Raw genomic sequence first — 144179 nt, forward strand, 5'->3', positions numbered from 1 at the left:
AAAGTAGTCTGTAAGATACTTAATAATAATATTTTTTTAATTAAATAATCTTTTTATTTGTAAATTGTTTATTTAGGTGATTTAGATTAGTATTAGGAAGCATGTTAAGCAATATTTAGTGTAATATTCTTAATCATTTGAATTATTTTTCAAAATTGTGTGAAATAATGACTAATATATTTATTTTTCTGACCCTTTTAGCATTTTTTTCATAAAGCAAGAAAAGAAAACAATGTCAATAAAGTCAGAAAAAAGATCTAATCCCCATTTTCTTCTCAAGTAAATATATGTAGTATGTCCATAAATACATTTTTATAAATGGAAGGAAGCTACCGTGATATAGATACAGCACATAAGCTAAAAGCATTGCTGGCCATTATGATTTCATTATGATGATTCAGAACTGACTGAAAGTCGCAAGAGTTGTAAAAATCTAGTTTAGTGTCTCACGTCTGTTTTACAGAGTTTGGCTTCTGCTCAAAGCTAATCAAAGCTAATGATGTAATTACCTCACTAATAAATGCAATAACGTTTCCTCGCTTAAGAGCCTACAGGACAACGAAGTGAAGAGAAAAAGGGGCAAATATTATGTGACTAATATGAAAAATGTCTTTAAGGAATATCTAATGATAATCTTTCTCTTTCTTTTTCTATCAGGCCTCTTTTCACCCTGGGATCCCACAAAACAGGTAAATGGATTTCAAATATTTAGTTTCTCAAAAAACGGTTTGTTTTTGCATGTTCTTGAACTGACCTTGACATTAAATTACCAAGTTCTGTCATGAAACTCTAGATGGCGCAGGCGCGATCCTTAACTCATTTGGTAGTGATCGCATCGTTATCTACATAGCGCAGCTGATTGGTTGCTGTTGCATCAGCAGCCAATGAGCTGCGGCTCAACAATCTCTCCGAGAGTTGTCATGACAGAACTGGTGTAACTTCAAAGGCTTATAAAGTAAGTCTTCAATACAGATTCAACCGTTTCGGTTCCAGTAAAAGCTCTCGCACATGCTTCCACCAATGTGGATGGAACACGGTACTAAAATAATTCGACAATTCCTGCTCTACTCATTCAGTGGCGCCACAACACAGCTACTGCAAATACTGAACCAATCAGACACCGCAAGAAGAGTAGTTCAATTCCTGAACGAATTACTCTTCTGAGCCAACCTGATCTCATGAGAAAACTCTTGCAATTTCGTATGAATTTGTACAATGGGATTTGTACAGCATTATTATTTTTTTAAATTCAGCTTGAAGGTTCGCTCCTGCGCATAAGTGGTGCATATGAACCATGCATTGTGGTTGATAAATGAAAAAACATTGTGTTTTATCAGTAGTATTCTATTTTTATATTAATGATTTTATACTCTATTTTTATAGAAATGAATACAATGTTACAACATTTTAGTTTGTTTATTATAGTTTTTTTAATGGATAGTTAAGGCTAATCATTGGATTGCATATTTGCCCATAAACATGAAGTAGAATAAGTTCAAACTGTGTAGTGTTAGATTTTTCAGCATTTCCTGCCAATATTTGCTTTTGACATTCTGCTTCAGTGTTTGCTGGAGAAATGATCGAATCATGTTTTTATGTAACATAAGAGGATTTGACCTCCTGCACACCTCCGGCTATCCGCTGTCCTTTAGCAGAGATCTTGGACTAGTGTTTGATGGCCGAAATCCCTCGGGAGCTCAGAACGATTGCAGCATCAATCTCCAATCTCTGTTAAAGACAAACCGCAGCCACGAGTTCTTAGTCTCAGCACGTGTTCACCGGCGCGCTGGATAACACTCTGATGAAACCCGACATGGAGGTGTCCCGGGTGACAGATGCATTAACGCAGCCGCCATGGGTGGCGTACTTAATCAGTATGACTTTTGTGCTGCTGCATTAGCAAACAAAAAGCTTTAACCGACAGCAAAGTGTGCCTTTTTAATATATGTGTGTGTGTGAGAGGTGCGCGCTCGAATGTGTTTATCATGAAGAGAAATTATTCCGAGCAAAGATTATGCAGGTGATACTCAATTGATATTCCTCCTCCTCTGTCCCGGAGACCCGCGGACTCAATCATGCCGTGTGATTTATAGCTCTGGCGGACTTAAAAACAAAACTTCTCGTTTCTGAAAATGGATTCATTTGAAGTTGAAATATTAAAGAGGGTTCACGCAAAAATGAAAATTCTGTCATCATTTACTCACCCTCATGTCACTCCAAACCTGTCAGATTTTCTTATTTATTTTATTCACAGGTTATTTATTTCACAAAATAAACCACTTCAGCATGATAGAAACCCTCCAAAATATTTATTTCCCACTCTGGCCAATAGTGATTAAATTGAGAAAATGTATTATTCATATTTTTTTTAAGAAGGCCATGAAAATGCATTTTGCATTATTTTTATTTAAGAAAAAATATATAAATGTATACATTTAATTCTGCACAAAGCACAGTTCAGGAAGCAGAAAATGTGGGTGTAAATACTATAAACTATATATATGTATATATATATATATATATATATATATATATATATATATGTATATATATATTAGGGCTGTCAAACGATTAATCGCGATTAATCGCATCCAAAATAAAAGTTTGTTTTTACATAATACATGTGTGTGTACGGTGTATAATTATTTTCTATATATAAATACACACACATGCATTTAATTAGAGTTTAAGACCTAAGATATATATATGTATGTATGTATGTATATGATATAAAATTAAATAATACAATTTATAGTTTTTAGTTAATTATAATTTATTTAAAAATATTTTTAATTGGCATAGCTTACTGGCCTTTATACAAAAAATATTTACCTGCAGGATTGGCTAATTCTAATTGGCCAATCAGAATCAAGTATTCCAGCGAGAGGGGATATTTAGCAGAACACCCAGGCTGCTCTTATCACTATCCCACAACAAACAAATTCTTCCCAGGGTTTTCAGTTCTCTGGTATAATTTTCCTTAGTCTTACATGCCTTAATTGCATTTGCGGGTCCACAAATGCTGTTTGAGAAACTAAACGGACTACACATCTCAGGTTAAGTTTCTCCGAAGCCTTGTAAAATAACGGAACATTTCATTTAGCTCATTTAGGTATTTCTAGAGCTAGCCTTGATATCTAATTTCATGTGAGTTCACTTTCATGCCAGCGTGAGGTACATCATTTTCAGGAGGCCGTCCGGTTCGGCTGGATTCAGGGCTCGTAATGGAATTGGCAAGTTAAGCAGAAAGCTGCAGGTGAAATGAACAGCTCACAGGAAATAGGATCCATTAGCCCCCGGGGCGCATGACTGTAGCACAGACACTTCGCTTCACACTTTAGTTCCACACTTAGGGCTTAATTCGTCTCCTTCGCTGAACCTCCAGAGAGCGATTGGACTGCTAAACTCTCTCCTCTCAGAAAGAGGACAGGAGAAATGACAGGGGTCCGAATGATGATACACCCAATCTTTTGTGCTTGATCTTTTAAAGGATCTACATAGGAGATTTTCACTACTTTTTAGTGTATGCATGTGTATTATCCACTCAAACCGGTCTATGTCTGTATTGTCCTTGCAGTGGGACCCTCAAGGAAGCCCCCAGACCAGCTTGTCGGCCACTTTGCTCCCCCACGGCGCTCCACATCCCGGACAGACGCTCCATCGCTCCTCCGTTCCGGACACAGAGGGCTTCCACCTGGGCAAGCCTGACCCCTACGACCTCTATGAGAAGTCACGTGCCATTTACGAAAGCAGACGTAAGTCGTGTATTCTAATCATTTATATACATGTATATTTGCTTAAAAATGAAGCATTTTTTGGACCGTTAGTTTTTGTTTCTCCACAAATTCTCATGACTGAATGGCTTTTGGATGTTTGGATGACTATACTATACTATATTATTGCGGGATTTTTTTTCTCACATCATATTAATGACAATGGAAATTCTTCATTTTCATAAATCATGTCACAACTAGAAAAAAAGGCTTAATTTTCTTCAATCCAATGACTTCTTACTCATTTCTTTTCATTTAGGGGTGAAATACGAGCCTATAAAATTCTTGACAGGTTCCTTGAGATTCCTCCCACACATGAGCCTCAATAAAGCATAAAGCCAGTTGATAGTTCAAAAGTATTTTTGAATAATTTTATTAAATAGTTTGAAGCTTTCATTTCTCATTCGCACAGAGCCAATCCCACCTCGGACGCTGACAGACTCTACAGGCAAGTCTTTTGTGCTGCTTTCCCTTTCTTTAAGTCGCAGAGCACATATGCCGTTAGTCACATTTCAATGGCTAATTTATGTAACCCATGTGACTTTAGGGCTCTATATTTAGCTCTCTGTCTACCACCATACTCTTATCCTCCAGTACATCAGAAGGTTCAGCACTCCAGTTGGTGAGCTGACCTACATAACGTGTGGCGTTCTCTGATTCCTCAGCTTGTGGTTAGGTTTAGGGATGGTTTGATGTTCCTGAAGAAGCCCTGATCTCTGCTTTTATGTCAAACATACCGAGGAAGCAGCATGGATTGGGTGCGTTTGATCTAATCTGTTATTCTTGTTCCTCAGGTGTGGAGTACCAGGAAGTGGAAGTGCACCTGCTGCGCGAGAAGACCGGCTTCGGCTTCAGGATCCTGGGTGGAGACGAGGCGGTGCAGGCTGTGAGTCCGGAGGCCCGTGACAAGGCTCGTATGGGGCAGGATAAACAGATACTGGCTCATATCTGTACAGCTCCATGAGCAGCAGATGGAAACACACCTGATAAATTCATTTACTTCAGCTGCTTATATGACATTAGCAGTATCGTGTTTTTATTTGGGCATACACCATGACAATATGATGGTATATGACTATAGTGGTTATTATAATTTTGAAAATTTTACAGTAATTATTAGAGCTGGGCTGTATAGTGATATACATTACCATTCAAAAGTTAATGGTCAGTATGATTTTTTTTTAATTGTTTGTTGAAATAAGTCTCTTATGCTCATCATGGCTACATTTATTTAATCAAAAACACAATAGAACAGTAATATTGTGAAAATAACTGTTTTCAATTTTAATATATTTTTAAAATGTAATATATCCCTGTGATTCAAAGCTGTGAATCATTACTTCTTCTAATATGCTAATTTTGGTGCTCAATAATCATTTCTTATTATTATCAATGTTGAGAAGGCAAATGTTGTGCTGCTTAATATTTTTGTGCAAACCGTGATACATTTTTTTCAGGATTCTTGGATGTATGGAAAGTTCAACAGCATTTATTTGAACTCAAAATCTTTTGTAACATTATAAATGTCTTTACTCTCACTTTTTAATCAATTGAATACATCCTTGCTGATTAAAAGTATTCATTTTTTCATTTTTTTTTTTAAGTGAACCAAATACGCAGACATTGTGACTTAAGTTTGTATCCATCAAGCTTCAAAAGAAACATAAAAAAAACGATCTAAGTTGCTACATAGAAAAAAAATACATTTATTTTGTACAAATACAAAAAATGTAATGTGTATATAAAATTTTGGGGATGAATTTCCAGCAAAATTATAGTTTGAGGTGTACAATAATACTACTTACTCATAAGGAGATATTTTCACTATAATGCCCAGCTTTAATTTTTGATTTCAGTTTTGATCTTGGATTTTCCATAAATAGTTATCTAATTTTCTTTTTCATTTTAATTTGATTTAATTTCAGTGTTTTCATCCATTTCATCCCATAAAAAATTGTTCCATCTGCCTGTGACGAGAGACACGGCGCTGTGATTGGTTGTTTTACATGTCAATCAGATGTGGTGTTTTTTTGACAGAATACATTGCTAGTCTGAAGCCAGGCCTGAGAAATATTTGAAAATGTGTACAATTTCAGAAAAAAATTATACTGAATTTTTGGTAGAATTTTAGTGCTTTGTTTTACTCTGTAGCACTGCGTTTTATTTTATTTTTTTACAAAATTGTTGTTTACTGCTAATAGTTATCATTAGCAATAACTCTAACCTTGTTCAGTACCAAGGAATATTATTATATTATTTTATTAGCATCTGATAGCATATTATAATATTAGCATCTGATAGCATTTAAAGCAACTGTATAGAAGGTGTGCTGCTTTTTCACACAGATTCTGAGCAGAATTGTGGCTGTTAAAGGGATAGTTCACTTTGAAATAAAATTTTGGTATGTTTTAGCTTACCTCAAGGGCATCCAAGATGTAGGTGTCTTTGTTTCCGCAGTAGTTTCAATTTTGATATTTTTAGGTCAAACCGTTCTTGTCTGACAGTCATATCATGCAGGTCTGTGGTCACTGTCTCAGAGAAGTCCAAATTAAAACAATTCCCCATCGTCCAAATTAAACAATTCCCCATCGTAAGTACACATTGATGGCCTAAGACACGAAACGAGCGGTTTGTGTGAGAAAACGAACAGTATTTATATCGTTTTTACCTCTTATAACACAGCCACGTCCAAGTGATCTGAGGAGCTTTTTTTTTATTTTATTTTTTTTATATTTAGTTGATTATTGTTTTTACTCCAGTCCAGTTGGTGGCGGTAAGTTGGCGAAAGTTGGTTTGCCAACCGCCATAAAACACCAAATGAAGAAGAAGAAGAAGAAGTAGTAGTGATCTGAGGGCGCGGGCGCTTCCTGCTGTGTGACGTGTACGCAGACTGGTGCATAGATATATACACTAGATGTCGCCTTGGCTACGGCAGTTCATTGGAACGAATGTCTTTAATGCGACATCTAGTGTAAATATATCTATGCACCAGTCTGCGTACACGTCACACAGCAGGAAGCGCCCGCGCCCTCAGATCATTTGGACGTGGTTGTTTTATAAGAGGTAAAAACGATATAAATACTGTTCGTTTTCTCACACAAACCGCTCGTTTCGTGTCTTAGGCCATCAATGTGTACTTACGATGGGGAATTGTTTAATTTGGACGATGGGGAATTGTTTTAAATTGGACTCTGTGCATGCTCTTTGAGACAGTGACCATAGACCTGCATGAAATGACTGTCAGACAAGAACGGTTTGACCTAAAAATATCAAAATTGAAACTACTGCGGAAACAAAGACACCTACGTCTTGGATGCCCTTGAGGTAAGCTAAAACCTACCAAAATTTAATTTCAAAGTGAATTATCCCTTTAAAAGCCTAATTTGTCATGGATTTCCTTGCATTTCAAATGACAGTTTATTAACGCTCGTCTCTTAGCTAGTTGTCTTTGGTAATCTCTGGTATTTTAATTTACTTCTCTTAAATAAATACCAGCAGTAAAGCGACTTTCTGTCAAGCTAGATATGTATAAACCCATCAGCTAGTCAAGAAAACTGCTGTTAAACATGTAAAACTGATGACAATATTATAATGAGACTGTGAATGTCAGTTCATATTAATGTGATGACTGATTCTTCCCCACAGATTGTGATCGGAGCAATCATAGAGAACAGCCCCGCGGAGCGCGACGGCAGACTGCGTCCAGGAGATGAGCTGGTCTCGGTTGACAGGATGCCCGTGGCGGGGAGACCACACCGCTACGTCATCGACCTCATGCACGCGGCTGCACGAAACGGACAGGTCACCTTGACCGTCAGGAGGAGGGTTCTGCTGCAGCAGGGTGAGCGAAACTCACCAGTGACACAAAAACGACTATTAAATCCATCAAATTCATCAATATGGGTATTTATTAGGATGAGTTACATGGTACTAGACAAATACATTTTTTAGTTTCTTTAATAAACTAAAATTTGATATGCAAATGATCAACATGATTAAAACTTTGCTGAAAACCCTATTGAACACTCTGCTGCTACGTGCCTTCTGTCGTCTGATTGATAGTTTATACTTTTCAGCAAGTAAAAGGCCTTTTAGTATCATTCTAAAAACAGGTTGAGGTTCATGTGTCTTTACTTTTATAAAGTAAATATCAGAATTACTTTTATATTGTTTGTAATATTTCAAGATGAACACTTACTGGACTGAAGCAACTTAGGTTAACTTGATTATATATTTTTTTTTTTTTGAAAAATCATGTTATTATGCAAGCGTGAAATATGAAACATCAGGCTTTTGGGGAACGTTTATTTGTTCATCTCTCAATCATCATTGTATTATATATTTTTTCCCCCACAATGAGAACTACAGAGCTCTGATCATAAAACTAAGCAATTAAATGTAATTTTAATAAGACATATTTTTGGGAGATATAGAGTTGCAACTGACATTTATATGCACTTTATGTAAGTATTCTGCTATAGTGATATAAAGATCTCATTGATTTACATTTCAAGCTATCAGAATTTCATCTTACATTCAGGCCATATAAATATCAGCATCTGCACCAAATTGCATATTTTTGCTTAGTTCGTTTTTTCCACCGTAAGTATGAGCTCCATATTCTCACTATATCATATTATACGAGCCATAAAAGCCTGATGTATCAAATATACTCAACAAAAAACTAATATGCAAACCATTTTATATATATATATACAGATTATAGATTTATATATAGAGAGATTTTTCACAAAAAAAAACAAACAATTATATATATCTTTTCGAAAGGTTCAATCAAGCTGCTGCATTTAAATAAATGTGATTTTGCTGAATATTTTTCATACGTCAGGCTTTACAATGTTAATGGTTAATTACATTATCAAGAAGTAAAAGCGTAATTTCTGTGTAAGAGCTTGAGTCTTGCTGTGGTTTGTGTTTGCATTGGCTGAGATTGTGTGTGCTGCCACCTGCAGGCCAGCCATGTGAGGAAAACGGTGCAGCGGCCAATCAAAGCAGTTCTCCCCGGGGTCATGCAGTGTGTCCGGTCAACTTACCCCCCACCACTGATGTTGTTATACACCGCAAGGAAAGCGAAGGCTTTGGTTTTGTCATCATCAGCTCCCTCAACCGTCCAGAGACCACAAACACAATAAGTAAGTCCCCTCTTCACACAGCTGTCACCCTGATGCTCTGGTGAACACTATTGCATTCTTTTACACATGGTAATGTTTTAAAGTGAAGATGTATTGAAAGTCTGGGATCAGAAAAAAGTCATTGCCTTTCAAAGGAAGGAAACTGATGCGTCTTATCCACATTTGGGTGAATTTCACAAGACATGAAAAAAAAAACTGTTCGTGCCGAAAAAAAAAAAAAAAAAAAAAATTTTTTTTTTTTTTTTTTTTCATATTGCAAAATAAGCCTTTTTTTTACTTAAGATTACTATTAAGAAAATTAATAAATATTTATAGAAAATAAATTTATAATAGTAATATTGATACAAATATATTGGTTATATTATTATATTTATTATTATTATTATTATTATTATTACTATAGCAAATTAAACCTATTTTTGTACCATTAAGATTACTATTGAGAATATTTATAATAGTATTTTATATTTATAATGTTATATAAATTATAAATATAAAATAAATGTATAATACTAATGTTATTAAATATTTTTAATTATATTAACATTCAATATTTATCATTGTTATTATTGTTATTATTATTATTATTATTATTATTATTATAGCAAATGAAGCCTATTTGAAGCCGAAGACTATTGAGAATATTATTATAGTAATTTTTATAAATTATAAATTCATAAATATTTATAACAATGGGATTGTGATGAAAATTCAGTTACAATGAGAATTAACAATAGACTTTTCATAGAATTAACATAATTTTCTTTATGGAAAATATTATTTCTTACTTTTTGTATTCCTTTTATATTGCAGGGGTATATTCATTTCTTATTATAGTTTTTTAAACTGAAATATGACCAAAATATTTTCCATCAAATTCACCATTCATATGTTTTGTAGCTGTGCCACATAAGATCGGCCGCATCATCGAGGGCAGTCCGGCCGATCGCTGTGGGAAGCTGAAAGTTGGTGATCGTATCATGGCTGTCAACTGTCAGTCTATTATCAACATGCCTCACGCTGACATTGTCAAGCTGATCAAAGACGCTGGACTCACTGTCACCTTGCACATCATCCCAGAAGAAGGTATGATCAGAGGACGTCACAATAAAGAAAGCTTTCTGTCTTCTTCCTTTCAAAACACAATCATTTTGTGCCCTAGACGTAAACGGTGCTCATTCGGCCCCTACATCGGAGAAGCAGAGTCCCATGGTGGCCCAGAAGCACAGCCCTCAGACTCAGTCCAGCCCAGCAGCCCAGCAGAGCCCGAGCATGGCCCACCCCAGCCCACCAGCGCCCCACCCCAGCCCGGCCACCACACAGCCCAGCCCTCTGCTGATGGAGCCGGGCCCCGGAGCTCCCCACGGCAGCCCCCCGGTGACTCAGAGCAGTCTCCCTGTGAGTCAGCCCAGCCTGGAGGCCATGCAGTCGGGCTCAGTGGGGACTCAGGCTGCTCCTGTTGTGGATCCAGGCATCCCGGGGGTTCAACCTACCTCAGTCGGATCAGTGCCGGTGCCACCACAGCTGTACCTTCATGACACCAGGTACTGTTTGCCCGAATATATAATTGTCATGTCTAATATAATATTAAAGCTTGAACAGAAAAGAAAACATGAACAGAAAAGTTTGTGATCTGTATACTATCTGTCTGTCTATCTATTTATCGTTCCATCAATCCATCTATCTATCGTTCTTTCTATCAACCGTTCCATCCTTCCATCTATCCATCTATCTATCTATCTATCTATCTATCTATCTATCTATCTATCTATCTATCTATATCTATCTATCCATCTATGTATCGTTCTATCTTTCTATCGATCGTTCCATCCTTCATCCATCTATCTATCTATCTATCTATCTATCTATCTATCTATCTATCTATCTATCTATTCTACCATCCATCCATCCATCCATCCATGCATCCATCCATCCATCCATCCATCGTTCCATCAATCCATCTATCTATTGTTCTATCTTTCTATTGACCGTTCCATCCTTCATCTATCTATCTATCTATCTATCTATCTATCTATCTATCTATCTATCTATCTATCTATTCTACCATCCATCCATCCATCCATCCATCCATCCATGCATCCATCCATCCATCCATCCATCGTTCCATCAATCCATCTATCTATTGTTCTATCTTTCTATTGACCGTTCCATCCTTCATCTATCTATCTATCTATCTATCTATCTATCTATCTATCTATTCTACCATCCATCCATCCATTTATCCATGTGACTGACTGTTTTTATATTGTAAAGGTTTTTTGCCTTGACATTATTTTTCATCACAGTTAAGCACATTTATATTGCATAAAGAAAATGAAGACTGTACTAATTAGACCATTTTATACCAAAACATTTTTTTTCCATTATAAAATTTTCATCACAATTAAGCACATTTCCTCCCCAAAATTTGCATTACTGTAATTCATGCGGATGTTATGTAATTATCAGTTCTAAATGGAAATCCTCATGTATTACAATAAAAATAACATGGATTTTAAAAAATTTAAAACGTTACAATTTAGTTTACAATTTAAATAGCATTTAATGTTGTTTTTCATCGTGGTAATGAGCTTTTTTGAACAAATTGTTCTTCATTTTCACATTTCAATGCAAGAAATCTTCACTGGTACAAAATCAGGCTCCATTGTTTGAAAAATATAAAACATAAATGAATAGTGTTTTTTTAATTAAAATGATTTTAAATTCAATTAAAATACAAAAAAAAAATGTATTAATAAAATGATAATATATTTAATTTCATATTCTACTTTTGACTTTTGGGGTGAAATGAGTCAGGCATGTTCTTGACGAGATTGACCCACCTAAATCTCTTCATTTTTATTCTTGTTTTTGTTTGTTTTTTCTCCCCATGTGTCCAAGGTTTCTCTCAGGTAGTCTTCGGGCTCAACCCAACTGCCTTGGGCAATCTCACATAACTCAAGCGTCTGCTGTCTTTCTTTCGTACCAGCCCGAGTAACATCACTTAACACTTCAAAATAAATTATTTACCTCTTCAATAATACATGCTTTTCCTCTCAAGCAGGGTTTTTTTTTCCCAGGGTTGGCTCAAGACTTCTCTTATTTATGCATTATGAAAGATGGGAACTGAGATTTAATAAATAGCACATGAGCAAAGAGCTGGTCACATGGTCCGAGAGAAGAAAAGGTCATCGCTAGGCGTAAAATATATTCACAATATGTTGTTTTTATTGTAAATAAGACATATTAAAAGCAACATTCTCAGAGAGTTTAGGTGGTTTGAACTTGAATTCTGTGGGAAACGTGCAGTGAATTGCGGGACAAGATCGCTTCATTTGATCTTGTTGGTAACTGCAGGTCGGAAGTAAAAGCCAGGCAGGATGTTAAACCCGATATCTGCCAAGCTGCATACACAGACTACAGACAGCCCCCGGTGGACTACAGACATCCACCTGTAGCAGACTACAGACAGCCGCCCACCATGGAGTACAGACACCCTCCTGCTCTGATAGACTACAGACAACACTCCATCGCCGATTACAGACCACAGGTGAAACTGCTCGTGTTATCACTGAAAAATAATACTTGATATTCAGAGGACGGAACAGTAACAGTTCAATGCAGCTGGAAAATCTCCATTTAAAGCACCATGTTTTATCTCTTCATTTGTTATGTTTAAAATATATTAAGCATTTGTATTTGTTCTGCACCTGTTATGCACTGAATAAAATGTTTTATATATATATATATATTAGGGCTGTCAAACGATTAATCGCGATTAATCGCATCCAAAATAAAAGTTTGTGTTTACATAATATATGTGTGTGTATGGAGTATAATTATTTTCTATATATAAATACACACACATGCATATATATTTAAGAAAAATGTGTTATTTATATGTAAAATATTTATATATAATATAAATTATATATAATATAAATATATATACACAGTATATACATGCAAATATTTCTTAAATATATACATGCCTGTGTGTGTATTTATATATAGAAAATAATTATACACCGTACACACACATATATTATGTAAAAACAAACTTTTATTTTGGATGCAATTAATCGCGATTAATCGTTTGACAGCCCTAATATATATATATTAGAGGTGGGCATAGATTAATTTTTTTAATCTAGATTAATCTAGATTAATTTTGAAATTAATCTAGATTAATCTAGATTAAAATGGCTCATTTGAATTCTGCCGAAGGCATTCAGAATATGTGTGCTACCCAAATAATGACTATAAAAGTAAGTCTTTGAGAACGGGTTTCTCAAGCCAGGTGGCGCATTAGACCAGGGGCTCATCTCCTGTTTCCAAAATGAATCACAAACTGCTTGAGAAAGCTGTTCTACTCATAGACTGTAAAAGGTTACTACTGTACTGTTACCGTCCGTAGGCAACATTAGGTAGGCCTATGTTATTATCAACTACTATAGGCTATCAATTAGGGATGGGCGATATGGCCTAAAATCCATATTGTGATATACATTGCAGCCTCTTGCGATAACGATATTAAAATAAAACCATTTCAGAACAGGTTACACAGACACTGCTAAACAACTGCTAAAAGGTTTTTTTTTTTTTTTTTTGAAAGGGTGTATGTAGTTTTGAGAACATATATTGTGCAAAACTGTAAGTATACAACATAATTTTGCAGATAAATAAAATTTAAGTACACTAGCTGCAGAGACTTAAGTAGGTCTAATCTAATGTTTATTATGGCTTGGAGCTTATGAAACCCCAAATTTAAAATTAGAATAGGCTATTGTCTAACTGATGTCTTTTCAGTTAAAAAGAAACACAACAACGATTCTTAAAATCGGGCGCTTTTAATAAAAAGAGATTATGTGCTACACCACTCACTAAGATATATTGGGAATAATACGCGCGCGCTGGTATTATTTAGTGATATGTTTCGTTTTGAATTTGAGGTGGTAGAACGGATTAGTCGTGTGTTAACTTAACTGTTACCCCACACAGTCTACGTCGGACGGCTAACGGCTTAAATCCGAACCAAGTCCAATGTTGCACGGATCTTTTACACCAGCTTTCACTTTCAGCCGTGTTTACTTAAGATGACGACGAATATGATGCGTTGCAGCCGGGTTTACCTCGCGGCCGCGGGTAGATTGCGTCATCATAGCTTGTGTAGCTTGAGCCAGCTCCCAACCCAACTTGGAGAATAGATTAACGGCGATATTTTTTTTATCGCGCGATAAGAGTCTCGCGTTAACGCAGCGCGTTAACGCCGATAACGGCCCACCACTAATATATATATATATATATATATATATATATATACAAAGTATATATTTACAACTATTTAAATGCATTTCTTTATCTCATATAATGATTTTAAATGTAATTTTTGGTCATTTTAGTAATAAGTAAATAAATGTAAATTAATATTATAAAAGCTAAATAAAAGTCAAATGTGGGGGTAATATATGTGTATATGTATGTATGTATATATATATATATATATATATATATACATACATACATACATACATACATACATATGTATGTATATATTTACAAATATTTAAATGCATTTTTTTTATCTCATAATGATTTTTTGGTTATTTTAGTAATAAGTAAATAAATATAAATTAATATTAAATTTGATAAAAGTCAAATGTGGGGGGTGTCTTGAAAAGCAGCGTGCCACACTTAGATTTTTATTTATTTAAATTTTTCTAGGACTATGACTATTTCACTGTGGAACTGGAGAAAAGTGTGAAGGGATTTGGCTTTAGTATCCGCGGGGGACGGGAATATAAAATGGACCTGTTTGTGCTGAGACTGGCTGAGGACGGACCTGCGATCCGCAACGGCAGGATGAGGGTGAGAAAACTCTTCAGACACGTGCATTCTGAGATTGTCAGTTCAAACAGTTAGAAGGAACAGGCTTTCGATAATTGCACTTTTACAAATGAGAGTCTCACTCTCAAACTGTTAAGATCTATTTTGAACGTTTCACCCTGTGTAAGAAGAAATGCAGTTATTTATGTAAAAGTATATTTGGCTCGCAACATATACTGCCGTTCAAAAGTTTAGTTTTTGTTTTTAAAGAAATTAATACTTTTATTTAGCAAGGATGCATTAAATTAGAAAAAATTAAATTAGAAAAAATAATTTTGTAGAAGAAGTCAATTCTTTTGCGTTCTCTCGCAAAGGTTTTTCGGGGGAACGCAAAACATTTGCAAGAGAATGCAAAAGCAATGACAAATATTTTTTCCTTCACCATATCCCTTTTTTTAAATTGATCAAAAGTGACATTAATAATTTTACAAAAGATTTCTATTTCAATTCAATTCTGTTCTTTTGAATTTCCTATTCAACAAAGAAAAAAAATGTTCCACAAAAATATAAAGCATATTAAGCAGCACATCTGTTTTCAAGATTGATAATAATAAGAAATGTTTCTTGAGCAGCAAATGAGGCTGAAAATTCAGCTTTGATATCACAGAAATAAATTACGTTTTCAAATTCAAATTGTAATATTATTCAACAATATTACTGTTTTTAATGTATTTTTGATCAAATAAATGCAGCTTTGGTGAGCTGAAGACACTAAGAGACATAAAAAATGGTACAGACCCCAAAGGTTTGAATGGTAGTGTATTTGCACTTAACACACGACTCTCTCGAATACTTGATTCTGATTGGTCAGTTATATCATACTATAAACACCATACAAGATCCTGACTCAAAATATCCTCTCGTGATTTTCCTCATGTCCGCAGGTCGGAGATCAGATTATTGAAATTAACGGTGAGAGCACGAGAGACATGAGTCACGCTCGCGCCATCGAGCTCATCAAGGCCGGTGGACGTCGAGTGCGTCTGCTGTTAAAGAGGGGCACGGGACAGGTGCCGGAATATGGTGAGTATCGCAATACACACAGCCAAAAGAAAAGCTTCTATAGCCATTAGCAACTTTTCAGATGAACGTAGAATTGATAATCATGATTTAAAACTAAAAACCTGCTGATTTTGGCTCATAAATAAGCTCATAAATGCTCTTATTGGAGTGCAACGGGGAACAATCGCTCAAGCGCTACACTGTGATCTTGACGGTTTGCTTTAGCTTAAAGCTTTCTGTTAAAAGCTTAAAAGCCTTTGATGACTCACTATATCAATTAAACTTTCAGTGAACTTTCATTTAGTGATATAACGTCTGGTAGCCTGTAACCAGTGTTGTCTTAACTCCTCTCTTCTATCAGCTGCTCTGTTTTTCTAACTCTTCTGTGCAATGCAATAGTTCAGTCTTTTACTTCCTGTCCTGTAGGAATGGTATCTACCAACCTTTCCATGTGCATGAAAAGCGACACGCTAGCCTCACCCTATTTCTTCATAATGGGACACTCTAAAGACACGGTTCGTGGCATCCTGCACGTCTTTCTGCTTGCGTTTCTTCTATAACTGTCGATTTTCTCTCTGCTTCTGTTCTGTTTCTGTTTGCACTTTGCACTGGCACGCTAGCATACACTGCATGTCTTGAGTATTTTTTAGCTAGACTGTGATTGGTCGAAAAATGTGTTTGTGTGTAGTTTTGTGAATGTGTGCGTATGACAGTGTTGGGGAAGCATTAAAGTAGTTAAATTACAATCAAGCTTCCCATTACTAACAAGAAGTAGCTAAAAAGAATGAAGTTATTCAAGGGGCGATATTTAAAAATATATGACTATAAGATTATTTACAACCAGAGAAGTATTTATTGAATCATTTCTAAATTACCCGATAAAATTTATATGTATTAAAAATATGGGGGTGGAATTTAGCAAAGGGTTATTCATTTTTATTTAATTCTTATTTATTTAAAATTAACTTCTTATTAAATATTTAAACTATATATTTACATTATATTTACAGGATTTACATAATCAAGATTCAGAAATATACATTCAGAATTTTCGCTTACATTTTCAGGAATTAAAACTCTATATATATATATATATATATATATATATATATATATTCAGATTTACATAGATGTATTGATCATTTTCATTTATATATTCAGAATTAGAACTATATATTCAGATTTGCTTTTATATTTGTAGGATTTTCAGACTTATGACTACAAATACACAATTTACATTTATATCTATATATTTATACTAGGTAAATGTATTCAGATTTATAAGTAAATATTTTGATTTACATGTAGATTTTAATTTGCATTTATATATCAGAGGAATAACTATATATTCATATTTGCATTTATATTTTAATAACTTCCTTTATGATCAGATTTCATAGAATTATTTCCTGTTTGGCCCTTCATAATTCGTATGTATGTATGTTTTTTATTTATATAAATGTTTATAAGAAAAATGATGTATATATACATATGTACTAAGTTGAAAAAACAATAATGAACGCTGTATTTCATAAAATATTTGACAATGCAAAATATATAAAAGGCCACACAGACTCATGAATCATTTTTAGAAGTAGTTCATTTACATAAACCATCCAAACGAACCAATTCACTAATATGAATCAAACTTACCAATGTTACGGATGAGGGATAGTATCATTGTGTTACGTTACATGTTATGCTAATGCTAAATTAGCATGTTACTGGAAATGCTACTAAAATGTTTCAGTCCATTGCTCCCCAAGCTTCTGTTGTGTCCATTGGCAGTAACCTTGATGTGCAGTCAGGTGTATCGGGTGATTCACAGGTTCTTTATGTTTCCTGGTAGACAGTGCCGCCTCCCGGAGTGCTGTCTCTCCAGCCGCCCCTGCCTTGTCGGAAGTAGTCTCACCCCGCTAGCGTGACATTGCCCTTCGCCGTCACCTGTCATCTCATCCAGCCTCAAACCCTGGACTTTCAGTGGCATTCTGTGACAGTCTGGACCAATCACAGCACCCCTCATGGTCAGTTTTGTGGGGCTTCGCCTGCGGAACAAAGGGTGGCAGGTCCACCTGTAAGAGCTGTGATTTGAACAGCCTATAAAACAGAGAAGATGGATCATAAAAGTCGAAATATTAAGAACAGATGGAGACACATCGACCTCAAATGGATTGTCGCATCCAACTTGCTTTTCATATAGTCGCTGATCCAAGAGTTTTTCTGAACGATCCAGATGAACGGCAGCCAAAGACGCCTGGCTCGCCCTCTCGCTGTTTAATTCCGGATCCAGAGCGGAAGCTTCTCGCTGGGGAACGAGCCGAACTTTCAACACCTCGTTCTTCCGTTCTGCGGACCCGAGCTCTCTCTATTTGTTTATCTTGTAGAGGTTGTTTATTTTTTGTATCATTTCAAGATGTTGAGAACGAGCCCCTAGCGATACTGGGGGTCAAATATCGCAAATATATGTGTAGCATGAAAAGAGATTCCCGAAGTAACACACAAACTTCAGAGTTGAGAACTTCAACGTTTTAGTATCGAGTTTCATCATGTGTCTGATGGGGAAAAAAACACGTCACCATAGACATTGTAAAACACTGACAGTAAATATAAAAGGAGGCCGCCATGATGGAGATACAAGGTAAAGTATCACGCCGGCCCGTTCGGGCTGAATTATGGGAGGTAAATGCATATCAATCGCCAAATCTGCCGCATGGACGTATCCCTTTAGAACCCAAGACAATGTGTTACATTACTATGGTTTAGTCTATCGATGAACCCACCCAGCCAAACGTTCGGTTACGTCGCGAACTGAACCGAAGAAGGACCGCAGATGTTTCCGAAGCCTCAGTGCGTCATTCCGGCTTCGTTGGGCCTGTACTGTGTGCCACCACTGTGGATTTGGGGTGCCATCTTACACCTCACAAGCTTCATTCCCATGTCTCTGATGGCTCCGTAGTTCATGGGAGCTAATTAGCGGAGCTAATTAAAAAAGGAGGGAGTTTTTCAGGGCAGTTTGGTCTGAGACCAGGAGACATGTAGTCTTTTACCGTGTCTTAACCAAGTGCGACAAAACAATAATTTGCCTATTCGCTCCAAATGCGCAAATCTAGTCAGAATGTATTAGATGTGTAATAAACAGCAATGTGGATTTTTGGACCATTAACATGTAACTGTTAAATGTGGATTTTGGACCAATGAGATGAAATTATGGGTGGAGCTACATACATGTCATTGTGAATTTTAGACCAATGAGATATACTTATGGAGGGGGCTATATATATATGTAAATGTGGATTTTGGACCAATAAGATGTAATTATGTGCGGGGCTACCTAGCATTTTTTCCATTTACTTTTTTAAATGGTGCGAGATTTTGGTACCATATCGGTTATTGGCTGATTTTGATATTTTGGGTATTTAATTTTGCCTGCTCGGTTTTTTTTACGTTTTTACGTTTAGATTTCTCTTGCTGTCATCTAACACTCACTCCAAGTTAATCGTAAAAATATAAATAATGTAATAACACTATTATTACATTACACTATTATAAAATATAATGTTGTGATGCCTAAATTCACTTGTAGCATTTAAAATGATTGATTTTTATTTTTTAGTGTTTTTTTTTTTTTTAACAAAATGGTATGGAGTTTCAATATCGGTCATTTATCGGTTATCGCACGTAACGTGAACTTTAAATTCCAGTCGCTTTCGGTTTATCGTTTGACACTCACACCTGGTTAAGACACGGTTAAGGTTCAGTTGGGAGGCGAGGAAAAATGATGTTTTTAAATGATTTGGGCATGATCAGGGTCTCTCTAGCATGAATGGGTGGGACCCAGTTGTATGGGGCAGAGTGCCTTACTGGCAGGAAAAAGAGCAGTACGAAATATGCATTTTACATAAAAAATAGAAACATCTTAAGAGCTGATCTTTTGTTTTCACCTTTGATTTCAGGGTGACAAACTTTGCCAATTTTTTCTGATCTCGTGAAAATATTTTGTTAGTGAAAATGTATAAAGATCAAAAATTCTGATCTGGCACACGTGGACAGCGTCATGAGAAAATAAGGAGATAATATATCAAGATTTTGTGTTTATTGCGGCAAACGCTGTTTTATCCAAACCTTCTGAACTTTTCAATAGACGGAGGAGACTGTGTGTTAATGCGTTTCATACGGTGATAGTGATCAACAGAAACATTTACAGTGATGGAAGAGGGTTCGATGCCATGCAGTGTTTCACCTCTTTTTGTATTCATTTAATTGTGAAATTGTCTTATGCTGCTCAGCACCTGTCATTCTGATCGCAGGCTGATAACTGTGCCAATTCAATTGTTTTTGAGGTATGTGGAATGTATTTCCGGATTTTCAAGCGGTTTCTTGAACTACAGAATATCCTGAAACTGCATCCAGAGATGTATTGAAAATGTTGCATATCAATTTAAGCTTATCACATTCCTACTTCTCAACACTGCAAAAAAACAACAACATTGTTTTCTTGTAACATTTCCTAAACATCCTTAAAACAAGTTTAAGGAATAGTTCACCTAAAAATGTCATCCTAGGTGTATATGACTTTCTTCTTTCAGCCGAACACAGTCTGAGTTATATTAAAAAATATCCTGGCTCTTCCAAGCTTTATAATGGGAGTGAATAGTAACTGAGATTTTGAAGCCCAAAAAAGCGCATCCATCCATCATAAAAGTAATCCACACTGCTCCAGGGGTTAATAAAGGCCTTCTGAAGAGGAGCGTTTTTATTAAAACAAAATCTATATTTAAAACTTAATAAACTATAATCACTGGCTTCTGTCAACGGCCGTGCGCGAGTGACCTCTGACCCGAAAAATTCAAGTTTTTCTTACAAAAACCCATACAGTATGTACACCATTTATAGATTACTCAATCCAATTTAATGGAAATTTGTCATACTTTTGAAATGTGTGAATGAAAAAACAAACAGATTAAGTGTATCTTAAGTTTATTTTTGTTTTAAGTACAAAAACCTCACTAAATTTGGTTACATTTATGCTTAAAGGGGGGGTGAAATGCTCATTTTCACTCAATCTCCTGTTAATCTTGAGTACCTATAGAGTAGTATTGCATCCTTCATATCTCCAAAAAGTCTTTAGTTTTATTATATTTATAAAAGAAAGATAGGCTGTACCGAGTCTTTCCGGAAAAATCCGAGCGGCTGGAGGCGGGCCGTGTGGGCGAAGCTAAAGCTGTGTGCTAACGCGCCGAGCTAACAACACACAGAGACAATAGAAGCAGTTTTACTCACCACCCGGTTCCAACGCACGGCCGCGAACCTTTATCATTGTGACTGCTCGATCCTTAAGCATTAGACGATCTGCAAATCCGTCGATCTGGGCTTTGTTTATAAAACAAGCATCGTCGAAATGCAGGGAACAAACAGTCTTGCACAACCTCCGTTGATGCTCTGAAAAAACAAACTCCATCCACTATTCCCTTAACGCTGGGTTCTTTGGGAATCTGTGCAGGGTTGTCTTGCCCTGGCAACCAAAAACCCACTTCTTTGGTGACATTGACTTCCCTAAAGCCGAGCAGAGCGCTTTGATGGGCGTACTGCTTTCGCTCTCTTGCTCTGGTCTACGAGTGCGTGCGCGCCCGTGGTTTTCCGGCAGAAGTGCCCTTAGGACCCGTATAAGGAAATTCCGTTACATCTGACGTCACACATACCCATACTCGAAAAAAAACTTTCCGAAACTTGTGACAAACCGGAAGGAGCATTTTTGGCACAGAAATACTCCTTCAAACGTACAATTTAATTTTTGAAACTTTGTCCATGTTTAGCATGGGAATCCAACTCTTTAACAGTGTAAAAAACTCAGTATGCATGAAATAGCATTTCACCCCCCCTTTAAAATAAGAAAGAAACTACTTGCTAATGGTGTAAGAAAAATAAGCTTATTTCAAGATATATCAAGTAGATTCATCTTGTTTTAAGGATGTTTAGATGTTTTTGATGGAAAACAAGAGGAAAATAATGAATCAAGTTTTGTTTTTTTTTTTTGCAGTGGAAACAAGATAGTGTATATTAGTAATGTGTGCCACAATAAAATGCTCCCTGTTCATATCTCCCTGATGATTTTTGTAGCTAGCACATAATATTTGTAGTCTCCATTGATTCCATCATCGGGTGCAGTGTGCTAGAATAAACTGCTGTTTACATGGAGAGACAGACTGCGAGAAACGGTGAAGGAAAAGGTAGATGCATTTATTGCACAGCTCATAGCTTTTACTGTTTGAAGCTGTATCCTGCCTGCTGTGAAAATAAGACAAAGGAAAAAAAAAAAGAAAAAAAACATTTTATATTACGGAAGAAAATATTGAATCTGTGAAAGATGGCACGTACCGGGGCCCATTCAGATCAATATTACTGTCTAGTGTTAGATGTGTATTTACCTTGTACAGCTGTACTCCTATAAATATGGTTTAATGTATTATTGATAGTTTCAAAGACTAAGTGATCAAATATTTTTATGAAATGCAACAGTACGGATATAATAAATTTTGCTAAAATCTTGTTTACCTGTATGATATTCTGATATACTGTTAAATAAACTCTGACAAGGTCTAAAGTTCTTTTTATAGTTCTGATTATACTCATGTCTGATTGTGTGAGCAGTTATTCATCGTACTGAAAAATAATTAAACACACTTGACGCTTGAATATTTATGTATATGTGTATATATATATGTATATATATATATATATATTAGGGCTGTCAAAAGATTAATCGCGATTAATCGCATTCGCATCCAAAATAAAAGTTTGTGTTTACATAATATATGTGTGTGTACTGTGTATAATTAAATTTGTATATATAAATACACACACATGCATGTATATATTTAAGAAAAATGTGTTATTTATATATATATATATAAAAAATATATTTATATATAATATAAACTATATAAATATATATACAGTATATGTATGCAAATATTTCTTAAATATATACATGCATGTGTGTGTATTTATATATACAAAATAATTATACACCGTACACACACATATATTATGTAAACACAAACTTTTATTTTGGATGCGATTAATCGCGATTAATCTTTTGACAGCCCTAATATATATATATATATATATATATATATATATATATATATATATAATGTATGTATGTATGTGTGTGTGTGTGTTTATATTTTTATGTTTATTTATATATATATATATATATATGTGTGTGTGTGTGTGTGTGTGTGTGTGCGTGCAGTGCAGTAACTGATTGCATGTAATCTGATTACATAATTAGATTATAGTATAAAATGCTCATAATCAGATTAGTTACTTTTTATGAATAACATTACATATTCACGCAATGACAGTAAATTATTCATAATCCTATTGTGCATCATATTGTTTAGAAGGGCCATGTAAAACAATTTGTGACGCTTCTACATTTGAAGCACCTCTCATTTACACCAGGTATGAGTTGAATAAATATGCAAGTTACTAAACACTGCTGATATATAACTGTGAAATAGTGTCTTCATCATATCCAGAGACCTTCACTGATTATTGATCTGTACAAAAGTCTGGACAAACATATTTCAAACCTGGAAAACTTCGAATGTGTAATGTTATTGCCTTTTATTATTGATTTGTTCATGTAATGCAAGGATTCCCAAACCTTTTTTTTTGCCAGACACCTTGGAGACCCCTGAGATTTTAAGTAGATTTTTCAATAATTGAACCTCTGATGTCAGATAATGGTCACATTGACATGCAGGTAAACAAATAAAATATTCATATTTTTAGTTCAATCATTGTATTTGTTTAATCATATTTATTTATCTTCTATTTTCAAATGATTTATTCATTTTTATGATTTAATTAATCATAGCTTTTTCATCAACTCACAATTCTGCAGTTCTTTCATTAACCCCAATTATGTAATTCTTAACTCTTTCCCCGCCATTGACGGACATTTCCAGCTTTCTGTGTTTTATTAGGGGACTCTATAGACATCTTCTGAAAAAGACATGTGAAGAAGTGGCAGAAACTAGCGATAGCATAATGTAAAATAATGAGATTGATCATCATTTTGACCATCATCCAGACCACAAGGTGGCACACACAACATTCATAATCTTAAAAATAGTCAATGAAGAATTTAAAAAGAATATTTCTTGGCTGGTTCGGTACAAATGAAACCTAAACTACATAATGTCCGAAAAGCCCCGAAACCTTCCACTCTGGATGGTGAAATCTGACGTTAAATGCAGTAAAGATAAAGAAGCGGGAAAGAAGAAATCACATAAAACCTCAAAACGGAGAGCGAAGAAGAGACGGAGGTAGAAACACCTTTAACTATCACTTATTAATAATAATGTGAACGGACGTTTCATGAAATATTGTTTTCGCCCAACGATGTCTTTCTCAGTGTCGTCACGTACTGGATGAACGAGAGGGAGCTCGTGGAAACAGCGCTCAGGATTTTGAAGGATGATAAGGTAAAAGGATTTTGACTCATAAATGAATTATGGCACATGATACAGACCTATTATTATTTCTCTTATGAATCATAGTCATGTGCTAGAGATGCAATGCAGGCCCCGGAGGAGATAATGCTCATTCCAGAGACAGATGAAGACACGTCTGACTCAGATGTACAGGACAGGACATATGTTTCAAACATTGCCGAGCAAGAGACTGTGCCATATGGACACTGCATGGAAGAAAGTTCCAGTACAAAACCAGACTGCCGTTTAAAATCTCCTCCTGATGCTTCAGGAACTTCAGAGAAGCCTGGCGTGGATGATGAGGCTCTTGAGCTTGTTCGAGAGATTTTTTTCACATAATTTAAGCCTAAAGTCACACAAAAGTTTTGTTACAGATAATTTTACCAAATATTTTAAGAGATACTTAATCATTTACTCACCCTCATGTCTGGCTTGCTTTCTTATGTGGGACTTAAAAGAAGATAATTTGAAGAATGTCCCGGTTGCTCTTTTCCACGCAGTTACGGCAAACGGGGACTGGAGCTTTCAACTTTCAAAAAGTGACATAAAAGTAGTTTGAATGAGTCGTCATAACCACTTTTATGATCCATTTTTAGTGTTTTTGGAGCTTGACAGCTTTTTAATGAATTATGATGACGTAACAAAGTATTATTTTGCAGAAAACAGTTGAACATTCAAAAGTTCTCCTTTGTGTTGCCCAGAACAAAGAAAGTCATTTGGGTTTGGAATGACATGAAAGTGAGTAAATTACTTTTTATTACTATTATCTCTTTTCACACATTTTTCTTTTGTTTTTATTGCAATCTAGTTATGATTTGTATGGTCTGTATGTGATCTGCTGGAAACAAGGTTGATGCTTGAAGAAAGGTCATTTCTAAACCAGTTTCTCTGGTAATTGTCATTTGCACACTTGCACTTTCTTGGGTCCTTTGGGTAAGAAAGCAAATGAGAATGTTTAATTACATGCAAGAATAAATTGTATATTTATTCATTTGAATAAAAACCCAACTAACCTCAGGCTTTAAATCCTTCAAGAGGCGACTAATGTAAGTTTCCGAGGACAAACTATGAAGTCAAGATTTTATTTCGCTGCTCAGGAGACAATAACAGACGGCGGTGATACTCAAAAACAGATATCACAGGTGTGCAGGTGCATAAGAAAGTGTTTTTATTTGGACTCTCAGAAGACACGCTGAATAATAGGGAAGGAAACATCACAATCCTGGGGAATGTCATGTTAAAATTCATAAAATACACCAACAGGATGTTATACGTGGTGACTGTAATTTGTCTCCAGACTACAAATTCTTTTCTGATTTAATCATTACAGTGTGATCTATAATCATGCAAATATAATGTGGGAAATGATTTCAGAAAGAATGTTCAATATGCTTTAAATGAATTATTTCACACTACTTCAATATCAAACACAATCTCTTAAAATGCATATGAATAGAAAATAATCAATCCTTCCTGAGGTGGAGATCTCGGCTCTGGCTGGGGACAATCATTACAAACATCCCAGCCAGATGCTAATACTGTCATGAATGGGTCGTGTCTGAAATGTTCCTGATGCTACTTCGGTTCATATTTTAAGATTGTATTAAATGCCACTTCGCCTAAGACTAAATCGTCTGATAGTCAGATCTGCACTTTTTAAAAGGAGTATTTCATGCAATCGAAGATGATCAAATTATAATTTAAATGCCTGCATTTAGAAACATTTTAATAAAAATATAAGATGTTTTCATGAGTGCAATTACAATAACAAGCTTTTATGCAAGAATCTTTTTCTACAACAAACGCACTTTAAAAAAAGCTGTCCACAAATTTAAATTCATTGAATTTTGCACCAATCAAAATTTTCTGGGGAAATTACTAATTTATAAATTCATACCTGTGTAATGTTTATTGTGTCAGTGCAGTTGGCTCTTTACAGTAACACAAATGACAGTCAACCTCAATATCATGTATTAACTGAATCGATCTTTAAACGTGGTAAGTAGAAGAGCCCAGCTAGTGTTCGGTGTTCTCAGAAAGTAGTGGCGTCAGGCTGTTCATGTGGCCATCAAAAACACTCATCTAAAACAAAAGACAACAAGAGTCAATGCTCAGTTCCAAAACATTTAAAAAACGATGCATAAAAAACCCCAGCTACTACTTACAGTCTTTGGCTTGTAAACGCCTAGTTTAAAACGACAGCAGACCACGTCTACGCAGAAGCCAACCAGACCATGTAACATGCCTGCAGAAACAAATCACAATCATGGAATCATTTCAAATGAGATATGTTTGATTAGCTGATCTCTGTCCATTTACCTGTTGTTGAGAAAATGCCTCCTATGATGCCACAGAGGCGCACGAGGAACTGCCACAGGGGCATGTGCTGCTCCGTCACCTTTACCATCAGAGAGCTGATGTCATACTTCATAAAGATCCCAGAAACCCCATGACTCCCCGCTGCGTGGTTTATCACTCGCTCCTAAAGGAAAGAGAGTCCAAATGAGTCCAGTGATCATCATTTGCAATCATGCATACACTATGCACTTTTTAAAATTCAAATTAGCAAAATTGTGTCAGTTTGATTTGCAACTTGAATTAAAACAACAGATGGTTATGAATATATATTTTGAACTTTTGAAGCCATCTGTACCCGTTCAGTGACTGAATACTGGTGTGTGTCCGCTGACAACTTGTACGTCTGCAGTTTTGTGGGCACAATGGTAATAAAGTACTGGAACATCTGATTATCTAGCAAAAAAGACAAAACAGGGTAATCAGAAATGTAACTTTAAATTGTCAATCTGATAATATAATTTAAGGAAAAAATCTACTGAATTTGAAAAATACAAAAAAAATTCTGACTTTTGGACCACTATCATTTTTATACTATATATTTTTAAATGATAAATTAATAGAAATTATAAATATTATTTATAAAGTCATTCATATACACTGAACAAAATTATAAAAAAAAATGTTTTTATTGTTTTTGCCCGCATTTTTCATGAGCTGAACTCAAAGATCTAAGACTTTTTCTATGTACACAAAAGGCCTATTTCTCTCAAATATTGTTCACAAATCTGTCTAAATCTGTGTTAGTGAGCACTTCTCCTTTGCCGAGATAATCCTTCCACCTCACAGGTGTGGCATATCAAGATGCTGATTAGACAGCATGATTATTGCACAGGTGTGCCTTAGGCTGGCCACAATAAAAGGCCACTCAGGTGGATCGATTATCTCAGCAAAGGAGAAGTGCTCACTAACACAGATTTGCGAACAATATTTGAGAGAAATAGGCCTTTTGTGTACATAGAAAGTCTTACATCTTTGAGTTCAGCTCATGATTTCTCATAATTTTGTTTAGAGTAAATTGTTTATACTGTATTTATGCTAATCCAATAAGTTATATATATATATATATATGAATGATACAATTTGAATACAAATGTAATTGAATTAGAAAAATGCAAAAATATATATTTTAAATAAAATGTTTTGTCATTATTTATATATAATGTTTTATATAAATTATACATTTATTTTTATTTTATTTTTTTCCTGAAATTTTTGATAAATGTTAAAATCACTTACGATCTGCGGACACTTTTTCTGTGCCATCAAGTGGATTTAATATGCCTGGGATTTCCTCTCCAAAAGACAGATGGTCTATCCGATGGGAAAAGTTGTATGCTGAAAAATAAAACAGTCCTCCTTATTAGCGAACTGACCTCTTGGACATAAATCTTAAGGTACCTTTTCCTTTTTTAGATATTGCATTCTAGTCTGGATGCAAAAGCACTGGATATGTTTTGGATAGAATGAGCCATTCAGAAAATATCTGCAGCACCAAAACCCACTTCCAGAACATGCATATGAACAAACTAAGTTAAGGTCTGAAGACGCTCTTCGGCTTACTCTCATGGCTGACCAGGGCCGCTAGATGAGCATGACCTCGGGGGTGTGGGATGGCCCTGAAATGAACATGAAATAAGAATATATACAGTTCGGTCTCATTCAAAGGTGTACATCATCTGACTACATCAACGATCGATTGGACTCTTCAACTGACATGCATTTGAACTAAAAGTAAGTTTGCAGTACTTAAAAACAACTTTTACTGGAGTCAAAATGTGATTGGATGCAAAAAACAGAATGAAACGAAACATACTTGCCAACAGTGATGTGGAAATTTCCTGCTACTTTATTAACATAGAGGTGTCCATGAATCCGGCAGGAATTTAGAGGCTGTGTGGGGTCATCTTCCCTACACGGTCAACAAAAAATCACATACTCCTTAAAGTCACTATGAAATCAAAATGGACAATTCTTATTTTTTATGGAATGTTGCAGTATTTATTATAAATTATTTATCCGTGCACATTCTTCATGTGCCTTCTTTATTTAAAATAACTTCCCCTCATCTCTTCTCTTCTCTGATAATGCGTTAATGGACGAGAGGGCGGGACAACCTGTCACTCACACAAGATTGACCAATAGCAAACCACAACCATCCAATCAATTCCCGATGGACAAAATCAAGTCCCGCCCCACATTTTTTCTTGTTCGAGAAGCCGACATATAAATGTCACAATAGGAAATAAAAGACTATCAAAACTTCCGTTTCATGCCGACTTTACGTTTGACGTGGTGTAATGCGTTCTCGTACAGGTGTCATGTGTTCTGACCTGGGTGGGAGAGCAGTGGGGGCACCTTTCATGACATTCTTGAACAGAACATCCTGGAGTGAATGTTCCTCACGCAGACGGTCCTGAATGAGCAAAAGTGTTCTGAGGGACACAAAAAGGATTTTTCTTATTATAATTACATCTTTATATTGACAAATATATGACATTACAATTGTGTCCTAAGGTCATAGGTCACAGGAACCACTTTGGAGGTTGAAAACGTAATGAAAAGAAATGTACCTGTGCCAGATTCTCTGCTGAGGAGAAAGGTCAAAAACAACCTGCGAAAGAGTCATAAACATGTTACGGCACCGCTATAAAATATGGAAATAAGTAACATTCAGATACTCACGGGTTCATACTGCAGGCCGTCAGATGCCACCATCGTCTCAGCGAGATCCAACACATCTGCACCAACAACTGAAACAAAAAATTCAAAAGATTATTAACAAATTTTATGCTGCAAGTCATACAGCACATTACTATAGAACGATTTACTTACATTGGCACCTCATGGCAACTGTGATATCAATATTAATTCGGAGTTTGCTGCAGGATGAAATAAAATGTTAGTCTTTTTAATGCACATCTATATTATGTGCAGATACAAAATAACAATTTACTGTTATGTTAAAGTCACCTAGTAAAATCCTTATCCACTTCATACTCGTACTTCATCCATGTGTCCCGATACACAAAGAACTCAAAGAAGGCCAAGAGTGCCATCGCCGTGAAGGCCAACACAGATACTGAGAAAGAAAAAAAGACAATTTCATTTGATTTATGATGTTTCAAGTCAGTAATATTTGAGAACAGTCAGAAAGGAAAAAGCATCTATCTATCTATCTATCTATCTATCTATCTAATACACCAGGGATATAATACTTAACAAAAAACTAAAACAATAAAAAAACATTTTCTTTACTTAAAATAAACATACATTAAAGTTAAATAAACTTATTTTATTTCAGCTATTTGACAATGAAGCATTTCTCGTTTTCATTTAGTTTAACTTGATGTACTAAAATAAATAAAACTAAAATAAAAAAAGTAATTAAAACTATATATACAACTTTTAAAACAAGTTAAGAACTCAAGAATATTAAGAACTCGTTCAAAATATTTATTTTATTCAAAATAAAAACTAACAGTATTTTAATTGTACTATACTATACTGTACTATACTACTACTACTTATACAAACAATTAAATAACACTGATACAAACACACACACACACGTGTATTTATGTAGTCTCTTTAAACCAAACATCAATATGACAAATGAAATCTCAGCTCATCTCACCAGTTCCTCCACTGGCTGTCGTCTCCACATAACTCTCAGGAACCTTGGGAAAAGCATCCAACTCCTTCACAAAGTTCAGGGCTTTCTTTTTGTTCAGCCTCCTCATCGTCACGGCAGTTAGATGTAATCTTCCTCATGAATTTAGGCTGCAATTCATCATTTGTACATCAAGAATTGCACATTTATGAGCAGTAATTACAATAACTTTCTACGTAATTAGCATACAATGCTAAATATGCGAAACGTTTTAATACATATAAGATTGTAAACATTTTTTAAAGTGAATTTATTTCAACAATTTGTATGTGAAGGCTCGTTCATCTCAGTTGTCTATGGTTACTGTTAGCCACTGCTAGCCGTGCCCTTGTCTGGCTTGCCATTTTAATTATTTCGTTCTCTACTTACCTTGAAATGCTATTTTAAGTGCCTCATTGTTTTTTTAAATACAGTGTTTAACTAAATAATCCTTTACATTGAGCGTTTAGTGAAATAACGGACAAACACGTAGAGGACTCGGAAGAGAGGGACGCTGATGCATAGCGCTGATGTGCTGAAGTCGCGAGCATCCGGTCCGGTGAATTATGGGAAATGTAGTCATTTTACTGTAATAAAAAAATACGTGGAAAAGTGGGTGGATTCGGAATAGAATACTATCTTACTACTAGTACTATTTCTATTGTTAAGTTTTAGTAAATAGATTAGTAGACTATTCCGAATTTAGAGAAAAATCCAAGCAATTCTAATCGAGTCTAATTAAGCCTAATTAGCTTGAGTCTAATTAAAATAAAATCTGACAGTCACAGTTACAAAGCTTTTATTCATGACGTGCATTTCTGAGTCAAAAAAAATAATACTAAATAATAACTATTGCGGTTTTGAACATGAAATATTACACAACACCAGGCAAACATGTCTGTATTTAATTGTATCATAACCATCTTTGGAATTGTTTTATCTGCAAAAAATAGTTTGCATTCATTTTCTAGGCTATTACCACAGCAGTCATTTAAATATATGTAAAGTTGTAACAGAAAACTGAAAATAACACCAAATTAGTAGCACAATTTTACATAGTAAACATTAAGCTGTTGCATCATTAAGTGGCTTCTGGATGTAGTAAACACCATATTAGAAATTTAAATGTCAGCTGAATCGGGACCCTCGTCCCGTAACACTGCCGGTTCATGACTGTCGGAGGTTGGTGTGCCGGTGTTCTCTTGAGAGGGGTCTTCAGAACAGCAGCTAATGGTGGGTGATATCACATCAGGGCTTGTGTCACATGACTCTGTGCTCTGTTCAGATGTTGCAGTGGTAGTGATGGTGGTGGCCACACTGGGAGGGATGGGGTCAAACTCATCATCATCATCCTCCAGGTTGGAACATTCATTGATGCCTTTTGGAAACAAAGTGGTTTGATTATACAACACCAGCAAAACTGGTCCAAATTAGAAATGCACTAAATATTTATATTATACACTACCATTCAAATTCACTACCATGCAATTTAAAATAGCTGCTTTCTATTTGAATATATTTTAAAATGTAATTTATTCCTGTGATATCAAAGCTGACTTTTTTTTTAGCATAATTTCTCTAGTCTTCAGTGTCACATGATCCTTCAGAAATCATTCTAATATGCTGATTTGCTGCTTTTATAATTAATAATTTTATAATTATTATCAATGTTGAAAATAGTTGTGCTATATTTTTGTGGAAACAGTGATACATTTGTATTTTTCTGGAATCTTTGATTAATAGAAAGTCCAAACATCATTTAGTTGAAATAAAAATATTTTGTAATATTATTAATATCTTTACTGTCACTTTTGATCAATTTAATGTGTACTTGCTGAATAAAAGTATTAATTTCTTTTAAAAAATCTTACTAAACCAAACTTTTTAACTTTAATGTACACTGGTGTTTTTTTGAAAAAAACATTATATCAGTAAATATTTGATATTGAATTGTGAATGTTAATTTTTTTAGATTATTTTGTCATCATTTAGCCGTAATTAAAGATTAAAGAAATAATGCTAGATTATTACAAAAAAAAATTAACTATAAGATTTAAGATTGAACGTTAAAACATTGTTTTAACATGGACAAAAATCTATTGACTTAGTTTTTGTGTTTTACTTCGTCATTTACTTTTTAAATATTATACATGTGTCGGTTAAATTCCATAACACAATTATCTAGAAAATAATTATCGCCACAGTATTAATCGTAATGTATCACAATATAAAATAATGCACAATAACTTACTGCTAAAGGCCTCTGGATATTGTTTCGCAACCTTGCCTTTTAAAGTCCTGAGGAAACACAAAATCATGTTAGGAAATGGATTGTTACACCATACATTGTAATATTAGTATTAAACATATGTAAAATAATATATTTCAGACATTGTTTGCACTTTCAACTTGATTGCAATTTGTAATGGATGTAAAGAGATCAGATATTAGTTGTCCAACATTACCCTAATTCACCATATAGTTAGTGGATATAATACCTTATTCGTCTGAAGATGCTGTCCAAGTCTTTCTTCATCTCTATTAATGTACGGGTGTGCATTAGAAAGTGTTCATTCATCTGTTGTAAGCGCACATTGGACAGCCCATTGAAGTTGATCAGCATCTCATTGGTCTTCTCAAACCGGTCCAGCCTGGAAGACATGCAGCAAAATCAGGTTACAAACCTAGTACAAAATGCTGCCTAGGTAGGTCACTCACTAGATAGGGAAACCCACATATGTCTCTGAGCTTGAATGATGGCGTTCACATCCTCAGAGTTCACCATGCTGAGCATCCTGTTACAGAATATTCCCGATGCGGTGGGCTCCATGATGACGCTTTTCACAAAACACAAGATAGTAGCGTTACTAATTAATCAAATTAGTACAGTACAGTACAATACAACAAGTACAGTCGCTTACGTGGTAAAATATTCACTATCTGACTCGGTTAGTTTAAAAAAAAGTCTTCATTTGATGCCAGCTTCGCAGTAGTTTTGACTCAAATGCACACACACTTTTGGTATATTTGTGAAACGATTAAACAATTTCCCGCAGCGAAAAGCAGGCAGACATTTTTGTTGTGATATAGTCACATGATCACATGATAGTGAGGTAATGTGGGAGGCGGGATCACGGAGATTTTCTAAGCGTTGATTGGCTCTCCAGAAAGAGCGGCGTGTTTGATTTTTATTAAAACCAGGGTCGCGGGATTTATTTTAAATGGTTGAATCATTTTGTAATTTATTTATTTTATGTTATAAAGCGTTTACTTTCATAATCTTACCTGTCTATAATGACAAATGTATATATTTCAGGTGAAATTATCACAGTTTACACAGCCACTTTTGTGTAGTGTGTGTATAAATTTGTAATATAATTAATATTAAATAATTATTAAATAATTATTAATAATATAACATTCAAATACATTTTATTCATGTTTAATATTAAATAATAATTTATAATGGCTATTTCAGGTACAATTCTGTCACATGAAGAGGATAAATCGTTAAAGCACATTTGAAATGTAATACAAAACTAATTTAATCTACACCACAACAAAGCACACTGCAATAACACTTCAAATCAGATCCTGTATGAGAGCCTCTGCCTCTGGCCAAGTTCTCCTTCCCTTCACCTTCACTTCACATAGCCTACATATTTTTGTCCAAACAAACTCTGTGCTGTCACCGCTCAGATAATCCTGAAGGCATCTCAAGTTCTTTTGGAGTTTATGGGAAATGTCACTGTGAATTCCTCAATGTTCTTTGCATGATATGTTTCTACCAGACATATGCGGGTTCCAGGGGTGGAGCTAGACTCTCAGTACAGTGGGGGCGGAGCTTCATCATGGGGCCCTCTGCTACCAAGTCATTTTAAAATTAAAACCGTTAAAAAAAACGTAAAATATCTGATGAATCATCAAAAATAGTTTTAAAACGTATTAAAAATAGTTGGGTCTAAATCGGGCTCGGGCTCATAATTACAGTTAATGTGTCGGAAATATGTTACTTTGCCAGGGCCCCGTGCAATGTGTCACTTGGCGAGGGCCCCGTTCCTGTCCAGTGAAGCAAGATCAGCGGCGTTTGAGGGGCCCCTAATTGGCATGGGGCCCTGAGGCGGCCGCACCCATGCACCCACGCTATCTCCGCTACAGGCTGGTTCCTCTTCTGTCTTTGACCTTAACAGGAAACTCTAGCTTGCTTCTCTTAATGTCACCCATAACTAACAAGAAGATGGTTTGTGTCAGATTCAAAGGCTTATCTAAAATATTAGATGTTGGTTATATATATTCCATATTTCTTCCCTTAGAATATAAACAAAAGCCCCTGGTGGCGAATATTGCTTAATTTAATAATACAATTAATGTAATTTAATAGGTAATTATAATTATAAAATGCTATTATTTAATGATACAATAATATTATATAAATCAAATAATGCAATAATATAATTCAATAATAATTCGGGTTTATAAAACAAGATTATAAATATGAATTAATATTAATAATTGCTTATTGTAAGATTTTTAAGTTTATGCCACAGCACGCGACTCAATGTACTTTGGCGGTTGTCCGGTAAGTGGCAGTAAACAGATTCATAACTGATCCTCGATCATAGTGCATCGTCAAAGAAGAAGCCGTTAGCGCAGTCGAGCTCTTCACAAGAGTTCATCAAAAATCTATCACGATATAACAGTTACCCGTATTATTTAAAGGAGTTGCTCTTGATAACAGGTGATGAAGTAATTTTACTAGTTTTATAAAACCGACGACGAAAAAAGTAGCTTATAAAGCCGTTGCGTCCTGTACATCTAGCTGGCTAACATTAGCATCTTCTCATCTAACGTTCGATACTTGATTTATCCATCCATATTATTGCATTCCCACATTCCCCGTTTTTAAGAATTATGTTTTAATAAATAAATAAAAAACTCGTAAAGAATAGCAAACGTCTTTTTAATCTAATTTCAGCTGGTCGGAATGGCATCAGACTGGATTGGCAGTCTTGTTTCAGTCCACTGTGGAGCAACACTAGGAGTGTATCAAGGAGAAGTATCTTCAGTTGATCAGACCAGCCAGACCATCTCTCTCAGACATCCCTTCCACAATGGAGTCAAGTGCACTGTTCCTGAGGTCACTTTCAGGTAAATAATGAAACCTATTCTATGCCTTGTATGACATTGTAGTGTCTGTTTTTGATCCTTTATGAAGTTCAAAGATGTTTGTAAGGTAGGCAGCCTTGTCTCAGTGGACACATTCTACATTTCTGTAGGATTTTGAAGTCCATATGTACTTTAAAGTCCAGTTCTTAATACAGCTTTTAATACTTGATCATCAGAATTTGAATACCAAACACAAGTAGTTACTGTATTAAACAAATACTCCTTTCTAATCCGCAGTGCCATGGACATTAAAGATCTCAAAATCCTTGAGATCCGTAAGAGCTCCGCTGAAGTCCCGAAGCAGAATGGTCCAGACTCCAATTCCACATTGACGCCGCACGGCGGACGCAAGGACAAGGGTGGTGGTGCCCTAGTCAACAGCGCTCCGGTGACGGTACCTAATAAAACTGAACCCAAATTGCAGGAAGGAGGGGTGTCTCCGGTGCCACACTACTCCAAGAGTTACGGTGAACGTCACATGGACGTGGCTGGCCAAAGTAAAGGCTTTAGACGAAGACACAACTCCTGTGAGTCTGTGGCACGTTAGTATTTTCTCCAAAAAAAAGGTTTAAGCCAGTCGTTTGGATCTTTTGCTGTAGTGTGTCAGTAGAAAATATTATTTTACATTTCCAAACATTCCTTTTGCCATTAATTGTAATAATACAGTGAGATACAGTGCTCCACACGGAGATCTGTTCTCACCATCAGCAAGTCTGTCTGTGATTACATGAAGAAACAGAAAAAAAATAAAAAATATATACACACACACACACACACACACATATCGGTAAATATGTGCATATATATGTGTGTGTGTGTATTAAATAAATGTATTGATATATAATAACAACATTTTAATAACGTATTGATATTATTATTGTTATAAAATAAAATTATGGTGAATAAAATAACACAATAACAAAACAGGGCTTTTACTATTGTAATATTTCATTGTAAACTATTTAGTAAAAATATTAAGAAAAATATAATATTTAATTTAAAATACAATATTTACGACTTTAAAATGACAATACTAATTATTTATATATATATATATTTATATATAAATATGAAAATAACTAATTCTCACTTTAACTTCTTTGTTTCTAGGGTCATCTAGTTGCAAAGGTCCAAATCAGGCCACACCAAAAAAGAATGGCCTGAAGAACGGAGGTCATATGAAAAACAAAGACGATGAATGTTTTGGAGACGGTATAGATGATGTTCTCGATGAGGACTTTGATTTTGAGGGGAATCTGGCGCTGTTCGACAAGGCTGCTGTGTTCTCGCAGATTGATTCGTCAGAACGGCGAGGCAATGGTGCGAGATCTCGAGGGACACCTGGAGAGCAAACACCATCACGATACCGACATGACGAGAACATCCTGGAGGCCAAACCTGTTGTCTACAGACAGATCACAGTTCCACAGAATGGAACGAAAGAGTATAGCACTGGTACGAATCTGACCTCATTAACTATTAAATAACTTTGCTTACTTTATCTTAATTCATGCTATTTCTCTCAGACTCAGGGCTGGTGGTACCCAGCATCTCTTTCGAGCTGCACAAGCGTTTGTTAGCTGCAGCAGAAAGTCACGGTCTCTCTCTGGAGCGCAGGCTTGAGATGACGGGCGTATGTGCGAGTCAGATGGCCCTCACGTTACTTGGAGGCCCGAACAGGTTTGTGGGGCTTAAACAGGAATTGCATTGTCAGAAATATCTTCAGAGAGTCTGGTTATCATTGGTCTGGTTCTTCTCCTAGACTTACTCCAAAGAATGTGCATCAACGGCCCACAGTAGCCCTGCTGTGTGGACCACATGTCCAGGGCGCTCAGGGCATCAGCTGTGGCCGTCACTTGGCCAACCATGAAGTGGAGGTCATCCTTTTCCTGCCAAATTTTGTCAAGATGTTAGAGGCCATCACCAGCGAGCTTGCACTTTTTGGGAAGACGGGAGGCAAAGTGGTTTCTAATGTGAAAGGTGTGGCACTGTTGCATCTACATTTAATAATCATGCATGGTATAACATATAGGTGTATATTAGGGATGTCAGTTTACATACATTCCCATAATCAATCGTTGTTTAAATTAATGATCAATTAATCGTTAATCTTAACCTCTTAAATCTGAATTGGGGGGGAGGGGGCTCTACTAACATCATGTTACTTAAACACTTGCTTAACAGTGGTTTTACAGTAAATATAGGGAATATTACAACCACTTGTTGCTGAAGCTCAAACCTGCTGCGTAACACGAAAATTAACCTCATTGGTTCTTGCAGAAGCTCAAACGTGCTGCGTAACACGAGAATGAACCTCATTGGTTCTTGAGGAAGCTCAAACGTGCTGCGTAACACGAGAATGAACCTCATTGGTTCTTTCTGAAGCTCAAACCTGCTGCGTAACACGAGAATGAACTTCATTGGTTCTTGAAGCTCAAACCTGCTGCGTAACACGATGATTATCCTCATTGGTTCTTTCTGAAGCTCAAACGTGCTGCGTAACACGAGAATGAACCTCATTGGTTCTTTCTGAAGCTCAAACCTGCTGCGTAACACGAGAATGAACTTCATTGGTTCTTGCTGAAGCTCAAACCTGCTGCGTAACACGATGATTATCCTCATTGGTTCTTGAGGAAGCTCAAACGTGCTGCGTAACACGAGAATGAACCTCATTGGTTCTTGAGGAAGCTCAAACGTGCTGCGTAACACGAGAATGAACCTCATAGGTTCTTGCTGAAGCTCAAACGTGCTGCGTAACACGAAAATTATCCTCATTGGTTTTTGCTGAAGTTCAAACGTGCTGCGTAACACGAAAATTATCCTCATTGGTTCTTTCTGAAGCTCAAACGTGCTGTGAAACACGAGAATGAACCTCAATGGTTCTTGCTGAAGCTCAAACCTGCTGCGTAACACGATGATTATCCTCATTGGTTCTTGAGGAAGCTCAAACGTGCTGCGTAACACGAGAATGAACCTCATTGGTTCTTGAGGAAGCTCAAACGTGCTGCGTAACACGAGAATGAACCTCATAGGTTCTTGCTGAAGCTCAAACGTGCTGCGTAACACGAAAATTATCCTCATTGGTTTTTGCTGAAGTTCAAACGTGCTGCGTAACACGAAAATTATCCTCATTGGTTCTTTCTGAAGCTCAAACGTGCTGTGAAACACGAGAATGAACCTCAATGGTTCTTGCTGAAGCTCAAACGTGCTGCGTAACACGAAAATTATCCTCATTGGTTCTTGCTGAAGCTCAAACCTGCTGCGTAACACGAGAATGAACCTCATTGGTTCTTGCTGAAGCTCAAACGTGCTGTGAAACACGAGAATGAACCTCATTGGTTCTTGCTGAGGCTCAAACCTGCTGCGTAACACGAAAATTATCCTCATTGGTTCTTTCTGAAGCTCAAACCTGCTGCGTAACACGAGAATGAACCTCATTGGTTCTTGCTGAAGCTCAAACGTGCTGTGAAACACGAGAATGAACCTCATTGGTTCTTGCTGAGGCTCAAACCTGCTGCGTAACACGAAAATTATCCTCATTGGTTCTTTCTGAAGCTCAAACCTGCTGCGTAACACGAGAATGAACCTCATTGGTTCTTGCTGAAGCTCAAACCTGCTGCGTAACACGAAAATTATCCTCATTGGTTCTTGCTGAAGCTCAAACCTGCTGCGTAACACGAGAATGAACCTCATTGGTTCTTGCTGAAGCTCAAACGTGCTGTGAAACACGAGAATGAACCTCATTGGTTCTTGCTGAGGCTCAAACCTGCTGCGTAACACGAAAATTATCCTCATTGGTTCTTTCTGAAGCTCAAACCTGCTGCGTAACACGAGAATGAACCTCATTGGTTCTTGCTGAAGCTCAAACGTGCTGTGAAACACGAGAATGAACCTCATTGGTTCTTGCTGAGGCTCAAACCTGCTGCGTAACACGAAAATTATCCTCATTGGTTCTTTCTGAAGCTCAAACCTGCTGCGTAACACGAGAATGAACCTCATTGGTTCTTGCTGAAGCTCAAACCTGCTGCGTAACACGAAAATTATCCTCATTGGTTCTTGCTGAAGCTCAAACCTGCTGCGTAACACGAGAATGAACCTCATTGGTTCTTGCTGAAGCTCAAACGTGCTGTGAAACACGAGAATGAACCTCATTGGTTCTTGCTGAGGCTCAAACCTGCTGCGTAACACGAAAATTATCCTCATTGGTTCTTTCTGAAGCTCAAACCTGCTGCGTAACACGAGAATGAACCTCATTGGTTCTTGCTGAAGCTCAAACCTGCTGCGTAACACGAAAATTATCCTCATTGGTTCTTGCTGAAGCTCAAACCTGCTGCGTAACACGAGAATGATCCTCATTGGTTCTTGCTGAAGCTCAAACGTGCTGTGAAACACGAGAATGAACCTCATTGGTTCTTGCTGAAGCTCAAACGTGCTGCGTAACATGAAAATTATCCTCATTGGTTCTTGCTGAAGCTCAAACGTGCTGCGTAACACGAGAATGAACCTCATTGGTTCATGAGGAAGCTCAAACGTGCTGTGAAACACGAGAATGAACCTCATTGGTTCTTGCTGAAGCTCAAACCTGCTGCGTAACACGAAAATTATCCTCATTGGTTCTTGCTGAAGCTCAAACGTGCTGTGAAACACGAGAATGAACCTCATTGGTTCTTGCTGAAGCTCAAACGTGCTGCGTAACATGAAAATTATCCTCATTGGTTCTTGCTGAAGCTCAAACGTGCTGTGTAACAGGAGAATGAACCTCATTGGTTCTTGAGGAAGCTCAAACGTGCTGTGAAACACGAGAATGAACCTCATTGGTTCTTGAGGAAGCTCAAACGTGCTGCGTAACAGGAGAATGAACCTCATTGGTTCTTGAGGAAGCTCAAACGTGCTGCGTAACACGAGAATGAACCTCATTGGTTCTTGCTGAAGCTCAAACGTGCTGCGTAACACGAGAATGAACCTCATTGGTTCTTGAGGAAGCTCAAACGTGCTGCGTAACAGGAGAATGAACCTCATTGGTTCTTGAGGAAGCTCAAACGTGCTGCGTAACACGAGAATTAACCTCATTGGTTCTTGCTGAAGCTCAAACGTGCTGCGTAACACGAGAATGAACCTCATTGGTTCTTGAGGAAGCTCAAACGTGCTGCGTAACAGGAGAATGAACCTCATTGGTTCTTGAGGAAGCTCAAACGTGCTGCGTAACACGAGAATGAACCTCATTGGTTCTTGCTGAAGCTCAAATGTGCTGCGTAACACGAGAATGAACCTCATTGGTTCTTGCTGAAGCTCAAACGTGCTGCGTAACACGAGAATGAACCTCATTGGTTCTTGAGGAAGCTCAAACGTGCTGCGTAACACGAGAATGAACCTCATTGGTTCTTGCTGAAGCTCAAACGTGCTGCGTAACACGAGAATGAACCTCATTGGTTCTTGAGGAAGCTCAAACGTGCTGCGTAACACGAGAATGAACCTCATTGGTTCTTGCTGAAGCTCAAATGTGCTGCGTAACACGAGAATGAACCTCATTGGTTCTTGAGGAAGCTCAAACGTGCTGCGTAACAGGAGAATGAACCTCATTGGTTCTTGAGGAAGCTCAAACGTGCTGCGTAACACGAGAATGAACCTCATTGGTTCTTGCTGAAGCTCAAACGTGCTGCGTAACACGAGAATGAACCTCATTGGTTCTTGCTGAAGCTCAAATGTGCTGCGTAACAGGAGAATGAACCTCATTGGTTCTTGAGGAAGCTCAAACGTGCTGCGTAACATGAGAATGAACCTCATTGGTTCTTGAGGAAGCTCAAACGTGCTGCGTAACAGGAGAATGAACCTCATTGGTTCTTGAGGAAGCTCAAACGTGCTGCGTAACACGAGAATGAACCTCATTGGTTCTTGAGGAAGCTCAAACGTGCTGCGTAACATGAGAATGAACCTCATTGGTTCTTGAGGAAGCTCAAACGTGCTGCGTAACAGGAGAATTAACCTCATTGGTTCTTGAGGAAGCTCAAACGTGCTGCGTAACATGAGAATGAACCTCATTGGTTCTTGAGGAAGCTCAAACGTGCTGCGTAACAGGAGAATGAACCTCATTGGTTCTTTCTGAAGCTCAAACGTGCTGCGTAACAGGAGAATGAACCTCATTGGTTCTTGAGGAAGCTCAAACGTGCTGCGTAACACGAGAATGAACCTCATTGGTTCTTGAGGAAGCTCAAACGTGCTGCGTAACAGGAGAATGAACCTCATTGGTTCTTGAGGAAGCTCAAACGTGCTGCGTAACACGAGAATGAACCTCATTGGTTCTTGCTGAAGCTCAAATGTGCTGCGTAACACGAGAATGAACCTCATTGGTTCTTGAGGAAGCTCAAACGTGCTGCGTAACATGAGAATGAACCTCATTGGTTCTTGAGGAAGCTCAAACGTGCTGCGTAACAGGAGAATGAACCTCATTGGTTCTTGAGGAAGCTCAAACGTGCTGCGTAACATGAGAATGAACCTCATTGGTTCTTGAGGAAGCTCAAACGTGCTGCGTAACAGGAGAATGAACCTCATTGGTTGTTTCTGAAGCTCAAACGTGCTGCGTAACAGGAGAATGAACCTCATTGGTTCTTGAGGAAGCTCAAACGTGCTGCGTAACATGAGAATGAACCTCATTGGTTCTTTCTGAAGCTCAAACGTGCTGCGTAACACGAGAATGAACCTCATTGGTTCTTTCTGAAGCTCAAACGTGCTGCGTAACACGAGAATGAACCTCATTGGTTCTTGAGGAAGCTCAAACGTGCTGCGTAACACGAGAATGAACCTCATTGGTTCTTGCTGAAGCTCAAACGTGCTGCGTAACACGAGAATGAACCTCATTGGTTCTTGAGGAAGCTCAAACGTGCTGCGTAACAGGAGAATGAACCTCATTGGTTCTTGAGGAAGCTCAAACGTGCTGCGTAACACGAGAATTAACCTCATTGGTTCTTGCTGAAGCTCAAACGTGCTGCGTAACACGAGAATGAACCTCATTGGTTCTTGAGGAAGCTCAAACGTGCTGCGTAACAGGAGAATGAACCTCATTGGTTCTTGAGGAAGCTCAAACGTGCTGCGTAACACGAGAATGAACCTCATTGGTTCTTGCTGAAGCTCAAATGTGCTGCGTAACACGAGAATGAACCTCATTGGTTCTTGCTGAAGCTCAAACGTGCTGCGTAACACGAGAATGAACCTCATTGGTTCTTGAGGAAGCTCAAACGTGCTGCGTAACACGAGAATGAACCTCATTGGTTCTTGCTGAAGCTCAAACGTGCTGCGTAACACGAGAATGAACCTCATTGGTTCTTGAGGAAGCTCAAACGTGCTGCGTAACACGAGAATGAACCTCATTGGTTCTTGCTGAAGCTCAAATGTGCTGCGTAACACGAGAATGAACCTCATTGGTTCTTGAGGAAGCTCAAACGTGCTGCGTAACAGGAGAATGAACCTCATTGGTTCTTGAGGAAGCTCAAACGTGCTGCGTAACACGAGAATGAACCTCATTGGTTCTTGCTGAAGCTCAAACGTGCTGCGTAACACGAGAATGAACCTCATTGGTTCTTGCTGAAGCTCAAACGTGCTGCGTAACACGAGAATGAACCTCATTGGTTCTTGCTGAAGCTCAAATGTGCTGCGTAACAGGAGAATGAACCTCATTGGTTCTTGAGGAAGCTCAAACGTGCTGCGTAACGAGAATGAACCTCATTGGTTCTTGAGGAAGCTCAAACGTGCTGCGTAACAGGAGAATGAACCTCATTGGTTCTTGAGGAAGCTCAAACGTGCTGCGTAACACGAGAATGAACCTCATTGGTTCTTGAGGAAGCTCAAACGTGCTGCGTAACATGAGAATGAACCTCATTGGTTCTTGAGGAAGCTCAAACGTGCTGCGTAACAGGAGAATTAACCTCATTGGTTCTTGAGGAAGCTCAAACGTGCTGCGTAACATGAGAATGAACCTCATTGGTTCTTGAGGAAGCTCAAACGTGCTGCGTAACAGGAGAATGAACCTCATTGGTTCTTTCTGAAGCTCAAACGTGCTGCGTAACAGGAGAATGAACCTCATTGGTTCTTGAGGAAGCTCAAACATGCTGCGTAACACGAGAATGAACCTCATTGGTTCTTGAGGAAGCTCAAACGTGCTGCGTAACAGGAGAATGAACCTCATTGGTTCTTGAGGAAGCTCAAACGTGCTGCGTAACACGAGAATGAACCTCATTGGTTCTTGCTGAAGCTCAAATGTGCTGCGTAACACGAGAATGAACCTCATTGGTTCTTGAGGAAGCTCAAACGTGCTGCGTAACATGAGAATGAACCTCATTGGTTCTTGAGGAAGCTCAAACGTGCTGCGTAACAGGAGAATGAACCTCATTGGTTCTTGAGGAAGCTCAAACGTGCTGCGTAACATGAGAATGAACCTCATTGGTTCTTGAGGAAGCTCAAACGTGCTGCGTAACAGGAGAATGAACCTCATTGGTTGTTTCTGAAGCTCAAACGTGCTGCGTAACAGGAGAATGAACCTCATTGGTTCTTGAGGAAGCTCAAACGTGCTGCGTAACATGAGAATGAACCTCATTGGTTCTTTCTGAAGCTCAAACGTGCTGCGTAACACGAGAATGAACCTCATTGGTTCTTGAGGAAGCTCAAACGTGCTGCGTAACACGAGAATGAACCTCATTGGTTCTTGAGGAAGCTCAAACGTGCTGCGTAACACGAGAATGAACCTCATTGATTCTTTCTGAAGCTCAAACGTGCTGCGTAACACGAGAATGAACCTCATTGATTCTTTCTGAAGCTCAAACGTGCTGCGTAACACGAGAATGAACCTCATTGGTTCTTGAGGAAGCTCAAACGTGCTGCGTAACACGAGAATGAACCGAACATGCTTGAGCTTCCGTTTACCACTACTGTCTGAGTTGATTAATGTTTATATGTGAATAAAAGCCTAAATCCAATCTAAATTCAATTCAAACATAGTGAGTGTGTCAAGCTCACATCCCTTTCTCACAGACTTTGCAGGAAAGTTTGTATTTCGGTCGGATATGTCAATAGCAAAGCTAGTAAAATGATGTGCCTATTACTAATGTTATTTGGCTGTAAAGAGAGAGCACACTTCCGTTGCATGCGCTTGATTGCTGTTCTCTAACTCAGCACGAGTCAGTTGGATTAAAACTAAATCGTATATGTAGCCTAAGTATAAAACATGAACTGTACATGTTTTATAACCATATATGTATAATATGTGGTTCCCTAAACAGGAAAACATTATCTGCATTGGAGCTGCTTAAAATGTGTGCTGTATGATATACGATAGAATAATAGAATGAACTGTGAACAGAACGGTAACCAGCAGCTCGTACAATACATTTTAACAGACATAATTAAGCATAAAAATAACTCAAGCAAACATCTATTTGCTAAACTAATAAAGCCAACTAATATGATTGATTATGGTTTCTCCAATATTTAAAAAAATATATATTTAAATGATTTATTCTGGAAAAAGTGGTATCGGTGCATCCATACATAATAGTATAGAATTTAAATATTGTCGATTTAATGGTTATCAGCCATACAATGGAAATAATAAACAACTTAATGTATTATACAGACTTTTAATATCGGGCATCCCTAATCAAATTAAAGAATATGAACAACATTAAAGAGCAGCATTGGGCTTTATCAACTAAATCAGAGACCCAAAACCCTCCCCTCATTCATACAAGATCTGAGCATTTGTGATTGGATCACCAGGTTTTTTTTAAACTCAAAGATCTGTTTCCATCAACACACATTTGGTGCATGAAACCTTTATCACAGTTTCTGTATCTCACATATGTTCCTAACACACCCACCTGAATGCTTTGTTTAGATGGGCTTGGAGGTCTTGGAAACTTCCACACAGAATTGCAAAAACACGTTTACTTTGCATCCACCCACCCTCCTTACATAATATACCAGAACACCTATGAAAGTCAATGAAGATGTTATTTAGAAATTACTTTGTGTTAAGAGTTAAACTACATTAGTAACCTTTGGTCTGATCATCCACTCATTTAAAACAAATGTCATTTCGCCCTCAGACTTGCCTGAGACGCCAGTTGACCTGGTCATAAACTGCCTGGACTCGCACGAAAACGGATTCTTGAGGGACCAGCCCTGGTACAAGGCCGCCGCCGACTGGGCCAACCAGAATAGAGCCCCCGTCCTGAGCATCGACCCTCCAGTAAGTGGACAGGCGCACGCCGTAGAAGCCAAATGGTCACTTTCTCTGGGCCTCCCACTGCCTCTGTCCGAGGGCGCCGGCCGAGTCTACCTATGTGACATCGGCATTCCCCGACAGGTATTCCAAGAAGTGGGGATCAAATACCACTCCCCCTTTGGATGTAAATTCGTCATCCCGCTGCACTCCGAATAAGCCATTGACCTTCACGGTCAAGGCTCACTGAACCTGCCTTAAAGATTTTAAGAATGAACAGATGTCGGTTTGAATGTTGCAGCAGAACTGGAACTTCTCAGTCTCTTATTTTTTTTTCTCAAATTCTTCTCTACTTCTGTGATGATTCCCATCAAAGGGAAGTGGTGGAAAACGATACCAGCTCTTATGACAAACCTGATATGCCAGAAGTGGAACCAATATCAGTCTACTCACCGTCTGCTTCATATTCTTACAAAAATCTTCCACACGGCCACTTTAATATGCAAGGCTGATCTTTTTAGATGAAACAACTTTCATAACCCATTAAAAAATTATGCAGATATTCCACAAAAACATCAAAACTGGCTCAAACTTAATGCAACTTAATTGGTCTTATGGCATGTTTGAATCTTATTTTGTTACTTTCAGCATCTCAAATAGAAGAATTTGCTTTTAGTTTACAGTCGGATGTGCTGATTTCGACCGACTTTCATATTTTTTTCATGGAAAAATGTGCATTAGATGAGGGTTTTGCCTTTTTTCTCCCTTTTTTTCCTTTTTGTGCCAGATTGATGAAAGTCAATGTTAAGGCACAGAGATTGAGGCAGTTTATTGCTTGCAAAAATCTCGTTTCAAAGCGTTATTTGCTTTGTTGACCAAGCCCAGTGTGCTGTAAATATGTCAGATTGACTGGGTTCTTATCAGTGATAAAATGTTGCACACTTGAATGGTAAGGTAAGTGTACTAAAAAAAACTGTTTGTCAAATTTGGTTGACTTTGGACCATTACTGACCGTTTTAAGCAGTCATTGGCCAATACCACCAATTTTCTTATGCTTATATTCATTGCTGTGCTTTACCTCATTTCCTTTTTGTTTCCGTTCTTAGTGCTAAAAAAAAAAGCAGCTCATTAGATCCTGTTTTAAATGGGTTTCAGATGGAGTCGGTATTGCTTGTTTGGTTATATCAAACAAGGGTGTTTTATTAAGAGAGATGCTCCATGTGTTGCAATAAACCTGCTTGCTGAAATCGATTTGTGATTCTATTATAGGTTATATTGTTGTGTGCACAAACCCATTACAGAGCAGAAAGTCAGTGTGTGCTGCTCACTCAGTACTTTTAGGTAATGAATGATGAGTTTTTCAAAAGCACTGATAAAGACAAAGAGAGTTTTGTTTGTACCTGCAGATTACCATATGCCTTCTAAGTTAAAATAAGAGGCACTTACTATTCAGGATCCATATGCAACAATAATGAACTTAAAATTGTTTCACAGGTGACGCCAGTAATAACATACTGCTTTCATAAGACTTTATTTTTTACTGTTTTTTTTTTTTTTTTTTTTTTTTTTTTTCATTTAAGCTTTATTGTCTTCTGAATTTGAATATTTTGTTTCTTCCTTCTCCCACATTTAATTTAGAGGATTTTTTTCTTCTGCTGTATGACTTTAATCTTTGTTTTCTGTTCATAAGCCACATTCATTGTTTTGGCATAATGGTCATTGTTCCTTTTTCTTTTTCTTTTCTTTTCTTTTTTTGTGGCTATGTACAATCTAGGGGTGAAATCTCTAAAGTTGACCACCCCAGATGTCTAATTTTCTTGTCATAAGTGTTTAGATAAACTAGAAACCATCAGACCTTACTCATCAGCTATTCTCAGTCCTGAGAAAAAAAAATTAAATGTGAATTTTGGCGTTCCTATTAGCTTTTTCTGTTGATGTTCGTGTCTGTTAGGTCATTGGTGCGGCCTCTGGTGGCTGTTGGAGAGCCAATGGGCTCATTGAATTAGCTTTTGAGCTTAAAAGCGAAGGAAATTGTTATTGCTAAGCGAAGGAAAGAAAAGGCAATTGTTGAAAGCGTTAATAAGTTAATGATGCTAAAGAGATTGCATTGTCCATGTTTTGAGAACACAGGAAAGTAAAGGTTAATCTTATAGTGGATGAATGCAGAAAGGAGAACATATGTCTAATTATACAGCATTTACTGAGCAAATACAGGACAAAAAGCTTAAAAATGGTGGTAAAAATCAATTGCTGGTCTTTATGACTCGTTACTTGAGCTTAAAAAGTATTACTGCTGTACAAATGTTTTTTTTTTTTTATTCAATTGAATATTTGATGCCTTAGATGTATGTTAAAATGCAGTTTGATATAAATCATTCCTCTGTAGGAGTCATAAAAACTATGACCAAATTCTGTTGAGCAATTTAAAAGATTTTTGAAAACGTTTTGTTATCTGGTGATGCTCATTTGTGTGGCTCCCCCACATTTGTCACAATGACATAATTGAATACGTTTCTGAAGGTTCCGAGAGGTTTTGTTCAGTATCAAAAGTTGAAAGCTACTTTCCATTCTTTTTTCCATTCTTATGCCTTTTTCTTTACAAAAGCATGAGATCAAGGTTGTTAGCATTGCGTAATTTGATCATTTATCTCTGCACCTGTTGTATAAGGCAACACAATTCAGTAAACTGGTTTAGACAACAACATCATTACCATTAATTGTGAATTGGTGACATATCTGTTCAGCATAATTCTGATATCACTGGAAACCTTACATGCTTAATACTGTCAACTTTTGAAGTGTAAGGACTGAATAAATAAAGAGAATGGGGAAAAAACGCTTTATGGCTCTCGTTGTATTATTTGCAATTGTTTTAATCTCTTTCCACCTTACAAAACACCATGAAAATTACAATACGACCTACTTACTTGGGTAAAATTTACCTTTAATTTTTTAATTATCACATGTGAATGTTTTTATCGCTGCAATTCTCTTTAAAAGCGCGTGTTGTCGCTCCTGTCTGTGAATGCGAAATTACGAATCCTACCACGGAAAGGGCCTAGATTATGAATATTAATTAGGTCATGCTGACTGCGCTTGGTAACCTTCCTGCAGCGTCCAGTTATGCAACCTCATTAATATTAACGAATATCATAGTACCGTTCGTTAATTCGCCAGCGGGCTGCTAACGTCTGCTTTTCAGCCAATCACGTCTCGTCACGTGATTAATATTCATGAGCCAAGCCTTCACCGTAGCAGAATTCGCGCAGCGTTGCGACGCATGCGCACTGTTCGCGGGGCTGTCTGAAGAAGTGCGTTTCCTTTTCTAGGGCCTGTGTGTTAAAGACAGCTGTAGCCCTTGGGTGTGCTGCGCTTCCGTAACGCTTACAAACTGCTCGCTTCAGGCGGCTTTCCGTTTATCGACTACTCTGGTCAGTAATACGCCGCAACATTTGTGCTTTTTAGGCTAAACCGTTTGTTTTGGTACACGCCTGTTTGAAGCGCATACAACCGCCGCTGTCTTAACGGTTTTTGGGGGTGTATTTGTATGCACGGACGAGCCGATCATCTTTTGTCTGCTCTGCATTGATGTTAGAGGAAAGCTCTCTGGAAGATCTGTTTTGCTGAATGTGTGAATGACCACATCTGTATCTTCTGTTGATCAGAAGTTGACCCACACATGGACTAAGTGGACAAGCCTAAAACATCTCTAACTTTAAGGCGTTTGGACACCAAGGGCTGATCATCTAGGGAACACATAGGTACATTTATGTATTTTTTTATTACGCTAGTGTAATAGCTTGATCTTGCCACCTTTCTGCTTTCCGTTTTTCTTGCAACCCTCTGCATGTCTAAGAATGGGCGCATTGTGTTTTTGAATCTGAATGCGATGGGTCTGTTTCACAGCTGTCTAAATAAGAGCCACTTGAGGCTGCTGCATGAGACAACGTGTCTTTGATGGTACATCGTGTTTAATTAATCATCTTAAATGAATCATGTGTGTAAGAGGCATTAAATAGCCTAGTTTGGTCGCCAGAATGCATTGGGTGCAGGATGGCATAATGGACTAATCCCAGTTTGAGATGCATTGTCTCCTTTCCAGTCCTGATTGGACCAGCAGTGCTGTTCCCCATCAGCATCATTCTGATGTTGTCATGGTTCTTTGAATGTTTAATAACAACATCTGAATGTGGGTCTGGTCTGTAAATAATTGAACTGGGGTTTTGGTTGCGGACACTGATAATTTTCGAGCTGTTAAGCGACGCCGTTTGTAACCAAAACCTAGAATATTTACATGATATTTAAACGAGAAAAAAATTCCCATGCTAAAAGGGCAGTTATTCAAATCATAGCAGAAAGGCTTCAGTGTGTTTTTGCCTGCATTAATATTAATGAGTTGGATTTAGAAAGGTTGAAATCCAAAGGTCACTTCCTCCCTCTAAAGTGCAGATTTTAAAGGAACAGTTCCCCAAATAATGAAAATGACCACTGTCGTGTTTTTTTCTTCTTAAACTTTAATTTCTCTTTGTTTATTTATTTTTATTAATATTTTTATTTTACTTTTATTTTAAAATTCTCCCATAGTGAATGTGAATGGGGACTGGCTATGTCAAAGTTATGACAAAAAGTAGGAGTGTCAGATAAACAGTTCCTATACAGTGCACAATATCCCAGTGGTCACCGGTGAAGAAAAATGATTTATACTTCAAAAAATGGTGTGTCGATATTGGTAGTTGTGTGCCGTTTTTACCAGGGTTATTATAGTTATCTGTCTAAAACTAAAACTACACTCTTAAGAAATTCTGGGTTGTTTCAACCCATGTTTTTGCCAAATATGGACAAACCTAACCGTTGGTTTAATTTTTTTAATAAAATGTTTAAACCCAACAGTTTGGTTTGTCCATATTTGACTCAAACATGGGTTGAAAAAAACCTAGCAAAAACATTTTCATTACTTGGGGGGGAAAAAGAAAAAAAAAACTATTTCAACTAGTTGCCAAGCCAAAATTTCTCATTTTTATTTAGATTAACTTGGATAGCCTATACTAAAATATATATATATATTTTTTTAAAGACTTAAACTTGACAAGAACACACAAAAATAATTACTAAAACTTTAAGTAAAATGAAAATGGAAAACATAAAAATAAAAACTATAATAGAATGTCCATTTTTATACTAAAATAACACTGCTTTTTTTACTAACAGTAGTGTCTAATAGGTTTTTTGGGTGTTTTTTGTGAAAGCTGCAGCGGGTGGGAAAATTTTCAGTAAATGATGATTCAGATTTCAGTGTGATCCTCCCACAAAAAGACACAAGACTTCGAATATAGTGCCGAAGTCTTATCTATTTTTATGGTGCTTTTGTGTCCTTTTTAGGTCTTGACAGCCCCAGTTCCCATTATATTCTTCTTCAAACCAACAGAAGAAAGTCATAAAGGTTTTAATAAATCACATACGATGGAACTATTTTTTTTTAACTGGGCAGTCGTTCTAGACTGTCGCTCTTACCATCATCATATGTCTGTCTGTCTGTGTGTATTTTACACTGTTTCTGCCCTCATTGGTTCATTCTTCAGTGCTTAAAATCTTAAAAAGGATGTTGTTGCACAGATGGCCGTTAAATGCAGAGCCCCTTCTTTGAAGAGCATCAAAACTGCATTTCCTGTTTAGTTCCTTTAATTCACACCTGCAAGAGCTCCTCAGTCGGGCTTCACTGCATCTTGTCGTCAGTCTTAATGACTTTTCTGTATTTCTGAACTCGGCTCTGTCATTTACAAAGGGGTTTTCCCTGCTGCTAAACTGCTGTGCTTTTCACTTGCCCAGAAAGGCATTTTGCTGTGTACGGCTCGACTTATGTGCGAGAACATTGCTTTTCTGCACATTTTGCCAACAGCATTCGTTCTTACAGACATATGCTATTTCATTATTCTAATATACATCTCAGCACTTCCTTACAGAGTCAGACACGTGATACTGATATCGCTCGTTTACTGTCCTGATCTGTTAAATTTCTTTGCAGGGGACGAACACTGTCCAGCTGCAAAACGGACTATAAATGTAGTCCATATAACTTCTAAGTCTTCTGTTTTAGGATCCAACCTAAATTGAAGTCATTATAGTTGTGTGTTTGGTTGTAGAGCTCATACCGTCACAGTGGCTTGTCGGTAGATGTAATTAAGCATCAAAGGGAACTGTAGGAGCAGCTCTGCCCAGAGGGGAGATAGTTTGCAGGGTCAAGCTGGTGTGAGACGCTCCCTGCCATGACGCTGGCTGGTGTGGAACTTAAAAGGCCTTGTGGTAACAGAACAGAAGGAAATAACTGAAGGCTAATGATATACGCCCAGTGTGACCCTCATTTACTGGGGTTGTTTTTGGCCTTGCTGTATTTGCATTTGTGATGGATGTCCAAACTTAACTATTTTACGAGGTAAAGTTTTTTTTTTTTTTTAAAGGTCCACCTCTAAAACTAACTGTCAATGGGGCGTAAGCAGATCATATGAAATCATACAAATAAGATCGTACAAATGCATATAAATTAGCCACCAATTCACCAAAACTTAAACTAGTTATGAACTTTTCCAAGTTCATATAATTTTAAGGTTTGTTTAAGGAATAGAAAATAATATTTATATATTTTAGGAAATAATTTGGAGGTTTTTTAACCTAAAGCAAAATCATATTTAATATTTCAGAAGGAAAAGGATTATTCTCTCAGTATCAGCCCCTACACTGATGTGTTTCCCCGAGGCCGTCATAGGAACGCTTTGTCTTCCATTGCGGAGGAATTTTGCGCATGAATATTAATGACATGCATTTCTTGGTGATGAAGTATGAAGACCCTCCCATAACATCTCAGTGTTGTTGTTACTACTGTGCAATCGGATGTGGAAGTGGTGATTATTACTAAAATAACATGTACTTGAATATGTAATTATGAGGGCATAAAACTAAAGTTCAGTCTTTTTTAAATTTAGAAGATGAGACGTGTGTGTGTGTGTGTGTGTGTGTGTGTGTGTGTGTGCGCGCGCGCGCGCGACTCTTATCAGCTTCTAAAAAAAAAATCACAACATTTGTATGGTGAGGTAATGTGCTGAATATATTTGGTGTGGTGAGCAGAATACCTGAGTTCAGAATCTCTCAACCTGTTGAATCTTGCCCCAGTGCACTGATAGTAAAAGTTAAGAAATTCACATTCCATAATGCTGCTTTTCTTCATCTTCCCACATTTAGCAGGACAATAACAATAATTGCCTTTACAAAAAAGTACCAAGGTGGTGTAACCGTGTAACCTTGGATATGCACCAATGTATCAGCAGCTGATGTTTGTTGGCCGATTTTTGATCAATTTAAAACCATCTGCATATTGGTTAGCCTATAGTCTGAAAAAGGTAGATATAATAAAACAATGGTTTATTAATTAACTGCGTGAAGGAAATGTCTGTTGTAGGGATGCACCGTTAGGACAATTTTGGCCGATAACCGACAATTCTTTATATTTGGAAGCCGATAACCATGATTAGCTGATAAATCTACATTTTTATATAATTTTTGAGAGCCTGGTTACAAAAACAAAAGTCTCACCATTAAAAGCCATGTCCCAAGCACACAATTATAATGTTCTCATTATAGTTTTATGTAGCCTATATGACAGACGTGCACTGCACATGCTGCACTTAACTGCGTTTTCCTTTTTTGAAGTTATTCCATTAATATTTAAAGCAGTTCAAAACCATCATGGCGAACAGTGCGTATCTGATGTGTCTCAGCTGAAGGAAATAATCCATTATTTATCGGCTTTAATAAATCGGCCAAATTTTCTTATTAGGCCAATAACGATAACATTAAAAATAACCGTATATCGGCCGATACCGATATGGTGGCCGATATATCGTGCATTCCGAGTCTGTTGCATAATCCAACGTTTTTCTCTGGGTAAACCTGTATGAATTTCTTTCTTCTGCTGAACACAAAGGAAGATGTTTTGAAGATTCTCAGTAACCAAACAGTTGATGATTGTCATCCATAGTTTTTTTCCCATACTATGGAAGTCAATGGGGTCCATCAACTGTTTAACCAAACCAACATTCTTCAAAATATCGTCCTTTTTGTTCAACAGAAGAAAAAAAACTCATACAGTTTGGGAATAACTTAAAAGTGTGAAGATGACAGAATTTAATTTTTGGGGGGAAATAGCCTATCCCTTCAATGTAGATTTAATTTATACAATAATACAATTATTCACATTTGATTACTTTATTGATATTCCTAAAAACTAAACCTACCTGAAAAGTGTTTTTCATATGCATCTTTGTTCTGTTGTATTTATGTTGGCCTGTTGAATGTTATATGGATCCAATCAAAGTGCCAATGTAGCAATAAACTAGCTAGTTGGCCTATGCATGCTCGGAATGCGTTTTTGAACTTTGCTCATTTAAAACATCATAAAAACACAAACCTATTTTAATGACAAAAGTTCAAATAAGAGAGAAAGTGACACATTTCGGAATCGGCCAATAGTTTTTTAAAATCGGTATTGGTATCAGCCAAAAAAAAATCGGTGCATCCCTAATATACAATATGATAATCATATTCATATTGAATTATTTTCATCATGTCATTGAAAGAATACAGCATTACCATGGTACTGTAATAAATTTAAAAACTGGTACTTTTCAATTCTTTTCCTCATTTTTTTTTTGGTGATCTCACAATGATTGGAGATTGAATATCACAGATTCATACTGCACATTTTTTTGTTTGTGCTAGCACTCTAATGTAACTGCTCTTTATCCATACTATAACAGATGCATGAAGGCGAATACGCAAATGAATGCTTGATATTGAGCATTTTCCTCTGAAATTTTCATTTTTAACACACACACTGACACATTAGCACTTCATAACGGATCTAAAAATAGAGCGCATATCTCAGCGGCCCTCCTGAAACACACTGACTGTACTCATTAAATTAACATGTTGAAAGATGCCCTATTTGTGGTTGAAAGGGAGAATCGAAGAGCATCCAAACGTTCGATTAAGGTCATTCGCTGACCCGTAGTGGTATTTGTGCATGGTTGTAAGTGATCAGATGTTTTGTTAGAGGATGTGAAGTAGATGGATTTAAGGGATGAAAGGCTGCGAGGCTGGAATCCGCTCTATCTCCGGGCACATCATGTCTCTGTTCTCTCTCATTGAAGCTGGTTTCCTGGTTCCTCTTGTGGCCTGGAGGCAACTGTCATCCCTCCCCTACCGAGTCTCACTACTAGTCTCACACGTGCTTTACTTTGAACATGACAGCATAAATCACATTCAAAGGAGTTTGGCTTTAATATTCCGCAGGGCTTATTTTCAGAGCTGAACCATTAAGATGAACAGAACGATCATTACGAAAAATGAGGGAAAAAGTGGGTCTGGAAAACCAGAAAAGCAATGGAAATTTACTTGGTGTAGAATTTTTTGGTTTGTCAGAGTCTTGTTCAAGTCACTCAACACCTTCATCAAATGCTTACTCTTAAGGATACCCAGGGAACTACACTAACCTTTTCCACTGGTGGCACTTGCGCTACTAACTTTTTCAGTTGCTGGCGCAAAACATGATTTGGTCGCACAAATTATTTACAGTAAGCCTTTGATGAGTACTCTACACTTCACGTGCTTCATACTGTCATTGTGAAGCTTCAATGATTCGTGTTTGAATTGTTTTGACGCAGTTACAAATTTGGACAGTCCTGCAATTGAAGGCCCACAGAATTTACAGTACACACAGTGCATTGTTCCGACTTGGTAAACCACTGGTATTCTTCGAGCCACTGGTGTCGAAATTCATATGTCCGTATCGTTTTTATTCCCGCGTGTGCTTTTCCTGACGAATCCTTCTCAGCCTCTTCATTCTCACTCACAGGCTCCGTTTGACATGTCGAATCGACATCAAGTGATGGTTCTGTTACACTTGAACTTCCCTTCTTAAAAAAGGAGTCAATTGTCCGCTTCATTTCAACATGTGCAGATTGTAGGCTATGTTGAGATATATATGCGATTGCTGCGTGTGTCTTAACGAGAGGTTTTTTTTTTTTTTTAAATCAATGTTAGGCTACGCCTACACCATTCCGGGAGGGCCCGGGAGGGCGGGGGGGTCGCGAGACTGAAGCCAACTTGATGTGTTGAATGCTCAGAGCACGTTATAAAACGTATTCTTAAAATACACAATTCTGTTTTAATAAATGCTCATAGTAAATCATAGCATATTGCCTAAAACATAAGGTAGGTACAAAAATAATCAGTGATACATTTGCGACCCATTAAAAATTAGGGTCGCAATGGCATTTCAAAAGGTCGCATATGTGACCATATTGGTCGCTGTGTAGTTCCCTGATACTTTACTTGTGTTGCCCTTAAAAAGTCGATGTCCATTAGACCAAGTCTGGATAGAACTGGGTTGAAGTATCCACTTCTGGCATACAAAGATGCTTTTGTTGAAGTCTGTGAATAAAAGGAAAGGCTTTGGTTGTCCATCATGCCCTCTGGAAACTTCGGCAGTCCCTGTCATCTTTGAGCCACCAGAGTTGACTGGATTCAGTGGCAGCGAGCTGCCTGCCGGCCTCCAAATGTCTGCTGCAAGTTTTGAGATACTCGAGGAATGAAAAGTTCTCTTGTGCAAGGCGTAGCCCTGCTGATGCAATCCCTAAACAATGATATCATTTGTAACACGGGATTTGCCAAAGCACACCCCGAAATTGTTGCTGATCACAGAAAAGCCTCTTTGATTTTGATTGGTGAATGCATTCCTCTTTGAATGTCAGCTTCTTGTTTTCTAGATGAGCCATTTTTGTGGTTGGATATCGTTTAGAATTGGCAGTATCCTGCTCTCTGATGTGGCACATTCTATCTGTCTTTCTGCATCATCTTTAGGTGCTTTCACATGACTCCATTTCTTTTGTTCCTGCCATTAAGGTTGTTTAGGGTGAATGTGAACTCGGTGTCAGTGCAGTAGTCAAATTATTAATTGCAAGTCGGAGATATCCATCACTTCACATTCTTTCTCAGAGCCTGTTCACAGGGTTAGCATATCATTTATATTTCTATAGGGTTGCTGCTACTGCTAGTGTGTTTTGGGATCATCCATCAGGCAAAAGTATGAATTAAGGTTGAGTTATGCACCAGTTACTTGAGGTTAAGTGGGTTGTTCAAATGTCTAACACAAGTGCATCTGATAGTAATAGTGATGCATGCCTTAGCGAACCACACTAATAAAATGTCTTAAGTACAGGTTGCTTCAAGTGCCAAACAAACAAGTGGCATTGTGAGAGTGTGATATTAATAGCTTTTTGCTTTACTTGACAAGTGTGGTAAAGAGCGGCGGTTAGTAAAATTGAAACAAAATGTCTTCCTGCTATTTATCGCAGACCACTTGTGGCATTTTTTTATTGCACAGTTCAGTGCAATAGTGCATTTTAAAAAATAACCATGAAGACAAAATTGGACACATTCGAAATGGTGAGCCACTACAATGACAATCAGTTTCCTGTCTTTACATAATTCATGTTATTCCTGTTAGCAGTGAGTATAAAATTAGGTAGTCAGAGCAGCAGGGGAAGACAGTGTTTTTAGAGGGAAGTGTGTTATATCCTCAGTGTGAGGGCTTCTGTGGGTTGCGCTGCTGTTGGCGCCCCTTTTGCCGTCTGCTGCTCCAGCCAGGCACTCTTCAACCCATAGTGCTCATCACCCACCAATGCCTGTGTGCTAATACAGGAAGACCGTTCCAGTCTCTGCAGCTCAGACAGGAAGTGACTTCATGTTGTGCATGGGGCTTGCTGTAGCTTTCATGCCAGAGCTGCTTTGCATTGAACAGAGTGGCAGTCGGTGTTGGTTGATATATTAATGAGGTCAGGGCGCTCAGTGTCATAATCATATCTGGTTCACAAATGTGCTGCATGCACTGCACTTCTTGTGAAAATAAGGTGGGAGGATTGAACCTGTGTGAATTTACTGAGTTACACACAGAGAAGTATAGGAAACTGACATGGGTAACTATCAACAGCATCAAAACAAACATGCACTAGCTTAAATGTATTTAAAGCAGTGGTTCTCAACTGGTTTGGCCATGGGACCCACATTTTCCCATTTTTAGAAATTATAACCAAGCAAATTTATTTCTCAAAAATGGTCAACACACACACACTTTACGTAACACACACATGCATTGTAAGAATATCACTAACACTGATGAGTAAAGAATATAAGGTAAGGCTAAAGGCTATTTTTTTAATACATTAAAGTTAGTAAGTTGGTATGAGCGATTGTCGTCAAAAATAGCACAAAGTGAAAATCAAGTGGTATTTTGGGTTAAGATTTCAGAAACTACAGTAACCATGGTAAATACAATAATTTATTGGTACTTTTTGGTGACTTAATTCACAACGTAACTGACGTTACATGCTCATAATTTCATTGATATACAGCGCATGCCTAATTTGCGAACGGCACGCTACGAACACGGTAGCCTATAACATCTGACCGTACTGTAAAGTTTATTGTTCTGAGGTGAGAGACTCAGTTATGAAAATAATGTTCGAAAAATTACACCACAGGGCTTTATGCTTAAGGTCCGGGTATACTTTATTTTCCACGTTTCGCTCCATCTCGCGAACAAGACTTTCAAAGTATACTCCTTTGGCCGTGAGCGTGGAAAGACGCGCTCGGCGCTTGCGCACTGTTTAGTGGACTTTGTTTTCAAGCATTCAAGTCACTCTCACTCGCATTAGAAATGTTTTTTGTTATGGTTTTTGTCATTTCTTTGACTACACACTGCGTGACCCACTCATAACGATCTTGTTGACCCACTTATGGGGTATATTACTTTCTTATTTGACTTTCTTAATCATTCCAATGGACCAATGAATAAAATGAAGGCCCTCTTTTTGTTTTTCTAGTTGAATATGCTGTTTCGCTCTGAAATACATTACATTACTGAAGTAAAACGTGTTGTGACGTCTCGACTTTTAAAGCTCTGTCTGCTTTTCTGTTTTAGAGTAGATAACTGGTTAGATTTCCGCCTCCAACCAACAGTTCAGTTGTTCACTTTTAATGTAGAGCAGAAATACTTCAGGTACATTTGGTTTCTGATTCCAGATGCAGTTTATTTCCCTAACTGCCTGCTAATTTGTTCCCATGAGAGTTTTAAATGAGTTTTCGATGACACATGCGAATTCAGTTCAGAAGTTTCTTCTCCTACAACACTTGTTATAGTGGAAAAAACGCAATAACAACTTTGAGATACATGTTACTCATCATCACAAAAGTGAAAAGTTTTTTTTTTTTAACTTCTCATTTCTGTTTTCTGGTGTTCTCAATTCTCAAGCTGTGGTGTGAGCTTTTTTTTTGTAAGTTTTTTTTATCTGTGAAACTGCACTGCTTTATTTAACCTGAAGTTAACGTGAAGATACCTAGTCTCACAGATCTTTGAGTAAACGGTCTAATCCACATTGTGGTCTAGAATGGGGCACTTGGACTAGAAGAGTCTGACTGACATGTAAATCGATCAACCATTGCTTGATTTATTTTTGGGAGCAGCTTTATTTGAAATGGGCTATACCACAATAATAATAATAATGTAATTTAGTTTTAAATTTTATAAATGTAAATAACAGCAACGGTTTCCAAAAGTGTATGTACTGAATAAATAAATGAATAACCCAGGAAAATAGCAGAAAACGTAAAAGTAACGCTTGGACAGGCTTTTTGCAAGCCTGCTTGCTGCTCAGATCTTCTTCCTGTCTGATGCATCGGAAAATCTACAGCCGCCACTTCCCCTTTGAAAGTGTGTGTGCTTGAACTGCATTTGCTGCTAAACTGTGTTTGCTGAAATGCTCAGTAGGTCTAATTTTGAGGCATTGTTTAAATTTGAGTTAATTTTCTCTGAGTATCTTACTAAAAACAGCTTTTTAGGATTTAGCATTGAAGTGTTCTGTATGTTCAGTGTTTATTTCATTGTTTCGAAATAGCTATGTGTTTTTCTTTAATTCCAATAATGAATCAATGTGCTTTCTCACCAGGTTTTTGGCCAGTTCTGGCTACAGCTGTACGCCTCAGGCTCAGCTCTGATGTTACCGGCTGAAACGGGTTGACTGTGAGCGGACGATTTCCCTCGGATATGTCTACCTTTGAGGTAACACAAACCTCAAAGTGTTGCCATCAGGATATAATGTGAATTAGGGCTGGGGTTTATTTTGTTGTAGTTTGGACATCAAGGGCTTGTCCTGATATTTTTTCATTTACTTGTACTTTTTTTTTACTAGACAATCTGGCCTCCGGGCACCGAGTGTGTGGCCAGGTACAACTTCCCTGGAACGGCAGACCAGGACTTGCCTATGAGCAAAGGAGATGTCCTGACTATAATTGGAGTAACTAAGGTAAAGTTTTGAAAATGAATGTTAGAATAACATGCATTTAAAGAGTTCATCATTTACTCACCGTCATGTTGTTCCAAAACTGTATGACTTTATTTCTTTTTCAGAACACAGATCTTTTAAAAGATAGATGTTTTGAAAAAAAATGTCTCAGTTGGTATGCACGATATTTCGGCCACCATATCGGTATCGGCCGATATATGTTCATTTTTAATGTTATCTTCCTTGTTATATTTTAAATGTTTCCTTTTCTATAAAAGTCTACTGCTTATATAAGTTCAGAAGGTCTTTCAGGTTTGTGGAATTACACGCAGACCAGCCACTAGTCATGAGCCTGTCACTAAAAACTGAGACCCACAGCATTTGATCACTGGATTTACAGAAATCATTTCACTTTTAAGTGTTTTCTCAACATTGCATATCTAATCAGCTCCTCATGAACACATTAATTATTATTTGAATTATCACTCAGTGAGTCATTTAACCATGTATTACTGTCTTTGGAAGGCTTTTGTCTTTAAAATGTTTAAAAAAAAAATCATATTTACATGCAAGGCAGGGTTCCCCAACTTTTTTTTTTGTCTGCTGAACCACTTTGACCTAACATATTTACTTGAAGTAAGCCCTAAAGTTAATAAGCTAGGTTAATAATAAAATGAAGTCAATAATAATAATAAAATGAAGTTCACGGTTCTCTGAGCTTGCTGGTAAAAGTTTTTTTTTTTTTTAAATTAGCTTTACATTAAACTAACGAACCCCTGCAGTTCCATCAGGAACCCCATGGGGAACATGCTGAATGTAATGTAATGACGTAAAATATAATATTTAATGCACTTCATGTTGTTGATAACAAAGAACAGAATATATTTTCCTTCTCTTTGTATCTTTATACCAATATTGTACAAGATTATCCAATTCAAATCAATGTGATCAACGAATTAATCTAAAAAGTAGTCAGAATACAGTACCTAAAATTAGTAATCTAGATTACATTACTAACTTAAATTTTTATCATGTAATTTGGAATCAGTAACTGACTACAGTTTGTAAGTAATCTACCCAGCATTGGTTGTAATATTATTATTGTAATATTTAATCTCACATAGGTGAGTTTATTAACCCGCTAGCATAGCGCTCCAGTTTACCAGTGATCATCTTTAGCTTCAGCGCATGCAGCTCAAACAGCGATGCACTACATTAATAACTATGAATTTGACAGTTTCCCGATGTTCATCATTTTTGTCATTTTTATTATATTATTTGGCCATCAGAGTGTAAAATTACTTTTAAACGTTATGGAGTCTTACACTGGTTCACTATAGGCTACTGTATTGTTTGATTCATGTTGAAGTGTTTGAGACATGGCTTTTAATGGTGAGCATTTTGTTGTCAGGCTCTTAAAAAAAAATATATATATATGGATTTAGATTTATTGGCCAATCTATAGTTTATCGGCTTTCAAATATAAAGCATTATCGGTTATCGGCATCAGCCAAAATTGTCATGTTGGTGCATTCCTATGTTTTTGTTGTTGTTTTCAAGCAATTAAAGTCAGTGAGGTCCAGTGGGTTTTTTTTGCTTTTGACCCCATTAACTTTTGAAAGTTGAAAAATTCTTCAAAATATCTTTTTATGTTCTACTTAAAGAAATGATACAGTTTTGAATGACATGAGTGTGAGTAAATGATGACAGAATTTTCATTTTAACTGTTGATGGCCGCTTACAAAAATATATGATTTGCTGTTCAAGAAATATTTCTTATTATTATTATTATTACTATTATTGTCAAAAAGAGTTTTTTCTTAAAAGTAAAATTTTTGCCAACTATGTGTGTGTTTTAAAAGAATTCTCAACATAAAATACTCAACAAAAAAGAAGTTCAGCAGAATATTCATGCTATTTTTGCCGTTCATTGACCGTGAACATGAACCAGTGGCTTCCAAGGTCTCAAAATGGCATAAAAATATCATAAGTGCCATATGATAGCTGTGTGTGAGGAACAAACTGAAATTTAAGTCAGTATTTGCCTAAATTAATTTTTACTGGATTGATAAGTCCAGCACGAACATTCTGCTAAATATCTCTTTTTGTGTTCCACGTAAGAACTGACGCTATACGAGTTTGGAACGGCATTAAGGCGAAATATAAATAATTTAATTAATACATTTAAAATGTTTGTTGTTGCTTCATTCCAGGATCCAAACTGGTACAAAGCAAAAAACTCGGCAGGACGAGAGGGTACCATACCAGCAAACTATGTTCAGAAGAGAGAAGGAGTGAAGTCTGGCGGTAAACTGAGCCTTATGCCGTAAGTACAGTTCATTCTCGTGTTTTTTTTATTTCATGAGATTGTTTTGTCAGCATTGATTCTCATTGATATACAATAAGAAAGAGTGTTTGTGTGAGTTTCGTGCATAAAAACACTAGCACGCTATATTTAGCATGTATCTCTGATATCATCACAGATCACCAACTATATCTGTAATTATACACAAATGTCTTCCTGCTTTCCGGTCCACCACAATAATCCAAAGACTCATTTGAATCGGCCAGTTGTTTAATATGGAAGGAGAAATCAGAAAGTTATATAAATGGCACCACTCAGGCCATTGGAAAAAGTCCATCTCTTGGCATCTGATATGCAAACGCCAGAGACATGCATCATGATAAGAGTGCGGTTGTAAGAGAGCATGTGATATTCTTCAATTACTGACTGCTTTGAGAGAGAACAATGGATATAATGACATAGATGTCTCAATTTTATTTAGCATAGCAAGACAAACTAGCTTGCAGCATCAATTGAATCTTAACCTGATGTATGGGATCTGGATGTCTGCTTTTAACCATGTGTAATGGAAGGTTTAGATTTGGATGAGTTTGGCTTTAGCAGATTGTGATGGTAGCATTTTTTTTTTTTTTGGTTGTCTAGTCTTTGGTAAGTGCACAGCTTTGGTTTATTTTCGATGGTGTGTATGTATATGTGTGGGTAATTAGGAGATACAGATTGGATGTTTGTCATGCCAGGGAAGCCACAGAAGGGCCAGGCAAGGCCAGCGCTGCTTTTGGAAGCCTGTAATTTAGCTTTCGTTTCTAGTCCTCTGCACAATATTATGTATCTGAATCAGTGTTTCTTACTGAATTCTCTCCATAGTTGGTCCTAAGTACATGCAAAACAATACTATTTTTTTGTGATACATTTTAGTGTTTTTTAAAGTAAAATACCATTATATCAACACGATTTTGGTTAAGTGTTAACTCGCATGTTTGAGTTATTCTTGACCAATTCATTAAAAGAACCAACTCCTAAGAGTCATTATTTTGTGAATTGGACTTCATTCATTCATTTAGCAAATGCTTTTATTTAAAGCGACTTTCAAATGAGGAAGATCACAACCAATTGGTCATAATTTCAAAAAAATATATAATTTGTATTATTTCTCTATTATTCAGTTCATACTGTTTATACTAAACAAAACAGTGCTATTTTTGTAAAGTTTTTTTTTTCTTCTTCAATTGTTCAATTCAATTGTTCAATTCAATTGACATCACTAACCCTAAAATTCACTGTAGGCATCTTACAACAGTTCCCACATGAGCGATTTTATAGATTATCATGACAGAATATGCTAATTGAAGATCGTTAACTCCACATCAGCAACATAAATTCATCAACTAACCATTCAGAAATGTCCTGTTGCATTCTACATGTTGTCATTTCTTCTTGAGTCTTGATCGGAGCTGCTAACACACACCCCCCCCACGCGCGAGCTGTTGAAGCTCCACCCTCTGTGCTGTTTTACAAAATTATCTGTGGGGTATTTTGAGCTTAACTTCAAATACTCACTCTGGGAACAACAGAGACTTATTTGACAAATTGTAAAAAGGGGCATTATACCATCCCTTTAAAAATTTTTTTTTTTTTTTACAGTAAAATAATATTTAATATAGCAAAGCTCTTTTTTAACAGATTATCTGTTCCAAATTCAAAGTGCAAGACTGATTCAAAACAATAACTTTTGGGCTCATGGACCTTTTTGAATGATCCATTAAAAGATCAGACTAAAAAGAGTCATAAATTTGCAAATATGCAATTGTGTATACTTTTAGTGCTTAGAGGTTTCATTTTTCCACACTTTAGACTTTATAAACTTTATAAACTGACTAAAAAGAAAAACAATTCTTCTTCGTCAGACAACACAAAATATACATTGATATCACTTCTCAATGATACACATAACAAACACATGTCCTTTATCTGTGGTCACTTAGATGGTTCCATGGAAAGATCACGCGCGAGCAGGCCGAGGGGCTTCTCTACCCCCCAGAGACAGGCCTCTTCCTGGTGCGTGAGAGCACCAACTACCCCGGCGACTACACCCTGTGTGTCAGCTGCGACGGCAAGGTGGAGCATTACCGCATCATCTACCACAACGGCAAACTGTCCATCGATGAGGAGGAGTACTTTGAAAACCTCATGCAGCTCATGGAGGTGAGGGTTGCTGGCTTGGTTTAAGCTTCAGATTAGCCTAAAAAGAGTTGTATCAAAAACTTTAGATATACTGTACAAACCTAGTGCACTCGTCATAATACTTTGGACAGGATAAAGTGCAATGGGAATATGGCGGAATAAGTCATGCCTTCTAAATAAAATAATCAATGGCTAATTGGCAAAGTCATTGTGTCACTGCAGCTCCGGTTGCAATAAAAACACACTCTGTTGTGAGACGTACGGTTAGGACTGCACATGCCCACTGGCTGATCCTGCTTGAAAAATGCTGGGGTTTTTTTTTTTGCCATGATTTGAGCGTTTAGAAACACAATTTATGAGACAGTTGTTGTCAGATTTCATTAGTGATTTCAAATGTGAAATGTAATCGTAAGGTTGGTGAACAGCTTTGGAGAATTTGATGTTTCCCCATTCAAAGAGATAGGAGTTGTACTTGCATGACTGAAACAGCTGCCAGAGAGGCATTTCAAAGATGGCCGCCGAGTGAAATGACTTGCCTTAAAGAGACTCTGGTTGTATATTCACAGATAACTGGCATAACTAATTTAGGGTCTTATGGATGATTGGTAAAATATGCTGCATATATATATGTATGTAAGGATATATATAAAAATAAAAGTGCAAAACACATTCCAGTGTCAGCCCAGCGGGTTGTGAAACTATCAAGCTTCTTCCTGTGAGTCCTTTTACCGCCTCTGTCAACATTTTCAAATTGATCGCCACACACACAAAGCCAAAAATAGCCCTAACAGGAAGTCAGTCCACATCAGACGCACTGGGCACAGAGATGAAGCAAGCATTTACGATAGACTCCAGGAAACAATTTTTTTACACGCACACCTTGTGCTTTGAGGTCAAAGGTTCAGTCCAGGCTGTGTTGAAGGAAGTGACACTGCTAAACAAGAGCTGTGAAATGTGTGTTTTAATGAAAGGGGTTTATTTTAGTTGTATGTCTAAGTTTAACAAAGCAGTGCTATATTTCAGTGATGGTATCGTCAGATGTAACACAATGTTACTTTGGTATTAATCATACCATAGTCATTTCTTGATCTACTAGGGATCATCATATTTGGATGCCAGCTTCTTACAAATGCAAGCTTGTTATTGGTGGTTGCTAAGATGTTCTGAGTGGTTTTAGTGTTTATTTGCATATCATAGGTTGTTTGAGGTGGTTGCTTAATGGCACTAGTCAAAAGAAAAAAGTTGTAGGAATTTTGTGGCCATTATCTGTTTGCTTTAAAAAGCAATTGCACATGTCTTCTCAAACAAGCTTCATCATTTGAGGTGACATTCAAATCTGTAGTACAAAGCCTTAGTTAGCAAGCACCACTAATGAAAAAGCCTTAAAAAGGGCTGATTTACATGTAATTTGTATAATTTTACATATCTTTTTTTATTCCACTGCTCATTGGCTTTATTAGGGTCGGTCTGTGCGATTAACCAGTCATCTGTTCTCAGTTAAGTGTTGATAATGGTTCTGCTCTGGTTATTCTAGATTGGGGTCTGGGTGGCTTTAGTGGTCAGAGCAGAGGCTCTATGGGTTCCTCAAGTCTTTCCTCACCCTTTCTATTACAGAATTCCACGCATTCTTTAGTGTAATTTTGGCTACAGTCACTCTCTCTTTCTCCCACCCTTATAGCCTCAGCCGAACAGTTGTGCTTAAACAGTCTACAATAAGGCTTTATGTCCATAGTGATTAGACTACCAGAGAAGATATTCCTCCCACAATCCACTCGATAACATTCCTCAGAAAACCAGTGGAGATATATGCAATAAAAGCCTCAAACTAATACTGTGTCCACTGTTGTGTATTCATTAGTGTTTGTTGTCGCTCATTTGGGTTCATCACATTACAGCTCTGTGTCTGACCAGTTTACTTTATTAAATTGATACTTCTATTCAGAAAGGATGCATTGATCAAAAGTGACAGTAAAGATATTTATAATGTTGCAGAAGATATCCATTTCACACAAATACTGTTCCTATGAACTTTCAATTCATCTAAAAGTATCCTGAAAAAAGAAATCTTTCATGGTTTCCACATAAATATTAAGTAGCATAACTGTTTTCAACATTGATAATGATAGGAAATGTTTCTTGAGCAGTAAATCAGCTTATTATAATGATTTCTTAAGGATTTACTAAAATAGTATTTTTATATCACAGAATCACTGAAGTGTTTGTTGCAGTCTAGTCATGCAAATGTGTTGTTATTTTGAGCGGGTGCGTGTATAAGAACGGCGCGTTCACGCTCGCTCGCTCCAGTTCCTGGAACAGTTGATAACGAGGAAGTGACAAAGAGGAAACGAGCGCAGGTTCCAGATCATTTCAACCGCTCAGTCGATGCCGTTTCAGTCATGTAACAATATTATCTCGTCGTCTGGCCACACGATTATAGCGTCCAGACATATGGAATCACAAACGCGCATTTCAGCACTGAAATGATAAGAATGTTCTCGCCTGTGTCGACTTGTTTCTCTGAGGAGAGGAAAGGGAAACGCGCGAGTCCATGAAACTCAATAGCGCATACATGTACACCAGCGCACTCTGCTGGCCATCAACATTTACTGCGTTGCATGTGCTTATTTATTGGAAGAAAGAATATATTTGTAAAACGTTACGTATTTCATGAGTCATTGTCTATTTAAACGGCACATCCGAGGCTCATTTTACTTTTTCAGTTGTATATAATGTGCATTTATTTGCATATTGTTTTGCATAATTCAGTAAAGTGTTAATTTGTTTAAAAGTAATGTAGTATTATCAGCTGATATGCATATTTTATCATTATACTGCATGTTACCTTTTTGTAAATGAGCATAATTTGTGTGTGTAACAGCACTACACTAAAGATGCAGATGGACTCTGTACCAGACTTATCAAACCTAAGCTCATGGAGGGGACTGTGGCGGCCCAGGATGAGTTCTCTAGGAGTAAGAGACTTCTCGACTGTATTCATATTTACACCTGCATTTGCTTCATCTATACAGGTTTAAATTGCTGCATGGCTTCAAAGTTTGTTTTATGGAAGATGTTTTTAAGTTCATGAATCTTCCTTCCCCACAGGTGGCTGGGCTCTGAATAGAAAAGAACTGAAGCTTAATCAGACTATTGGAAAGGGAGAGTTTGGAGGTACGAATGTGCTAATAGCATGCTTTTTTTGTGATTAGAAACCACATCTAGTTCAGTGGATCTAAATGCATTTGGTTAATAAAGTGAGATTAAATGCATAAAGTATATTTGCATTATTGAACACATTTATTGCAGGTTTGCATTTCACTACTGTTTTTTTCTTTTCTTTTTTTCATTTTGAGGAATACTAAAATCTGCTTTTGTTCAAGTGTGATGAGTACTCACATTTAGTCTAGAACCACAATAACCATCATGTTCACACAGCGCACACAACGCATCTGCACCTTCAGATTTCTCTGACATGGGGACAGGAGAGCTGTCAGTCCATAAATGGGAAAACAAAGTAATCTGCGTTACTTGTAAAAGTAACTCCGATATTTTGTTTTAAATTTAAAAAGTAATGAGTTACTTTACTAGTTACCTGAAAAAAGTAATCTGATTACGTAAGTCGCGTTACTTGTAACGCGTTACCCACAACACTGCTTTTAAAAATAAACATATATATATATATATATATTAACAGTACCATGAACTGTACAGGCAGTCAATAATTCATCCAGACTTACAAAAATTATGCTCTTTTTGATTGTTAGATGTGATGGTTGGAGACTACAGAGGCAAGAAAGTAGCGGTGAAATGTATCAAAAATGACGCAACAGCGCAGGCCTTTGTTGCAGAGGCTTCAGTCATGACGTATGTCCCCCCGATTGACCAATCAGAACCAAATATTCCAGTGAATAAAAATAATAAGGAATAAAAAATTTATATCAATATTGATGTTGACTGTTACAGGCAGTTACGGCATAATAACTTGGTACAGCTGCTGGGAGTGATTGTGGAAGAGAAGGGCAGCCTCTTCATTGTCACTGAGTATATGGCCAAGGTCAGTGTCTCCAACCTGTCATCACTGAGAACAACTGGACTTATACAGTTAATCTTGTCGTTTAGGCATATTAAAGAACGTTATTTCTCATGTCTTTCTTCAGGGTAGTCTTGTGGACTATCTGCGCTCCAGAGGACGTACTGTTATTGGTGGAGATCGTTTGATCAATTTCTCAATGTAAGTTTCTTTTTAACACTTCTGTACTCATCCAACTTTGCCTCATAATTCATTCAAAAATGAAGTATATCTTGAAGTTTTTACATGTTTTCTTGAATTTCTCTTGCTGATTAATATTTTAGGGATGTCTGCAAGGCGATGGAATATCTCGAGGCCAATAACTTCGTGCACAGGGATCTGGCGGCTCGTAATGTTCTAGTGTCGGAAGACAACATAGCAAAAGTCAGCGACTTCGGCCTCACCAAGGAAGCGTCCTCTACTCAAGATACAGCCAAACTCCCGGTTAAGTGGACTTCACCTGAGGCCTTACGAGAGAAGGTGTGTTGTCTGCTTTTGGTTTAATATGTTTAAATGGAGACATGCAATAGGTCACGTCCTCTAATCTTTTTATTTTTTACCTTTCTGTCTGAAACAGAAGTTTTCCACTAAGTCGGATGTATGGAGCTATGGCATCTTACTGTGGGAGATCTATTCCTTTGGCCGGGTACCATATCCAAGAATTGTAAGTCACTTCAAACCAGAAACATGACAAATAAAAAATATATTTGTTGTTTTTTGTATTATTATTGATAATCAATTTAATTTACATTAAAACTACTAAAATAAATAGGATATTATTATCAATAAATTTGTATCTTGTCACCTCAAAGTAGAAATATGACCTGTACTTTTTATATATTATTGTATTATTTATTATTATTATTATTATTATTATTATTATAGTTTTAATTATCTAATTTAAGTTCAAGTCAACTCATAGCAGAAACATGACCAATGAAAATACAATTGTAGTTTTTTAAATACTATTATTATACTATAATTAGAATACTATTCGTATTATATCAATATATAATAATAATATAATTTAATAAAATAAAATAACTTGGGATATAAAAATCAATACTTGTTTAATCTAAAGCTATAATTGGTCACCTCAAAGCAGAACCATGACCAATAAAAAATAAAAATATATGTATTTTTTTAAATACTATTAATATAATAAGAATACTATTAGTATTGTATCAATATAAACTATAATGAATGGAAACATGACCAATAAAAATACAATTGTCATAATATTATCACAATATTATTTAATTATATATTATTTAATTGATATGATATGTATTATTATTACTATTATTAATAAAATTCACTTAACATAATCTAAAAAATGTGGTTTTAATAAAAATGATTATCTAAATGTACATATTTTAGATATTATAATGCCATCATAATTTAGTAATACTACTTATATTTTAATTTAATATTTTAAATATTTATTTCTGATTCTTAGTATTTTAGTGTCCAGGTATATTCCACCAGTAGAGGACACTGTTGTCTACTTAAGCACAATCTAAGTCACATGGTGTCCTTCGTCCTGTCTTCTCACAGCCTCTGAAGGAAGTTGTCCCGCGTGTGGAGAAGGGCTATAAGATGGACGCCCCCGACGTCTGCCCGGTAGTGGTGTATGACATCATGAAGCAGTGCTGGACTCTGGACCCCGTGGTGCGGCCCAGCTTCAGAGAACTGAGAGAGAAACTTCAAGATATCATAACCAATGAGCTGTACCGATAAAAGACAAAAACTAAAGGAAAAAACACAGGAGGAAGACCTCCATGGGACCATTCTCATACAATCTGACCAAAATCTACTCTTAAAGCAGTGGACTTGAAAAACTTCAGCAGAAATTTATTTTGCAAGCGCATACTTGTTTTTTCTTTGCATTGTTTTCATGGCTTGATTTTCTTCATTTTGGGGAGGCTGGCCTTCTCTACACCAACTCACCTCTTTTTGAATCATAAGATCTTCAGCCTCCTCTGATTCATCCTCATACACTCCCTCATTACGGACTTTTGATTAGCATGTAGTCATTTCTGCCAAAAAAGGAGAAAAATCAGTTTTATTACTAAATCTCTCCATAAAACAAAATAAAATTAGCATGAGAAATGACATTCGGCACCCATACGGCAGATTTTTTGCTAAATCTTGTACCCGAGAACAATAATTGGCACTTAGGGAACCCGTATGTTCATCCCAAACTGTTTTCAGTTCCAGTAGCCAATGAAATACACAAGAGATTCTTTCTTCCATTTCACAGTGCCTTTACGGCAGAAGTCTGTCTCGCCACAGAGCTTGTTTTTTATTTTATTTTATTTTAAATATGGTGTGTAAAAGCGCTTTGATTTCCTGTTGTCTTTCTCATCTTTCCAAACATGTCAGTCTGAGCCTCTTAACCAGAAAGGATGAATATAAACATTGTAGGCCTTTCAAAAGAGATGTGGCTTGGGTGGAAGCTGAAATGCTTTAAAGGGATAGTTCACCCAAAAATGAACATTCTGTCATCATTTACAAACCTGTATGAGTTTTTTTTTTTGTTCTGTTGAACACAAAAGAAGATATTTTGAAGAATGTTTCTGGTCCCCATTGACTTGCATAGTGTGAAAAAAGTCAATGGGAATCAGAAACTGTTTGGTTACCAACATTCTTCAAAATATCTTCTATTGTGTTCAACAGAAGAAAGAAACCCGACAGGTTTGGAACAACATGAGTACATTTTTGGGTGAACTATCCCTTTAGTTCAAAATAAAAAAAAGATATATATCAAAAAATATAAGAGAGAAATTATACAAAAAAAAAAAGCCACAAATACAGATTTGTGAAATATTTGTTATATATTATATGCTGATTATTGCAAAGGTCTTGATTTTTGCAGTGCTTTTCTCTTTTTTTTTTGCTGCCATATTTCAGATAAAATCATTCCACCTGAACAGTTTGATAAAAACAAAAGATAAATGACAAAAAAATAAAAAGGCTGCCAAAAAGCTTTGAATGTGTGTTTATGTGCCCTTAAATGTAACATTTTAAAGGTCAGTCAAAGAAACTATAAACGCACCCAGAGGAAGCATGTCATTTATACAAACTTCTGCGCGTTTAGCAGCGACCCATACAGACTCGTCGTGACGCATGACAGATTTTCACCATAAGGTTTTGACAGACGTATGTGAACAGTAATCATAATACCGAAGCGCTCAACGTATGTCACGTCTTTAAAATCACATCATGCACCTCCACCAGAATGTGAAGTTCTCTGGTCTATCTATAGGACGCTGTATTTCTGCTCAGCGCATGTTTCTCATCAGCAACATGATATCAAGAAGAGGAAGATGAGCGCGCAGCTAGAATGAAACCTAAACCACTGAAATGCTGTGTTTGTGGTTTTCAGTGAAGGTGAATCCACCTCTGGTCGACAACAAAATCATTTGAACGAAAACATAACACAGGGAAATGTTTGCATTTCTCTCTTTTATAGATACATATTTGAATACATTTTTTTAGGGGCTGCGTAAATTATGATTTTGGAAGAAATTCTATTTTGAAACCCTTTATTCACGAGTTCACACGTATAATCAGATTTTTGGCGTGCTGTCCAGGGGGGAGGGCTGCTCCGAGCTTGGAATTTGGCCCAAATCCAGAGTACCTTCCCCCCGATATCCCTGGCTGGGATAGGAACCCGTCGAGAGCGAGGAGTCGGGGTGGAGGGATGCTGTCGTGGGACAGAGGTGAGAGAGAATTCATATAGGCCTCGTCTCGTGCTGATTGGTTAGATTATCTGAATGTGTAATTCTCAATTGTTCAATTCTCTTCATTTAGGAAAAGGAAGAAGAAGAAAAAACATCCAAAATGATAGCCAACAGAATTTTTAAACATTTGATTTTTATGATAGTTACATCACCTCTGAAAAAATCAAAGCGATGGTAATTTAATAGGCAAATTTCCTAAATATTACATTTTATTCATGCATTAAATGCTGTTTGTAATTTATTTATAATCGGTAGTTTAAAAAGAAAATATTTTTGCATTTACGAATGCATATTAAAAGTGTTTTCTTAAATATTTTAAGTTGTCTTTTGTTAAAATATATAGATATGAAATTTATGTGTGCATTTAGTATAAATGCAATATTTTAAATATATATATATATATACGTATACATATGTTGATTTTATATATAATATATAATTTTTTTTAATTTTTAAAATTTCATTTTAATTTGACTTTTTAGTGGCATGCAAATGTGCATGTGTGTGTGTATATATATGTATATGTAAATATAACAACATAATCTTTGGTAGACGGTGCACAACTCATTGCATGTAAGTTGATGCATAATTGAATATTATGTTTATTTATATTGATTTAATTTTTTCATTTTCATTTAAAAAGAAAGGGGAATGAAACCACTTGTAGTACTTCCCCTTAAAAGTGAGATCGGGAAATGCTTACGAAACTTCAAGCACGCGAGCTTCCCTGCTTAACAAGAAAGAATGAGGTAAGTTAGGGAGACGGGACTTCAGCTTCCCCCTCGGGCGTGTGTGCTTCACGCCAGAACGCTTGACTGTGGATGTCACCATGCATGTGTCACGATTTGCTCTGTTTTGTGGCCTATTTGGAAGACATTGCCAAGGGACAGTAAGAAGAGTTTAATTCAACCGTATCGTTTAAAGGAAGTGATTCTGATCTCATGTTATGAGGGAAGAACAGAAATGTTGAAACTATCCCTGCCTAAACAGACTAAGCAGTCAATAGCAGCAGTGGGTTATATGCTCCTTCAGTCTTTATCTCCGTGAGATGCAGAGTTCATGCGTTCGCCTGAAGAGAGCAACATTAAGTGACACGCTATGTTTGATTCTTTAAAATACCAGAGTTCCTCCAGCTGTGGGTTTAGATATGCTCCGCAGTGCTCGTCAGCCCCCATTTACATCTCTCTCATGACATTTGGGCTCAGGCCCTCATCCGGCCTTCACCCACGCCCAGCCTAAGGGAGCTCGTATGCCAGTGTACATCCCAATCAACACCAGAGGTGGAGTCCTCACGATGCATACATTCATGACAGTCTTCTCTCATGCAAAACGCATCCCTCTGCTGTTTGCGTTTGGGCCAGAAATGTGCCTCATGAAGGGTTCTTGAGTACAGTGATTCAGGGTTGTGCTGAACGGAGAAGTGACTCGCTAGGGCACTGCTTCAGGCAAGAGCGAAAAACCTTCTCAATGCCCTGGCATTTCTCTGGAGAATCATTGACCCTTATAGACAACAAGGTTTGGCAAAGAGTCTATGCTTGTATGGACAATGAATGTAATCCAATATAGTATCTTGTTCTTCACTGGACAAATGAGGACAAATCAGATTGCAGCTGGTCATGTTTAAAACATGTATGATAATGGATTCAGTGTGCCGTCTATGAATAAACTCATATTATCAGAAATTTACATCTGAAAGCAGTTGGATTCAGCAAGATGGATTTTCAAAGCAAATGTAATTGTTAAAATTCCCCCAAATGGTACAAAGCGTTGACTCACCGCTGTCTTTATAGGAAAGGTCATCATATCCTCCAAAGACGACGCTTAAACATGCATTATTCATGTCATTTCAGAAAAGTGATTTGTCAATGTATTTCAACAATTCAAGATGTAGATAATGAAAAAATATGATTTATGTTGTACTTTTATATCTAAAATATACACTGCAAGATCTTGACCAAACATGGATGCACCTCTTGATGGAAATAACATCACAACATTTATTTCCATCAAGAGGTGTGTACATTTCTGTGTACAAGATCTTGTATTGACAATGCAAAGAGTCCAGCACTCTGTAAAGTCTCCTCCAGCACATCCCAAAGACTTTCAATGAATTTAAGGTCTGGACTCGGAGGTGCCGATTCATGTGTGAACATGATTCTTCATGCTTCCTCCCAACCAGTCTTTCACAATTTGAGCCTGATGAATCTTGACTGTCATCCTGGAATATGGCCATGATGTGTCTTCCTACATGGTTGTTTAAGAAATGAAAAGCTACACACTCCATCAATTAGGGTTAGAAGAACTGTTGCTAAACAAATAGCTAACATGCTAGAAACTTAATAGCCTATATATATTTAAAGCCATTTTGAGTCAAAACCAATACATATGTTGTTTATATTAATATTATAACCTTAAAATGTCATATATTTATCTCTAACTTCTTATATTAAATACATATTTAATTAATTTTAAAAGAGGCGGGCAAGGAAAGAGACTTTTGTATGTGATTTGTTAACTTAAAGCTAAACTTTAGCCTATAGCATCATTTAGCATATTTGCATGTATTTTTTATATTAATAAGTATTTATTATACATTTTCTTACAGTTGTAAGACTGTACACAATCCTTTTAGCATAGAAGTGTCCCTTACGCTGTATGTGGTTCAATTAGTTGACAAAGACCGAGGTGTTTCACTTGAAGCCCTGTGATTTGCTGGACACAGGAGAGAAGTGACAGTGGCAGCTCATCATTACTCATACTGACTCATCAACAAGCGCACAGGCTGTCATTAACGGAGCGCGCAAAAAAAACACAAATTAAACCAATGAAAGTATTTCCTGTCTCTTAAAAATTTAAATCTAAAGTATTTGATAGTAAGTAATCTGTAAACCCTAACGCTCAAAATAATTAATTGGTTTGAGTAGGACAAACTTAAATTAAACTAATTAGTTCAGTCAAATTAACTTTTATGAGTATTTAGCACTTTATTTTTCTTTCAAGTTCACAGAACTGATATATTTTAAGTAAACTGAACTGTTTCATTGTTTTGAGTTTTATGAAATTATTTCTTTTAATTTAGACAAAACTTAAGTTTAACTGAAACGGCTGGGATGTCTTGCATGCTTTGCCGATGTCACTCGGAAGGGAGAGTAAATGCTAAAATGAAGTGTAATATAATGTTGTGCAAGATTAATGTTAAGTGGGAGATTTAGTATTGATTAATGTTGTGTTATGCTAATTTAGAAGAATTTCTGTTAATGTTGGTTTTAGGATAGTTACCATCATGGTGACAAGTGGTGCATGCAGCTTGATTTGAGAGCAAATAAAGCCTTTATATTGCTGCACTCATACAGCAAGTGCTACTGTATAACATACTATTGTTGACATGTTAACAAATTAGCATGTTAGCAAACTAGCTTGTTAACGCTAGCTAAGTTTACACTAATAAAAGTGTTCACATTGAGATTACATGAAAGTTTTAAGTTAAATGTATTAATTAGTGTACTCAAACATTTCAAGTTAAGAACAATTAAAATGTATAAGTAAAAAATAAAAATCTGCTAGTTCTGCTAACTTAAACTTTGAATTTCTTAACTTAAAAAATTTGAGGCAACTGATTGCCTTTACATTTTTTGAGTTTTGCCAACTTATTCGGGTTTACAGATCTGAAACATCTTATAGCAAAACTTTTTACAGTGTAGAAACATCTTATAGCAAAAGATTTAATATAGTATTCCCATTCTGTATACTTATGTCCCATTTTACATCTTTTTTTTCTTATTCTCAATGTTACTCATGCATGAGTTTTTTGGCACAATTGCTCTGAAACTGAGCCTCATCACAGCATTTCACTGCCCACTGAACCCTGTGTAATTGACAAACTTAATCTTGGCAACATTATACACAAAATGTTGTGTAAGAATAGCCTAGGCTACATCAAATATATCTCTGCAACATCATCATAAACTAACGATTAAACATTATATAGTGTAACTTTTTGTAAGCCATTGGTGACTTTTGCAATGTTTTTGAGCTTCACTTTCAATCATGTATGCAGAAGAAGTCGCCCGTTACTGCTCACACACACACACACAGAGAGAGAGAGAGAGAGAGAGAGAGAGAGAGAGAGAGAATGAGAGAGAATGAATTCCTCCGCGTTGTACAGGTTATGAATATTTGGTGCTAGAACTTGAATTGAGCAGAAGAAAAGAAAGGAAGACATATCGGCGTTTTTGTTTTCTTCTCACACGAGTGACGAGACAACTAGACTTTCTCAAGCGACTGGCACATTATCCAAAGAAACAACCGTTTTATATCTGTATTCTGCAGAAAAACAATGGCTTTTATGTTTAAACACATGATAGGGGGGCAGCTGAAGGATCTTACCGGGGGTCTTGGAGAAGAAAAGCCAGAAGGAGAAAAGACCGAAGCTGGAGCAAAAGGAATGACACACGAAGAGTTTGAACAATACCAAGAACAGTTGGCGGAGGAGAAGTAAGACTTTGCACTTACTATGGTTATCATGACCAAAGAATGTGATTTTAAATGTTTGATATTTTTTAACATTATCAATAAAATGTATTTTATTTTATCTTTATAATATATTCATCATTTCTCCCTCCATTTTTATTTAGTTTGGTAATAGCAAATGAATGTGATGTTAATTAATATATATATATATATATGTGTGTGTGTGTGTGTGTATATATATATATATATATATATATATATATATATATATATATATATATATATATATATATATATATATATGTTTATATATGTATATATGTATATCAGTAATTTAATGCATTTGTATTAATATAATTTTATAAATATTTTATCAATAATTGTTTTTAATTTTTATTTTCAGATACATTTTATATATATAATATTTATAAAATAAATGTCTGAAAAAAAACCACTATATATATATATATATATATATATATATATATATATATATATATATATATATATATAAAATTATGAGGATCCTTTCCCTCCTGTTTAAATTTAATACACAAGCTGCACAGTCACTTGTTCAAATGTAATACAAGGAGATGCCAAGAAGGTCAATGTTTATCTCCAGCTTCCTGTATTTCTGTGGTTTAATCAATAGTGCATGTCACCTTGCTCTCAAGCCTTGAGGACAGTGACTCCTCTGCAGAAATGCACATGCAGCTGTTTTTGTCTATTGTCTGCATTTTTGAATGGCATCGTATTACATTGTCCTAGACATAAAACAGTTAAAATGCACACTGAACATAATAATTGATAATATTATGATGATTTAATATTGTTATCAATAGGGAATCATGTTTAAGCAAAATCTTTTTTTATTAAAAAAAAAAAGAAAAAAAAAAGGGTTTTACGTTTCAAACTAGCCTCTATTTTTCATCTAGGTTGGAGCGGGATACCAGCTTTGCCCAGAAGAAGGCTGAACGAGCCACAGTCAGGAGCCACTTCAGGGAAAAATATCGTCTTCCAAAAGTAAACATCCCTTTAATAAAATGCACTGTGTGAACCATTGTTATTTCATTATTAACTTGTACTTTTTATTTACAGAGTGAACTGGACGACACGCAAATTCAGGCTGCGGCAGACGACGTGGAGTTGCCCACAGAACTAGCCAAGATGATCGCTGAAGACAACCAGGAGGAGGAGAACAAGCAGTCTGTCCTGGGTCAGCTGACCAACATTCAGAACGTAGATATTGATCAGTTAAAGGAGAAGGCCCAGTCCACCCTCCAAGACATTAAACAGTCGGCTGAAAAGTGTGATGTCATGTAACCCCAACCCCAGAGTTGGACTGCTGATTGAGGATCAGATGTTTCCTCGGCTCCGATGACTTCAGGGAGAATATAGGGAATAAATCAGATCCATAAACAGCATGCCTAATGCTTTGTGAAAGACGAGCTCCTACCCAAAGCCAAGCAATCATATATAAATTTGAAGTGTTTGTTAATATCGTAAATAATGTTTGCCACACTGTATACATTGTCATAAAAGTGGTTTAAGGCAATAATTATCAGTTAACATCTTTCTACTTGTTGTTCTTTAGTGCTTAAAATGTTATAGTTGTTTATATGTGATTGACTATCCTACATCTACTTTAAATTAGCCAGAAAATGTTACAGTATTCCAGTCATATTAATAAAAAATATGCAATTGCTTAAATTATACTATTAAACTACAGTATTTATGTATTTGAACCTTTTTATGTACTCAGTATATTGATGTATTTACGTGAAGTGTGTAGATACTAAAAACGTCAATTCAATTCAATTCGTCTCATAAGTTGCCGCCAGTTTAATTTGAATCAATAAGGGAACCACTGTCAAAAGTCGATGTTTTCTTAGACTCATTTCTGTAACGCAACTGAACTGTGGTGCATCAGGAAAAACATTCCGTCTCCATGTTTGAAATTCACATTCACACACATGACGGAAACGTCGATGGACACCGAAGCGGATCTCTTTTATCGTCAGCTGCCCAAAGTGGTAGGAAACACAAAAAAATAGATCCGTTAATAAAACAGAGATGATCTTTTAATGAGCTCATCCCAATTATTTATTTATATATATTAATGAAAATAGATAATGAAGTTAAATACAGTGTTTATGTTTCTTTCAGGAGCTGCACGCGCATCTCAACGGCTCGGTCAGTTTTGAGACTATGGAGACGCTGATTCAGCGCAAGCCGCATCTGAACATTGAGCACAACATGACCGCCATCCGCCGCGGACAGCGCCGAACACTGGACGAGTCCGTATCAAACACCTGCACACTTCAAATCAACAGACTCGGGGTTATAATGTTTTTTTGACAATTACAAACATGTAGTGCTCAAAATAAATCTGAGACTACGTTTTAAATAGCATACTCTCTGAGTAGGCATTTTTGGAAAAAACAACAACACATAGGGGAGAGTGGGGTGAGTTGTGCCAGTTTTTACTCAAAGTGACTTTAAAGTGAGGCCATGGCAGTAATGCCTTCAACTTAAGGATGTACATATATTTCAGGATGTGGTGCATCCCTGAGAACAATAACTTTGGATCTGAAATAAATTGTTTCAGAAATATAGGCTAGCTCTTGGAAAAAAAAGTGGTCTCATGGCACAACTTGCCCCTGGTGCGGGGGAAGTTGTGCCTTTGGGGGAATACATTGGGGGTAAATTGTGCCAGTGATTTCTGAAGTAAAACAGAACATTTTAATGTTATGAACCATACTGCTATATGAAAGCAAGATAAATTCAATACAAAATTACTAATTTAAGGTTTATTTAGATATTGTCACCCTGGAATACCATAGCCTGCGTTTTTCCTACTATGGTCAATTGCATAGGGATTTTGTATTGAACATAACTCTGGATCACAGTGTCATAGAGACAAGGGGGCGGGCTCATTTTACTCAGACGACCAATAAGTCTCTCAGGATCATTGTGAAGCTATCAAGCTACGCCCTAGCAACCATTTAGAGCACCATAGCAACACAATATATGATATTTGTGAATCATTTCAGGCAAAAAGGCTTTGGCAATAGATGCCTGTTGACATAGCGCTGTCTGTCAATTATGTAACATATAAGAATAAAGTGACTAGGCTAATTTCTAAACATCCTATTGTGACATAGGCCACTTACAAATAAAACTTCTCTTTAATAACATAGTGCAAACTCAAAACTGAAATCAGTGTTAGCTAAATTAAACAAATAGCAGACAGGCCTAAGTCAAACAATGATGAGGCATGCCCATCTCCTCACTTCTCAAGATTATCCCCATGTGAGTATGTAGGTCTAGGTGGTCTGGATCTGGCACAACTTAACCCAGGCCCTTTGGCACAAATCACCCCGGACCCACAAGTTTGAAAAACTAGCATGATCCAGCAGTTAAGAGCTAACATCATGCTAACTGTATAGACTCATTGTGTAGCCTACTAAAGCACTAAAACATGTGTGAAATGTTTTCAAACTTGTCTATAATTGTTCAGACACTACAATCAAAAAACCTTAATCATAGAAATTTTACTTTGAAAGGGAAAAAACAGTTTTTTGCACTAAAATATGCTTAACTCTCATGCCATGTGTCTCTCTTCTTTGGAGGACGAGTAAAAGTGATTGCTTTTCAAAATTATGTGGTCACATGACCAATTTCTTCTATGGTTTTCCAGAAACAAGGGTGGAACTACTTCCCCCCCCTGGCACAAATCACCCCACTCTCCCCTACTTCTCGACCGTCAAAGAAGTTCGTTCTATATAGTATTAATGTGTGTAGAATTCATTTAATCCATACTTAATACATCCGTCAAGTTGTCAACGTCATTTATTTTGTTTTTAGTTCTGTAATAACAGTCAAATACAGAACAAAAAAGTACAATACTTAACAGTTCAGAGAACCATGTGAGATAAAGAACAAAACAACAACAATAATACAGAATAAACAACAGCTATAAAAAGCTAACAAACAAAAATGTAAAATTAGGCTGCGACATGATATTAAATTTATTTATTTATTAGCCTAATTAATTTTTTTAGTTAGCTAGTAAGTTAGTTATTAGTTAGTTAGTTATTCTTGACTTGGGAATGTAAAATTTTGCTAAAATAATTAAAGTATTAACGAGGTGATTTAGTTTTTTCAGTAAAATAGTAAGGTTTTAAGGTTCTACATTTAAAGATTTTTTTTCCCCATGCCGTGTCCAATCCAAAAGTCAATCCAAAAATGAGAAAGACTGGGTAATAATAATAATAACAAAGTTCAATATCATTGACTGATATCCACATACACTATATATATATATATATATATATATATATATATATATATATATACACATACATACACACACACACACACACACACACACAGTGCTGCAGTGCATTTACAGGATAATATTGATGAATAATTCTGTATTTTATTTATTTATTTTAGAAATAACATATTTATAAGGTAATGTCCAGATGCTGTGCTATGATATATGGTAAGGTTCAAGCCATTTTGATTTACATGGAGGATTATTTATCAAAGAAGGGGAGACCATTAAAAGTCGGGCATTTGTGACCTTCAGTTGTTATCGCTTCACTGCCATTCACAACTCCTCTCCGACGGCCTCGCGGGATAGTAAATTGTCCATTCGCCAGTAGTAGTTCATTTGGGAAATTTTTAGACAACCGTTTTATGAATACTGTGAAAACGTACATCACTGTTTTTCCCTAACTAAAAAGAGTAGGATGTATAGCCTACATATTTGGATGAAGACATTGCTTGCTTGCCAAATAGATAAGTCTTCATAGACAAGGCTTAAAGGAGAACTCCGGTCAATGTTAACATTGAGCTCATTTTTTTGTACATTTGGAGTGCTGTCAATACAGAGAACAACGTCAAAAATCGGTGTTGCCTACACCGTGTTATCCTCTTTTTAAAATTTGCACCCTGTTGACTTCAATGGGGCAAGTTTTAAACCTGCTTTTAGCCTCTTAACATCCTTGATGTGTCATTACAAGTGCACAGGTCATGTGAGTGATTCCTAGGTACTAAACCAATGCGCGTGAACTCGACAATCGATTACTATGGACTTTGACCGAAAACAGGATGTAAATACAGGTATGAGCGCTGGCTGAATAAACATAATTTTTATTCATATCTTTCACATCTACTGCAGTCAGATTGACCCGCGTTCACTCCGAAGGAATCACTCACATGACCTGTGCACTTGTAATGACACATCAAGGATGTTAAGAGGCTAAAAGGTTTAAAACTTGCCCCATTGAAGTCAACAGGGTGCAAATTTTAAAAAGAGGATAACACGGTGTAGGCAACACCGATTTTTGACGTTGTTCTCTGTATTGACAGCACTCCAAATGTACAAAAAAATGTTAAAATTGACCGGAGTTCTCCTTTAAGCTTAGTCCCTGACTAAAATGCATGTTTGAGCTGTTTTAACTGAAAGAGACATATCTTAAAATATGTCAGTGCCATTGTTTTGTCTCAATATGCACACCAGTGATGTTTTTTCTAAGGCACGTTTGAAAGCTACGGAAATGTTCTAATTGAACTAAGGCCTAATCCTGGCTTAATCTAAACCCTGTCTGTGAAACCGGGCCATAGTGTACTAGTCTAAATCCTGATGTTACGAGTGAGCTTTTAAATTAGTGTATCTCTCCATTAGGTGTTTTCAAGTGTTTAAAGTGATTCATCAGCTGGTTGATTCAGAAGAGGACATCCTAATGGTAAAGCAACATTTGCTCAAAGTTTTATTCTTTTACATGATTAAGAATAAATTCAAAAAGAGGAATTATCCCTATTAAATAGGTTGCTAAAGCAGTCATTCAAGAGTTTGCGGCAGATGGCGTAAAATACTTGGAGTTGCGTAGCACGCCACGGGAAGTGACTGAAACAGGTACTGGAAGCAATTCATATGTCAAACAATTATTAGCAGCTCATTTCTGCTTATTGTTGACATTTGTTTTTGTCACAAAAAGGTCTCACTAAACAAAGGTACATTGAAACTGTGCTGGAAGCCATCCGGCAGTGTAAACAAGAGGAAGTTGACATTGATGTCAGGTAATGTTTAAATTTGAATTCTGTATTTTCTAGATGACCACCTGCTTCTGTCATGCTCACCTTTTTCACGAGAAACAGGTTTCTCGTGGCTGTGGACCGCAGACATGGGCCTGAGGTTGCAATGGAGACCGTGAAGCTAGCGGAGGACTTCCTGCTCTCCAGTGATGGAATAGTAGTCGGACTTGACCTCAGTGGAGATCCAACCGTGAGTTCAGATTGCAATAACATCACACTTCACTTGTTTCTGGCTGCAGTCTTCATATCTTTGATCATACAGGTCGGTCATGGAAAAGACTTGCTCTTTGCACTTCAGAAAGCCAAGAACTGCGGCCTGAAGTTGGCTCTACACCTCTCAGAGGTCAGAGCACATGGAAACATCTCCATATAGGAAGTTTGTTTCTGTATGAATGCTTTTAGGTGGTTTATGCCAGAGTTTGTGTGCATTTCAGGTTCCTTCTCAGAGAGATGAGTCCGAGCTGTTGTTGAACTTGCCTCCTGATAGAATCGGCCACGGAACCTTCCTACATCCTGAGGTCGGTGGATCGGACAGTCTTGTGGAGAAAGTTTGCAAACAAAATATTCCTATTGGTATGAGTTTTCCTTCTTAATTCCTTTAACTTTAAAGAATTCTGTTTTACTATTTTATTTTTATGTTAATAACTATTTTAGTTTTTTTATATAGTGTTCTATTGTAATTCTGAAATTACATACTTGAGCTTTAAATAATATATTTTTTGTAACTATTTTATTTTCATTTAAATACATTTTTATTTTATTAACTTTTACTATTTTTTTCATCATAATTCCAAAATTGCATGCTTTAAAGAATTATATATATATTTAACCCTCTATGGCATGGTGTTGCCCTAAGGCAACAAACCACATTTTTGGACCTCACACCACCCCTTTAATTTTTTTATATATATATTTTTTAATATATAATATCACCTGACATGTCTGTTCACTGAAATGAGGGGCTGAAGTGGGGCTGAAAAACTATTTTACTATTTTATTAAATATTTAGTTTTGACTAGTTTTCAATCGTAATTCCAAAATTAGATACTTGAATGTAACTAGTTTCATATTTTATTTTACTTTTATGAACTATTTTATGTTTTTAATTAGTGTTCAATTTTTCCATTATAATTCCATACTTGAAATTTAAAAATTTTAAATTTTTACAAATAAATGTTTGTTTTTTTTTTAAATTTTTTATTTATTTATTTATTTATTATATGCTATTTTATGTTATTAACTATTTTATATTTTATAAATAGTGTTCTATTGTATTTCCGAAATTGCATACTTAAACTTTAAAGAATTATTTTTAAAACTTATTTTTTTTTTTGGACAAGTTTTCCATCGTAATTCCAAAACGAAATACTTTAAAGAAACTTTAAAGAATATTTTTAAATAGTTTAATATTTTTATTTTTATTTATGAACTTTAGATAAAATTTTTTAATTATTTACTATTTTATGTTATTAACTATGTTATGTTTTTTTTTAATTGTATTATTGTAAATCGAACACAAATTTTATAAATCTTAGATAAATCTATAAATATTATAAATCTATTATAAACTTTAAATAAATATTTTGTAAACTTTTATTTTACTATTTTTATTTGTTTTACTAGTTTTCTGTCATAATTCCAAAATGACTTGCTTTATATAAATATATGTATAATATATATAAATATGTTCTATTATAATTCCCGTTCTTGTTTTATAGAGCTGTGTTTGACCTCTAATGTCAAAGGTCAAACAGTGCCTTCATATGAGAAGCATCACTTCCAGTACTGGTATAAGCAAGGACACCCATGTGTTCTCTGCGTGAGTACCCCCCCGCCTCCCCCCATCCCCCCCCCCACACACACACACACACACACACACACACTCACACACACACTATTATGCAGTTCAGACACTTTTTAAATGAATGCAAAGGAACTTTTTTTTAAAAGTGTTTATAAATTCTATTAGAAAATAACACTATGCCTATTGCTCCTCCTGTCCCGTCAGACGGATGATAAGGGTGTGTTCTGCACGGATCTCTCTCAGGAGTACCAGCTGGCTGCCTCCACGTTTGGTTTGACTCAGGAGGCCGTGTGGAGTCTCTCCCAGCAGGCCATTGGATACACCTTCGCCCCTGAGCCAATCAAAGAAAAGCTGGAGAAGAAATGGGCAGAGCTCAAACAGCAGATTCTCCAATGAGGAATGACTGCTGTAAACTTCACCAACAGTCCTACCTCAGACAGCCCAAACGCTTGCTTTTCATAAAACGAAGGCACGTTGTAGCAGCTAATGTCGGTTTCCTCAATTTCAAAGCACATGCTGCATTAATATCTGAACTAATATATAAACTACCTGTGTTGTGTGAAACAGAGTTAAGGCCCGTTCACACCAAGGACGATAACTATAAAGATAACGATAAAGATATAATTCTAAAAATCGTTCTCCATAATAAAGAATAACAGAGTTCACACCACAACTATAACGATAAAGATATGAGGAACGATATCGTTGGGATCACTTTCAGAACGATTTTTTTCCAGCTGTCGAACGATAAAACACTGACAGCCAATCAGAATCCATTCTAATTTAAATGTCTCGCGCATTTAAAATGGATCTGGATCATCCGGGCGCGCGCGCGCGTGCTTAGAATAAAAAGGCCGTTATCAGTCGTTGGTGTGGACGCATATATAGTTATCTTTATCGTTATCTTTATAGTTATCGTGCTTGGTGTGAACGGGCCTTTAGACTGTTTAAATTAAATTGATTTTAATATTTATCATAGACTTTTGAAGGTTTCTTGAATATAAATATTGTTATTTTTAATATTAATACAACAATATTAAATATAAGTTTATTAATTACACAGCTTCTGTGAAAGTGGTCTATTTCATTTTACATTTTCAATACAATTTTTGTTGTTGCTTCTTAATAAATACTCCATATTTGGAAAAAAAAGTTCTTAACATTCTTATTTGCATATGTTGCGCAGTCAGTATCTGATTGGACGAAGACAGAACTAGAAAATCAGTTTAATTCTCTTGCTCATGCAACATTTTGGTGTGTTTTTTGCTCCAGTTAGTTCACCCAAATGTTGGTAACCAAAAAGTTAATGGGCCCCATTGGCTTCCATAATTTTTTTTTTTCCTACTATGGAAATCAGTGGCTACCATCAACTGTCTGGTTACCAACATTCTTCTTTTGTGTTCAGCAGAAGAAAGAAACTCATACAGGTTTGGAACAACAGGAGGGTAAGGGGGCAACAAGGTTTCTGTGACTACGAAGAGAATGATTTTTTTATTTAGGTAAGCACAGGACAGTTGACAGTTATAATTGGTTATTTGTTTTGTGAAATAGATCTGTGGTCTGTTTAAAATTAAATATTATAACAGTTAATATAAGTTATTATAGATTATTGAAGGTTTCTTGAATATTAATATTGGATATTAATACAGTAATATCAAATATATGTTTATTCATTACATAGCCGGTGTAAACGTGATCTCTTTTATATTCTTAGAGGATAAAACAGTGGATGTTGCATTTTTAGCGTAAAATAAAAAAATAAGCACAGTAGTTGCACGGCTGTGTACTGTATGCATCCAAAAGGTTTAACCATTAGAGGGCAGCAATTCATTATAAATGTTCCTTATCACAAACTGCAAAGTGATTCTGGTTTCTCTCCTGGATCACGTTACACAGCTCAGATCTCCGACATGCATCTTTTTATATCCTCAAATATCTTATGTCCCCTCTAGTGCCAGAACTAAAAAATAATAAAGTGTAGGCTATGTGATAGCATACATGCAGTTAAAGTCACCGTAAAATAAAAATGTTCAATTCTTGTTTTGTTTTTTAAATGGAATATTGCCGTATTTATTATAAACGATTTATCTGTGCATGCCTCTATTTTATTTAAGTCATATACATATTCTTTAATCAAAATAACTTCCACTCCCTCTTGCAGCAACATATTTTCTGAAGACATGTTTATTGGCGTGAGGGCGGGACAATCTGTCACTCACAAGAGATCGACCAATAGCAAACCACAACCGTGAACCCACTAACCCTGTTCTCCAGCAGTGTGGTTTTGTTCTTGATTTCATGGCAGGCTTTTGAGGGGAATCTATAGGGATGAGTACAGTATGGACCCCGTGGTGCATGGTTGGGCACCTCAGATGTAACACCTGAATTGATTTCTCCCTAAGGTTTCCTCAAGAAGTCCTAAATAGTATAATTTTTGTTTGTGTTTCATACGGGGTAAAATCAATGTCAAAATGCGTTTTCAGCTCCGTCTAGGTGGTGTCAAATTACAGGAGAGACCGGGGCTAGTTGTCACACTATTCAAAAGTTCGGGGTCTGTAAGATTTTTATTTTATTTTATTTTTTTAAAGAAATTATTGCGCAAGGATGCATTAAAGTGTCAGTAAAGACATTTACATGGTTATAAAATAATTCTATTTCAAGTAAACGCTGTTCTTTTGAACTTTCTGTTCATCAAAGAATCCACAAAAAAAACATTAGCTAAGCAGCACAGCTGTTTTCAACATTGATAATAATAAGAAATCAGCATACTAGAATGATTTCTGAAGGATCATGTGACACTGGACACTGGAGTAATGATGCTGAAAATGTAGCATCACAGGAATAAATTACATTTTAAAATATTTTAAATTGTAATAATACTTATGATGAACATAAGAGACATCTTTCAAAAACATTTTACATGAACATTTCCATTGTTCTTACCCACAGCCAGTCTGCAAATGACCTTTTTTTTGTGCTGTTTTTGCAATTGTAGTTTTATCTGTTTGTTTAAAGAGTGGACCTCCTATTGTATCTTTTAACAAGTCACATTTGTCATTTATTCAGTCGTAGCTTTAGGGCCTCTGTGCCCAGTAAATGTAAAAGGCAGAGGTCAAATCATTCAATCAATACCCCTCGTATTATCATCTTCGACAATGACACCTGCACAAATGCTGCCATGTGTAAGATTTTTGTTGTTTAGCTTTAGCACATAACTATGCATCTGTTGTAGGAAAAACACTTGTATTGAGTTTCAGTCTCCTCAAATTAGTCTGGTCAGCTCGAGACAACCTATGCTTATTTAGTAAATGTTTATCAATGCGTCTTTGTTAATTCACATTACAATAAGACAGATAAAATGTTAATGACCTATTGACCTAATGGTGTTCCTCTTCAATCATTGCTTGCTGTGTTGCTCATTTATGTTGTTTATAATGGCTTTATCATGGATTTTGTCTGTATGTTATCGGTTTAATTTTTTTAATAAATTGAATTCATTGTAAAACCTCTGAGAGGTTTTTATATGTGATAATTTCCTTTGCTCGGCTAAAACAGGCACACAACGCTGGCAGCTGTCCAGTGAGATATTCCACAGAGGCGTATCTTCTTCACAAGGCCTCTGTTATGTTGCTTGTGTTTGGAAAGCATAGTTGACAAGTTGGTGATGATGCCAGACACAAAAAAACTGCAAAGCTTGTCTTGCTGATATTACCTCAACAATGCCCAGATGCCTTTGTTCTGTTAGCAAAAACCTTGACTCTTTGACAAAAGCATTGAAGGTATAGAGAGACCTTATGCGCCAGAGAAACGAGGGCGCCGCCATCTTTAGAATATTGTCTTTGAACTTCCGTTTTTGCGGTATATTTCTATGGCATTGCTGTCCAGGAGTAATTAGCTTTTTAAGTGGATTTACTTAATGTAAAGTTAACGAAAGTTATCATGAGGATTGTAATGTTTAAAGCAGATGTCTTAACAAATGTCAGTAGACCGGGAAGATTTTAAAAAGAGCCGTTCATTCATAAATACGCAAGATCGCTGTGAAAATACAGACCGGAAGTCAAAAGACAACGAGCGCAGCGCTGAAAAGGGGCGGGGCTACATAAGGTCTATATGTTACCAAAATTTGTTACCCTCCTCTATTTCACACAAAATGGCTTTAATGTTCCCAAAATTCACTGCTGATGTCTAATCTCCTCTGTTTCATACTTTGAAAAGCATTTTTGTCTGATGCAAACATATAAAGCAGTCACCAAATCCGACAAGGCAGATTAAGTTACCGAAATCTGTTACCCTCCTCTATTTAATGAGGATAAGTTTGTGATTGGTTGTTTGTTTTCATTTCACAATGCATGTTAAAGAAGACTAAAGAAAATGAACGGCAGTTTTATTGGACAGCATATTATTCATGTAATTACCACAACTGTGTAATCATAGATCACAGATACTGCATTTATTTTTCCTGCTGGATTGGAAGATTATTATTGTACAATTACATGTTGCAACTGTGCCCACGCTTTTCCTTCACTTCTGAGTTGCCCAGGGTGATGATTTGTTTTGAAACAACCTTGCAAAATGAGCACCATGCAGAGGTGTCTTGAGAACGCCTTGGCTGCCCTTTCAGGCTCCTTAAAATCACTGTAGCATGTAATTGTGGCAGGAGTGCCAGCGAAAGAGAATTGGATGATAGAATGTATTGGTGCAAACTGGGTTTTCAACAGTAATAGATGCCTCTTAATAAAGGCTGTGCAATTTTGGGTTCAATAACAATCCAGTTTTCACTCTGGAAATTGACCCTGTGGTATGAACAGATGAAAATACTTGTTGCTAGGAAAAAACTTCAGGTGTAGATTGAGCAATCTATATATCTATCTATCCATCCATCTGTCCATCGTTCCGTCCATCTTTCTGTCTATCTATCTATCGTTCTATCCATCCATCGTTCCGTCCGTCTATCTATCTATCGTTCCATCTATCTATCTATCTATCTATTATCTATCCATCCATCCATCCATCGTTCCATCTGTCTCTATCTATCTATCTATCTATCTATCTATCTATCTATCTATCTATATATCTATCTATCCATTGTTCTGACCGTTTGTCTATCCATCCATCCGTCTATCCATCCATCCACCCATCCATACATCGTTCCGTCTGTCAGTGTGACTATCTATCTATCGTTCTTTCTATCGTTTTATCTATCCATCCATCCATCCATCGTTCTGTCCGTCTGTCTGTTTATCTATCTATCCATCCATCGGTACGTCTCTCCATCTATCGTTCTATCCATCAATTCATTGTTCCGTCCGTCTGTCTGTCGTTCTATCGTTCTATCCATCAATTCATCCATCCATCTGAAATTTGGATGGCCTGTCTGTCTATAATCTATCGTTCTATCCATCAATCAATCGTTCCGTCTGTCTGTCTGTCGTTCTATCTATCTATCTATCGTTCTATCCATCAATCCATCCATCATTCCGTCCTTCTATCTATCTGAAGACTTCAGATGCAAAAGCCTCTATCTCTCATCTGAAATTTTCTTCTAGAATGATCATTTTTATCAAGCTTGTATGTTTATGTTCAGTTATTTCACTTTAATGGCAATGAAAATGACCAATTAATTGTCATTAAAGTGAAATTACTGAACCTAAATATACGAGCTTGATAAAAATGATCATTCTAGAAGAAAATTCCAGATGGCACTTAGAGGTTTTTGCATCTGAAGTCTTCATATATCTTTCTATCCACCCATCCATCCAAATGCATTCACAAATAGTGAGTTTTGTGTATGGCCAAATTTTGTTTGCGCTATTCCATATTTGTCTTTACTACAGAAACAGGGCTGTGATGATCTTATTGACTCATGTAGATTTGTCACAGGTGTATTCATCTGTGTTCCTGAATGAGGTGAGCTACAGTCTGTTTCAAAAGATCCCTTGAGGAGCAATAGGGATTGATGTGACTGAAATTACAAAGAGCAGAAACTATCTGGGTGAGTAACATTTCAATATAAAGGTACCAAACAATCCACATAAGCTTGTCATAGTGTGAAATTTCAGATTTGATATGAAGCTGTATGAATCCATGTGAGCAGGGTGAATGACTTATTGATCGCTATGGTACTACTTTAGTGTACATGTCATATTACATTTACATATTTGGCAGACGCTTTTATCCAAAGAGACTTACATTGCATTTCAAGGCACACATCAGTCTTATCAGTTCTTGCTTTCCCTGGGAATTGAACCCATGACTTTGGCGTTGCAAGCGCCAACTCTACTGTTTGAGCTACAGCATATCTCATGTAATTTACATGAAAAACACAGTATTTGTGTCTTTTGCACAAACATCAGACTACAAAGATCTTAAGACATTACAGATATGACTATGCAGTATTGTTCAAACAATTAGAGAGTGATATGAATGTTAAATGAGATTTTTGGAAATGCTTTAACTCCTCTCTAGTTGAACTAGAGAATCAGATTAGTAAATTAATCATTCTTTTGAGTCAGTTTTCAGTACACATATTGATCCCCAAATCAGATTTAACAATTCATTCACAAATGTTGTACATTTGGTACATAATACTTTATGAACTAATAGTGAATAATAATAAATCATAAATTAACATTTTATTTATTAAAATATTTGTAACTGTATGTGATATCTAATGCATGAACTAATGTTGTTAATGTACAGTAGAGAACCTTGCTTTAAAATAAGGTTTTACATCTGCAAAAGAACCAATAATATAGAATTGGTTTACGTCACACAAAACCATATTGGATACATAACCATAAACCATTTTAAAGTTCCCTCCAAACTATATATTTTTAGATCTATTAAGTTATTTGCGTTTCTTCAAGGATATAACACATTTGAATATATTCAAATGGAAAATCTTCACAAGCAGTTGAAACCAGCAATCTTTACCGTTGCCCGAAATAGATGATCTTCCAGCAGCAAAACCCTGGAGTGCACTATGAATTCATTCTCTCTGTAGAAAACCGTTGAAGCCCACGGCATCCTCATTACAACCGACCTGGAGGTACGCCCTGAAAGGAGCAGTCTGTGTCATATTTACAGAGTTTGAGATGTTTGCTTTCTCTGATAGACTCTGGAGCTGAAAGCTATTTTGCGAAAGCAATTGTCACACACGACCTTGATAAAAAAAACGAGAATGTCAGTGGACAGAATTCTTTAAATAAAATCTGAAGCCATAAAACATGCAAATAGAGGCCAGCAATACATTGCATTACAATCTTATCTATCTATTGTATCTATGCATCCATCTATCATTCCATCCATCCATCTGTCTATATATCTATCATTTGTTCTATCCATCCATCTCTCTCTCTCTCTCTCTCTCTCTCTCTCTCTCTCTCTCTCTCTCTCTCTCTCTCTCTCGCTCTGTCTCTCTACTATCTTTGAAAGGGAATGTTGATGAGCCATCTAAAAGTAGTAAGGCTTATGGTCTTGTCCCACTGCTCAGCAAATGCCAGCCGAAACAATGACAGCGTCTCCAAAGTTCTGCCGACGTCTCCCTGTCCCTTAAACTGCTGCCACCTGTCAGCTAAAGATATGAAGCAAGTGGCAGATTTCCAGTGACTGGACACGAGCAGATGGCATCTGTCAATTATACAGGATTTACCATGGACCTATTTACTGCCTGAGGTGACAGACATAGACTTAGAGTGGTGACAGTACATTCTTTATTCCTATTCTTACAGTTATTTTTATTTTTAAAGGAGGTAGGGGTTGTTTCAGCAGGTAGCAAAGTACACTTTCCAATATCTACTCAATGCTTCATGCTCACTATAATTTAGTTAAAGGGGTGGTTGAATATGATTTCACTTTTCTAACTTTAGTTAGTGTGTAATGTTGCTGTTTGAGCATAAACAACATCTGCAAAGTTACAACGCTCAAAGTTCAAAGCAAAGGGAGATATTTTCTTTTAAAGAAATGGCTTTTTAAGGACTACAACAAACGGCTGGTAAGGACTACACGACATTCCTCCAGGGTTAGTGACATTACTAACCCTCAAATTTACATAAACCCCGCCCCCGGAACACGATTTATAGATTATCATGACAGAATATGCTAATCAGATAACTACACATAAGCTACATAAATTCACCAACTAATCATTCAGAAATGTTGTCTACATGTTGTCACTTCTTGATTCTCTCCATCTTTCTGACTTCGGTTTGAACATAAAAGGCTAAATGTTTTTGAAATTTTCAGTGCATGTCTGTGTGAGGTAAAAGGACACAAGCTGTTGTAGCTCCGCCCCCTGTGCTGGGAGCAGCAGCTCATTTGCATTTAAAGGGTCAGACACAAAAACTGCGTTTTTGCTCACTCTCAAAAAGTGACAACTTTAACATGCTATATAAAAATATCTGTGGGGTATTTTGAGTTATACACACTCTATACACACACGTACACACTCTGGGGACATCAAAGACTTATTTTACATCTTGTGAAAAGGTCATTATACCACCCCTTTAAATCCACCAAACAACTACATGCATGGTTTCAATACGAACATGGCTATATCTGCAGATTGTGCTGTGATGTGAATGACCGTTGGCCAATATGTAGAACAAGATTTACTAAACAGGGCAATTTAGCGAGAGAGACTAATTCCAAAAAAGCGCTGATGGGAGTGGAAAGTTCTGCATGTGATATACTGACAATGCACACATTAAAGAACCGGATTCAAGAGCCGGGTCATTTCCATAAAGACCAACTCAATCTACCAAGAGCAGCTCAAATTAGCATCTGATTTAAGACATGCTTTTTTGGGACGGTAAATAATGGCGCAAATACCAGTAAACTGATCTAAGCAAATCACCTTGCAATGATTCATTTAAAAACCCTCCTCCCATAAATTTTGCATCTGAAAGGGAAACTACAACAGATGCATGCAATAAGGTCAGCCACAAAAATAACTGTGTACATGCCTTTTCAGCGCTATTTTTTCACTGTGTGTCTTTAGTAAATCCTGACAGTAGATTTTTAGTAAATCTGGCCATTAGTCTCTAATAAATTCATTACATCCATAATGGCCAAACAATTTATGACCTTGATCTAGACTACAGCCATCAGGGCCAGTGTGTAGGCTAGAAAATATTGGAAAATATGAATATGTTGTATCAGCACATCAGTGTAATGCTGTTGGTTATATTCCCTCAGTGCTCAACTCCATCTGGGACAAGTCAAAGGCCACAAGAGGTTGTAATACAGGTGAAATAGCGCCTGATGAGGAATGCAGTATGGGTTTACGGCCCAGTGATGTGGAGAACTGTAATATGGGCCCAGTTGTGGAGCAGAAAAAAAAATTGCACACACACACACAAACCTTGAGTCGCTAATGTGGCAAGGGACTCCGTAGCACCAAGAAATAGATTACATTTCAGGGTAATTGCCAAATGCACTACTGGTAATGTCTAATGACCGTCACTCTGGTGTGGGAACCCAGTGGGCAGTTTCTTTAGTGGGTTGAGAGTCAGAGTGCCTGTGTAACAGCAGTTCCTGCAACTGTCAAATGAAGGAATTCACCGAAAAGTGACATCAGGTACAGCCACCATACTTTTTTACTGATACAGTGAATGTTTTAGCACATCTTATTGCTCTCCCTGGTATCCTTAAAGGTTTATTGCATTGCAAACATATGTTTCATTTCACATGACCATTTTTTTGCCTCTAAACCTTTCAAATTAAACAGGATGCATTTGCTAATGTACTTTCAAAACATTCTCTATATCTACCGCCTCGTTGGCAGGCAAGTATTTCAATTGAGTAGAAAAATCGCTCCTCTTCCTAACATAAGAATACCTTCACGTCCAATATATGTTGTGATGTTTTTGTTTATACATGTCTAAACCAGCACAGTACGGACTTTCCTCCATCTCGTCCATTCTACTTTTCACTTTCTGCCCTCCATCTAAATTTCGCGCGGCGTTAGAATCACGTGTCTGCAAACGAGCTAGTCCCATTTTGCATTATATCATGTTCCCTTCAGATTAATTATTTTGCCTTTACTTTTATAAGAAAGTATAATGTAGACGGGAAAGTATGGGGTAAGAATGTTGGGTCTCGCGTCCTCAACTCATGAGCCAACAGCTCACGCATTCAGATGTTGGAACACGGTGAAATCCCATGCACTGGATGAGTCAGTGGTCCAGCCATCCAGCAGAGGGCAGTAGTGTGCGGGGTTCACTGTACTGCCTCCACCACAGTGTGCCTCGCCTCAGAGAGCCTGCTGTGGGCCAGGTGCTCACACACTGACTGGAGCCCTGTGAGGATACATTTTCTTTTTCACTCTCCAATAAATCACCATTAATATTGACTTTCTGTGGGCTGACTCACTTTCTTCATCTAAATTTAGAAGACAGAGGCAGCCATCTAAATCTAGTTAGAGGACAGAAAATGCCATCCTTTGAGAAAGATCTATTCATTTTGCCATGGTGTTATAAATAAGTCTGTCTGAAGCACCTGGTGAAAGTTTTATCTTGTTTTAGAAGTTTCGGGTTTGTGTCTTGGGAAACATAACATTTTTCGCTCCCAGAGATCAGCAGGTCACGAGACATTCAATAACTAAGCGTGTGTGCCACAAACAGGCCACTGTACTGGGTTTAATTAGTTTCGGTTCATCTGATTCAATTACTAACAACAAATTTGAAAGATATTGTACATGTATGATGGTCTGCAAAACTATTTTTGGGGGGGTTATGATGTTTGTTTGCGCTCTGCACTTGCACTGGCTTGAGATTTTCCTCAATCACAGGCGGGGCTATAGGTGACATCATCATCTCTTTTATCCACAAACCTCATCATTGACTGAACTGCTATTTGATCTCCTGGTAAGAGCTCCATTAGCGAGCTAAAAGAAGCTTCTAGCCCTGCAGATGAACAAATTATGTATTGGTTGGCAATCCATACAAGGAAGAAGCACAGTCCAGTCCAGGTGTAACTAAGTCATTGATAAATTTGCCACCCTGAAACTAGACAGAAAACTGATTAACAATGACATCATAAATCAAAGCAGATGTCAAATGCTATAATCTGAAAGTTCTATAAAGTATATGATTCCTTATTGATTGGGTTAAAGTCCATATGAAACTATTCACAACTAATTTTACTTCCTATAGTATAATGTGATTGGAGGGAAGGAAAATTTATGATATGGATTTTTAAAAACTATTTAAATATGTTCCTTGAGGTTCACTTAATGTTGATACTGTGCACACAAAAACGCAAATGTATGTTGGAAAATAATTATTTTCAACCCTCATTCTGACCCTCTGTCTGAAATGATCAGTTTTTAAGGGGCGGCTCCTTTAAGGCTTGTCAGTAAACAGCCACTCTTATGATTGGCTAACGTCATTGCAAAAAGAATCGACGAGTAAGTGTTTTGAAGAATTTATCCATATCATTTAAAGACAAACCATTATGTAATTGTTTACTTGCGGTTTGTGGCGTAGCTGTTGTCAGATCCAACAGAGTTAGCTTCTTAATCTTTCAACAAAATGTACTTAGCGAACTGTCTATTGTACCTCGTTTATCAATCAGTAAAATGCTCAGTCATGTAAAATGAATAGTCGATGGCTTGCTCTGGAGGCAGCCGAATTTTTGGAGCTTTTTAAATAAATGCTTTTTTATAACGAGGAGGACGATTGAAGCTACAAAACTTGCGGGATGTTTTGATGTTTTCCATTTTTCATGTCATGGCCCCTTTAAATTCCCATGAGAAACTTTGCACTGGCTCGCAGAACTTTTGAGAAGTTTGAGTAACTCTAAATTCAAGTAAAACACAAATACTGTAGATGGCCAAACCATCTTGGATGTCAATGGTTATGCGTATAAGTAAAGGACCTTTAACAGAATGTCTCATATTGCCTTTCATTTTGGACTGGCGAAGACATTTCAGGGCTGTGGGGATAGAGCAACAAGGAGACCTGAATCATCAGATCAATATTATTTTGTCTATTCCTGGAGTGAATAAAAAACAATTGGTTATCATGTGGGCAGCGAGGTGAAATGTGTTGCTGTATGGAAAAGTAGGCAGTATCTTATGGTGACAGTGAAGAAATTAAATGATGTAAGCTGACAGTAATTTATAAAGTAATCAATATGTGCCTTCAGGATAAAGTAGCACAACCGCCTCCGGTACATCATTTAATCCATTTGGCGGTGGAAGTCTATTGTTTTGGAGTTGCTGAAGTCAATAGACAAAATAATGTCATAAATAAAATTTGATCGACAAGAGAAAGGTTAATCAGCATTGTGTTATAGACTTAAATGAAATGTTCATGCAACCCAGGACTCCTCAAGCCCACAGTGAATGTTGAATGTGGGCTTGATACATATTTTCACACCTTTGTAAAATAGGGCAGCGCTGCACAATGATATCATTCCCAGTTTCATAAATTCACACTGTCCCTTTAATCTCTGTCAGTCCCCAGAGTCTGAATTTATTTATGGACTGTATGTTCATTTATAGACTCGTGTCCAGCGTCACCCAAAAAACAAGTGCAGAATAGAGCAATTTGTGTTATTTTAGTTTCATATTATAGTTTTTAATTTTTAATTTTTATATGTTCTGATTTCACTTCAATTTTAGTAAAAGTTTTAGCAATTTTGTAGTGTGCTTGTCATTTGTATATAGTTTTTTATTTATTATTTTTAGTTTATTTCATTGTATTTTCCCGCAGTTAAACAATGAAAATTAGAAATGTTGCAGGCAACTAACTGTTATACAATACGTTTAAGTTTTTTTGTAACGATTTATGGTTTCAGTTTACGATAACCCTGCATAAGAAAACAAGAGTTTTAGATTTCACTAGAACAGCCCTTACGAGAAGTGCTGTGGTAGTCACAGGATGAGGATAAAGACTGGATACAGTCAACTGACAACTAAAGACTGAAAACAGAGGAACAAAATACACAGAGATGTTGAAATGAATATGAACAGGTGTGATGATTATGTGATGTGATGTGCAGGTGTGAGCCAGGAGGGATTATGGGAAATGTAGTGTGCTGTGGTGACTGGTCTGGTGACTGAGGAATGTTCTAGTAGGATCGTACAGTGATGCCATCAGATGTTTTTTTTTTTTTTTTAAACAGTGCGGGATACAAGAGGGTTGAAAACTTAAAGGTAATAATACATTATAATAATTTACATTTATAATCTACAAAAATTATATGAGGCTTCACATATACAGTATGTGCATTCATATTATTTCATGGAACTTTTTTTGTAGTTCTTTGTAGTTTTTCATGTTGATTAGTCTTGTGGTGTGAGTTGTTAGTTCCTGTGGTTATATCCTTGTGTGTTCCCGCGTGACAATCCACCACACCCCATTGTTACCTTGTTAGCCTGTGTATACATTGCCCTTGTGTTTCTCTTGTGGATTCTCTCTCTGCTTCGTCCCTGCCTTAACGTTACAATATGGGTCATACTTTGTATGCTGCACTAAACATAAAATATAAAAATTAGAAATTGAATGTATAACAATAATATACTCTGGTCAAGTGCAGGCTTTTAAAATGTATTCATTTATTCATAATGTTAAATTATATTATTAATTTATAAATATATTATTTAACTGTCAATGTAATTATATAACTGGTTAATGATTAATTATATTATCTTACACAATGGCAAGAAAATTAAGATGAAAAGTGATATTAAGGACACAGTTATACGGATTAGCAATTAAAACAATATTCTAAAGAAAATTTATTTCGAAACATTTTGATTAGAGAAAATAAAGAAAAACCTGGCACTTTTCATTTTAGAGGGGAGCATGCCGAAAATGGCAACATAGCCTTAAACCAAATAGCAAAATCATTTTTAAATTCTCCTATAATTGTATAAATAAATAAATAAATGGAGAGAAAATGAACTAATATGGTTTCATATCTTTAAAAACTGTGAGTTTAAAAAAAGATTCCAGTATATTAAAACATACATAATGGGAACATGAAAACATGCTGCATATAGCGAAGCTATGTCCCCATATAATGTTTGTAAGTGACATTAATGAAAGTTATTATACCCAAATAAGGCTTATGATGACCTCACGTTATTATAGAGATCTCTCCATCATCCACTCTAACTATGAATGACAGTTCAACCGTGAGCGTCTGTTATAAAGCATACCAAACTTGAGCTTCGTCAGACTTTGATGGGTTATTACAGAAGCTGTTGCTTGGCAATATCAGCAGCAGCATCGGTGTCCCTAGAGAGCGCGCGAGAATAGAAGCACAGGATGCGCACGCACGCCCAACACACACACGAGCGCCGCGCGAGTCGCGACCGTTCACATCTCACCAAACACCGCTACCAATCGCTTTAAAGTTACACTCCGACCGCAGATAGACATTTCATCGCGGGCTACGTTTAATTTACGTGCCATGGTTCAGTTACCAACTCGGCACTGAAATTTAAACCGTTGAATTGAGCCAGCACAAACGGAGCGCCTACAGCGGCACATTTGAGACATATGAAGATTGTTGAGGTAAGTGTTGAATGTGCTAACGGTTTTTTTCGTGTTTAGTCCTAGAGGAAATAGTAGAATTAGGTCCCCAGGCGAGAAATTTGAGCTTTAAAGAGGTAAGAAAGTGCATGTGTCCGAGTCTGGACCGCGGAGGTGAAGTGAGGAGACAGACATTTTTTGGAAAGAAGTGGAAACGCAGTCCTAACCGTTAGTTTGGGTGGCAATTACCTGTCGTGTTTAACTGTTTAACCTCATTCGATATTTTGTTCAAGTGGAAATGATGAATGTCACTTTAATGAGTTGAACAAGACGGTTTTCAAAGCTGAACTTTGAAAGATTAATTGTCAGCAATTCAGTGTTTTTTTTTAAATGATTTTGATTTATTGACTTATTTTCAAATGATTTAATGAGGGACAGTTTGTCTAAATATGGTTTCAAAGGGGAGTGAATTACATATGACTTAATAATGCAAAAAAAGGGGCCAGTCATTCATCTTTTCATTTTTGTTCTCATAAAATGAAAGTGAATGGTGACAGAGGCTGTCATTCTCCTTAACATCTCTATACTGTATTTGCTCCACAATTGAAAAAAAAGTCATATAGTATATGGAGTTTTCATTTTTTGGGTGAACTGTCCCTTTAAGAGCATTTAGTTCTTTTTCCAACATGCATTTTAATTCACTATAGGAAGTTCTTTTGGAAATAGAGCTTCAATTTTTTATTGCCCGCCACAGTTAGAAACCAGCGCCATGTGTGCTGTTCTGTCTCTCCAACAGATGCCACATCCATCACTGTGATGTTCAGGATATAACTCACACCTTTTCAGAGGTGTGCTGCACTGTCTCATACAGATGGCTTTTGGGGGAGAAAGAGACGTTCTCCTTTTTCATTCTGTGTAGGACTCTGAAAGGGAAGATTTAAGAGATCTTCACTCTGATTCCTTTGAATTATTTCACGGCAGGCTATAAATAGGATGGTGACATGCCCCTACCAGCTTCTAGTTAAGAAATGGATGTGCTCAGAGGACAAGAATTTCTAGCACGCGTTCTACTCGTTTTTCCAAATGACAAAAATAAACGAAGTAGTGGTTGATATCGCAACAATTAGTCTATTTGGTCAGTCAGTTTGTATCCTGTACATCTGCAGTGTCACAGATCATCCTGAAAGTCTTTCAAAAATAATTTTAACTTAATGTATAGAACCACTTTATTCTTACGTTAAACCATGTATTATTTGAGCTGCACATTTTATAATTTATTATTTGAGCATTTTAAATGAATGTTAGCACATTTTTCTATACGTCTAGTGGCTATTCTGTTGAAACCATTCACTTTAATTGCTGCCGATTGAGCTTAACCCAGAATATTCACTTTTTACATGGCACATCTACTGAATGTAAGTCTCTTTTAAAAATGTACAAATAATTTTAAGTTTAATCTTTAATCTGTTCAATCAACTATTCACCCAGCGAGTGAATTATGAATGTAAGAGCTCTTCTTTTCCCTCCCAAGAGGATCGATTTGATTGGCTGCCCAAACATTTGGTCATCAATCATCTAATAATTTTGTCTCGTAACAATTACGCCTGTATTTCACCCTTTTCTAAACAGAGGGTTATTTTTACTTTTGCTGGCATAGATATTGCCTATATAATGGCCTCCTTAATTCTGTGGAAATAATACTTGTGGGACAACTCATGCATTTTTTAGCATTATACTAATGGATGTTTGCTGTTTGTGGAGGCCGCAGAGAGCCGTAACATTTTAAAACAACCACTTAAGGACAGAAATCTGGTTTGGCTGTAGCCTACGCACGGCACGTTTAAGATGACGGGATCCTTGTCTTTTTTTATTATACATTGTAAATATGTTTGTGATGCATAGCCTACTTTTTGAATTCGCACTCTCTTTTGCAGCTTTAGTGTTGCAGGTCTCTAGTGTGAATTAGTGCCCGCCCACTTTTTCAGCGGCGTTGGTTCTGGAAGTATTTTTTTCATTTTTCTCATAGGGATTTCAAAGAAGTCTTTGTTAACACCTTGTAATGAACCAAGCCAAACAGCTACAATCCCATGAAGCATCGCAAACAACATAATCAAATAAAAAAAAAACTAATATTTATATAAGGTGTAGGGAGACTGACTCAAATTAGGGCTGCGTTCCAGTCCAAAATTGTCATGCCCTTCACACCATAGATATCATATAAAGGCTAGATGTCTTAAGGCGGAGTCACTTCCGGCATCACCGGCGGCCATCTTAGGACAGGACTCTGTGAATTAAGGTGAGTGAGCAGCACGCACACAAATCCTCTTATCTCGCTGAAATCTGGACAGATTTACAAACGGTTTGGTTTCTTACAAACGTTATTAACGTGGCTATAATTCTGAATGCTTAAACATTTTGAACATAATTATTCATATGTATGCAGTATAATAGCTACATCTCTGACGTTTATAACAATCCAAACCGTTTGAAAATCGGTAGAAAATTGAGCAAGTTATGGTTATTTAAAAGTACATGCACCATGTTATGAGTGAGCGAGCATCCTGTCGTAAGATGGCCGCCGTGTGCGGATGTCGAGCTCCATTGGCCAGCAGCGCGGACGAGCCATCTAGCCTTTATATGATATCTATGCTTCACACGCTAACTTCCCTCTGTCTTGTTCACTTGGATGTATGTCATTGCTTACGTTGCACGAGTGCCCACTACTGGCAGAAAACTGCAATGGGCTGAATTTGAACGTCCTAAGCCCTTGATCACTTGGAATCAGCTGTGGAGTTGATTTATTGATTTAAATCTTTTTTCCCTTAAAGAATTTGTTTAATGCAGCATCCAAATGTGTATTAGATTTGCGTATCAAATGCGTTTGGGTTGTTTTAAAAAAAAAAAATTAATATATCATAGAGTTGTTTGTTGTGGTGGTGATTAGACGAGATCTGTGGTGACGTCACAATCGTACTGCATTGTGGGACATATAGGTGCCTGAGGTGTACATATGAAGTAGACTCGCTCCCTCGGTCAAAATCGAGGGAACGAGGGTCTGTCCATATAAACTTCCCTCGTCCACTTCATGAAGTGGAACGCACTTCAAAATGGCGGCAGGGATTCCCCCGAGGGGAAGTGTTTAGGGAAGTTCGCAAGTGTGTGTCTAAAAGTGGACTGGAAGGCCTATGCTATTTGCAGTGCTTCATGGGAGTGGGCAGAGCTAACGAGACATTTAGCTTTTTTGTACTATTTGATTGGTGGAATTTTCTGTACAGCATCATGGGTAATGTAGTTTTTCACCAGGAATTCCGCTGTTAAACACAATTATTTAAAAAAAAATAAGATGAAATAATGTGGACTGACGGCTTCAACTGAATCAAATACCATCAATTAACAACCTCTTAGCTCACAGTAAGTCTGTCTTTAAAGGTTTATAAGTTATCATTCAAAATCAATTTCCTTATAGAGAAAATGAATGTTTTTACTTCCGGAACCCGACTGTTACAATCTATTGAGGTGTAATATGTGCTTTAGTTGAGCCTGTGGACATGTAGATCAAACATGTACTACCAGTAATAGTCTGGCATATAGGCTATAGTATTTTAATCTGATGATGGGTTAGATTCGTAGACATTAGACCAGTGTTTCCCAACCTTTTTTTTTTTTTTTTTTTTTTGCCATGGCACAGTTTTGATATTAAAATCCCACGGCACACCACTATATAAAAATATAGGCTCACAAAATTGCACAAACATGCATTGCTTCAAATGGCATACAAAAACTAGATGTTATATACTCGCATTAAATGTAAAACTTGAGCTTGAGTCAGGTAGGACCACAAGAAGTTCATAGTATGGCATTGCTGCTGATGATAAAACAACAGATTTACATATCGTAGCTTTCGGGCGGAAACCTCCTATTTAATTAAACACTGTCGTCGAAGTTGGTATTGTGGCTTTATAGCTATGGTCAGACACTTGCATGTGTCATTATAATATTAACATTTTATGAAAATCAAGCTTAAATTGAGTAAGCCTACAAGGTTTTTGACCAGCGAATGACATGTTTTGTCTGTCACCGGAACATGCGCATCTGAGGCAATATGTGTATCGCATTGCATTTTTATCAACATACAAGATATTAAGTTTATAGTTTTCTTGTTGTTGAAATCTCATGATACAAAACATGAAGCGCATGCAAAAATAGTAGGCTATATTTGCTTCAACTACACATCAAAGACAAAGACTATTCTCCGCTCTTCAAATACAAAAAAAAGTTAGCTTTTAATTATGGATACAGTGTTTCTTGACTAAAGAAAACGCTGTACTTATATGCAAACATCATTTCTTTATTTACCCTTGCATTGCAAACAAGCAGGGGTTTTGTTTGTTTGAGGAGCCAATGGTTTAGTCACAACCTCTTTTAAACGCTTTTTATTGGTTAAATGATTGAATAATTAAACACACACATGCACTCACTAACTCAAGTCTTGAGCTCTTCAGCCTCACACACCTCACACCCACACAGTATTCCTCTGTGAGCCTCATGACAGAGTCTGCTGTCTGAATGTCAAGGACAGAATCAGAAAGCTCCAAGAGAAGGTAAAAGACAAGTTCTCACTCTTTATGATTAGTCAGGCCCTGAGAGGATGAGGGTTTGACATTCAAAAGATCCACTCATCAAACTGTCTGACTGGAATGTAGGCTGGTGACATAGGAAATGGGTGAACCAACTGCAGGGTAAAGCTATGAAGACTGGTGTGTCAGTGAATGTCTTCGATTTTTATTCTTTAATAATTCATCTAAACGCTTTCAATGAGTAGGGTATTCATTTTGGGCCTGAAATTCTTTAAAAAAAGGTTTTCAACAAATTGTCAGTGACTAGAGGTGCTTAGGTCCTTCAGAAAATGTTGATTGTTGTTATTTATTTTATGAGCTTATTATATTTTCTATTCATTTTATGTTAATATTGCAATTTTTGTTATATATCTATGCAACTCAAAACAATTTTATAGCAAAATGCATTGCCATTTGGGTAACTGCATTTTCAGGTAAATAGGCCAGAAAATGTGACCACAAAGCTGTTAGCTTTTAAAAAAAAAAATATATATATTTTATATAATTATAAATAGATGTTTTTTTGTGCAATATGTTGGGTAATGTGTACGAAACAGTTTGTAGATTGAGATTTTTTTACTTGTCTTCTTGTCATGCTTTAAAAGGGTCAAAATTATGTTACTTCTCAGGTGTCACAGTTAGGGAATAATATATTGGATTATGGATTATGTAAAAATTATGACATTTGAATTGTTAGATAGTTAAGAAGGTCGAACCCTAATTGGGTTCGGGTGAAGGACAACAAAATAATGATAATATAGAAAAAGGAAATGTGTCCACACTGAAAATACAGCTCCAAATAACTTTTGCACGAAAACTGCATGTTTTTCCTTCCACTCAAAAATGGGCATTTACAAAATGGTATAATAAATGATCTGTGGGGTATTTTGAGCTGAAACTTTACAGACTTATATTACATCTTGTAAAAAGGGGAATAATAGGTCCCCTTTAATTAGACACACTCTGAAAAACATGTGACTATTCATATTATGTGACACACAAAAAAAACTTAATCATACCATACAAAAAACGATAATTTCAATAAACAAAATATACAAAACAATCCACATGATGGTAAAGACTACAATAATATGATATTAAATATTCAACTCTCTACCCATAAGCTGTAATATTTTATAAAGCAGTATGAAAAAATAACAATACCAGTTTATTTAAAAAAACTACATCTTTAATAATAACAGCAGTTGAAAAAATATATAAATCACTATAGGCTTAATATCAAAATCCTCATTCAGTCCTAATGGTGACAAAGTATTTAAAGTATAAATCCAAAAACATTGGATTCCTCTCCTCTCACGGAGGAGCGGGAATTTTCTTAGCAATGGTAAAACGCACATCAACCGATCACTTGTTTAGCGTTCATGTAAACACTACATTCAGATTCACCAATCGGAATGAATTCAGTTAGATTGGAACAAAATGTGTGCATGTAAACAATGAATGGCGACCGCAGAAAGCAAAAGCCGAATCCCGGACATTTTGAACGATCTCTCCCGCCGGACAAGTCCGGGAAAAGGAGGATGGTAACCCCTACTTACTCAGCTTTCTCCTACTATTCAGCTTTCTCCACAGAACAAGAGCCTGCTAGCTTAGCTTCCAAAGAAAGACGGCTGACACTGTATACATTCTGTGAGTGAGATCCCTCCTCCTATGGGCGGGCTGAAAACATGCAGAACTACGCCATCTACTGGCTGTAGTCTTTAGCCTCTGGCCAGAAAATCCTCCGATGACGCAAAATGACGATTTTTGCGTCATTGGAGGATTTTTTCCAGACAAAAAATACATAAATCTCTTGTCTCAGGGGGATATGAGGGTGGAAAGCACGGTAATTCGAAAATACTACAGGTTTTCTACTAATACAAAGCTTAATGCTAAATCCTGAAGTATCCCTTTAATTGACGCTTCGCAGGGAGTTTGATTGACAGGTGATCTGACCAATCATATTCCGCCGAATCCGCCATTTTTGTCCGACAAAGCAGTCAGGAGAGTAGTTGAACTTCAAAAACGGAATGTACTGATGTCTTTCCGCTGTTAAAACAACATTCCTCCTCATGTTCTTTCATGTTCATTTGATGCTATAAATTAACTAGAAGGAAGAGATGATCGGTTCTCGAGCAGCTCTAAGAACGGCAATCTGTCAGACACATTAAACAGACACAAAATGGTATTTATTGTTTACATTTCTTAAAAAAATGACCAAATTTGAAAGTTGAGACTTTGTTTCATATCAAAAGTACAACCTGGTATGTCCTGTCTGTCAGCGCGTTGTCATTGTCCTCTTTGCTCCATGATGTATTGAGAACATGGTGTGTGTCATGAGAGCGGCGTGGCTTGTCATAGAAACAGAAACTAAAGGGGGCGGGTCTTTGCGAATGGTCAATTACACGATAACTAAATTCAGATTAAACAAGCATGTCACGGAGATTGAAATATATTGTTATATTCTTCTTTAAAAATACCTGATAATTTAGGATCACTAGAAATAATATGGCAATACCTATTTAAGACTTTACGTAACTCTGCACCTGTTGACTTAACAGTGCAAATAGTGCTTTTTATTAACCTTAGCTCGTAAGCACTGTATCTGAGGTATATCTTTTTAGCATTTTTGATCTATTCTTTTCAGTAATACCGATTCAAGATTTTTTTTTTGTTAAATTCTATATCTAATTAAATATAGATATCTACCCCTAAACCTTTATAATAAGGTCTCATTAGTAAACATTAGTTAATGTTTTAACTAACATGAACTAAAAATGAGCAATACTTACAGTATTTATTAATCTTTGTTTGAGTTAGTTTATAAAAATACAGTTGTTCATTGTTTGTTCATGTTAGTTCACAGTGCATTTACTAATGTTAATAAATACAAATATTGATTTAAATAATGTATTAGTAAACATTGAGATTAACATTAACTAAGATTAATAAATGTTGTAGTATTATTGTTCATTCTTAGTTCATGTTAACTAAAGTAGTTAACGTACGTTAAGTGATGAAACCTTATTGTAAATTCAGAACTCGCATCACATTGCTAATTAATTAAGCGACTGAAGATCAAGCATAATGCGATTTTTTTATTTTTTTATTGTCATGGCAACCAACATAAAGAGTAAATACAAAAACCTGTCTTTCCTTAAGCAGCAAAATGGACCAATGGATTAATCTGCAAAATGCACTCCTTTGTTCATTGAATTATTTTTTTTCATTTGTAAAGTCATTTCGAGTCAGCTTTTCCTTTCTCAGGTTAGGGGTGTCGAAACTGATCTTAGACCAGCATTTACGGCAATATTCTTAGAAACACATCATGGTCAGGGTCCAGCGAGCTTTAGCCATCATTAAGGCGAAAGAAGGATGTGAAAAGTCTCGCTGGAACTGTTGTTTAAAGATCATCCCGAGTAAACATCTGTCTTTTGGAGAAGCGTGCCAATGCGTGCACAGTAATATTAGTGTGTAATTTATTTCCCTCCGGGGCCAGAGCACCTCATGTGTAAGGGAGGTCAACATATGGTGCTGAGCTGTGTGTGTATCTGCGTATGAGAGGCAAAGAACACAAGCTGTTAAAACAGAGTCGGTATTACGTTGTGAGCAAGCAGAGAGTGTGTTTCGTTGTGTATCGGATGAGTGGCCGGGCGTGTGTCCGCCCCAGTGAAGTGACTGATGTAATTTACACTGTCACAACATAAGGCAGGATAACAGGGGAGAGAGGGAGAGCAAGGCACAGTGATGACTGACCTGTCTGCACTGATCATTTTGTGTGTCACGCAGGCAGTTCGGTAAGAGACGAGAACCTGTAGCGTCAGAAGAGGACCTGAGTGAGAGTTTCCTTGGGTGACGGTCATCGTGATTTAGCCAAGCAGGACATATTACTGGATCAACATCAAAAAACATTGTGACTATCAAATACCCTTAAATTCAGATGGATTCACAGGGGCGTAACCATATATAATATCCCAGTATCGCAATTCAAAAATGCGGCAATGTGTATCATGGATATGATAGATACAATATGTATTGTATAGTTCCCCTAAAATGAATGTTTAGACATTTATTTTAGCATCAAATGTGGTAAACCCAGAAGGTCACACATTTAAGCTTCCATTAATTATTAATAATAAATGTAAAATAATTATTTAATAAAATACAATATTTAAATGTATGGGACAGGGTGCAAGCTTATGTGTTTAACATAATTCTGTATTTTTATCCAAGCAGAATCATGAATATTTTTATTCTGGTGTCGCCATTGCCTGGTGCATGGGGGAGAAGGACCAAGTCTAAGTCTATTCAAGTCCACCCCTGATGTAATACCAAATTTAGTATTTTAATAAACAATACTTTTTGTTAAATGTTTGTCATATGTCTTAGAAGTAATAATTTAAAAAAACTGAGAGTATATTGTGAGATCAGTATTGTGTATCGAACCAAATATCTACCCCTAAATATCATCATATTGTTTCTAGGACCAACAAGAATGTGAAAATGTCCTGCTTGGAAAAATCACAGTTAGCTTCATGGGTAGTAGAAGGATAAGAGGACCTGAGTGAGAGCAGTGCAAGACAGTAGCATCTGGAGACTTGCATGGGGCCGGTTACTATGGCAGTGAGTCTCTCAGGACGTCAGGGAAATAATACTCAGCAGGTTGCATCTTAGTCGAATTAGACGCCATACTTGATTTGATTCAAACAGAAATGGGACTGTTAAAGATTCTAAGTTTCTTTAAAACATTTTATGTATCAGATGGAGTTTGAAATATTGTATTTGTGAGATGCGAGGACATGAATGACTAAGTGAAATCATATTTATTTATTAATTAATTGCAATTTATTTCCCAAATTGCCAGGGTCTACGTGAAGCATGGTGGCAAACAAGCTTGTTGAGAATGGTAATGAATTATGCAAAGTTATTAGCCCCTTTCACATATACAGTTTTTACTGGTATATTACCACGTAAATTACTGTTAAGAGATCATGTGTAAATAAAAATGATATAAAAACATCACTTAATATCGAATGCTCAAGGTTCCCACATAATACATAATCTGTATGGGTGGTTCATAACGCACAGCAACCTAATGACTGATGAAGATCATCTGTACCTCATGACAAGTCATTTTGTAATAAACAGATCACTCTAAATCCCAGTTTAACAATCACGTGCTGCAAGTAATTACTGATGGGTGACAGCTATGGATTATAAAATATAGCCTTTAATGAACTGTCTGCAAATACACTGCCAGTAATGTATATGATATATGAAACCAAAATGGGAGGGAATAGATTTTAGAGACGAGATGAGAAAGAAATTCAGAAGATTTTAAAGATTCATGCCCTTTTTACAGATTATTCAGTATATCCATGCAGAAAGCCGCTGATGGATGAGGGGTCTGTGTACACATAGGACCAGGTTTAACCTTCCTCGCCATCCTTCCTTTGATCCCCAAGTAATCACAGCCCTTCCTCCATCATGTTCTAGGAGCGCTTTACTTAATGAAAAAATGCTGTGATCTGTAAATGAAAAGGCTTTGGCGGGTCTCTAACCATTAATCCACGTATATAGGGTAATATCACACATGCCCAAGAATCAATATGGTTCTTTCCACTGCAACCGGAGAAAGATTGGAGAAAAACTTTTATTCAGGATTTTTTTTTTACTGAATATAGTGGTTCCCAACCTTTTTTGTCTTACTAACCCCACATGCCATTAGGCTTATAATTGATCCTAATCAACTTCATTTACTGAAAAATATGCTCACGTTACATAATGTAAAACATTGTGCCTTTTTTAATAGTAGCTAAAGTGTAAGAGACCTTTTGGGGACAAAATAATTGTTAATTAATTAAATTAAAATTAAATTAAGTTAATTAAAAAGTTACGAGATTAATTGTTGTTAAATAGAATTTGTATTAGTTGTTCTTTTTTATTATATTATTTTTTAAATAATAATACATTATTAGTAATAGTAGAAGTATTATTAATAATAATAATAATTATAAAAAAGTATTTGTGACTAGGATAAAACTTTTACGGTCATTATAATATAATATATATATATATATATATATATATATATATATATATATAAACGATGATAATTAAATAAAATTATATTAATAAATAATAAACACAACAACAACAATAATAATAATGATTATGATTAATAATAATAATTATTATTAATTTGTATGTATTTATTAATTATATATCTACGTTTTTTATGCAAGTATTGTATTTCTTTTTGATAGGTTTAATACCCCCTGGTGTATGCATGCCGCTGGTTGGGAATCACTATCCTAAAGCCTTGTATGATTGCAAAGCATGAGCCGTGAGACGTGCATGCCGCAGTATCATTTTTATTCAGTGTGAGAGAATCACTATAATGAGACATCTTTCATTCACTCCAGTAATACCTAAGGAAGTGGGCTGGAGAATATTTCAAGGATAAGCTATCTTCCCCTTTGATGTAACATATAGAAGATAAATGTGCAAGTGGGCATAAAAGCAGATTTTTGATATTCAAGTTAATAATGCAAAGACATAAAGATCAATTGATTTCTGTCTGTGCAGCGAGAGTGATTTATTTCACCATTTCAGTATGATTATTGAGGAAAAGTTATTGTAAAATCAAGTCATTTGGGTAAGCATACTGTGGAGCTTTTTCATTTACATTCACATTACAGTTGATTTGAAAAGGGTGATTTTTAAGGCCCAATCATTGTAAAAATCTCTGATTCACCCTCTATTTTTTATCTTATATGCTATTGCTATGATTCAGATTGTACATTTACTGTAACCTCACTTGATGTCCAGTTAACCCAGTAAATAACCTTAGTGGTCAGTAATCCATTAACCCAAAGGATTTGACATCATTAGGTCCTCCACAGCTTCCAGACAGCTTTAGAGACAGTTTTTGGCGATCAATAAGGTTATTATATTGTAGGTTAGGATTGATTTTAATTACATAGAGAGAAAAGTTATTTGACAACTTACAAGAGTTAAAAAAAAAAACATGATCGTATAAAATTTCCTGTGTCATTTCTCAGCTTTACGTTTTTTTGAAGTTTTAGGTTATAGGACACATCCCAATCCAGTTAAAATGCAGAGCCAGTTCTCAAAATAAAACTACCCATGCATGGAGAATCATCAGCATGTCATGTACTAAAATGATTTTACCTGGGAAAGGGAATTAACAACATCAAAAAAGCAAATGGGGATAAATGCTGCTTTTTTAATAAGATTACACAGATTATGGTGACAAATCAATGAATATGGTTTGCTATGTTTGAACGTGGTAAACTGGATCAATGGTTTTAATCATTTCTAATTTCAGAGTACTGATTCAACAGGGTAATAATTGCAAAAGTGCAGGTATAATATTCAGAGCAATGATGAATGTGTTCGGCAAGGAAGGACAGAGTGAAGTGGGGGAGAGACAGTGGGGAAGCTTATTGATTTGCGAATATGTCCTCCATCTGTCACCATAATGAATGTTAATATGACACTACACAAATACAGCAGCTCAACAGATCACATGAACCAGTAGATAAGACTCAAGGCTGTTTTTAACTTAGCTTCTCTAGCAACTAAACTTTTGCAGAACTCAGTTTACATCTGTAAATAGTCAATCTACACAACTTCATGTCTTTTGTAATGAACAGCTGTCTAAACAAGTCAGACAAAATTGATTTAGTCTGTTTATGTAAATACAGAGATTTAATTTATCATGGGTAATTGAGCACATCTGGTCTTTTCGAGCCTGTGATGTGGTTCCAACTTCCAAATTTGCAAATGTTGCACTCAAACATGATCGAAAAAAGCCTCTACGATGTACCTGAATTATACAGTATCATATGACTTCAGACTAGACTTTAAGACAGAACAATCAAAATAAACTATCTTTATACATGTTCCTGGTCTGCACATTATTTAACGGTGTACGATACCCCAAAAATAAGAAAGAAAAAAAAAGTTTTTCATAGTCATAATAACCTGCTCTGGCCCTGAAAAGACTTTTCTTTTTGGCTCGCGTCACTAAGGCCAGAGGTTTTCAAATGTTTTAATGCTATGGACACCCCAAAATTATCCCCTATATAATAAGCTATGTATAAAAACCAATTTATTCTGTGAAAAAATATATTATAGATATTCATGAAATATAATTTGGAAAAATATTTAGTTTCTACTCACAATGTATTTTTTATATCCATCAATTCATCACTACTTTAAGATGTATAAACTTGAAAAGAAGCTTAAAATAATTTTATTAAACTCACGATTTCTGACCATTACAAGGCAGAATGAAACAATAATATATAAATTTCAATGAATTTTATTGTATTTTTATTTCTGACCTTGGCCGAGTGGTTTTAAGAATAAAACTTAGTTATTTAGAGTTATTTAGAGAATACGTTTATAATGATCCACCACCTAATTTCCATATTTCACATGAATATTAAAGTCTGACTAATTGGCAAGTACAACAGTTGCATAAGAGTTTGCTTAATAGAAGTAATAATTATTAAAAAGTGAAAAAACAAAGCCCTTTTGGCCCGGGTTTGAATTCTAAGTATAATCACAAGTGAATGTCAAAAGTAAGATCTTAAATGGAAGGGTAGCATCTGGTGAGAGAGCTGCTTTCATTAGCAGAAGATCCTCTGGCTTTACTGAGGAGAACAGCTCTAGATTACATCCACAGGTTTCCTTGTGCTTCTCAAGACCTTTTTAAATCCCACTATCACACAGGTCAGGGATCAGCAATATCCTGGGACTGGGGTAATGGGGGAAGTGGTTCAATTCAGGGAAAAGCAATCAAGCCCAGATAAAAGGAAAGGGGGCGTTGATGAAGGAGCAGGTGCATGGGGTGTTTTTTTACTCAAAGCTGTTGTTAAAGAAATCTAACCCCATCACCTGAGCTGTGATTGCCTGCAAAGATGCGACTGTACACATCAAGCTGCAATTTTGGTGTTTTGATGTGGGAAGATGATAAGGCCAGTTTCCATCTGGCAAAGGTTTGATGTTCGGTTTTACAGTAGAAAATGCAGCACTTACATTTAAGTGCTGAATGGAAAATGCTTTCAAGCAAATGAAAATGACTTTGCAAAGCAAATGAAGCCACATTCACAGTGCTACATATCATTTCTGTAATTGCTGGGCTTTGATTTATTTTGATGACACTTGACCAGTTAAAATTGTGATATTTTTATTTTTTATTTTATTTTTGTTCCATCTCAGAGTTCTGGACTTTCTGAACTTTATCCGATAAATAAAATTATAATTGTTAGCAAATTTTAATGATTTTTTTTCTTTCAAAAATTAGATTTTGTGGTCAACTCTCTTACCAAGTGATTTTAATTCTTTAATATTGTGACAACCAAGAAGTCATCATTTGGACTCTTTCTACAGCATGGCGGGAATATCATTCTAATATTTGGTGCTCAAGAAACATTTCTTTTATCAATTGATCAATAAAACATTATTATCAATGTTGAAAACAGTTGATTTTTACAATTTTACATTACAATTGATTTTAGCTACATTTAAACAAATGCATTAAGTTGAACTTAATCAATTTTAGTTCAACTTAATGCATTTGTTTAAATGTAGCTTAATTGTGTGCAACCACTTATGATACATTTTTTTATTAAATTCAACGAATAATTTTTTTCAGTGTGTGGAAACTGTTAATTAATATAATTTTAATTAATATATATATATCAGGGATGGGCAACTTCGGTCCTGGAGGGCCATTGTCCTACAGAGTTTAGCTCCAACCCTGAAAAAATCACCTGCCTGTAACTTTCTAGTAATCCTGAGGACCTTGATTAGCTTGTTCAGGTGTGTTTGATTAGGGTTGAAGCTAAACTCTGTAGCACAGTGGCCCTCCAGGACCGACAGTGGCCCTCCAGGACCGAAGTTGCCCATCCCTGATATATATATATTAATATATATATATATAAAGTAAAGTTTACCAGTAAAGTTTACTGGTTGAAAATCACACAAACCATGGTTTACTTAGACATGTCCCAAATTGGTTTGTAAACCTCATATGAAGTGAATGAAATTTTTTATTTGTTTTATTTGTTGTTTATTTGAATAGCGACAGATACAAAAAAAAACATAGATTATTACATAAAGAACAATCCGATTCCTGTATCACAGTGTTTATTGCCATGGCTAATTCGCAACACCTGTCCCTAGAAGGGCTTTTAACAGTTAAGATAATAAAGAAGTAAAAAATCTTACAGTGAATACAATAAAATGTCCAGAAACCAGTTAGCACCAATAAAAATAAGTGTAGTAAATAAACACATTCACTCGAACTCACACAGATGCACACCTCACATACACACAGCTATAGGCTACATCTCATATGGCATGATCACACTGCTGCTGCTTTATGAACCAGGCTTTTGTTCGTTTTTTAAAGGCGGACAGTTTAGTTAAAGTCTTTATATTTGTAGGAAATTGGCTCCTTTCACAGAAAAAACATTTTGGGCAAAAGATGTTTTACAAAATGGAACTTTACAGTCTCCACATGTAGCAGCTCTTGTTGATCTGGAGGGTTCCAGCCTGTTCACAAATTTACAAAGTGGTTCAGGTGCAAGTCCAGTCAAACATTTAAGAAACAACTTTATGTGTCTAAGATTAACAAAATTAACAAAGTTTAAGATTTTATGTTTACTTAAAATGTAACAGTGATGGAATCGAATGGGCTTTTTATCTAAAATGTTTAGCCTAGGGCACGGTTATAAAGCCTCTCAATAGGCTTTAGGGTAGTTTGGATAGTCTGGGACCAAACAGTGGTGCATATTGAGTAAGACCTCCTTCAGTTATTTTCTGAAGGTTAAGCACTTCCTTCCACTGACTATTTGTTGAAAAAGAGTTTCAGGTGCTATTTTGTAGCCTGTTTGTGGAAAATTTAATGTGGAATTAATATTATTATGCACAGTCCTATTAATAATGTTAAAAGCAAATTAATTCAGTCTATTAATTCAGTAATCAGTTTATGACTTCCTCCTCAGTGCTCCAGATTTGTTTGGTGTTAAGCTCCACAAAGCACAGTGTATGATGAATGTTTGTAATAAGAATTTATGTTTGTGTGGGTCGTCTAATCTCACAGTGTGTAGAAGATACACATGGAACAGGCAGGGCAAGATGTTTTGTGTAGGCTTCAGGTCCCTATAGGCTCAGCACATGATTCCTTACGCTGCTCTCACCTGCTGAGAACAGCAGACCTGGCACACACACACTCCACAAACAACTGTGTCTCCCTTTCTCTCTTTCTCATTCTCTGTCTTGCGGGAAATGGGACCTTGCAGTCAGCAGAATATTCATCAGATAAATCTGCGAAAACACAACACGCTAAATATAAATGCATGCACATTGTAGCGTGAGATACAGAAATAAACATTCACAAATGCAATCGCCCTATTGTCCTTTTCAATTTGTTACTTACTAAAACTAATACAAGTTTTCAACAGTTCCCAACAGGAGATTTAACTAGATTGTTTTTTTTTTTTCATTTTCAAAAAAAAAGAAAATGAAGAGTGCTGCTTGCGAATGAAAAAATTGCCAAGAATGTTCTGGGTGGTTGCTAGGGTGTCCTAGGTTGTTGCTAGGTGCTTGCTTTAAAAGAACTCTAAACAATTCTAATTCCAGACTCTAAAACCACTAGCTCATCTTACAGAAGTAAAGCAGTCACGATAGCCTTGGTTGCTAAGGCACTGTTGAAGTGTTTTTTTCTCTGTGTGTGTGTGTGTGTGTGTGTGTGTGTAGGTCCCACCGCCAGGGCCGTGCGTCACAGGCCGTGATGTGGGTAGAGTGTAGGGTGCTGGAGGCCGGCTGTGGAGGCAGAAGGAGGTCCCTACTCTCCACAGTCATGAGAATCCCCTGCTCCTTCTGGTTTCTGCTGCTGTTAGGCGCTGGAAGTCTTCTTCTGCTACATCTACAGGACCTCACAGAGACACTCCAGCAACAAAACCAAGGTCTGTCTAACATGTGTCTCAGTCTTTTATTTCAGTTTTATTTTTTAAAGAAAGTGTTCGCACTGTTAAAATGTTTTGCCTGGTTGTCTAAATACGTGCTTCATGTGATAGCATCAAAATGAAGTATTTTCATTCAAGAAATATTATTTATTATGACTAAATACGACTCACAAAGTGCATGGATTGGATCAACAGAGATATCTTGCAACAGTTGGATGGAAACAACAGATGGAAAACATCTTTATTATAATTTAAAAGTAACCAACACATTTTTTAAATATATATAAAATATATCAAATAAAAAAGTAGATTATGCAATCTACTACATGTCTTCTGTCGTCTGATTGATACAGTAGTTTATACTTTTTAGTAAAAAGACCTTTTAGTATAATTGTAAAAACATCCACTTCAGGTTGTGGTTCATGTGTCTTTTTGCTATGAATTCTTTACAGATTTGAAACACAAGAACAACTATTATTGTTAGTAATATTTTAGATGCGTTGTGTAGGCAGGACGTGAAGATGAAGATAAAAGTGAACAGAGTTTATTGACAGAAAGATAACAACACCAAACTGAACTAAAGCATTAACGAGAAACACAGGCAGAAATATATACTAAGTGAAAACAAAGATGAATGGATTAACACAGGTGATACAAACGAGGTAACTGGTGAGTAACCATAGAAACAAACTAGAACACAGTGAGTAACCTAGGAGACAAGAAACAAGTGGCGGGAAACTTTGAAAGAACAAAGGAGATGTGACTGAAGGTAAACAAACTAAGAGTCCATGAGGGTGAAACTATGAATAATCGTGACAAACACTTACTAGACTGAAGTAACTTATCCATATATCACTTTTTAGAAAAATCTACTATGATAGGCTTTTGAGGAACATTTATGTGTTCATTTCTTAATCCTTTTTGTATTTCATTGCATTATATATTTTGCCGCCACAATGAAAACTACAGAGCTTTGATCATAAAACTAAGCATTTAAATACACTGGTCTACAGCCAAAATGCTTCTGTAATAAATGTAGTCAAACTTTACTAATTATGGTTCACTGAGAACAAAAATTATGCTTAAAATTGCTGATTGGCGCTAGTTTTCAAGATGTGCTATCGGGTCAGTATTACGACCCATGATTTGGGAATGGTGGAGAATAAGTGAGTTATAAAGGGAGGGGATCTCAATATAAACCAGAAATGACTACAATACATCTTTGACTGGATCTATGAATAAATCTATAACTGAGTTTGGAAAGTACTTTGCTTTTTAGGCAAAACAATGAATAATGCAATGCAATCTGAAGCTGGTATTGCGTCATACAGTACATGATATGAATTGTATCATGTTGATCGTAGAAGGATGGATGATCCAATCATAACAAGGCTTACATCACTCTGCTGAACAAATTGCCCTATATCAGCTCTAGAAATCATATAGCAGGGGATGCAAAACTTAATTCCTGGAGGGCCACCACCCTGCAGAGTTTAGTTCCAACCCTGCTCAAACACACACACACACACACACTGTACCTATAGTTTTTAAATTAGCCTGAAGGACATTATGAGCTGGATCAGGTGTGTTTAATTAGGGTTAAAGCTGTGGCCCTCCAGGAACAGAGTTTTGCACCCCTGTCATACAGCGTTGTGCTCTCTCTTATTAGTCTGTGTTTGATTTTGCAAAGGGACACATTTTTGTTTGCCAAAGAGAGCAGAGATGCCTTGTACTTGTGTAAACTGGAGATAACTTCGAAAAGAGTAAATTGAGCCCATGAATGAATACAAGAGACAAGCCAAGAAGCTCAGAGTAGGCACTGAATAGGATTAAACCATGTACATAATAGTTTTTTGCATTAACCATAATTAATGCTCATTTTTAAAGTGTTACATTAACAGGAAAGGTGACCGGTACTATCTACACAATTGTGATGATTTCAGTGTGAGGAAGGAAGAAGACAGGGTCAGCTGACTGAGACTTGTGCGTTTTATTAAAGTAATTCCAAGAAATCACAAACAAAAGGTTGCGCTCTGCGCAAATAACAATCAAGCCCTATTCGTACTGGATTAGTATTATCTGGGGACCTCGTGTGATTTAGAAATTACCCCCCCCCACATCTGAATTTCGTGTGGCGCATTCGCACGGGATAAACAAAGCCTGTGATTTTACTCGAAATTACGGACTTATCTCCCGGATATAATGTCTAAAGGCTATTATTGCTTGGAAATGTCTTGTCGTTATTATAGGTCTAGCTGTATGATATATCATAAACAGAAGAATGTTCCTTACCACATGCTGCTATACATGTCATCCATCTCCATCTAATCATTATTTTTGTTTTTGCTCTTCTGATGGTTTTCAGCTTTCTCTTTCTGCAAATTGTATAGTTGTATCGTATCATGGTGTATAGCGATATGACCCAGCACCCAAAATACTATCAAAACACTCCAACGCAGCCTCCATTCTTTGCGAAAGATGGATAAAAAAGCACACAGGAAACAAAAACCTTGAAAAAATTATAAACGACCCCACCAAATCACAGAGATGCCGATTCGCACGGGACTAATATTATCACAGGACCTCTGTGTTCGGCGAAATATGGTAGGTCATTTGCGGGGGAATTTTTACTTTACAAATTACAGACATGGCCGATTCGCACAGGATTAAGATCACAGGCAACCTCCGCAATTATTACAAATAACTAGAGGTCACCAGGTAATACTTATCCTGTGCGAATAGGGCTTAAAATCAACTCTTTCAATGCAGCACTTGTGTTTCCAGTCTTTAGTTCTCAGTCCAGTCTTCCAAGCTTTTATCCTGTCTCTCCATGCCAATTACTGAAACAAGACACAGGTGTTTGCCATTTGCACTTGACCTACACACCGCTCCTCTCCTGCCTCTCTCTCCCGTTGCAGACCTCGCTGAACCACGCCCCCCTCGCCACAACAATATACATAGACCTAAATATCTTGGAAACAGTAGCCAATCAGTTGTTTTAATTGATGCATATTTTAATTCAGCACATCAAAATACATAATAAATAGCACATTTTAATGTTTGATTAACAAAGTTCGGGAGGAGCACGTTCAGATAATTAACCTACTGTAATTAACATGAGAGGAACAGAACACACAGAGTCAGAACACACAGCTCCCTCTTGTATAAACAAGACCAGACAAATGAACAGACAAAGGGGCCATTTACACAACACCGTTTTCAACTAAAAATACATTTTATTCATCAACTTACAGCTTCATCAACATTTAGGTTATTCTTAAAATTCATCAACTAAAATCCGTTCATTTACACGACAACTGCGTTTTGGTGGCCTGAAAACGCAAACTTATGAAAACGGGTTTCCAAGTGCAAGTGTGCAAGTAAAAAGGGACTTGGGATTACAGTGAATGTTTCTGGCTTTTGAAGATTAAATTTACTCAGAAGACAAAGTAATAATACAGTATTATCAAGATTAACATCCTTAGAATGAAAATCGGACCAAAAAAATATTATAAATTATGCAATTTGTGTCTATAGGCATGTGCGTTCGGCTCTAGTGCACCGTAGTAAAAGAATGCGTATGTGCGCACACAGTCTTTACACAGTGATCGCCAACTACTTATCTGGCATACATAATAGCGTTCTTATAAATATGTATATATATGTATATAGATAGATACATACATACAAACATACATCTACATCAGAACAAACCTGCATACATTTTTTTTTTACAGTACCAGCAATTATTTATTGAATTTTGCAGCTCCAGTAAAACAACCAGCGGACTCATCTGGCAAGGTGATGTCCTAGCATACACTACAGTTGTCCTCGCCGAGAGCTAACACTGGGTTTGATTACTGACATTTTTCGGTTTATTTGAAGTGCTAGCATGCGGTGAAGTGGGCTTTAAAACTCACTGTGTCTTCCCTGCAGAGCCATCAAAGCAGCTAATATTGTCTGTTTCCATCTCGCGACACGGGAAATTGTTAGCTGAGCACGGAAGCTCATGAGGACGATATTGTACTGATTGTGAGATACGCAGGGGAGATATTGCAATGTTATCTCTCGGAAATGTGGGTCAATGAAAAACTCTACAGAAAGTCTTAAAGGAAATTTGCCTGTCAACTTCACTGCTGTTTGTTGAGGCAGTATTTAACATTTCATTTTAAATCAAATTGGTTTACCGAGAAATGTTTTTAAACACATTTATGGCTAGGCGTGCATTTTTGTTTATTGTGGTAACTCCCTCAGAGACATTGTCAAGTTCAGTTTTAAAAGAAATAATTTTAATACAAATAAAACAGACTTTTACACACTTTTACTGTAACCTTTTCATGTAAGTTGTCATTCCTGTCAGATCACAGAGACAGAATTCAGAGGCTTCCTCAGTAATTGAACATTTACATGAGCCTGGAGCTCAAATGCTTGACAAGACACAAACAATAGATATGTGGAACTTCTCTAAATGCATTACATTTGAGACGTTTTTAAATAAAGTAGAGCTCTTTGGCGCATTAGAATCTAATTAGGGAATGACTAACCTGAGATGATTGAATCTTACGTTACTATTGACTGAGGGATTGTGTAAGCAGTCATTGGTGGGGAAGCTGAATAACAGTTCAATAGTGCCCTGAAAAGGGAGTCTATTCAGTTTCATCTCTCCTGTGCTGATTGATCTGTCTCTCCATACCCTCTGATCCAACCCGCCCAGTCAATGACAGCTGTCTCTGTGGACCCCGAATCATTGGCAGGGAAGCTGCGGTTCAGACTAAGTTTTGGCTCAGAGGTATTTCAAACTGTTGAGGGCTTGTGGGGTTTTTCAATTTTAGCAAAGAAGAATTTGTTTTTTAATATTGCTACTAAACTTTGCTGCATTCATTAAAAATTGAATTAGGGTTTAGAGGATAGTTGGCAAAAAAAAAAAAAAAAAAATCCAAAATTTCTTAAATTAAATTATTCACTAAAGCCAAATAAATTATTTAAATATTGTCTTAAGTTAGTATATCTTCTTTTTTATGTGAGATTATAAGAGAAACATTTTAAATTTAGTTCAAAAGTATTTGTGTACATCTTTTTCCCCCCAGAAAACCATTCAAAAGTGTCTTTTTTATTTCTCACTGTTAAAATACATTTTGTAATTATTGTATTTCTCAAATTGTCAGTAGACTTCCTGGACTCCAGTTCCTAGTTCATGCAATCTGTCTTCAGTTTAAAGGGTTAGTTCTCCCAAAAATGACATTTCTATCATGAATTACTCACCCTCATGTCGTTCCAAACCCGTAAGACCCTCGTTCGTCTTCGGATCAAGATTTTTTTGATAAAATCTGAGAGCTTTCTGACCCCTCATAGACTGCAACGTTATTACCACTTTTAAGGGCCAGAAAGGTAGAAAAGACATTGTTTAAATAGTGTAAACGACTACAGTGAATACGTTTTGTGGGCAAAAAACAACAACAAAAATAACGACTTCAACAAACGCATGCGTCATGTTGCTCAAATAACAGCGTCAGAGACTGACACAGAAGGGAAGAAATTGTTAAATAAAGATTGTGGGTTTTTTTTTGCACATACTCGTCACTTCATAACATTAAGGTTGAACCACTGTAGTCACATTGACTATTTTCATTTTATATTTTAAGTTTTGGGTGAACTAACCCTTTAATTCAAATTTAACTTTAGACTTTTGAGTAATTTTGACGATTAGACTAATAAAAACCAAGGGGTCAAGATATGGCAAATTAGCATGACCCCATCAGTCCCTTCTGGTACTTTAGATGCCGTTTAGATACACTATCTGGACCCAATGAGCATATTTCGTCATTGACGACCATTCAAAAGAGGACCGGGGGGGGGGCTCTAGTCTGTGACTATAATAACTTCTATATGACTCTCCAGTCCTGTATAATACTATCATATTTCAGAGAAGTTACAGTCAATGGTTATCTATAATTTTCACTCTAATCCATCAGCAATGATACATTACACAATCCTTTCAGCAATGAGTCTTGGTGATAAAACTTGTGGGGATTTTTGAGTGTCTGTATGAATGTGGGCCAAAAGGAATCAAAAGAAATATGACGAGCCCTGGAGAGGGCATATCTCTGTTCATTAAGACTGATTCCTTGTGCATGAAACAGAATGCATCGCATAAGAATTCAGCCTTAACTATCCAGTTGCAGCTGTGGATGTTTCCACAATTGACTAATTTGATATTTTCCTAAAAATGTGCAATTCTTGTAATAACATTGCTGATGTGTTTAACAAGGCGAAGAGGATTAAAATGCACCAGATGTATTCTTACACTGACAGGAACATGGTGGAAGTAAACTGACATTTCCTAAACCCAGACGTTTAATGCTGTGTTTAAAAAAAGTAAAGTCTAGACCTTTTAACCCTTTTTACAATTATCTCAGTGATGGACATTCCATTATGAGGTCATTAGTACAGCATTTCAGTGATACTGATGCAGAGAGCCTAAGTAAGAGTTCTCAGCTGCCAAAAAAAGGATGTGATCAGTCACAGGTCAGTCAATTGTATTGCTTTCAGACGGTCTATTGCAGTCAATGGGATTATAAAGAACTACATCATAGCACATGCATTTCCTACCGTTCCCCTGCCTAATTTGATTGCCATTGAGCTCACTTTGCACACCACTTAAACAAGATCAATACTCGTTTACAGCCCTGCTAGATTTACAAGGCAATTTGGAGCAATTATTCAAGTCAATTTTAACCCCAACTCTGCAGAACATTAACAAACTCAACTTTCCATTTAGGATATCATTATTGTCAATAATTTGATGAGTGCTTAACCCCTCTGACCCATCAACGACTGCCTGAAGTGTATCATAATCGAATCCCTAATATTTTTTTAAAAACAATTCACAGCAGTCTAGCAGTACAAGTGCGTTGTACTGTGTATTGCATAGATAAGAATACCATTTCCATTTATTTGTATTTGTTGTATAAGTTTGAGTTTTTTTTTTATTAAATAAATAATTACGTTTTACCATATGTCAGTTAAACATCTCAAGTTTATGACACACAGTTACACTCTCTCACACACACACACAAAAATGCACAAATCATGTTGGCTGTTGTTATGTATGTTTTGTTGGCCTTGTTTTTTTTTTTTTATCTGTCACTTGTAAATAGTAAAAAAGCAATTACTTTTATTAAACAAGGATGCATTACATGGATAAAAAGAGAAAAGAGTAAAGACACCATAATGTTAAAAAAAAACATCTATTTCAAATAAATGCTGTTCATTGGAACTTTCTATTCATCAAATACATTTATCATGATTTCCAGAAAAATATTAAGCAGCTCAACTGTTTTCAACATTGATAATAATAAGAATTGTTTATATAAATATACATATATTTATTTATGTATGTATATAACAAGTAAGTAACAAGCAATAACAAGCAATATTGCTTGTTAACTTGTACTTGTGTATATATATATGCGTTGTTTGATTGCCCTCATGTAGTTCCAAACCTTTATCTTAATCTTTTACCTTTATCTTTCTTTGCTCTTTGGAACACATTATGACAGGATGTGGTTTTAAGTTACTGACACTTGCTAAATTCACTTAGTTTCTGATTCTTTAATTGATATGCCTCAGCTCAGGAGGTCTGGATTCTAAGAAGAGCTTCTTAGTGAAAAATTATATTGTGGTGACATTCCTTTCATTCATTCCAACCATTCAAAAATAAGGCAACAAAAACTGTATGAGCCATATTTAATATTTCAAAATGTATATTTTCATATTTCTACTGTATAAATTTGATATAATAATTATTTTTGTTAATTAGTCATTTACTGTTGAATATATTTATTTGGTTTATATTTGTTCTTACCGCGCATGTTCAGTGACGTCTATTTGGTAGCGCATGTAAAAAAGTTTGACGCACATGCAATAAGTGCAGACGCACAGTGGGAGAACTCAAAGCTTTTGACCGTTTATTATAATATAGCATAAATTGTCTCACTAGTATAGTATCTCTACAAATAAGTTGTTGAGAAGACATCGCTGCGCAAGAGGATTATGCTGTATGTAAGAAATGTGATTCTTTAGTGACTTGGAAGAATAAACTATAAAGGAACTATATGGATTTCGAGTGTGAATACAAGACAAGAAGACACAAGTCAAAACTTGTGGAATAAATAAAAGACTTTCACATGTCCTGTACAAAACCTAACATAACGCCATGTTTGAAACAACAGGAGGGTTAGCAAATTATGATAGAATTTTCATTTTTGGGTGAACTATTCCTTTCAGCCAAGATGAAACTGTCAGACATATCATGTGACATGATAGCATTTTCCTATTTTCTACTTCAGATGTGTGAGGCTGTAGATTACATTTCTTCCCCAAGGTTCAAAACTCAGAGAGGTGAGAGGTGTGTGAAAATCTCCAGCATCCGGGATCAACACGCAAACATGTCTCTGCATGGGAAGGTCTCGCCGGAGTGTCTTAGTTTAATTAGAGTTCACGCAGAGTTGGACCACTCCGCAGTCTGGTTTCAGAGGAGCCCGCAGCCTGAGAATATGAATATATACTTGCATTAGGCTCCTATGGTGCTTTGAAGCAAATGTCTGTCAGGTCTTCCCATGGCTCACATTCTCAAAAAATTACAAGATTATGTCTAGATAAACCTGATTATGAGATTCCAAATCCAATTATATGTGTGCATTTTTAAAATAATCCTTTTAAAAGATCATGAGAAAAATTGTGTTCTGATTAGAACAGAACATGCTGCAATTGATACCAGTCCAAAATAAACACTTGCCAAGCTCCCAAATGTGAGTTAAAAAAAAAAAAAAAATTTCAGATAACTTTGTTTGTCAAATTGTAAGACTTTCTCATTAGTGGAAAATTCTGTGATTGAGGCAGTAACCTGTGCTGTTCTTCACTAATATGCAAGAAAGATATGATTTTTAAAATAAAAATAAATATTTATTTTATAATTTCTTTATATGTATTTCTTTTTTAAATAGCTAAGTCTAATTGTCATAATATATATATATATATTTTAATATAGAGCCACAAATCCCATTGTCAAAAGGACAAAAATATATTTTACATATAATTATTTTAAATATTACATTAGATAAATGATGTGATATTACATTTAGAATATCACAGTTATAAATATAATATATATCACTTAACAGGTCATTTTAAATTTCCTCACAGTTGTCAGATGTGGACAGTTGTTAATTTTTGACTCTCATGAGGTCCAAACAAATTTTTTTTTTTTTTCATTTCACAAACTGCAGACAAGCAATACTTTCAGTGGCTCAGAAGGTGAAGCACCTTTTTACAAGTGGATCTGAAATGTGTATATGTGCTGTGTTTATTTATTTTTCAACAAAATATCTGCAATCTCGAGGCGTCATAAAAACAGCTCAATTCATCTCTCCTACATTCGCATGTCCTTTTAACCTCAAGAAAAGACAATGAGGAAAAAATGAGGAAAAGCACTAACAGAGTGGAAAAGGAAGCAAAGAAAGACTGTTAATGGTTGTGTGAAGCGTTCTATCATGCCCACTCAAAGCAGTGGGCATGGAGGTCGTCACATTTGAAAGATGTTTTCAGCGTAGAATATACGCAGCTCATTAGCATTCAATCATACTGCTCGTTACGTTCGTTTAGGCATGTGACACAAAGGTCAATTAGTATCGCATTTACTGTGCAATTATGGTTCTTGCGGGTTGGTAATTTTTTAAAGTGCACATACTGTGCATGTTGGCCATTTTTACGTGACACCTATAACAATGTAAGCTGGGGGTGATATTCTATTCATATAGCAATGAATTAATGGAGGTGAATTACCAGGCGGCTTTGATTAAGGCCTCATGCTTTTACCCAGCCTCATTCGTCACCTTGCTTCATGCATAAATTGCAGTGTTAAATCAAATGGGTTCAATACACTACTTCATGCTGCAAAAAATGCTATTTCAATGTGTTTATTTATAGAAATCCTGATATTCGACCCCCTCCCATGGCCCTGTGAGAGTGCTGTGCTGTGTAGGTGCAGTGGCTTGTGGTTGGGGTATTTATAGATGAAAGATGACAGAGAGACTCTCGCGCTTTGTATCGGCCGGGCATGACTTGTGGTATCTGAACACAAGGCTATTGCATTCCTTTGAGAGGGGGCAAAACTTTCTCAGCCACTAGTATCTGATCCCTGTTCAAACACACAGTTGCAGCTGTGCAGTCGCATCCTGTGCAGGGCTCTCTGAAAGCAGAGTCTTGACACAATTAGGCCACTGGCTGCTGTCCATACAGCAGGTGTTTCCTTAATTAAGATGAGAAATGAGGGAGTACACACCATACGCATGTCATTATCCGGCTTTATGACTTTATCTTATTTGAGTTCTTTTTATTAGACTAGTCATGATGAAGTGGCTTCACAAATGATTATTTTGTCAAATTGCACATTTGGGTGTGTGTATACTGGATATATATATTGCTAAAAAAAAAATTATATATTTATATATAATGTAATATAACACACACACACATATACATATATAATATATATGTATATGTATGTAAATTGATAATAATAAGAAATGTTTCTTGTGCAGCAAATCCGCATATTAGAATCATTTTTGAAGGATCATGTGACACCGGAGTAATAATGTTGAAAATTCAGCTGGCCATCACAGAAATACATTTAAAAATAAATAAATTGTAATAATATTTCACAATATTACTGTTTTACTATATTTTTTATCAAATAAAAGCAGCCCTGGTGAGCATAAGAGACTTCTGCACATCCCCACACATTCCTATAAATAAATCAAAAAACAAGAAGTTGTTCATTAATGCCTTCTATTTCAGGCTCAATATTGCAAGTTAATTTGTCTGTTTTTGCTTAGTCAACAAAAATAATTCCAAACAAAACCACTGTCGTTGCACATCTCCTAGCAACACATTAGTGATGTTTCCTTATTGAATATAGCAGCGTTTTTTTAAGTTATTGAGAAAACTATTCAATGACTCACTCACAAAATTCGTATCATTCTTGAGTCAGTTTTTTTAACAAATTGTTCAAATTAACGATTCAATATCTCTCATATAGACAGTCATTTGTTTTGTTCCTGAATAAATCAACATTTTTGAATAAATCGATTGAGCTAATATTTAATTTACTCACTCATAAGGACAGTCACTTGTTTCTTTTCTAAATGAATAACCATTTTTGAATAAATCGATTGAGCTAATATTTAATTTACTCACTCATAAGGACATTCACTTGTTTCTTTTCTAAATGAATAACCATTTTTGAACAAATCGGCTGAGTGAATGATTCATTGATTCACTTATATGACTGCCAAAATGTAACTGCAGAAAGAATTAGTGGAAAATCCCCACCATTAGTGCAGAGACTAGTGTGAAATGAAAAAGTATTAAATTAATTACTACCATTAAAATGACTGTTTCTGTGAGTGTCACCAAATAAGAATATAAATGCTTTTGGTTATTTATCACATTAAAGACATGCTTTTGATAGAAATGACTATCTGGCAGTGTAATTTTGAGCTTAGAGCTTCTACATTATGATTTTGCCTAAATTAACTCGCGGCTATCCTCCAAGGCCTGAAATCTGCTGATGCTGTACAAGTGCATCTCAGGCATGTGGATGAAGCATTTATTAGTAGGAGAAGCTTCAGTCTTCTACATTAGAGACTAGCTGCATTGTATGTAAATATCAATGTCAGGTAATGAACAAAACACCTGTGTTGACAGTATCTCCTCTTGCTATAACTTTCCCATAAGATTCACCGGACATAATAACACTCTCTGCAAGGCTTTGATTAAATCAAACCTCCAGGCGTGAAGCAATAGGGTTGTCTAGCATAAGCTGATTATGTTTTCATTTAAAATGCACCATCAAAACAACAGGTTATTTCAAGTGATGCCAAAATTAACACAAAGTTCATTATTCAGAATGAATGAGTTACATATTTTAAAGGAATCATTCATCCCAAAAATGAAAATCCTGTCATCATTTATTCACACTCATGTTGTTCCAAACTGTTATGAGTTTCTCTCTTCAGTAGAACACACAAGGAGGAATTTGCCAGTCGTTTTTTCCCATGCAATTACAATGAAGATGGACCAAAGCTGTCAAGCTTCAAACAGAATGCACCGTAAAAGTATCATAAAATTAGTCCACACGAGTCATACAGGAGATTTGTGTGAGAAACAGACTGAAATGTATCTTTTTCTCACACTATCTTTTTCATTTCTGAGTAAAGAAATCCTTTAATAAAAGTATCGTACGGTTAAAAACCCGTACGGTTCAGCGGGTTAACAGGGTCAGCGAGATGATAATGGACAGGAGGAAGCCGGCTCAGGTGTAAGTCTTTTATCTGATCTGTCTTGAGGATTGTGCATCATCAGAACAGAAAGCATCGCTCAACACGTAGTTCAGGCAGAGTTCAGGGGCACGGGCGTTTTTCTCTCAGTGATGGCCTCGGTGTGAACTCTAAATTGGCTCTTTGATCTTTGAATTCAGCAGAAGGCAGCACAAGTAGGATCAAACATGTATTCATTTTGTTGAACATATGTGACCCTGGATCACAAAACCAGTCACATGTCGCACGGGGATATTTGTGGCAATAGCCAACAATACATTGTATGGGTCAAAATGATCGATTTTTCTTTTATGCCAAAAATCATTAGGATATTAAGCAAAGATCATGTTCCATGACGATATTTTGTAAATTTCCTACCGTAAATATATAAAAACATTTATTTTTGTGAGTGAATGCAGCACAATCGTGAACATAAATGGACAACTTTAAAGGTGATTATCTCAATGTTTTGATTTTTTTTTTTTTGCACCCTCAGATTCCAGATTTTCTAATAGTTGCATCTCGGCCAAATATTGCAAAAAAGGAAAGGAAAGCTTATTTATTCAGCTTTCAGATTATGTATAAATCTCAATTTCAAAAAATGTACCCATTGTGGCTGGGTTTGTGGTCCTGGGTCACATATGTTTCAAGGTTTTTATACTTTTTTAGACATTTTTATGGATATGCTGTAATGTACACTAGGGCTGGGTATCGATTCAAATGTTACAATTCGATTCGATTTCGATTCGCAAGCTCTCAATTCGATTCAATTTCGATTCTCGATTTGATTTTCGATTTCGATTCTCGATTTGATTTTCGATTTCGATTCTCGATTTGATTTTTCGATTTCGATTCTAAATTAGATTTCGATTCGACTCAATGAATATCTAATACAAATCCTATATTTATTAAAAAAAGAAAAAGAAAAGAAAAAAGTGAACATAAGTTTTCAAGCGTTTAATTAATAAAAAGAAATTAAGAGCTACAAACCTGTATATTAAACTCTTTTTATTTTAGGTACATTAAAACAGAACCCAACTCTATATTTCAAATGCATACAATGAATAGACAGGATTTTGATGCAAGATGAAAAATTGATGCTGAAAATTGGACAAGTCAGAACAGTCCCATGTCTTGATCAAACAGGTTAACAATCCTCACATAAACCCATATATAAACATTGCATATGATATAATTTTTATCTGTGCCCTTAACAGCAAGGCCATATAAAGAAATTGAATAAAGTTATCAAACAGTCTGCGCAGCATTAATTATAAATTATATATAGACTTATCAAAGTTACAAAAGTTCTTTAGTCAAGAGCAGTGAGTGTTTTTCTCTGTTCCCTTTGTTCTTTGATTAACTTTAATGACAGATATAATTAGTGGCTACTGTGTACTGTCCCTTTAAGACCAGCCGCTGCTGACAGAGACGAGGATCTCACACGCGCTTCATTCTCTCACGAGTCACAACTCTTCACGTTCATCATAAGACTGCTCTTATGTTATGAAAATACTCGACAAAAATACATTTTGGCATAATTGTGTGTGTTATTGTTCGTTCAAGCGCGAAAGATAACTCTTTTCTGGGCTGTCTTGTGCGCACGCACGATATCATCGCAAGTTTTTCTGTGTCACAGTCAGAACATTCAAAGCAGCGAGCTCTTTTTTGTCTTGTCGCGCATGGATGGTTTAAAAACATTTGCATGAATAAGAGCGGGATCATGTAACACTAGCCAAAGGATGAAAAAAAATTAACAGATGCTGTATTAATTGCGTTAAAAGCCCAAATTTGTTTATTTCATATAAAATCGCAGCATTTTGCGTCATATAGCCTAATTGCGTATTGGCTTGACATCGCGATTGCGATATGATTAAACGTGCAGTACTAGTTGAGGTTATTTTATGATTTAGATCAAACTAACATAAAATCACAGCATTAGCTATAAAATGGAGTTTGCAAGCCTGAATAGTGGAGGAAAACTAATACTTGGGTAACAGATAAATAAAGATGGAAAAAAAATCGATTCTTGGCGTTTGAGAATCGATTTTGAATCGACCACATTTTAAAAAACGATTAATCGAAAAATCGATTTTTTTGCCCAGCCCTAATGTACACTAACAAATTTGTGGCACTATTGTGCCAATTTTGTTTGAGGTATTTCAGTGCAAAAACCTGCGCCTTATTGACTAAACACCCACAACCCAGTTCAACCAGATGCTATTTGTGCTGAAAACAGTTTTAAATTAAGTCATTGTCAGGCTATGTTTACATTAATCCGGATACATTTGAAAACCTGCCCAGACTAGCGTTTAAGCGTTTACCAAAAGTTGCTCATCCACATTGAAACTAAAAATGCTTAAATCACCGTACTGCGCATGTGTAAAACATACTAAATGTTCACAAGATGATTTCTCACTCTATTCTTTTTTTTAGCAAAATATCCCACTACTCAGTGTTGCGTCCAGGTTGCACTCAAAATCACATGGTCTAAAACGCAATTGTCATCATGTTTTACCGCAGGACATACATTTTTCAAATTCATCCACTTGGGAGAGCGTTTTCAAAAAGCTCTGTCTCAATGTGGACGGCCAAAATGGAGAGAAAAAGATGAATTTTCAAATGAAAATGTATTAGTGTGGACTTGGTCTCATTCTTCTCAGCGCAAACACATCCATTTATTATTATTATTATTAGAACAAACTCTAAACTCTAATTATAAACACTAGCAAGTCTCCCTCTATTCCTATCTTGTTCAAAAACATTTAAATATGTAATAAATGTGATAACAACAATAATAATAACTACTTTATTGTTTTTTTTAATAGTAAATTGGTATGTTATTGCTGTAAAGAAACGAAATTCTACTTTCTTTAGTGAATCTGTGCTAAAACAACACAGACAACATGCAATAATGAGCTAAATTGGTAAATTTCCCCTGTAAGTGCTGTCAATGTACGATCTTTGGCTTTTTGTTACCGACAACTCTTTGAAAATTCAACATGTATTCTAAATGTGTGAAAATCCTGTCATATTGTCCCCTACCGTTAATTAATTTGTTGCATGCAGACTCGCTTAAGACTCAGCAGCCAGAAATAAATGTCAGCTAAATGTCATATTTTAAATTACTGTGGATAAATGGATCCAGCAGAAGAGTGTTGCAGTCAATGATTTCACTAATTAAATTGAAGAAGAAAAAAAGACATGAATGCTCTCATTTGATGGCAAGCACGTGACCATCACATATTTTCCCCCCACATCATGATGTTTTCTGTCTACTTTAAGACTGTAATATTTCAAATAAGATGCTATACTTTCAAATATTCAGGACAATTTGGTGTCATTTCTCACTGACTAATGGTAGTTACTCTGATTAGTTGAAAGCAGCATCCCCTCGCTTCACTTGTCTTGTCTCACTAAATGAGTATTTTGAGAAGAAAGCAAAGGACTTTGTTACATTTTCTTGAAAGATTTTTTGAAGATGCCTCTGTCTTTTCCACTTTAAACTCTTAAAATAGCTTTGAAAGGTCATGATTTTTTTAATGCCGATTCATTAGAGCAATAAAGCAATGGCCTTTCATTGAATTTCATTGTTAACCCAGCTAGAATTTCAGTTCAGATGCTGTAGAAAGACTCTAAATGTGAGATATATCAGCCTTTTAATCTATAATCATGTCATTTTATGGATGATGATCCCTCCGTAAAAAGTACAACATGAAAGTACCATGTTTTTTTTATATAATCATTAAATATCTAATTATCCTCAAAACAAAATTGTATACTTGTAAACTTGTACTTGTGTATAATATTGCTTGACTAGGCTTGTTTTCAGAGAAGTTTGGGGTTAGTACGTTTTTTAAAAGAAATTAATACTTTTATTCAGGAAGAACACATTAAAATATTATGCAGCTCAACCATTTTCCACTTTGATAATTTTTGATAATTTTGTTTCTTGAGCAGCAAATCAGCATATTAGAATTATTTCTGAAGGATCATGTGACTGAACATTGGAGTAATGATGCTGAAAATTGAAAATTCAGCTTTGCATCACAGGAATAAATGACACTTTAAAATATAATATAATAGAAGGCAGTTTAAATTGTAATATTTCACAATGTTACTGTTTTACTGTATTTTTTATCAAATAAATCTAAAAGGCACAACAAAAGGTTTAAGCTTAAAGAAATTTTGAAAATGTAAAAGAAAAATACTTCATGCTAAATACAACAAGTCTTAATATCTTTATATTATCTTAATATCAACTTTGCTTCTCAAGTAAATTTATCTTGTTTTGAGGATTTTTAGTCAGTTTTAGTCAAGTCAGTTTTTACTTGAAAACAGGATAACAACACAGATTTCTTTGAACTTTTTGTCAGATAAGGAAACATTTATTAAACAGGCTGCTGTATTGCAGGTGTAGAGTTTCATACAGTGTATGTGCAATCATTTTGTGTCTGTCTTTGCTCGTCCATCTGCATTGGTGCGTATATTTGTGTTTGTGTTTGTCTCTGCACGTTTGACTCTTGTCCCCATGTTCACAGTCGCACAGTCCATGTCCCTACGAGAAGTTTGTGCACTGAAGCTGTTTACAGATTCCTAGCAGACGGTGGTGTGATGTACAGCAATGAGGCGTTGCCGGGTAAAATTGATAAATGGATATGGGTGGGTGACCATAATGGCAACAGTAAGAAATTGGATACTTGGCATTTCCAGATTTAATTTACTGTAGGCCCAGTGTTAGAGTGGTATGCCACAACACACTTTCTCATGACAAGCACCTAATTATTTTCACCCATCCAAGTGTAGACCCTGTTTCAACCAAGGCTAAGAAAACAGCTGCCCAACATTGAAGCTGGAGATTGCTGGGATAGATTAATATCACTGCTTTATTCAGACCAGAGAGGTGAACAAATAATTACACTTTTGATGGAACTGCCCATATGTTTTAAATGTTCTATCAGTCTCAATTATACACCTTTTATTTTTAAATTAGTTTTTTTTTTTTTTGTTCCTTCTAAAATTACTGTATGATATCAAATTTTGGATTTCATGAAATTGCATATGTAATAATGTGATGTAACAATGGTGTTCTCTGCTTGTGCTGCGGCTATTATATGCATGATTCGTCCTTTCGGTCCCCTTGAGTCCAGCGGATGTGCTCAGCCTTCCTCCATCCTCTTTTCTCTCTATCCCTTTACTGGGAATTCATTGTCGCTTGTTCCCTTAGGATGTCTAATCCTTGTGTGGGCAGCATGTGCTCAGAATTTCAGCAGATCTGCTCAAGGCCTCTGGGTAACAGAAGCGACAGTCAGAGGTCAAGCCATTTCTGAAGTCTGTGGCCTCCTCATTTCATTTCCAATCAGAGTGACCAGTGTGTCAGCTCACCAAAAGTCAGGTTCAGATGACTTCATCCTTATCCGATATTACGTGACAACATTCACTTTAAAAACGATTCACACTTCTAATGATGCAGAAAATAATAATCACATAGCTTCATTATAACCCGGCTGTTGGTGTGAATGAATAATGGTGCTAAACAACAGAATAATTTAAAACTTGGATAACTTGGAATATAGAATAAATGTGAATATCATTTTGTATGATATAGTGTGCCTACAGTGCTTGAAAAAGTATCTGCCCCGTCTGAATTTCTGAAATGGTCTCAATTATGCAAAAGGTGTGAACAGGGTACTGTATATTACATAACTTTCTTTAAAAAATAAATGAAGGATGTGTCATTGTTGTGGTTTTTGTTCATGACGCATCACTTTTATTTATTTATAGGTTTTGTCTGAAGGTCTGACAACATTCAGTGTAAAAATAGGCAGAGATACAGAAAATCAAATGGGGGAAAGCACAACTGTATCATTTTGAAACCTTAAACCTATTATATATCAAACTGTCATTGCCTACTGTTCACAACATCTAGTGCAATGTGTATTAAACTGCTTATATGTGTTGTAAAATGACTAGCCTCATTGATGGCCTTGACACTGTGTCCTAACCAGATGCGATGCAATAAGATTCCAGCGACAAATAATTTGTCTGTCCACAAGACGCGACGCAACTACGAGATGCGTTAAAATCAATCAAAACCCACAGCCAATCAGAACAGCGTGTGGGCGGGCTCTCGGAGCAAGTGCACAGCACCAGATAGTAATCTTAACGGCACTCAAAAAAAAAAAGTAGGCTATCAAATTCACAAATATTACATAATTTAAACATTATTAAATATACATAGGCTACAGAGTTACTAAAACAATCTTTGTAAAAGAGTACACTTGTTTGTTCTTGTTTCCATTTGTTTGAGGGAAATTATCCATTGTTGCTTTTACGGCTACAAAGCTGGGAGCACTAAATGATATTCAGTCACATTACACGCTTTTAACATTAAATACAGCACATAAACAGTACCTGAGATTATCATTGCCACACTTTGTGTTTGTTGTTCCAGCGCGACGGCGCAGAAAAATAGGAACTGTTTCTAAAATAGAATCATTGCGTGTCCCCGTTGCGGCTGGTTAAAAACTCTAATTAACATGGAAAAGATACCTTTTATTGCGTGTAGTTAGGACACGGTGTAACATTACTGAATAAACCATAAACAATTTTTACTAAATTCATAAACACACTCCACGCTGAAGGCCGAGTACACACACATGCACATGAATGGCGGGGGTGTTTTATGAGACTGATGTCTGATTTATGAAGAGTCAGTGAGGACAACAGTAGGCAGATCATTAGTGTTAGATTACGACTTGATCTCTTTCACTTTTCTGTAATACTAATGATGTTTGACAACCAGCGCCTCTCTTACTGTCTGAAATATTTCATATATTTTAATATATCTGAAGACGCAGTTTATTCCTAATTATTACCTTTCCATCTATGATTTATTTTGTATTCCCAGAAGCTCAGTGATCAGATAGATAGATCACTGGACCGTTTTGCCACAGAAATGAAAATACAATTGTTTTTGTCAAAAGTACAGCTTGCTTTTTGGCCTCGATCACCCCTTACTGCTGCACATTTTGATGATTAGGAAGGATGTTTAGGCAGACATATTTTCAGGCTTGCAGTTAGTACAAAACATATCACGAGGGCTTCTAAATGATAAAGATACATAAAGTGTTTGCTAAAACCAAATGATATATGACCGGTCAGCAGTTGCTAGCCGTGTTGTCAGCAAAGTTCTGCTTAAATGCACAGATTGAATTACGCCCCACTGAATAGGTTTGTTACAGCTGAACTAAAGGCTTAATTTATGGCATAAAGATTTCATTCTATTGCATTTCTTCCTAGTGACTATTCTTTTTGTTGTGCCATAATCTAATACCCCATTTGGATAAGTCTTGTAAGGTTTTAATTAACTGTAAAAGCCGGAAATGAAAGAGCACCCGATAAGCACCCAAGTTGGACTGACCTTACACTGAACCAGCTTGTGATGCTGATTCAGTCCTCTATAAAAAAGGAAGAAAAGAAAAAGGCAAATGTAAAAAAGATTATATTAGGGCTGTCAGTTGATTAAAAATGAACTGCTTATTAGTTAGAAAAATGTATCGCATATGTTAAAATTAGCTGATAAAAGACATGGGGATATTTTCAGACATTACATTAAAAAAGATCATAAATAACAAAATATATTGTTTGTTTAATTTTGATATTGTTCTGCAGTCCACAGCAATACATTTTGCAATGTATTATTTTTAATGCCCTACTCTTTCATTAATTATCTCAAATTAACATGTTAAAGGCTAAATGTAGAATTCAGAAACCCTTGTTATTAGCGACACCGGTGGCCGTTAAGTGAACTGCAGCCAGCAACTTTCTGCTCATGTTCACACTCTTGCACACGTTACGTACAAGAAACATGATTCAAGGTCCCGATATACTCACGGCAAAGTTCTTTTTTGTTCTTCACTTATAAAAACAAGTTAGAAATATCTTTGTAGCGGTATCTTTGAATGAACATCCGTCCGTGCTGAGAGCGACGTTAAGATGAGTATGTAAATATGTGCTGCATACTTTCCTCAATATCAAAATTTCTGTCATGACAACTCTCGGACAGATTGGCATGGTAATGGATATGGCAATGTTAATGTATTTGGTCTGGATGGAATAGGTCTGCTATACGCTGCTGATGCTGGACATTCATAGACATGCTGCTGCTGCGCATGTAACATACATGAAATAACTCCTGTACCAAAAAAAGAGCATGTTCAGTACAGAATAGCTTTTTCGACATTATCCTGATCATTGTAAGCATTCGTTTTATGTGTCATTGAACAGAAAAGAGACTCTCGGGAGCGCGCGTAACCGTCACATCCTTTGGATTTTCCAGCAAAAATGTCCTTCACATAAAAATCAGGCCACAGGCTTGTATAGACAACCTATGAAGTTGTGGAGGGTAGCGTTAAGGTTTCCCAAAAAAGTGTTCAAAGGACAGTAACCGATATTGTTGTTTGTTTTTCAGACAAGTGTGCGTGACAGGAGATTCTTCATGTCTGCATTATTTAGGTCTTATGTTTTGGGAAACCAGGAACTTTAAACCCTTGATATTCAGCATGCTGTGATTCACAGCATACATTCTCTGCAGACCTGCAACACAATAATCCTTGTGTCTCTGCATGCAGCAATATCCTGTGCAATATCATTACAAGAGAGAGAGAGAGGGAAGTTGCTTAAAATGTCATTTTACTGGTATGACATTTTTTTTGGAAGGCAAAGGTTTTTGCCTTTAATATAGAATAGCTTTGCCATGCAGCAGCCCAGATTTCACTGTTTCCTTATGAGGCGCCTCAAGGTCAGAGGAAACAAGCCCCTTTCTGAGCCATAGAAATGTTCAATCCTTTCACCCTGGGAAAGAGTAGTCTACAGACTCGTCTTATTTGTGGTGCAATGTGGATTTCAATCATGGAATAATCCATTTTCATTACTTATTAAAATTGATCCATGCAAACAAAAGGTGGTGCAGAGATGTCATCCTCTGGGAACAATTGTAGCTCTCAAGCCTCATAAAATCAAAATCTAGGGCTTAAATGTGGAGGTTGATGTGTATTGGATTTTAAAGGATGCAGATGAAAAAGTAATCATTGTCCTGTTGCCTTATCAAATAATGTTGGAGAACCATTAAAGAAATCATCATCCTTCATCCCACTCAAAAAATTATTTTGCTGCTTGTTCAATTTAACTAAAATATGAATCCAACAAATTAATAGTTTGTTCAGTTTACTTAATCCACTTGAGGTCCCAATAGAAACGTATTAAGTAAACTTTAATTTTATAATTAGCATAATTAAACCAATAGAACTATTATATTATACTGAATATATATTTTATTTTAATTATTTATTTATTTTTGCTGAAGCCTAAATTCTACATTTGTGTTATTTGGTGAATTCCTCACCTACAGCACCATATATTTTGTTTTGTAAGGGTGAATTTGTTTTGCAGACATATCTTGATCTGGGTCATGGTCTGGATGTCTTGGAGGTTTGGACTCCAGCAGAATTCATGCTGTGTTTCAGTGTGCTGACTGGCTCCTCCTTTGTGTGACTCCACTGTGAATTATACATGCTGTATGTGTTCTGGATGCAGATAACAAAAAAGGAAATCGCCACGAGAATGTATACAATAGAAAATGAGGGGAAAGCAGTTTTATATCTTGTGGCCTCATTAGTGTAACCGAAATAAAAATTGGGGATTTTATAGGAGAAGTGATAAGGATACGGTCGGATGGAAGGATATGGTCTATAACACTACAGCTGTTGTTTGTAAACAGATTTGAGAGTAAATAATGCACAGCCTGGTTAATAAAATATTTCCGTGAGTGAGTTTCTCACTGTAGTCAACCTATGGGAAGAAACAAAAGGCCAAAAAGTCAGGAAAGGTCATGAAAAGGGCTGAAGGTGAAGAAACAGTGTTTCTCACTCAGTTAGAGATAGATTCAGTGTCATATAATATACAATGCATTTTTCTGTTAAGGGATCATAAACCATAGTTCCTTATCAGTTTTTTTGTGTCATATTTTTGAGGTTTTCAGAATGTTTTAGATCTGGCTTCCTTGTAGCTTTCTAAGAAATAGCTCACCTAAAAATTCTGCTCCAATGATGCTCTCAACCTTATCATATCATAGAAGTGGTGCACACGACTTGTGTGCTGTATTTCAAGTCTTCTGAAGAATGTGATAAATGTGATAGTGTGAGGAACAGACCAAACATTTGTCAAATAATAGCAAGAAAACTCATCTTATTATTGAGCTGTCCTCACAGACTGCATGCAATAATATACAGTGCAATTAAACATAATTTGAATTAATTATTCAAAAAGAGTTTTAGTTAAATTGATGTTGTTATTCCTGACATTTTTTTCAGTTTATCCCTGTGATGCAAAGCTGAATTTTCAGCATCATTGCTCCAGTCTTCAGTGTCACATGATCCTTCAGAAATCATTCTAATATGTTGATTTGCTGCTCAAGAAACATTTCTTTTTATTATCAATGTTGAAAACAGTTGAGCTGCTTAATGTCTGTGGAAAATGTGATTTGATTAATAGAAAGTTTATTTTACAGCATTGGTTTGTGACCAAGTAATGCCCTGTTTACACCTGGTATTGCGTTTTGGTCGATTGGATCACAAGTAGACGAGGGAGACTCGTTTACACCTGGTGTTTTAATCTGTCTCTTTTGTCCACTTTCAACCATTTCTGTCCTGATTTCTTCGAGGGGAGGGTCTATGGGCTGGTGAATGTATGTTTTTTTTTCAGATCTTTACATATAATTGAAAAATAAGCTAATACAATTTACATATGAATGCACCAAAGCCGACGGGAAAACACGGAGAGCAGCAGCTTTCGTTTCTGCTCCGATAGATGCAAGATCACAACGAACGCTGTGTGAGTGTGTGTTAGAAATCAGGAATGGTGAGAGAACATTGTGCTTAGTATGTTTTTCATTTTCAACCCAAACTTGGGTCTTCAGTCAACAAAGTTTAAATCCCAGCCATCTGGCTATTGCGCTTCCCACAATGTTTACGCGTTAGCTCAGTAGGCGGAGAGTAGGCGTCTTTTGCAGCGGTTTGAACATGTTCGACCACATGAGCGTCTACACTATGAAAGCTATCCGGTCAAACGCGTTTTCGACTACCTCTGGAAGTGGTCGAAAGTTGACAAGCTCAAAACGTTTTAGACCTGTACTTAGCGTCATCCACTTGTGATCTGATCGACCAAAACGCATCTTAATACCAAGGCCATATTTAGTCTTTATTGTCACTTTTGATCAAATTAATATGCCGCGCTGAAATGTTTTTACTGACCCTGAACTTTTGAAAGGTACTGTATATGTATCAAATTGAGAGTTTGTATAAGAATAAGATCGAATCAGGAAATCTAATGCTCGGCCCTGATGCATGCTTGAAGTGGGCTGAAAGACGGCACCAATGTCAAGACAAACTCTCAGCGCTCAGGTCTAGGGGGGGTGTAAGTTAGTTAAGAAGTCGGTAGCTGACAGCACGAGGTGAAGGAAGGTGGGACATGAATGTTAATCAAGCTAATGAAGTTCTGGAGAGAGCGCAGGCTCATGCAGAGAGAGGGGAGAGAGCCAGATATCACACACACACACCGCAGCTAACAACAGACGGATGTGCCACCATGGGGCCCGCTGGTACACAACAGGAGTAAACAAGTAAACGGCTTACAATAAATGAGTCTCTTAACACATTTCCTAAATGTCTGGGTTAGTCAAGGACAACAGCATTGATGAAAAGAGTGCGTATATTGAAAAAGTAGGCTATTTGTAAATAAACATGCAAGTGTGTGTGTCGCCATGGGACTATAATTGGATGTAGAGTCTGCGACGTGTTCATCAGACGGCAGAAGGACACTTTACTGAAAATGGGCCGGATTTGAGCGGGAAATGGCCAGACACAAATTGCAAACTACATTCTTAACAACCATATCCATCAAGTCATCCATCCTTATAGCCATCTAACCGTTCCTCTGTCCAATCAATCACGAAATCTATCACCCCATCACTCACTAAATCCTTCCATCTTGCTGCGATTTGCTCATTTTCCCTCCCTCTAACGCAGTTCATTCATTCATCCCCTTCTTGACGGTGGCAGCCAGAGGTGTTTACTCTTCCTGTGACTGCCAGGTATAAATATTGATGTGTGGACGGCCTGTATAGATGTCACAGTCCTTTCAGAGAGAGAAAGAGAAAGAGAAAGAGAAAGAGAAAGGGAGACATTGTTGTGATCCTTTATGCACTTTAGAGTTCAATAAACGATCAACTTTAAGTGTCTATTCCAGACACTCGCCTGAAGATTTCTCAGACAGAAATCCACTACACTTTGGATTAACAGAAACTTTGACATTATATTTTAAATAAATAATTCTGATTTATTGATGATTTCTTTGAACTTTCTATTAATCAAAGGATCCTAAAAGAATGATCACATTTTTCTAAAAAAATAAGCAGCTCAAATGTTTTCAACATTGATAATAATAATAAATGTTTCTTGAGCAGCAAATCAGCAAATTAGAATGATTTCTGAAGGATCATGTGACACTGAATACTGGAGTAATGATGCTGAAAATACATCCTTGACATCACAGGAATAAATTACATTTTAAAATATATTCAAATAGAAAACAGTTCTTTTAAATTGTAATAATATTTCACAATATTACAGTTTTTTTCTGTATTTTTAATCAAATAAATTGATTGACAATTTGATTGTAAGTGTATTAACGAACACACAATGTTTGGTGAGGGTCTATAAAAAAATGTCTACGGCATAGAGAGCATAACTTGTATTTAACCTTCAACATTGAAGGTGATCATTTTTATATGTTATTACTAACTTTTTAATTCATATTCCTGCAGCCAAGCAACAAATACTTCCAAAGCAAGGTGAAATTCTAAAGCTATTTGAAAGAAACACACATACAGTATACACACTTATACCCCCACTGTCTCTCTGGCAAATACATCTGAACTTTTTTCATTCTTAGAAACATCTTGATTTGATACCTGATATAAGCAATACAGTTGAAACTGAGCATCCCATATGCCCTCAAGTTGAGTTTATATTTCAAATGAATTTAATCATCTCTAATGCACCAATTGACTTATTTACCATCATTCATGGCAATAGACTAAGTCTTCCTGATTTAGTTGTTGCTGGAATCTAACAAGGTTAGACAGGCATACAAATCAGTTGTGAAAATGATGGGAGTTTTTCACAGTGCATTCAGTCTAATGAAGAGGACTAATATCAGGAAACCATTATTATAGTCAGTCACGACCACTCACACAGTGTGCGAATGAAGATGTTGACAGCTGCGTATTTTACCACCTAATTTAGCCTCATTATTGCTCTCAGTGGTTCGGCACATGATACCTTGCTGTCCTCCAAATGTTAAACCTGTAGCTAGAAAGTATGTTATGTAATGATGCAATATCAGTAATGGTGACATTTTATTGGGTTTTATTTTGTGGACTTTTTAGTTATAGATGCTAACTATTCGAGTGTAAACCTTGCTTCTCTGTTTCTGTCAAATCAGTAAGATCTCATCGTGCCGGAGACTGTCGCTGTGTTTATGACATATTGATTTGATTTTGTGGAAAGCTGCACCGCGGTAAACAAAGAGCTCCTGCATTAGATGTGACAGGCACTCTGCTTGCTTTTGCTCTTCTCTGCATCTTCAGATGTCTGTTGTATAACTTTATATGTATACAACTGCACTCAAGCATTAGTGAAGGAGTATCTTAATCCATATCAATAGCATGTGGCATAAAAGAACCCAACAAGAGGGTATATTATTTCATATGACGGTTATCTCCTGCTAGTGTTGGGATACCTTTAAAAGTAATGTTATATTATTGCACTTCTCCTGTAAAAGTAACTAATTCTGTTACATTTTATGAAACTTGGCGTGTTTTGCACAGTTGTTATTTTTAACTAAAAAGGAGTTTTCATTAATTGAATTGAGATGCAAGGTGAAATAAGTTAAAAATATTAGATGAAAAACAACTAATAATTAATAATTGTACTAATAATAAATTATTTTAAAATGATATAAATTTATACATACTAGCTCTTTTGTCAGACTATTTTTACACGGTCAGATTACTATTTTTACAATCTGTTTGCATTAGTCATAGTTTTGTTTAAAAAGATCATTAAAAATTTGTTGTATTCATTAATTTTAATCAATTTAATCACCGTAAACAACATTTTTAATGACAAGGAAGTGCAAAATTATAATAAATAGACAAACATTTCTAGTACAACTCAGTTTTTGTTTCAGTTTCATTTTCTTGGACTTTTATATGACCTTGGACTTTGTAGGCTCTTGTTTTCCTGTTTCCTTTGTTCCCTTCCATGTTCATCGTTATCACCCGTGTCTTGTTTAGTTCCTCATTACCTTGTGTATTCATTGAGATTATTTCTCTCCGTTTAGTGTTGAGTATTGTCTTTGCCATGTGTGTGAATTGATAACGTTTCTCACTACCTGGATTGTCTTTGTTTTGTTAATAAAGTAGCTGCATATAGATCCTTATCTCCTCTTCCTTGCCAACAGTGCCATGACAATTACTTCCAAAAATTCATTTTATGGAAGCAAGCTTACAGGTGCTGGTCATAAAATTATAATATCATCAAAAAGTTGATTTATTTCAAGAATTCAACTTAACAGGTGAAACTAATATATTATATAGACTCATTACATGCAAAGTGAGATATTTCAAGCCTTTATTTGTTATAATTTTGATGATTATGGCTTACAGCTTATGAAACCCACAAAATCAAAATCCCCAAAAATTAGAATATTACATGAAATCACACAGTAATTACACAGTGATACCATGGTCATTGAACCAGGTTTTGGTTATTTTGGCAGTGTGGGCAGGTGCAAATCCTGCTGGAAAATAAAGGAAGCATGAAGTGCTCTGGAAATGTCCTGGTAGACCTGGTTGACTCTGGATTTAATAAAGCACAGTGGACCAAAGTCCTCTTTTCTGATGAGAGCAAATTTTGCATCTCATTTGGAAACCAAGGTCCCAGAGTCTGGAGGAAGAATGGAAAGGCACACAATCCAAGATGCTTGAAGTCCAGTGTGAAGTTTCCACAGTCTGTGTTGGTTTGGGGAGCCATGTCATCGGCTGGTGTTGGTCCACTGTGCTGTCCACTCAACACAGCCGTCTACCAGGACATTTCCAGAGCACTTCATGCTTCCTTCAGCAGACAAGCTTTATGGAGATGCTGACTTCATTTTCCAGCAGGATTTGCACCTGCCCACACTGCCAAAAGAACCAAAACCTGGTTCAATGACCATGGTATCACTGTGTAATTACTGTGTGATTTCATGTAATATTCCAATTTTCTGAGATTTTGATTTTGTGGGTTTCATAAGCTGTAAGCCATAATCATCAAAATTACAACAAATAAAGGCTTGAAATATCTCACTTTGCATGTAATGAGTCTATATAATATATTAGTTTCACCTGTTAAGTTGAATTCTTGAAATAAATCAACTTTTTGATGATATTCTAATTTTATGACCAGCACCTGTATATTACAGGTAGTGTGTTACAATGCCCTTCGACAGTTTCTTTTTCAGCTTCTCTTATAAAAATGTAACTTTGGTTAGGACTTGGCGGGTACTAGAGCATTCTAGAAGATCAGACGGTGGTGGGACCAGTGAGAGTCCCTTGCTCCGTGTTCCTGCTCTCTTCCCGGGATCTGAGTTATTCATAAGCTGTGAAGTCATCGGGAGCGAGGCTGCCTGCAGTGCTCCATTACTGCAAGCTCCTACCGGGCAGCAGCGTCGCTCTTCTGCTTCACCTCATGTCGTTTAGGTTGGCCATCTCTGATCTAATAGAAGTGAGTGATCTGCCGGTGCAGGCAGGAGGGAGACGCACAGCAA

The 144179-nt window shown here is 36.3% G+C and overlaps 9 protein-coding genes across 20 annotated transcripts in view; 7 read left to right on the forward strand and 2 right to left on the reverse strand.

Moving 5' to 3' along the window:
- Positions 1–20299, forward strand: part of magi2b (membrane associated guanylate kinase, WW and PDZ domain containing 2b) — an 85805-nt gene extending 65506 nt beyond the window's left edge. For 3 of the 8 annotated variants that reach the window (XM_079858570.1, XM_079858574.1, XM_079858575.1), the window contains 13 exons: positions 658–689; positions 3578–3755; positions 4186–4221; positions 4568–4683; positions 7419–7614; positions 8747–8926; positions 9827–10012; positions 10089–10470; positions 12284–12476; positions 14651–14794; positions 15697–15835; positions 16241–16329; positions 17668–20299. In XM_079858570.1, the coding sequence (XP_079714696.1) occupies positions 658–689; positions 3578–3755; positions 4186–4221; positions 4568–4683; positions 7419–7614; positions 8747–8926; positions 9827–10012; positions 10089–10470; positions 12284–12476; positions 14651–14794; positions 15697–15835; positions 16241–16329; positions 17668–17739 (1943 nt within the window). In that variant the 3' untranslated portion in view covers positions 17740–20299. Of the gene's footprint in view, positions 1–657; positions 690–3577; positions 3756–4185; positions 4222–4567; positions 4684–7418; positions 7615–8746; positions 8927–9826; positions 10013–10088; positions 10471–12283; positions 12477–14650; positions 14795–15696; positions 15836–16240; positions 16330–17663 lie in introns of all 8 variants that reach the window. The other 5 variants (XM_079858571.1, XM_079858573.1, XM_079858572.1 and 2 more) reach the window with 5 other exon arrangements.
- A 3614-nt stretch (positions 20300–23913) lies between these two features.
- Positions 23914–25403, forward strand: LOC307150953 (uncharacterized protein). The gene is made up of 3 exons (XM_079858639.1): positions 23914–24150; positions 24240–24309; positions 24385–25403. The coding sequence occupies exons 1-3, from the start codon at positions 24023–24025 to the stop codon at positions 24655–24657; spliced, it is 471 nt and encodes a 156-aa protein (XP_079714765.1). The 5' UTR covers positions 23914–24022; the 3' UTR covers positions 24658–25403.
- Positions 25404–25463: 60 nt separating this feature from the next.
- On the reverse strand, positions 25464–30886 carry ergic2 (ERGIC and golgi 2). Its single transcript, XM_079858638.1, has 14 exons — positions 30716–30886; positions 30311–30456; positions 29647–29755; positions 29509–29555; positions 29359–29426; positions 29247–29287; positions 29007–29108; positions 28490–28585; positions 28237–28292; positions 27913–28011; positions 26972–27069; positions 26638–26800; positions 26484–26563; positions 25464–26400 (listed from the first exon to the last, which is right to left on the reverse strand). The coding sequence occupies exons 2-14, from the start codon at positions 30414–30416 to the stop codon at positions 26335–26337; spliced, it is 1131 nt and encodes a 376-aa protein (XP_079714764.1). The 5' UTR covers positions 30417–30456; positions 30716–30886; the 3' UTR covers positions 25464–26334.
- A 216-nt stretch (positions 30887–31102) lies between these two features.
- kxd1 (KxDL motif containing 1) lies at positions 31103–33425 on the reverse strand. Of its 2 annotated transcripts, none has more exons than XM_079859826.1 (5): positions 33247–33425; positions 33061–33162; positions 32824–32976; positions 32577–32623; positions 31103–31703 (listed from the first exon to the last, which is right to left on the reverse strand). In XM_079859826.1, the coding sequence occupies exons 2-5, from the start codon at positions 33153–33155 to the stop codon at positions 31447–31449; spliced, it is 552 nt and encodes a 183-aa protein (XP_079715952.1). In that variant the 5' UTR covers positions 33156–33162; positions 33247–33425; the 3' UTR covers positions 31103–31446. The 2 variants fall into 2 exon arrangements, with proteins under 2 accessions (XP_079715952.1, XP_079715953.1); XM_079859827.1 differs by having other exon boundaries at positions 31109–31703; positions 33340–33397.
- Positions 33426–34939: 1514 nt separating this feature from the next.
- edc3 (enhancer of mRNA decapping 3 homolog) lies at positions 34940–48031 on the forward strand. The gene is made up of 7 exons (XM_079859079.1): positions 34940–35063; positions 35301–35473; positions 35729–36018; positions 36602–36946; positions 37018–37171; positions 37254–37471; positions 45586–48031. Exons 2-7 carry the CDS (start codon positions 35310–35312, stop codon positions 45918–45920), a joined length of 1506 nt encoding a protein of 501 aa, XP_079715205.1. The 5' UTR covers positions 34940–35063; positions 35301–35309; the 3' UTR covers positions 45921–48031.
- Positions 48032–48985: 954 nt separating this feature from the next.
- On the forward strand, positions 48986–70812 carry csk (C-terminal Src kinase). 4 transcript variants are annotated; one of them, XM_079859149.1, is made up of 14 exons: positions 48986–49132; positions 49367–49462; positions 59756–59868; positions 59999–60112; positions 62305–62417; positions 64379–64598; positions 67456–67549; positions 67683–67748; positions 68342–68441; positions 68541–68631; positions 68735–68808; positions 68931–69126; positions 69224–69310; positions 70204–70812. In XM_079859149.1, the coding sequence occupies exons 3-14, from the start codon at positions 59854–59856 to the stop codon at positions 70384–70386; spliced, it is 1353 nt and encodes a 450-aa protein (XP_079715275.1). In that variant the 5' UTR covers positions 48986–49132; positions 49367–49462; positions 59756–59853; the 3' UTR covers positions 70387–70812. The 4 variants fall into 4 exon arrangements, with proteins under 4 accessions (XP_079715275.1, XP_079715274.1, XP_079715277.1 ...); XM_079859148.1 differs by having other exon boundaries at positions 48986–49462; XM_079859151.1 differs by lacking the exon at positions 49367–49462 and having other exon boundaries at positions 48988–49132.
- A 5678-nt stretch (positions 70813–76490) lies between these two features.
- cplx3a (complexin 3a) lies at positions 76491–78764 on the forward strand. Its single transcript, XM_079859483.1, has 3 exons — positions 76491–76886; positions 77798–77885; positions 77961–78764. Exons 1-3 carry the CDS (start codon positions 76729–76731, stop codon positions 78183–78185), a joined length of 471 nt encoding a protein of 156 aa, XP_079715609.1. The 5' UTR covers positions 76491–76728; the 3' UTR covers positions 78186–78764.
- Positions 78764–85915, forward strand: mapda (N6-Methyl-AMP deaminase). Its single transcript, XM_079859482.1, has 11 exons — positions 78764–78895; positions 79029–79159; positions 82558–82618; positions 82701–82788; positions 82871–82952; positions 83031–83157; positions 83230–83310; positions 83402–83540; positions 84686–84786; positions 84976–85345; positions 85714–85915. The coding sequence occupies exons 1-10, from the start codon at positions 78836–78838 to the stop codon at positions 85165–85167; spliced, it is 1062 nt and encodes a 353-aa protein (XP_079715608.1). The 5' UTR covers positions 78764–78835; the 3' UTR covers positions 85168–85345; positions 85714–85915.
- Positions 85916–98953: 13038 nt separating this feature from the next.
- LOC307151001 (carbohydrate sulfotransferase 8) overlaps positions 98954–144179 on the forward strand; it is a 51748-nt gene continuing 6522 nt past the window's right edge. Inside the window, exons 1-2 of the mRNA XM_079858726.1 lie at positions 98954–99296; positions 115667–115875. Of these exons, the coding sequence (XP_079714852.1) occupies positions 115701–115875 (175 nt within the window). The 5' untranslated portion in view covers positions 98954–99296; positions 115667–115700. The remainder of the gene's footprint in view (positions 99297–115666; positions 115876–144179) is intronic.

The sequence above is a fragment of the Squalius cephalus genome (assembly GCF_949319135.1).
Source record: "Squalius cephalus genome assembly, chromosome: 23".
Taxonomy (NCBI): Eukaryota; Metazoa; Chordata; class Actinopteri; order Cypriniformes; family Leuciscidae; genus Squalius; species Squalius cephalus.

Excerpts from the sequence above, each read along its gene's own strand:
- LOC307150953 (XM_079858639.1), top strand. The coding sequence starts at position 24,023 with ATGTCCGAAAAGCCCCGAAACCTTCCACTCTGGATGGTGAAATCTGAC. Across the intron at positions 24,151-24,239 it reads AGAGCGAAGAAGAGACGGAG|TGTCGTCACGTACTGGATGA; the intron begins GTAGAAACACCT and ends TGTCTTTCTCAG. Across the intron at positions 24,310-24,384 it reads GGATTTTGAAGGATGATAAG|TCATGTGCTAGAGATGCAAT; the intron begins GTAAAAGGATTT and ends TATGAATCATAG.
- ergic2 (XM_079858638.1), bottom strand. The coding sequence starts at position 30,416 with ATGAGGAGGCTGAACAAAAAGAAAGCCCTGAACTTTGTGAAGGAGTTG. Across the intron at positions 29,427-29,508 it reads AGTTGCCATGAGGTGCCAAT|TTGTTGGTGCAGATGTGTTG; the intron begins GTAAGTAAATCG and ends TTTTTGTTTCAG. Across the intron at positions 26,401-26,483 it reads GCGTTTACAAGCCAAAGACT|ATGAGTGTTTTTGATGGCCA; the intron begins GTAAGTAGTAGC and ends CTTTTGTTTTAG.
- kxd1 (XM_079859826.1), bottom strand. The coding sequence starts at position 33,155 with ATGGAGCCCACCGCATCGGGAATATTCTGTAACAGGATGCTCAGCATG. Across the intron at positions 32,624-32,823 it reads AGCATCTTCAGACGAATAAG|GACTTTAAAAGGCAAGGTTG; the intron begins GTATTATATCCA and ends GTGTTTCCTCAG. Across the intron at positions 31,704-32,576 it reads ATATCCAGAGGCCTTTAGCA|GCATCAATGAATGTTCCAAC; the intron begins GTAAGTTATTGT and ends TGTTTCCAAAAG.
- edc3 (XM_079859079.1), top strand. The coding sequence starts at position 35,310 with ATGGCATCAGACTGGATTGGCAGTCTTGTTTCAGTCCACTGTGGAGCA. Across the intron at positions 37,172-37,253 it reads TTACTTGGAGGCCCGAACAG|ACTTACTCCAAAGAATGTGC; the intron begins GTTTGTGGGGCT and ends TTCTTCTCCTAG. Across the intron at positions 37,472-45,585 it reads AGTGGTTTCTAATGTGAAAG|ACTTGCCTGAGACGCCAGTT; the intron begins GTGTGGCACTGT and ends TTTCGCCCTCAG.
- csk (XM_079859148.1), top strand. Across the intron at positions 67,749-68,341 it reads TGGAAAGGGAGAGTTTGGAG|ATGTGATGGTTGGAGACTAC; the intron begins GTACGAATGTGC and ends TTTGATTGTTAG. Across the intron at positions 69,311-70,203 it reads GGGTACCATATCCAAGAATT|CCTCTGAAGGAAGTTGTCCC; the intron begins GTAAGTCACTTC and ends GTCTTCTCACAG.
- cplx3a (XM_079859483.1), top strand. The coding sequence starts at position 76,729 with ATGGCTTTTATGTTTAAACACATGATAGGGGGGCAGCTGAAGGATCTT. Across the intron at positions 76,887-77,797 it reads GAACAGTTGGCGGAGGAGAA|GTTGGAGCGGGATACCAGCT; the intron begins GTAAGACTTTGC and ends TTTTTCATCTAG. Across the intron at positions 77,886-77,960 it reads AAAAATATCGTCTTCCAAAA|AGTGAACTGGACGACACGCA; the intron begins GTAAACATCCCT and ends TTTTATTTACAG.
- mapda (XM_079859482.1), top strand. The coding sequence starts at position 78,836 with ATGACGGAAACGTCGATGGACACCGAAGCGGATCTCTTTTATCGTCAG. Across the intron at positions 83,311-83,401 it reads TGGCTCTACACCTCTCAGAG|GTTCCTTCTCAGAGAGATGA; the intron begins GTCAGAGCACAT and ends TGTGCATTTCAG. Across the intron at positions 83,541-84,685 it reads CAAACAAAATATTCCTATTG|AGCTGTGTTTGACCTCTAAT; the intron begins GTATGAGTTTTC and ends CTTGTTTTATAG.